Source organism: Pseudopodoces humilis, chromosome 1 (assembly GCF_049639895.1).
Source record: "Pseudopodoces humilis isolate 2021_Gansu_Grassland_sample_001 chromosome 1, ASM4963989v1, whole genome shotgun sequence".
In the NCBI taxonomy this organism is placed as follows: domain Eukaryota; kingdom Metazoa; phylum Chordata; class Aves; order Passeriformes; family Paridae; genus Pseudopodoces; species Pseudopodoces humilis.
Genome location: NC_142200.1, coordinates 26,478,772 through 26,622,950, shown reverse-complemented (window position 1 = coordinate 26,622,950; position 144,179 = coordinate 26,478,772). Strand labels below are relative to the sequence as shown.

Below are 144,179 nucleotides of genomic sequence, written 5' to 3'. Positions count from 1 at the left end.
ATCAAATATAACACATGCCTGAGAGCATTGCCCAAATACTTCTTGTACTCTGTCAGGCTTGGTGCTGTAAGCTCTTCCCTGGGGAGCTTGTTCCAGCTCAGCCACCCTCTGGGTGAAATAACTTTCCTGATATCCAACATGAACTTCCCAGCTCAGCTTCATGCCATTTCCTTGACATGTCTCACTGGTCACAGGTGTGAAGAGATCAGTGCCTGCCCCTCCTCTTTCCCCCATGAGGAAGGTGCAGACTGCAGTGAGGTCTTCCCTCAGTCTCCTCCAGGCTGAATGGACAAGTGACCTCAGCTGCTCCATATGGCTTCCCCTCCAGTCCTTTCATCCTCACAGTCTTCTCTGGACACCTTTTAACAGTTTAGTATCTTTCTTATATTGTGCTGCCCAAAGCTGCACACCGGACTCAAGATGAGGCCACACCAGTGCAGAGCAGAGCAGAGCAGGACAATCCCCTCCCTTGACTGGCTGGTGATGCTTTGCCTGATGCACCTCAGGACTCAGGTGGCCCTCTAATAGGGAGATATTTTCTCTAGAAATTCATTTTGATCCATGGCATTGCTTCAGAGAGATTTTTGTTGCACTTATTTTTAGTCTTGGCTTTGAGCCAGACCCTTAGATATATTGGTTCTTCTATTGCTTTACACTATCCCTACAGATCTCACAGGAAGAAAGAGACAGTGATTGAAGATAAACCTCTACTATAACACTGATATTTTACTTTGTCTTTGAAGGATTTGAGTGGAGTGCCAAATCACACTACAGATACACTTTGAAAAAATGAAAAATGTTTAAATCAATCTGAAATAAAGGGATTGCTTTTCTTTGACTCATGATCTTTTGGGGATAGTCTGAGTCCCAGACACAGAGAAAGGAAGGAATTGTTCTGACCTTGGCAAGGTTAATCAGATGTGTTTGTCCTCCACCACCACCAAATTGCTATCTACACACGTTTGTAGAATCTAAATTTCATTTCTCTATTACCCACCTGAGAAAGGAAAGAATATAGCAGAAGTAGCATTTGATTTGCTGCTATATGGCAACATGCATTCCTGGAAAGGTATATTTGAAGTACAATGCTGACCCTACTACAGATTCTTATCCTATAATAACATTTGGTGATGTACAACATTATACCTATATTTTTTTTAAATCAAATGAAGAATAAAATAAATATGGTAACAATAGGAATACCATTCAACCATTATGCTTGATCTTGCAAAAGCAGTTATTTGATTCATGATTAGTTGCCTAAAATTTAATTTAAACATATGGATACATACAAAAATTACAAAAGTTCCCTGAGTTAGAGAAATGCCTCCATTTCCCTAAAGTCTATTTCTTTTACTGTACATATGACTCCAGGAATTTTACAACAAATAATATCAAATGCCTATTGCTCCTTCTTTTCTAATAAGTATAATCAACATGTTGCTGTTACTGACCTAAATATACTGCAGAGCCTGCTTTTACAAAGGGAATATTTGGGCTATTTATATATTTACCTCTGTAGTCAACATTGTTATCTGAAGGACTGACTGAATTTACTGTTGCAGGCTACAGACATATCCATAATTCAGATCTGCAAGAAAAAAATAAAAAGAAATAAAAAGCTACTGTTATAAAACCAAATAAGGTCTTTTATGAAGTAAAGTTATTTTGTTCCTCAGGAACATTTAAAAGGTAAAATATTTTTCTCAGTCTGAAAGATAAAAATAAAGCCAGTCTTCCAGGTGTATAAAACTGCATAAACCAAACAGAATGATCATAGCCAGAAAACTTATTTTACAATTAATATTAGGTAATGCTCTCCAGTGTAGCTGATTATATCAATGGGCATTTCTTAGAACCCACTATCTTCTATTATATTACAGAAAACCACATTGTCAGTTTCACCCAACAGACTCCAAGGCATTAGCAGTAAGATAGTTTCAAGTGCTATTTATTAGACGTGGATGTGTTTGGTGGAAATACTGTCTCTATACAGTAAATAAGACAATGGAATCCATACATTAAGTCATGTCTACATTGCAGAAGGTTTTAGAAAACATGAGTGTAAGCTGTTCTGCTAGTCCATGCAAAATTACACTACCAATTTTTGTCTTTCTATTGCGGGGGTCACAGACCCTTAGAAGTGTTGGAGAGAGAGACCTCTGAAAGTACATCATCCTGCTCCAAGCAAGTCTATTTCCACAACGACATCAGATGAACTATAGCCATAGTCTATAGACTATAGCTGAGTCTTCAGAGTAATCAGGAATCGGTATTTCTTCATGCTGTATAGCTCTGGTTAGTGATACTGTTCTCACTGTCTCTTTCCAGTTTCTCAACATCCCATTTCAGCAGAAAACACTAGACTGCTATCTGAGTTGAAAATGTGTCTTTTATCCAGCCTGGACTCCATTGAGTTTCCAGTGAGAATGTTGTCATTCTTCACCTCATCCTTGCCTGTCTCGAAGAAGGATGCAGTGTTGGCTTTTTTCCAGTCAGCAGGAATCTCCTCTGATCAACATGAATTTTCTTAGTGTCACCATTATTTCAGCTTCTTCAGATATATACTCCAGATGTATCTCATTCAGTCCCCCAGATCTGAAGACACTTAGCTGCTCTAAATAGTCCCCTGAAGCTCTTGCTCCTCAAAAGTCATCTACTTCTTTTTCCCAACCACATTGATAGAAGCAGTGGTCCCACACAAGGGCTTTGTCTTAAGAACTGAAACATATTTCAGCTTCTGGATTTGCTCAATGCTATGGTGTCCTCTCTCCAGATGTATGGAGGACATGAGGACAAAAAATGGCTATTTAAGACCCATACACCTCCTTCTCTGCCCAGGCAATCCGTTACTGACATTCGCCACACCACATCAAAATATGTCTCATCTCACTTTGGACTCTTCTTTCTTTCTGTAGTTTTTCAATATTCAAATGCCTCCTCAACAGAAATTGCAATTGTTCCTCCTGTTTCTGCCCTCGTGTCTATGCTGAACAGCTTGTTTCATCCATGCCAGTGCTCCTTTCTCATGCCACATCTTCCACTTGTAGCACTGATAATAAAAGCTGAGATATCTGACACAGGATCCTTCCCCAACAGGACATGTTTCTCCTCTGCTGCCAGGGCACTGGAGTGTATTTAAGATTAAATACCTGCAGGTTGAGACAGAGCCCTCCTCCCACTGCCAGAAGTCACAGACTTATACCCTGCTAGATGGGTTCCCTCTGGCTGCTCCACCTTTGCCTTTCCTCCCCCAGGGTGTCTCCTGTCCCAGCAGTCTCTTGGAGGCTCTATCGATGTCTCATCTGTCATTCTTCACAGAAGGGCTGCTCATTTCTTGGCTAGTATTGTTCTGCTTGTTTTCATTAACAGAAGGAAAGCATCAAGTAACAGAGTTCTTTTTATTTTCTCATTTTATTTTTCATTCTGGACTGCAGCCCCCAGGAACACCTATGTGCAATGTGAATAGAACACCTGGCTTGTGCAGATGGGAAGTCAGACTAGCTGACTTACCTGTGTGCCTAAAATCTGTGGTCTACAATAATTTCTCCTTCTCTTTAATTATTTGCGAAACAGAATACTATTCCAGCTGTGAAGGGCACAGAAGAAGATGTGTGGAAAGAAATGCAGTTGAAATTCTGCAGTGTAAGTTTAACCTCGCAGAGAAAGGGAGAGCATCAAATGTGTAGAACCTGCTTTTTGGAGCTGAAATGCCATCCAGCTGTGCCTGCAGAGAGAGGAAAAGATAATGAGCTGATGTCCTACTGTGGGAGTCTGTGCTGGGCATCTCTGAAATCTAGCACAGTAGAAGAGATTTTTTTCTCTAATTTGGGGTGAATCACACCTTAAAGTCCATGATTCCAATTTTTAATGTGTTCCAGTGGAGAAACTAAACTGTGTGTATTTGCCAGGGTGAAATATCTTTTCAGCTCTAGCATAAATACATCTTGTGACAAACTGATACTTTTTCCTCAAAGGCATCAAAACAGACATGTATTTTTAGGAACAGAGGCATGCTTAAGTGATCAATTCAGTGTTCCAAGACAACCTCAGAATCCTTCAGGGTACTTCTCCCTGGAATAAACTCTTCATGGGGACAGTCCACCTGAAGTCTCACCTGCTGGTGGCTGGTTCATGCTCTGAAATGTAATTTCTCTGCTGCAAGTCTCTAATCTTGTGGTGAGTTCCTGCTAAGCTTTGCAATAATATAAGTTATTTGAATTAACAATTATTACACAATAACTTAAATTATTGAAGTGAAGTTACTGCAGTCCATTATTTTATCCTATGTAGACTAAATACCTCAAGCATTTTAATTTTTCTTCTGGGACAAAATAAAGATCAGTAACATATACCCATTCACAGAGGTGTCTTCTTCCTGTCTATTTTAAGGGTTAGAAGTACTTGTGACACTGAAAACATAAGGAATAAATCATGTTAGTTTCCTTCTTGGACAGTATGACAGGTTGATAGACACTCTTTAATTTTATTATATATTTATAAATTTTAATTATTTATATGAATTTTAGCTGTGATTCAAACAGTAGGTCAGTAAAAGTTACTATTGTTCTTTAATACATGTATGTAGACCCAAAAGCAGGGAATGCAGCCAGACCATCCCAACAGATACAGACTGGCCTGGAATCACTGGAATCAAGATGTATTTTGATTTACATCAATTGAAATTACAGATCATAATATTCAGGTTGCATGTAAGCAAAAGGCTTATGGCTTATATTTTTGCATATCCTGATGTGAAATAGTCTGCTTTATCAAGAAACAAAGGTCCTGCTTCATAAAACACTCTTTTCAAGTGATACCAACCCCACATTTAACTAAAAAGAGACACAGTCATACAGGCTTCCTGCATAGTACACTTTAAAGGAAAAAACTCTTTTATAATTCTTCTTCTGGTAAATCCTCCACAATCTTAACCATGGCTGAGAGATTTAAAATAGGATTATATCAGACTTTACCTAGCAAGACTTCCAATTAGTTTTCAAGGCAATACTTATATTTCTACTATACCAGGAGAAGCAGCAAAATTTATGGAACATTAGGCCACTAAAGCTGAGAGGAAAGCAGCTGCAGTTACTTTAGACAAGACATGAATGCACCTATTTTTCTCATATTTTTATGTTCTGGGTTTATACTATATGTCACTGCCTCCATAATTCTGAAAACTACTACTTTTTTATAATTTTATCTTTTTCCAGTGCTAAATCTCTAACACGGCTTGAAGGGAAGGATTGCTACAGGAGAGATAACAAATAAATGACTATTGCACAACCTGTGTTCTCTTATCTTGGGATTTGCTTGAGGACCTCTGAAAGCTACTATTACTGTTTAGGGAAAAATATAATGACACATGCTCTGAAAATGTTTTTATGTATATTAACATAAAGTAATTCCATTTTCTTCAGGATAATATAAAGATAGAAACCTTAACATCAGTTTCCACAGAAAACATTGCACTAGCTTAGTTTATTTGAAGTACATTAGGAACACTGATTAATCAGGTAAAGATTCCTAATTATACATTATTCTACTTAATATATAAATATTAATTATATGTATTCTATGTGAAATTCCCCTGTGCTCCTGTGCCCCAGACCAATGGCCCACAACCCCAAAACACACTTCTCCTGGGCCCAACTCCAAGTTCAACACCATCATCCTTTGGCATCAAGGATGTCAGACTGAATATGTATACAGATGCTTCTACACGTATGCAAGAATTTTGCAGAACTAGGGTCCTCCTTAGTAATCTCTCTTCCAGTTTTCACATCTTGCACTTAAGAAACATTGTAAGACACTTTCTGATAAGGTTCATGAACATTCACAAACCTTTATAAGTAAATCAGAGAAAAACAGCTACTAAAAACAATAAGATTACAAATGCTGATTTAACCTTTCAAATACTGCTTTTTTTTTTTTTTGGTCTTTAGAACATCAAAATCATACAACTTTTTTTTCCAGTCTCGCATTCAAAACAATCCTATTTACGTGTCTTTCTTTCTCTGTGGTATTATTTTGACAGCAAACCTGATCCCTTTAGTGTCAATATTGCTACCTTTATCTTTTATCTCAGCAAGAGTTGTCACCAGATTTGTAAAGGAATTTCACTTCCAACTCATGGATCATGGCATGAGTAATATTAAACACAGCAGACACAAAGCTGACAATTGAAACCTCTGATAATTATTCCAATTACTGAAGAAAGTGAACAAAAAAACCCCATCACTTCACTGTGATCAGCTATAATTTTGTTGAAATTATATGCATTATAATGACAATTTCAATATAGTGTGCGCTTGTGTGATTCAAAAGAATTTCTTCCCTGAGATCTGTCCCATAGTTTACCAGGCTGCATACATTTCTATATGAAAGAGCTAAGAGATTAATTTTAAAACATGCTTTGTATGTGAATACTGTGTTACCATTTTCATGAAGTGCTTTACTAGATATTTAGAAGAAGATCAGATGGCTTCTATCAATGAATGTGACACTACTACAGAAAGTCTATGAGTAATTTAACTCATCTACAAGTAGTTTTACTCAGGTAATCACAATTTCTCTTAAAAGTGCCCTAAAAGGGAGAGAATTAAGCCAGGCTACAACACATACTCTTCAATTTACCTACATTTCCCACCCTGCAGGAAACTGGAAATCCAAGACCCATCTCTCTTGCCAGCACAAGCAGGAAAGAGTTAGTGAAGTCAGATACTACAGACCAAAACACAGCTTTCAAAAATGCATTCTGGTGAAGAGGAGAATGGTTCTTTCTGCTTCCTTATTTCCTTGCAAATCACACCCATTGTCTGAAACCTTCATGCCTCTGCCATCCTTTGAGCTCTCTCTCCCCAGTTTGTCATGAATCAGAGGAAAGTTATTTTTCTCAGTTACCCTCTTTAGCTTCTCAGAGAAAGGTTTAAATAGCCATTTATTTGGAAGCATGATCAGCTGGAGAAATAAGTCAGCCTTCACTATAAATTAATCTGTGCAGACCAACAGTGAAATGAAGACACTTGTTTTTGTTTTTTTTCTACTTTGTTCTCTCACTTGTTACCTTCATTATCTCAGGACACCTTTTGGAACAGTAAAAATCCACTTCCAGATAGATTTGACTCAGTTTCTGCTTATTATACCTTTGCCTTCCAATGAGTTTTGGAAAACAGCATCAATAATCATTAAGTTTCCTATTAAGTGTTAGTTAATTCTCCATTTCACTTTCAAATATTTTTAAATAGCACTGAGGTAATTCAGTCAAATGAACAAAATATACATAAATGTCTAAAACAAGAAAATAGCAGCCCATATAGCAATGGCCTTTGATTTCCTACAGTAAATTTCCTACAGGGTTTTTTCCTTCTTTCCTGAAACTGGACTGAAAACCTTCTCTGAGAATAGCCAAAAAATTCGATTTTATTATGCTACATTTTGACATCTATTTTTCTCATTAGTGGACATACATAAAGTCACTGCTGCTTGTGTAAGGAGTAAGCTTTCCTTCACAAGGTGCTATACTTCAAACTGCTTATTTTTGCCTTCAGATAAAATTAGACCATCTAAGCATTGGTAAATTTGTGAAAATAGTGAGGTAGTTTCTTTTTACTTTCCAGCAGATCCAAAAGAAACCATTTCAAAACTATGGAAAATATGAAACAGCATTTGGAGGAGGACAATATTTCTGCCTAATCACAGTAATTCTTAATGGATATTTTAGTAGTCATTGACAGACTCTGCAGTTTCCATTCCATGCTTTTAGGAAAGTAACGTAGAGGCAGAAAGAAAAAGAGATTTCAGGGGGAAGTGGGTCCCAGTCAGCACACACAAAAGAAAACCACTTTTTGCTCTAAACATACTGTGGGTAATTTCCCACAGAAGGCCTGTTCTTCTCCTTGAGGACACAGACCAAGGCCCTTGATACTCAGATGAGTGCCTGAATTCATGAGCTCTACAATTTGAGGAGATGGGATTAAAACTAAGGTTGTCTTGAGTGCAGAGGACAAACAGCAAATTCAGCAAGGCACCAGCTGGAGGCTCTTAGCCCATTTTTTCCGACAGTCCACAAGAATGGTATTAATTATTAGTATATAAGGTGTGAGGGTTTCACCACAGTGCTCTGAAAAACTGCTGAACCAGAGTCTTGGTAAGTGCAGTGAGCCAGCAAAGACATTTCATCCGAAAAAGAAACCCTAAAACCAAACACCAAAATATTGCCATGAATCTATTTTAAGATTCTGCACATAGAAATTGTCTGTCTTATATCCATACTAAAGAGATAAGGCGTTTCTTTGGTTCTCAAGAGGGAAAGGTGCATGCATATATAATACATTTTTGTTTTATACTTTCAAACTTCTTATGCTTCAGGAAATGATGCAAATTATGGAACATAAAGGACAAGTAAGGAATCACCAGTGATCTGGGAAATTTACTACCTTGGCCTTTACAAAGACAGAAACTAAAAAAAGGAATTTTATTTTAAACATTGGAAACACAGTAACTCCTAAGTAAAACAGAGCACCAATAAGGACTAACTCAAGACTGCAATGTGAGAAAGTCCAAGACTAAAAATCAAAATATAATCAATTAGAGAAATGAGGCCAATGTTCTTATTTACACAAAGAGTATGATTATAAAACTGAAAATCAAAGACAATTAAAAAGAAAGAACAGAGATTTGAGTTTCTTGGATTTTCATCGGTTTATTTTTATTTGATATAAACTCTTTCCAACTTAGAGTAACACTAACTTTCCTCTTGGTTGATATGTAGGTATTTTTTTGCAATTAGCATTTTGAATGTATTTTTTGCCTATAGATATCAGGTAAAAACCTATTCAGTCATATATTTTCCTTCAAGCTGGGAAAGATTATGTAACGACTTCCACTGGCTTTAAAATTGTAATGATAAGTTTGGAGATTAATCTTCCATCTTTCATCTTAAGCTGCAGTTCAAGGAATCATTCCACATCGGTAGATAGAATCAATTTAAGTTTCTTTAAAATATGCAGTTTCCTCCTTTGTTTACAACTGCTGCCACACCCTTCCTCAGATTTCTCCATGAGCTCACTGGGGGCACAGGGCAGCTTTCTTGCTGTTCAAGCAAGTCCTGACACTTTTCAGGTCACTTACCTGCCCTTGGAAAAGAAATCCCATGCGTATTATCAACTGCAGTCTCTGTTTCTCATCATCACAATATTTTTCGTACTGTAAGATGTTGGAAGATGTAAGTAAATAATAATAAAATATAATATACGCTACTGAAGTCCAATAAGGTCCTTGGACTTCACAGGTATTCAATCTGCAGACTGCAGAGAGTAGTCTGCAAATAAATGATTTATTCATGAATTCGAGTATATTGACTGCCAACATGCAGGCATTGTAAAATACAAATGTTGAAATGACACAGAAATGGTGATGAAGGAAAGAATGTATTTAACTGCAGAAAAACCCCAGGACAATACTCTGATAGTTTTAAAGGTATTTGAAGTATTTTATATCACCATAAAAACCTCTGCAGAGTATAAGGTATTTCTTTGGCTACAGTGAACCATGAATAATATTGCAGAAATACTTAATTTAGTTTAATAGCATTGAGTTGTGTATTTCATACAGGAGATAGCCTGGCTGCCTAGAAATTTGATTCACAACAGTGAAACTGGTCAAATAATCTCTTGTGAAAAATACCTATTGTAAATTTGACAATTTCTCATAGAATAATTGCCCATTAATAACTTCTTGCATTATTCAACCAGCTATAGACCACAGTATATTTATTTCCAAGGAAGATACTGAATTATTTGAGAAACTTTTGAGTGGATAGTTATACAGCTTCACTTAAACTTTGTACTCACATGAGGATGTTGTGGTGAGTGAATACTGAATTGTATTGTGTATGTGTATATGGCATACACATAACATAGAGAAAAATCCATAAATTTAATCAGACTATTAAAAGTAACATTTAAGAAATTACATAAGAAGTGAACAGAATCTTTTAGATAAGCTATAAAATGACATCTCACAGCCCTCTCTTTGCAGCATGTGCATGTTATGCAAACAATCCAGACAGTAGATGATGTGCCTTGCCCTTCCATTTAAGCTGCATTTCAAGTTTCATATTAGTCATGTAAAAAAACAGAAATATTGTGGTGGTAGAAAGCATTTTCATTCCACATTCTAACGCAATCAAGAAAAGCTTTTTGCAGAAGACTCTGAGTAGCAGGGACTTCATTTCTGCTTTCCTTGAGAATAAGCAAATATTTATAGCATTCAGAGCAGCAATTACCTGGGCTGACTGAACATTAAGGTTTGACACAGTTGCTAATTTGCTCCTCTGCCCTGGTATGAAAAAGGGACATGAACTTCAGCACTTTATCAAAGCACATAACCTACAGCAAAAAAAAAAATCTGTCCAGACTTCTCCTATAGCCGATAGAGACAAATAGGTGCATCCTGGAGATGACTCACCCAAGATATTTACCAGGACACATTCTTATTTGTAGAGGTAGTATTCTTCCTGCAAATCAGTACTTCATTTTTCACCTGTGATGGCAAATGTGTGTTGTCACAATGCTTGCAAATGTTACAAAGTATTTATTAAGACAAACTTTGTTCCCCCAAGTATGTTCACAAGGCACATGTTTATAGTAACAGAAGAATTGTAGAAAACATCTCTTCCTGCATTTATGGACTTGCACTTCTTTAATTTCTGTGGAATGTTGTCAACACTGCAAAATGAAACAGGGACAGTTAGGAAAGAGAAGATGAGAGGAATGGACAGATAATATCAAATTGCCTGAAATTTTGACTGAATACTGCCTAATTCTATTTGCCAAATTCACTGATACTGTGGAGTTGTTTGCTACTTTGCACAACACCATATCCCACTGTGTGTGCTAAAAAATTCTGTTCTGCACTAGATAAAACTACTTATATGGTCTTTGATATAATTGATAAAAGGAAACTAATGGGGTGTTGCATAACTGAATTAGGAAATGTAGCCCTTGAATTAACAAGCATTCACATACATGCTGCAACTTCTCTGGGAAAATGTCAGAGGGGTTCCTCCTTTGTTCAATAATTTGGTGCAATCTAAACTTTGAATGTACTGAACATTTTCTGTGCTCATTAGAAAAAGCTGAAGGAGATTTGGATCTTCTGAAGGAATATAGTCATGCAATGATTCCCACAAAAAAAATTAATAATGTATTTATTAATTTAGAACTATATGTATACTTAGACTTAATGCAAGTATGTGCTTACCAGAAGTCTTTGTTCCATTGTACTTTACAGATTGTCAGGGTTTTTTTTCCTGACTTTCTCTGAAACTTGTTTTTTTGGTTTTGCAATGGTTTATAATAACTGTGTTCATAAGTTTGTTAAGGTTTGGGTTCTTACATTTCTTTTAAATTCTTTTCCCTATACAACAAGAGAAGAAAAATTTTTTGCTTGGGGTTTGGATTTATGTGTTTCTTTTTTTTTCCCTAATCTTTCTACATAATGTTTTTCTGTACACAACAATAGAAGAAAAAGTTATTTTATGCTTTATTAGGCTGGGCGACATATTCTTCCAAGATCCAGTGGTCAGCAGTATTTTCAGAAAATTGTGTGTCACACTTGACTGCAGTTTACAAGAAATTGTAAAGCAAATAACTATAGAGTACAACAGGTCTAACTATTAATACACTGGCAAACTTTCTTTTCTGTACACATCAGTCATAAACAGGCCTTGATTGTACATATTAGACAATCATGAGTATTTGCCAAATACCTTCTACAAAGGACACACTGTTTTGTTAGTATCTATTTGTTCTGAATATCTGTGAAGGATCATCTGAGCCAGACTATATTACTTTCCAAATCTGGGAAATATTTTAACAGACAAACAAAAGCCAGTCCTCATTCTTGTTCTTTAGCATGTAGTATGTTTTCAAATGGAGAATACACTGTGCACTAAAAAATCCCTCCCTTTGGAAGTTTATTTCTGTATTTCTGTGCCCATTTCACATAGCACTTCTCATGTCATCTTACTTAGTGCAGAATCCTACCAGTAAAATTTTAAATAACAATAAATTAAGTTCAATGAGGTAGTAAATATGACAGACTTTATTAATATCTCTTGTATTTCAAATAGAAACCTTCTGTTTGTCAAAGCTGCCAAGTAGAATGATTTGCTTTCTAAAAACCAAACTAGAACACTATATAGAGCTCTTTATTAAAACAGCTGCCAGTTACAAATTTCTTCAATATGCCTCTTAACTGCAAGGAACACTTCTGTGTTTTAAGGCACGCTGGGCAAAAAGCACTAGCTTTACACATCATTATGCCATCAAATATAATATGCCTAATAGAAATGTTTAAAAAATACCACAAAAAAACTTGTAATATTTTGGAAATATTTTGGTTTGATATTTTGATGAATAACCCATGTCCAGTTTAAAGAAATTACACAACTGGTTCAGGCCAGCTAACTGGCTGATAGTAGGCAATGATGCAGAAAATTTCACTGTAGTTTCACTGTAAAACTGGCCCAAGACTAAAATGTCCCCAGCCTTCACTGAAATAATTCAATCTATCATTTCAAAATGTCAGTGCTTGAGGTTTCCCAAACATTTTTGCCAAGGCTGTTTTCTCTATAAGGATAGCAAAAGCATTATTTTGAAATACACTTTAAAAACAGGTTGTAAAATGTTTTCAAGTTCTGAACATATATGAAGAACTTGTAAGTTGACAGATTCATTTTCCCCTCAAGATGAGTGTGCTGCATCATTGAGATTAAATACAGTTAAATTGTCATGGTTCTTAGTTTATTGCTTCGTTTCTCTAAGTTATCATATCTATGGGTAGTCTTTAAAAATGAGCTAGCACAAATGGTCAGTAAGAAATCTGAGGCCACTAAGATCCTTTTTAAAAGATTAGCTCTTACTATTTTCAATTTTATCACCACATCTTAGTGATCCATAAAATGATAAAGAAATGGGCAACTCCAATCACACAAATGCATGTGAACAGTCTCCACCTAGAAAGGACAAAGCCAGTTCTTCTTTATACCGAATATAAAAGTGATCCACAGATAAAATTCTGGAAAGTCATCAAAATGCCTACTCTATAGCAGGAAAGTCCACATGGAAACTGTCAGGTGGTGAGGCACTTGGATCTGGTATCCCAGAGAATTTGTGGGTGTCCCATACCTGAAAGTGCTTAAGGCCAGGCTAGATGGGGCTCAGAGCAACCTGGACTAGTGAAAGCTGTCACTGCCCATGGCAGCAGGTTTGGAACCAAATGACCTTTTAAGTTTCTTTCCAACCCAAACCATTCTGTGATTCTGTGATTTTATGAGATGAAGATGAAGACATGCCCAGTGGCTAGCAGACAGTGGAGTATTCAGTTGTATTGACACCACAGTGTGCAGATGTATTTTTCTATAGATAAATCTTGCTCTGTATAAGCTTTTATCAGTTGTTGGTTCTGAATAAGGATGAAAGGGGGAGAGACCTTCCCTGCCTGAAGCAGCACATTTCTGGAGACACTAGCTCCAATGCACAGCCACACACTGGGTGAGCTCTGCTCCCCTCAGGGTCTGTGCAGTCTCATCAGTGGTCAACCTCATGCACACTGTGCAACCCAGTGTGAGGAACTCTACAGAGAACTCAGCGTGAAAATTAAAAATATTACTTCCTTTCTTTATAAAGCTTCTCCTAACCACACTAATTCCCATGACATGAGCAGATCTAGGCAGAAAACTGGGCAAACTGTTTTTCACCTTTATACAGCTGCTCTGCAATCATCTCCTTGGTTGAAAAGTGCATCACAGAGTAGAAGATGGGATGCTTTTGGTAAGTTTTAATTCATGGCCATCACGTAGGCACCAAGCATGAAAACTCCTGCTTGGCTGTTCATGTTGCACAGGATGTCATGAGAGGAACTAAAACACAAGACCAAGGAGATATTGTCTGTGAATGAGTGAAAGGAATAACATAAAAATTACTGTATTAAAGTCTTGTTTCAGTATTTTATATCACAGATTCAGCTGGAGCCATGACGATTAAAATCTCATTGAATGGATACCCTAAAATAATTATCTTTGAAAGAATGAACTGGTTTTCTTTGTGGAAATCTTAGTAAAGTTTGATTTTGAGTGCTTAACAAGCCTTTCTTTTCAACAGAGCTTCATTTTAGTAATTAGTGTCAAAAGTATCTATCAGTTGTTTAATTCTTCTATTTAATTTAAACTTTTGAAACTGTTGTTCAAACAGACTTGTGTTATTTCTAACAAAATAAAATAAAATAAAATAAAATAAAATAAAATAAAATAAAATAAAATAAAATAAAATAAAATAAAATAAAATAAAATAAAATAAAATAAAATTATGGAATACAAGCTAGTGAGACAAACATTTTGCCCCAAGATGACCTATTTAAAAGAAACACTGATACTTTCTGTATTATTCTTTCACTCAGCAGTAGCTAAAGCTTTTTGGAGAAGTCTTATTTTGTTGAAAACTAGTAGCATAATGCCTCAGGCCTAGATTCTAGTCTGGTTTATTCACAAAAATAGTCTATGTTTACTTGAGAAACAGTAAAACAGACATGAGGCATATGTGGGGCAAAATCCTGGACACAGACAAGTCAGGGTTGCCTCATTAATTTACTGGCATTTACAAACCTACAAGGTTTTGTTAAAAGTGTGAAAATGTTATTAAATATTGAAAATCTATATTCTGATTTATAATAAAACAGACACTAGTCATTATCACATAGTTTATGCTATGCCTAGCTAAGATCAGATTATCAACGCTTTTAAAAATTCAACAGCAAATTTCAGTAAAAATATGTGGGAAATTAAGAGAATGCAAGATGATTATTTTGCTTTAGAGTCATATTTTCTGTTTACAGTTAATATGGTTAAGAATTTATTCAGTGGTTTGTAGGCTACTAAAGGAAACTGAGAATTAATAAAATTTCTTCTACCACAGTAAATTATGTACTGGATATTTTCACCCTTCATGAAAGGATATTTGTGCAAATGAAGAATCCTTCTGCATCCAAGGCAAGAAAGTAGATGTACCTAAGTTAGAGCTGAATCCCAATGAATGCCTTATCAAAATTTGAAAGCCAAAAGAGCTCTTTTAATTAGGTAATTTTAAAAGTCTTGTCTCCTACTCTTATCATGTATCCTAAAACAGTGCAGCATATTCATTCCGACGCCCACACAGATTGTGAAACCGTAGAGAACCAGCTAATGCACGTGTTCTCCATGTCCTTGGGACTGATCTGTCTCTGGCATGGGACAGCACAAGAACAGGGCCTGATGCTCAGCCAGGGTCTGGCCTTGACTCTGAGTCAGGATTGGGCCACTATGTTCCCTTGCATATGGGCCATCCAAACTACCTTATGGCTATATTTGGAGGTTTGCCATTTACTATAGCCAGAAGAGGCAGGGAGACTTCAGGGTCTTCAGGGTGTAATTGTGACAAAGCTCTGGACATGCTGATGAGCTGCACAGTAATAGGATTCATGGTTGGCACACTGTTTCGTGGCCCATTGCTGCTGGGGTCAGCTTTTTCTGACAGTTCTGACCGCAGATACAAACATCTTATCTAAATCAATAAAAAGGAGTTCATTAGAGATAAAATATGGGAGAGGAAAATTTGCAATTTCTTCCAAACAGTCTGAAAAATCCCGTTATTTTTCTTATGAAGAGTTCTGTTTCCTTTATAAAGCCAAATGTTGACTTTTTTGAGCACTCTTGAAACAAAAAGTCAATTCTTGGCAAAATCAGTCCTTAACCAGCAAAGATAAAATCAAGTTTCAGAAGAAGAAAAGACAAACAGAAGTGCCCCAAAATGGATATGAAGTTTGGGTTTTATTCACCAAGGAGTAAACAAAGTTAAAATTCTGAAGAGGTCAGCTAAGGCTGAGAGTATGCATGGCCAGAGGGCTGAACTTGGCCTGCAAGAATACAGCGCACAGAGCAGGATTAGAAGCAAAAGCTGCATGAAGCTTTTGAAAACTGAAAAATATAACAGTACTAAGCACAGACCCTGTCAGTGATTGGGAGGTTTGCCATTTATTGCAAAAGCTGATTACGCTTCATTATCTTTTCTTTATCAATTGATTGGCATACTTCTCAGCCATGAATGCCTGGCAAGATAGGAGTGAAGCCTGGTAACACAAAAACACCATTCTCCCATGCACCAAATTGACAGGATGTAGAGGATCTTTGAAAGCTGTGAAATAGCATTAGTCAGAGATAATAAATAGAAATTTTCCTCAGTGTTCATTAATAACATGGGAACGAGAATAGTGCTAGCTTTTTCAGAGATGGAAATATAAATGAGAGGAAGCAAACTACCTTAAAATGCAACAGCTTTTGCCAGATTCCAGATCTATGGTATCAGAAGAAAACTCCTAGAAAAAATGTCATGGCATATTTTCATTGCATATTTGTTAGCTCAGTTCATGCCCTTCAGTGAATATTTCATGAATTAATGGAAAATATTCTACACAGCTATTTAGATAATACAAACCAAGAAGTAATTATTTATCGGGTAAATTTTTTGGCAGACATTTTTTGTAGTTTATAGCAGCAAAAGAGAATAATGTATCTTCAATTTAAAAGAGCAAGAGGATGTCATAAAACACAGGATCCTGAATAAAGGTTTCAGGAGACTAGATATGAGTGAAGAACTCTAGTATAAAGAGCTAAAATAAAAAAAAAAAAAATACTAATTTTTAAAAGTAACACTTTAAAAAAACTCAGAACCCCAACTTATTAAGGCTGTTCTTGATATGATTTTCTGGCAACTGTTTCCTCTTTTTTCCTCCACTGAGAAATCTGGAAATAATAAAAACAAAGAAACTAGTATCTCAGAAGCAAATATTAGAAAAGAACATTCATTTTATCCTACCAAAATAAAATAAACTCTCAATGAAAACACCTTTCAGCAGAAAGATACAATTTTGTATTTTCGCAAGAAAGCCATTCTCCCTCTAAAAGATGAAGGCAAAACGGATACCTGAAAGATGGCTCCTACATCCAAAAGTTTAGTTGCCATTTTATCAGCTTGATAAAGGTAATTACTCCTCATTTCAGAGCCTTCTTCAGTTACATGCTCAGAATAGCATGGTAACAAAACCTTGGTCACTAAGAATATACCACACATCTTGCAGACCATTTTTTCAGTGCAAAATTATAATTCACAGCTGTGACATCCAGTTGTAGAAAAAAACTATATTCCTGGTTACATGCCTAAATTTGCTCTTTAGTGTGGAGCATAGAGTAAATTAATTTTTCTATTTTTAAATTGTTTCTACTAGAGAAAATCCAATTATTATTTAGTTTGTTTTGCTTATAGCCACTATTGTGTTACTTCTCTGTTGATGCAAACGATTCCCAGGCTATTTAAGTCCTGGCCTCAGAGCTAAATTCCTGTGGCAGAGTGTGAGTAGTGAGATTGAGAGGAGACTTAAAGCTCATATGACACTGGTATGGGTACAACTTAAGTGAAAACTTAGTGTTTAAAGTCTCAACACTGAGACCAAGCTCTGGCAAATTCTCAAGAGCCAATCCCTAAATGGTCATCACCACGTGCCTCCATCTCCACATCAAACACAAGCAGGCATCTTCGAGGCACATATTAAGCCAAATAGCTGTTCTGTCTTTGAGAGACATTGATTTATCCTGCAGGTCGTTGTCTCTGGCTCCCTGGAGGTCCTTATCTCTTACCACCACTGCAAATAAGGCCTCCCCACACACATCTCACACTGGCCCAGGGGTATGTGCCATGTAAAAGTTATGGGTGAAAGAAACACCACCATAGACAGAGGTGTATGATAGGCACTTGTGGCTGTGGTTTATCTGAGTCATCCACTGCTCAGAAAATGAAAAGACAAAATAATACCAAACAAGACAAACTAATAAACAAACAAAAATTCTCTCAGGAACCGTTAGCAAGAGAAGCTTGACATAAACATAGCAAAAAAAAATCTTACAAAGAAAAGTGATGGAAAATGCTAGGTGCTTATCTCAAATAGGTGACAAAATGTATTAAATTATTTTAATAATTTAGGCAAGATATTTCAGTCATCTCTACTACCATATGAATTCCATAAACAAGAATGCAAATAGCCAGGGACTGCTGCATGGCTGTTACATTATCAACACAGCTGGATGCAACATCAAAGTCCTCATAAATGAGAGGAGTTGTTGTTGTTATGTTATAATATGAGACTTGAATAAGAGTTTAAAGGTAGCACCCATTTTCTTGATTAAAGATTAACAAGGTGAAGTGATTAATTGGTATTTTAACTGGATAGCAAGCAAATAAATTCTTCATTTTGGAGTTTAATGAATTCTGTGGATCATGAGAGCACAGCTCTTTGTCTAATTTAAAATTAAATAGTTAACTCAAATTGCATTTATTTAAGAAATAATAAGAAATATTTAAGAAATAATGGTTTTGACTTGGGAAAATGAGGAAACCTGATAAAATCAAATCAAAATTTTTATTTTTTAATTTGATAAAATCAAAATTTATTTTGATTCCTAATTTTTATTTCTGCATCAGCTGTTTTTCTGCTTCTTAGACTGGTGTAAATCTGGTGTAACTAATCTTTGAAGTTTAACAACCTTATAAGTTTGGCTCAAAAAGTTAATGATATTGATATAACATTATTTCATCCAGGTACTGGTGCTCTTAAGAGCCCCAAATGATCTCTTTATCTGTCAACACATCTTCTCTCAATGCAGCAACATTTTTGTTCCCAGAATTTCAAGTATTTCCTTCTCCTACCCGTGACAGAAATTTATCTCTTTCCCACAGTCTTCTCCCGTTCTACCCGTATACTTTTTTGTAACAAGGTGGTTTTTTTTCCTTCTTTATCTATAATTTCCTTTAAATTTAGGTGTTTCATTTATCCTTGTATAACAAAACCAAAAAACAAACCCTTATAAAACCTTGCCCACATCTGAGCTGGATGCCCCACTTCTCCTGGCTTCACTGCTCAGACTTTGTTAATTTTGTCCTGTTCCATATTTCAGCTCAGTTCAGAAAGTGTCTAACAGGCCTCTGCATTATCCTATGCTGTTTCTGTCAGCAAACTTTGCTCACTACATTGGGATGAGACATAAAAGAATTTCTGGCTACATGACTGAAAATAGAATGCCAAACTGATTACTGAGGAGCAGTTTTTACAACAGCAACATAATAATTTCCTTAATTTCAGCAATAATTCATACTTTGGATGGATTTGTACTTTGTATGAATTACTCCAGATAATTGTCCATATTGTAATTCATGTTATCCAAGTAAGATTAGATGAACACAGCTGTGTTTTTTCTGACTTAACAGTCTGTGAATATTTGAATCTGTGAAACGTGCTAATACTTTGTATTTGTCAAGAGGCTGTTTAAAGGAAGTTCTACTGGTTTTTAATGTCACTGTTTAGAGAAGTTGCTTGACTTTCAAACTTTAGTGCATAGTAAGACTGATTTGAAAGATGAAGGTATACAACACATCACAGTGTCTGGAATGGATAAAATCAAGTGCTGGATTAAAGACCAGTCAAACAAAACTCACAGGCAAAAATAACAACATTCTGCTTTCAGCATCTGCAGTAGCAGATACTGGTCAAACAACGTCTTAATAACGTGATCATGAAATGTCGTTGGATACGGATCAGATTCTCTTTCCCAAATCTGTTTAAGATAGATTCTGCTTGGTGAGCTCAGAGCTCACTGTCAGTAATAAGCGGAGCAGAGGGCTACTTTCCTTGGAAGATGTGAATCCATGTTCTGTTTCCATACTATTTTTTTATGTTCAGAAATACCCAGCCTGTCGAGTTTCAATGGCGAATCCAGAAATATCTCTAGGTCTCAAAGAGACATGAGCAGATGATGGTTGCTAGAAAGGTATTGTATAAAAGCATCAGTCTCAGAGGCAAAGAGTACAGAGACTTAAAGTCTTTGCTAAAAGCTTTTGGCATAAAGTCCTGAGTTCTGAGCAGCAGCTCTCTGGTATAAGGTCCCGATGTTCAGGGCGGCAGATTCGCGGCATGGAGTTCTGTTGTCCTGGGCTGCAAAAGCAGCTGGTGATGATGATGGTGCTGCTGTTCTTCTTCTTCCATCAGCCGTTCTTCTCCAGCCTCCAACACAGGGGACTAAATCCATAAATCATCCAATCAGCTAAAAACACACTACTAAAACAATACTTTCTACACCAATCTGAACTTAATTATAACATGTAAAAGCCATGTCCTTTTTATTTGAACCTTACATATAGGGTATTATCTATTTACGTGAATAATCCCATCTGTTCTTATCCAAGAATGCAAACTACATTTTCATTATGTCTAGAGCTAAGCTGAATCTGTGAAGGGTATTATCACAGAACTTTAAACTGGGTAATAAGGTAATAAGGCTTTTCACTAGCTAGCACAGACTCTTAGGGCACTTAAGCTACATTTTTACCTACTTAAAACTAAAGTCTACACTTTTCCTCTATATATATGGTTTAATATATTTTAATTCTTTTCTCTCTCTGAGGAGCTCAGAGAGGCTTTTATTTTGGATTATATTTATTATATATTTATATTTGGATTCCAACACCAGCCCAACTCAGACCTTTTCCAGGGAAGAAAGGAAAGGAGAATCAAGGTATTTTCCTTGTTGAATATACATATCTCCTTCTGAAAATTGTGTGGAAGTCCTCAGATTTGTAGAAGTAGTACCATCAGCTCCTGTTTGAAATAAAAAAAAAAACTGAGGGCAAATGGAGCAGAACTGTTGGACTTAGTTTTCAATACTGCAGTAGTACCCAAACGAGTAAACCTCAGAGAAATCACCTATAACAGAGTGATGCTGTACAGAGCAGTGGGAATTGTGCTGACATGCATCAGAGCTGAAACCTCTTTGGCCCATCTGGGTTTTGAAACCATGAACCAGAGGGCAGCAGATGTCCTCCTACAAAGGGAAATGTGTTACTCCACATGGTGCATATGAGGCATTTCTGTCACATGCAAAACTGTCATACTTATGCAGATTGCTATGCACAGGGGCCAACAGATATAGACAGATAATTTACCATAATTAAATCTTATTCAGCTTCAATAAAACTTGAAGGCAGCATCTACAACAACCAAGAGTAAAGAACTACTGTCTTCAAGTGAAACAATCCTTCAGCTACAAGAAACTGTAGGTACTACTACAGAAACTTCTTAGGCAATGACTGGGATTAACATTGTGTTATGAAATAATTTTCTTAGGACTTAGTGAGAAACAGCATCTGATGCAAATAATAAACATACAAAAATAGTTTAAAATAAATACCCTTTTTAGAGATTCTAAAATCATCAAAATCTGAATTCAGTTTCAGTAAAATGTGTTAACTATGGAGATTCAGGAAAAAGCTCTCCAACTTGCTCTGACACTAAATAGTAATAAAAAAAATAACCCAGAAGATAACAAGAGCAATGACCTGTACCTGTCTTGCCACACTTGCTTCTCATTGCTCTCTAGTAGCTCAGTTATTTTGCTTCATTAAAATTGTTTGTGGGATCTCCATGTAATGCAATAAAATTTTTCAGTCTGTTTTTCAAGTAGAAAAGGACTGCTGCTGGAAAGAGGAAAAAAATTAAAATAAATATGGGAGGAAGACACCCCAAAAAATAGCCATCCCCTCTATAATTTTTATAAACTTCACCCAGAACCTCCTGACAGTATTTCAATTTTCTATTTTCAATATAAAAAGAAATACCTTGGCTTTTGCATAAACTTAGTTAACTGCTTACACTTGACATCTCAGCTAGACAGAGAAAATTATTTCTTCCTGGATTAGACTGTTATTTCACGGATATTAGACATGAATTCATATCTAGATACAAATGTTAATCCTTTTTGAATTGCAGACTTCAGCACAGTCATAATTGTGATAATGGTCACAATATTAATGGTCCTAATCTCTTCTGTCACTTTGACACATCCAAAATCATCAGTTCATCTCCAAGTCAATTTTAGAATTTTTTTTTTCTACTTTATCCAACAGACAAAAAATTGACAAATATTTTTTTTATAATAATACGCTTTTCAGTGGATATCTTTTTCTGCAAGTGCCAACTCTACAAACCCCACAACCATTTCATGTAAAATAATCTTACAATAGGCCAGCTGCAAAAGCTAGTACAATAAACTGCTTCTCCCCCAGAAACAATAGAGAAAACAGGTATTTATTATTTGGATTTGACTGTTCACAGCTGGTGCTTTCATCAGCCAGCATAAATATTGGCTGTTCAACCCATACTACAAAATTAATTTTCAAATTTTAATGTCCCAAGACAAATTTTATCGGGTTCAGATGCAGATGATTTTTTTAAAAAAAAGAATAAAGGATGATTTGTAAATTTGGTTCTCGGGTGAAACTCCATGCTCACCCAGGCCTGTAAGTAATTAGTTGTATTGACTTAATTTGAGCACTTCTGTAGTCAGTACACTTACAGACTAATGATGCAAGAAAGGGGAAATTCATGGACTTAGAATCATAAAATCATAAAATTGTTTGTTGGAAGTATCTGGAAGCAATTCTTTCTTAAACATAAATCTGGATAAATATCTCAGTAAAATATTTACAGTTAGCTGCTTTGTCTCTGAAAACTGCATCTCTAAGTTTAGCCTTAAGCCTGAAGTTTTGGAATTACAATGCCACACACAGAATCAGCCCCAGGTATTTTAAGAAGAAAAAAATATTTTACTTAGGAGCTTATAAAAATCTGGTACTGTTTTTAAGTCACATTTCATTGAGGTCAATTATCAGTACTTCCATTTTTTTGTGCATGTGAAAGGTCACGGTTGTAAAAAACAATATAGGTCAGAACTCTCTGAATCAGCATTTTGGCAAAGAAAAAGGCCATTCTAAATTGCAGTGTAGCACTGACTGTTTGCCTTATATTATCAATCTCTTCAAATATGGGAATTCAAGCTAAAGCAATAAAATATGAACTTTCCATCTTTTTCTCTTTTTTTTTCAAAAGAATACTGAAAAGGCCACATTAGTCTGAAGAACTGCTGAATAAACTGAATAGTAGGATGAACATCATCTTCTACACTTGTGTCCAGATAGGAATTTTAATTATCCTCTTTCTTTTTTTATTTAAGGTGATGAAAAATTTAAAATTTCAGTATCTGGTCTCATATCAGTTTGAGTAGTCTCCAGAGACATATTCTGCTCCATACGAGCTCTAGTAAACTTAGCTGTGTCTTTCAGCTGGTGAAATCAGGAAGTAGTGTTTATCCAGGACAGAAAATATATACTTGCAGCACAGCACTTTCATCGTGAATGATCCCAAACCACTTTTACAAACTCTTTGTTTACTCATTTTTACCCACATTATTTTCTAGTGAAACACATCCACAGTGTGGCTGGAACATAGCATCAATCTCAGAGCACAGCAACAACAGCAGTAGAGAATGGGAACTGAAATATTCTGGATTTACATCAAATGACAGAAAGATTTAAGTAAATATTTAAGATTAAGCTACATATCAAGAAAGTGGGTACTAGCCAAAAGAACACTTTCAGTCTTGCCAAGCATGCAAACAAAATTGCTCATATTAAAAAGCTGACGTGTTGAGAAGAATACGTTCAATTTTCAGTACCTGATTATATTTCAAATTACAGATATTCCTGGCTGCTGCAGCAGCTCAGCATTGATCTGGATGATGTGAGCCATTATGAAATGTCAAAAATATTATAGCAATGTCTATAAACATCGAAGGCAAGGAGCACCACTGCACAAACCAAGGACCAGTTTTTGTGTCTGACAATCACTATTCTCTTGGAGAGCCAACTCAGATAAGAACAAGCCAAGAGCTTTCCAGGCATGACAGAATGGCATCTATAACACCCTGGAAAATATCTTCAGAAAAGATACAGGATATTTTTGCAATGGAACATAAGACTTGAAAGACCAAAAATGGGGATTTGTCTAAGATACCAACCAGGAGCTTCATCTGAAGGATCTGAGTGATGTTTCCCTATACTATGTTTCACAAGAATTTCATGCTGAGAATTGTTTAAAGAGAGTTGTTTAAAGAGAGGCTACCACAGTCAAAAGAAAAAATTAAAATAACGGCTCCTTTTTTCCCTTCTCATTGTTGCTTTGATCAATCCCGTGATTTTTCAGAGTGTAATATGTATAATAAATATATTCTTTCTATACTAACTGCTTTAAAATGTTTGTTACCTTTAAACTGATATCAATATTATCAATATTATGAAAGAGTTACCTAGAAAAAATAAGTTAGATACATGATGCAAAACTGAATTTGTTTGTTATGAATAATGAAATATAAACATATGTTAGGTTTTTTAATTATTGCCACTGCTTTGTTATCTTTAGTTTTAACATGTGAGGGCTTACTTGAATAGGTTTAAGGACTATTAAGCAAATTTTTGGGATTAGATTGATGTATTGTTATAAATACAATATCTTTGATTTCTTGCCATGTAAAACAGCTAATATAATTGCCTTGCATTTATTCTGAAGTTTGAGGCTGAATTTACCTAATATTTTATTCTTCCTATTATAATTCTAACAAACCAAATGTATCTATTTTTTCTAGATGCCTTTTTTCTAGGTGTCATCCTATGGACCAAAACTTCCTTGACTTACAAACATGAAATATGTGGAGTCCAAGAGGGAGTGTCATCAAAAGTGAAATAAGAATCTAACCAAACTCATGAAAATAAAATCAAATAATCCCCTGCCTATATCATATTCACATTTTCACAGGATTCCACCCCAAACCCTCACTCTTTTTAACAGGTTGCTGAATCCAGTCTTTTGCTTTGCATAATGATACTGTAGATGAAACCAAGAAACGCATTGCAATTACAGTTATTCTTGTAAAAAATATTAGAACCACACAGGTATGAAATAGAGAATTTGAGAGTAGAAAATCTGTAATTGCAAAAGAAGTAGATGAGTCAGTGGCTTCTGAGGGCATTCAAAAACCTGAGGACAGAAGGGTCACTGCTGCTTGAACAACCTGGGCTACTCCTCACCCTGGGGTCAGTGTGTGGTTTGGGAGAGGAAGGAGGGCAGCTTCCAGCACTGTCCTCACCTCCAGCAGGGAGAATGACCTGCATGCTGGGCTGGAAGAACACACCTGCTCAGCAGAGAAGGTACCACATATGAGTGAGGGGAGATGCACAGACCTGCCTCTACCCCAGAGCTCTGTGACTCCAGCTCATCTCCATGCTCTGTAACGTACTGTTAACCCCAAAACCTCCCCTTACCATCCCGTCTTCTTTCATTTGATCCCTCCTGGGACCCACCCTCTGCTTCCTCATCCTGAATGATGCATTTTGTAGTGGTGAAGGACAAGGCCACCAACACCATCACATTGGAGCAGAACTTTCATTTTGTCTCTGTCACTACAGGACAATGGGCTGGCTCTGGGGAGAAAGCCTGCTTTGAAGTTGAAATCCTGCTAAGCACCCTGGTCCATGGTCTTTAATGGCCTGTGTTGGCCAGCTTTTCCTCTTCTTGAAATTTGGATGAATCCTGCTCAAATTGTACTGACACGAGTGATTAATCAAATTTAATGAATCCCTATTTGAAGATGTTTCTGAAGTGGTTTCACAGGGCACGATTAGCTCAATTACTGAAGAGCACAGTGCTAGAAACACCAAGGTGGTGGGTTTGATCCTGTATGGGCCATTCACTTAAGAGCTGAACTTGATCCTTCTGGGTCCCTTCCAACTCAGAATACTTTGTGATCATGTGGCAAATCTGTTTTACTCATGAGTCTTTGTGTTAAGTAAAGAATACCAAATGGTATCCAATGCAAGCCTCAGACTTGGGAATTCACTACCAATAGTGAAAGCAAAGGAGGAAAAGCAATTTTAGCAGTAAAATGATAAAAAAATCAAGGCGTGTGTCCATTATTTACCTTGAATTACTGAAGCTCTGAATTTTAAACGTGGACCACAGCAATGTGGAATTAGACTACAAAATATACCAAAGCTCAAAGTTACCATTTGCATGAAGAAAAAAGAAAGGCATTACCAATTATACAAATACAGTTATTATTTCCTTCTTTGTCACCACTGGCACTGTGCCACACAGTTTATTAATGAACATTTCAGAGGAGCAGGGTGGAGCTGACATACTAACAGTTTTTGTGCTTACTTTAAACTCAGGGTTCTGCACTGAATATGAATTTACCATTCCTCAGGTCCTTTAATGTATGGCCAGGTTTAGAAACTTTTTCCTCTTCCATTTCTTATTTGAAGGAGGCATCCTAGACAGAAGTAAGGTAGGATTACCACAAATCTGCCATCTGTATGGTACAGAAATATGTTTTCTTATTAGGAAACCAGTAATCGGTAGAGAAATCCACAGGACTCCAAATATATTAATTCTACATCCTACAAATTTATCTCTGAAAACACTCAAAGCATTTCTCTCTTGTACCTAGTAATAGAAATTCTTTGTCTCTCTGAGAATTCTGCATTTCTTCAGATACTCCTATCAAGAGTCACCAAGTTCTCTAAAATGTTTATGTATGCACAGTTTTACAACAGGAGAAATTGCTTTTGTTTGTTCTGTCTCCTTATTAAGGTCAGAGATTATATAGGAGATTACATATTTGTCCCCAAAGAAAAAGTGATTTATAGCCTTTGCCAGAGAGGTGTAAAAAGCTGAAATTTATTTTCTTTCTTCCTTCCAAACCAAAGTATTAAAGGAAAGCTTTAAAAAGTGATATTGAATGTGCAGACATGAACAATATTTAAGCACTGACAGAAATATATACTATACTAATAATATATAGTACTATTACTACACTACAGACCTTGTATATGACAGGTTCAGCTTTGCTTTTCATTGTTTTTTTTTTCTTTTTAAGTGATAGTTATAAGAGCCTGGGATTGCACTTTTAAACACAAATGTCTATGTCTGAAGTAGTTATGAATAGGTTGTTACCTCTCACTTCCTTTAAATTCTATCCCTGTTCCAAAGCCTGTGTTACGGTAGCAGCACTGAGCAGGCACAGGAGCTGGCAGGGTCAGTGGGGAGGGAATAACCTGGACTGCTTGTGGATGGGGAAGCAAAAGCCATACAAGGATAACTGAACCCACCTGCACAAACAACCCTTGAAGACCTAAGAGATGGCTGCAAGTACAGCCTGTCAGGGTAGGGACAGAAGCAAAAGCAGGGCCACTCTCTCTGGTCAAACACCCCCATGCAGCAGCACCTCAGCTGTGATGTGATGCTCCGTGCCAGCACCAGAGCTGTGGCAGCCTGGATCTCACCCCTGTAAGAGACGGTCCGAAGATTCCTTCATCTGTCTCACAACTGTCTCAAGGACAGAGGCTGAGACCCTGAATATCACAAGGGACTTGGTTTGGGGGTTTGGGCCTAGCTGAGATGGATGTTTGCTAAGTGATTGTTTGCAGGTAGTTGCATGGTACACTGCTCTTGTTCCTGCTGGTGAGCAGAGGCTTGGTAACCTGTGCAATGGGTTTTTCCATGACACCTTGCCCTCGTTCCTGCTGGTGAGCAAAGACTTGCATGACATGGATCGCTCTGTACCCTACACCTGCCCCCCATGCAATGGAATTCATCACAATGATCATCAATCTCATCTGGTTTTGGCCCTGTGCCCCTCGCTTTGCAAAAGACTATAAAATTATACCCCAAACTTACCTTCCTTTGAGATCTCCCCAACGGACAGAAGACTCTGTGTTGATGGATGCCTGAGTGGACTTTGACGTTGGTAGCTATAATCCCCTTACTCTCTTTTCCTTATGCTTTGCTTTCTCCTCTTTTCTCTCTATCGCATATTAGTGCTGATGAGCGTTCAATAAAGTGTGTTTTGCTGTTTAAGTCCTTGGTTTGCTGATAATCTTTTGTACTCTAAGACCGACTAAAAGAACCACATCACGAATCCCACCTTGCAGATCGTGACAACCCCATGACCTGGCAGCCCAGGATCTCAGCCATGCTGCACAACACAGGCTGTCCCAGGCATTCCAGCTGCTGCATTTGGGTGGGACTGGCCAGCCAGGGAAGGCAGTAGCTCTTGCTAGTTCCTGCCTGCACTGGAAGCCAAGCACATGAAATGAAGATGCTCACAATAGCAAAAAGGTTAAACTGTCTGCAAGATAACCGTGCCCATGGAAGTACAAGAGCCCTGAACACACACTAACTGAAATTGCAAAATTGGCTAAAAGTCCGTATCAGAGCTTCTACAGCGATTAACCACATCCCATGATTAGTTTGGATACAAAGCCCTTTGATGTCAAATAGAAAGTTCCTCAACAACTCCAGTGGTTTTTGATCCTGACTGCAGAGAGGAAAAAGCAGTAGGACTCTCTAGATACTGATTCAGCTTTTGTTTAGTATGTTCTAAGAGTATGGCTTCATATACTGAAATTAATTTAAATCACGGTGTTTACAAAACATCTTCAAGTGGCTTTTTGAAATTGGCTCTGCTACTTTTATTTAGGTTTCACTAAAAAGCAAGGGAAAAAATGTCTGTTTTATTGATAGCACAAAAGAAATCACTCCCATACTTTTGAAGAGGACTGTGGCAGACATGAAAAACTGAAGTATGTAGTAACCTTAGGAAGAACACATTAATTTTCAGTATTAGAAACAGTGTCCCCAAAAAAGCTTTTTCAGACCTAGAAAAAGCTGTCACCAGTTATTTTGAAGCCTTGCCTCTAACTTAATAAAGCTCATAATCTAGACATCTATACATGGAAGAGGAAAGTCTTCCTAATTGGGAACAAAACACATAAAATAACAAAAAGGCTAGGGAGATTTTTTATTATTTTACTTCCCTGTAGGAGAGGTGTCAGGGGGATTAAGATATAACAAATTTTGACAGGGTAGTGAATTCTCTTTCCAAATTGCCTGTTTCTCAGTTGCCATATTCCCACTGGACTTAATAATAAAGTCAGCTCACATCTTTCCATTCACACTACTGGACTTAGGAGGTGGACTGTCATTAACAGGACAGAAGTGCTCTTTCTGTGGAGGATTTAGAAATCTATGAATCATGGTCTTTTTTATTTAAATTCAGGAGAAAAAAAAATAATATTAGAAACATCATTTTCAGAACAACGGATACATATCAAGTAGCCGCATGAAATTACCAAGCAATATTCTAGTTCCCAGTGTCCTACCTCCAACACTGGCCAGTGGAAAATGCTTAATAAAAAGATAGATAGACTTTCTCAATCTCTAGCAATCTGTAGCACTAGCACTTACCAAGGTAGAGATATGACTTCTAATAATCTGCAATGCATTTTTCTTTATTTGTCCAGGTTCTGGTTTTGATTCGTGGTAGAATTCCAGCACTCAAAATATTCAGTGGTAAGAAAGAATTCCAGATTAACTACTTATTTTCTTAAAAATACTTTCAGTTTTGCTTTTGCTGCCAATTTTTAATGTGATATATACTAGTAATTGTCTTGAAAAATCCTCTTTCATCCATGCCATTCACAATTTTACAAACCTCTTTTTGCCTTCACTCAGTTGATTGATCATCAGGCTGATGAATTCTGAATTACTTATTGTATCTATGACTAGTAAAGAATCACTCTTTGTTTATGTTTGCAACCCTTTTATCTTTTCTGCTTTTACTAAGTCCTTCTGAAACAGGATTAAAACTGTACAAACTAGTTTTTACTTGCAAAAGGGCATGGTGCTGTGCTCTGTTGTTCTCTGCTCCTTTTTTGATCATTCCTCTGGCACGGTATTTGCTTTCCTACGTTACTGCTACTGGTATCAGAGATGGTAATTTCAACAGGACTTGCTTTAGCCCCAAGGTCACTTTCTGAAGCCTGCTCGTATCCCATCATTTCCCAACATTTTAAAATAAGGATAATTTTTTTTCCATTTTATTATTCTACTCATATGTAAAGCAAACTACATTCTGGACTACAGTCTGTGGCCAGTGCACCCAGGCAAGTTGCTGTGCTCTAGTTTGGGTCTACTTTGGGACTCCCCAGTATAAGAGTGCCAAGAAAGCAGTGAGGCAGGGGAGAGCTCCAAGGGGCCGAGAGCACCATGAGAAGGCTCTGCAGGAGCTGGGTCAAAAGGAGAGACTGCAAGAATAACCAGCAGTTGCTTGAAGAGTGGTTGCAAAGATGACAAAGCTCACAGGTCCTCAGCACTGGCAAATGATACAAGGGACCAAACACTAGCAAATGGGACTGAGGTCAGACATTAGAAAAAATTTTCACTGGGGATATAGTGCACCTTTCAAAAAAACCCTGTGAAAACTGCATACTTGGAAGCTTTTGAGATTTATGCCTAGACATCAACACAGCTGACTTGGTCTAGTGTTGGTGATGGTCTCACTCTGAACAGCAGATGGGACTTGATGATTGCCTGAAGCTCTTCTGGCCAACAAGCCTGTGAGTCTGTGAATGAATGACTTAATTTTTACTCTGATGTATGATACTTGCTGATCTGTTTCTTGAGTCAACAGTGTAAAAAAGCTGACTACCTTAATGAGTATTCAGCTTAATTAGATGTCTGTGATGCTTTGATACAGGGTTTAAAAAGATAAATCCCTGGTCTATGGACATAGAGCTTACATAGGTGCAGTATTTTTTTTTTTTTAATTTACACTGATTCATCCCTAAGATTTTACATATTTTAAAAATATTCACCTAACATCATTTTTTTATTTTGCATCTTCAAAAAGGAAAGCCCTTAAAAGAAAGTGTGTCTCTAGCACTTAACCACTGGGATTGATGAGGATAGCTCATACAATGTGATTCCTGCAAGCAGCCAGGCAGATAAAGGGATCCTGATCCCCTTCATTGGCTGATTCAGTGTGCTACAAGCACAGGAGATGCTGAAAACCTTCAGAGAGAGATGAAACAGGAGTAAGTAGGTCTCAAATTCTCAAATACTCAAATGTTTTCCCATCAACTCTTTCCCAAGAGTTTATATTGCATTTAATAAGGTCCATGAATTCATGATTTAAAAAGAACTCTTTCCTTTCAGAACTAAAGAAGATAGAGTAATATATCAGATTTATTTCCAGTAATCAGACTTTGCAATTGGGTTTCTTTTGTCTTACAGCATAAAATTTATTTTTCTGTCTTTTCCTTACTGCTTTTATTCTAACTCCCAATGCAGTAAAAAAATTACTAGAAAAGCATTTTTAGCATAAATTCAAGTGTAAATGCAAACAATCTTAGTTCTGGTTTATATTAGAGAAAAACAACTGCTCTAAATATTGGTATGAAAAAATAAAACTTTACAGAAAATAGTGCAAAGTATATGATTGAAAATTATTGCATTTAAGTTTGTGAGACATTTAATATGCAATAAAAAGTGTTTTCTAAGTATGAAACTCTTCATATTATGTTAGGGGAAAAAATATTATTGTACCAGTGCACAATACAACACAGTATATTATATTGCCCAGGACAGGTAAATATTTTCCAAGAAAAATAATCACAACATAGGTCATGTTCCTGTTTGCATTGAATAGCATTTCACTGCTAGGACCATAACTCATTGTCAATAACGCATTAAATAAGTTTTGCTTTCTTGCTGTCTGAATATTTTCTCTTCCTTTCTTGGTTTCTTTTTCCACACTAATTTCCAAAGTTTTAAAAAACCTTGGACTTTAAGTTGCTCTTCAGAAAGAGAAAAAACCAAATCCTATTAAGGCTTTTGACTGACCACAGTATATTTCATTACCTAACTTGATTATGATAACCTTAAAATTAGGTTTGTGGTGTCAACTGAAGAAGTAGAAAATTCAAAATTCATTTGCTAAATGAATTTATTAGACAGTACAACCTTTGTTTAAAATTAGTTGTTTACCACACAGTTCACTTGCCAGATATACATAGAAAATGCAAAACCAGTGCAGATAGAAACAAAACCAAAAATTACTTACACAAAAATGAAAACAGATGATGCAATTCCTCTGTAACCTTGAATTCACTGACTTCTTTTAGACAAAAGTAAATACCTCAACAATACAAAGTAAATGGCAGTGGCAAAAATAAAAACTTTACTGACCTGTTGCGCTTTTATATTTCTGAAAAATGGAGGAAAGCTATTGGAAACTGATTCATCTCAATGACAAATTCTAGCATTTCTCAGGTAATAGGGGCTGAAATGGCCCTGTAGAAGACCAGGTGTAAGCACTTGAGCTTGTTTTTTCTCAGACAGTCTCACTGCTGTGACAGGAAGTGGTGATTGGAAGAGTCCTGAGATGGAGCAGTGGTATTCTGAGTCAACCTCCTTTTCTGCCTTGAGACCCATACCCTGTGGGCCTGCAACACCCCCCCCCCCCCAGCCCAGGTCATCTGCTGTAGGACTCAAAAGGACTGGCTGCATGGGGCAAATGGCATGGAAAATCTGTCTTACATAAGTGGTGTGCACCAGATGAATGGTAAAATGAAATAGATCGGTTCCCCATGCTCTCTTTTTCTCTCTCTCCTTGTCAACCCCAAATCCAGAGTACCCTCAGCAGCAGGTTCAATGCAGGATCTAAGAGTTGGTTCTTTTTCTCTTACCTTTCTCTCTTCCTCCTTTATTTATCTTCTCTCTTGTTTTATCCTGGAAAATGCAGCAATTGTATTCTACCACTTACTCCACACCTGAAGCTTGCTGTGGGAGTTAGGAGTTTATTAAAGTTAGTTGTAAAAGTTGTTATCTTGTTAGACTAAATAGTGGGCTAGCTGTCAGAGTTATGATGATTAAAAAATAAAGTGTAAGAGTTCAGTGACACTAATGTGGACTGATGTCTGCTCTCCACAAAAAGGAAACCTCAAGATGTGGCATTAAACCCAGCCCTAAACAAATTCAAGTGACTGATGTTTTTGGAAATTCACGGTGAATTTGGGAATTCAAGGTGAAGTGATGGCCTCCAGGAGCTCCAAGGAGAAAGTTCCCCTGCAGAAATACTTATCAGGGGAAATACCGATGACTATTTTTGGATTGGATTTACTAAAGGGGAAGGTATGGACTGAGTTGAGGGGAAGGAAATGGGGGTTTGGACTTGCCACTGCTGCAGTCCAACTACTACAAGCAGCACCATTCTCGCCACCCTCTAAGATAACAAGTGTGAAACCTCATATCTTTCCCTCAGAAGCAAAGGAGAGGATTAACCCTGTCATTAGTGACTTGGGGGACCAGGGGATAATTAGCCCTAGTCAGACTCCTCTTTTGCCAGTGTGTGTAAACCTAACAGGATGTGGCAGCTGGCCACTGTCTACAATGCAAACACAGGCCCTTTAGCTGCTGCAGTTCCTAATGTGGATGATTTTGACTATCCAGGAACAAGATCACCCTGTTTCTGGCAACTATCGACATGAAAGAGGTATTTTTTTATAGTCCTCCTACAAGAATCAGTCAAGGAACGGTTTGCATCAACATGCTAGGAAATAAGAAGGAATTTCAACAAGCCATACAACTACTGTTTTGGAGAAAACACATTCCTGACTTTTCCATAATTCATGGAATTATTCCCTATATGATCTGACAAAGAAAAGGGCTGTTTGAGATTGGACACAAGTCTGTGAGGAGGCTTTGAAACTGCCTATATTTGAATCTTTACTGATAGCTCCTCCAAAAGAGAAGGCAAGAAATGGAAATACCGAGCAGTTGCTCTGCATGTTGACTCCAGGGATAGAATCACCACAGGGAGGAAGGAACTACCCAGGTAGGCATATCTATAGCAGTGTGTTGTTCTATAAAGAATGAAGCTGAAAACATTGACACCCCCCCCCAGTATGTCTATATTGATTTATATGCAGCATTTAAGGGATGCACAGAATGCCTCCCTTTCTGGGAGCAAAATGAATGGGAAGTGAATTGACTTCTAACATGGCAAAAATAAATGACAGTAAATCTTGCAGACTGCTTGAAAAGAGACCATATATGTGGAGTGGGATGCTGCATATCAAAATCTGGATGACCCAGTCTACTCCTCAATAATCAAATTGACTCTCTTACTTGTCTTGCAGTGGAAATTACCCCAGACAAGGACAGTAAGGATAGTCTCCCCCTGTCAACAGAGCCAGGAGATAAGTGGGAGACACTACTGGAGTGTTTCCATAGGAAGCAAGGCACTCTGGAACAAAAGATTTGTTCAGGGAAGCCCACAGCAGGGGTTGGCCAACAAGCCGAGAGCTCTGTAACTACAACAATTTCTGAGTGCAGTCAGTGCCACTTGCACCATCCCTTGCATGATTCCCCCTTAACCTGAAGAACAAGAGAGGGTTTGGGGAAATATGGTAAATTCATTATACTAGTTCTTTTAACAAATCTGGAGGCAAAAAATATATTTTTGTAGGAGTGGAGTTGTATCTGGACTAATCCAAAAGGCCTTAGGCGAGCCACAGGCAATCCAACACTTCTGAGACTAAATAGTGGGCTAGATGCCAGATTTAAGACAGTTATGAGGCATATGAGTGTCTTTGTTCAGCTGACAAGAATTTATCAGGAACATCACTGATGCTTCTGGGTTGTGACATGCCCTCAACATAATTTTCAGTAGTTTAAGGTTTACACTATCTGCACTATCTCAGACAGCAGTGAGATGATGTGAAAGCCCATGCCAGCATATGTTGGTGGCCAGTGATACAATTAAGGAGGGGGAATTGCTATTGCTAAACACATTGAAAGAGAAGAGTGACTCCCTTCTTTGTCTCTTGTCAAGTGGGAAGGCCAAAAATGTATAGATTTAACAGACCAGCCATCTCACCCAGTGTCTTGGAGAAGTCCTTTCTCCACTTATTCCACTCCCTTAAAAAAATAATTCCTGTTGGAGTCATCATTACCAGCAATACGAAGTCAAGCCTGGACCCTTTTACAGGATAGCATCATTTCTTCAAGGGTGACAGTGATGGAGATTAGAACAAAGGCTAGGAACCAGCCTTTGCAAATGTTTCTGGAGAAAAGCAGGTGGAGTCTAAAGGCTGAGCCACTGTAAAGGGAGATGCACACCCAGGGCAGATGCCTTAGAACTGAGCTACAATGTATAAGGTCACCACACCAAAGCTTCCTGTTCCACTCTCTTCCCCAAAATACCTTCTCTGCAGACACGGGGAGTGCATGATGCAAAATAAGTGCATTCAGCTTCTTTACCAGAGGCAGTGCCCCATATGGCAGAAGTGTCAGCTCCCTTAGCAGCAGACTTCCATCTGCTTTACAGCAATGAAGCAGGGTGATGCACCTGCAATGGACACTTAAGGGACTGAAAGGACATGAAATTCTGGGAGAAAGGAAAACTCAGATAAAGCTGTTCCTCCAATTCCAACTCAGGCTGCTGACACAGTAAGAGAGGCCATGGGAGGAAAAAAAAGACTCATTCCCATTTCCTAGTTATATTGATTGGTGTGTTTTATCACAGACTTTCAGTTCCTCCTGAGACTCCTATGCTGTCGCACAGTCACCTTGTTTTGGGAACACATGCAGGATGCTTGAAAACTCACATTATTTATCCAGAAGAGCAGATTACTGCAGCTACAGATAGCATGAAGATGTGCAAGAACAGGGGCAGAGTACTAAATACTGCAGCAGTTACTGAGGGTTTTCAGTGCACAAAGAGACTGAAGAGATGTTACATGCAAGTAGAGTAAGAGGAAAAAAGCTGAAAAGTCTCAAAAAAATACATTAAGGAAAATTTTCCAGGGATCAGTTTTGGTGTCAAAAAGACAACAGCAATAGATTAATTTTAAACAATGTCATTTGGATCAATACAGTGTAAAGGGACAAGTGCTTCTTTTTAACATGTGACAATGTTCTAGGAGATGCATTTTAATAAATTTAATAAGAATGTTTAGGAAACTTAAGAAAAACACCCTTCAAGGATCTTCAAAGAGTTAAAATGTAGGCAGGTGTTCTAAAGAGCATTAACATTTATGTGAAATGAAAGCTCAAACAAGACCCTTCAATCTTATATATGATTCAAGCCAATAGAGAAATAAAGCTGCTATATTAATGGAGCCATTGGTTTCACTAGGATTGCAGCAAGCCTCATTATAGTCCTTCTTTAATTTAAAGTTGGATTTGCAAACTCAAATTAGTACTTTTTATTTGAGGAAGATTTTTTAAGCTGTATTGAAATTCAGCAGACAAAGATGAATGCTGCTTTCCTGCCCATCTCCCAGTTTCTCAATTTTCATGTGCTTCAGGTAATCTCACAGACAGCTATTCACTGATCAGCATCACTCTGCAGATACCTGCAGGTTTATTTCTGCCTGTTCCTCTGCCAGATCACTGACCTCTGTTTTGTGTTGCTAGTATACAGTTCATAATACAGTATATAATTCACTATATACAGTATATAATTCACCTTACTCCAGCTTGCGTCTGGAGCATAAAAGCCTTCTGGCTCTGAAGGAATTAACCTTTCATATGTCAGCCTGTTAGAGCACCTCAGCTGGTGTTATAGCACAAACAGGAAAATTACATTTCTTCTAATAAATGCACAGGGTATGGGATCAGCCACAGTGATGGTAGTGATTTACCTGGGGCTGCTGGTTCCTGACCCTTTCTGGTGCCAGGAAAACCCCTCTCAGAGGGCTCCACTACCATCTTGATGCAGATGAATACTGCCTGGCCCTCAAAGTCACTGATAAGGAAGATGCAAGTACCAGTACCCACCCAGATTTCAGCTGAAGTGGCCAGAAAGGTATGGGGAGGCTAGAGGAAGATGGCTGAATGGCCCCATTGACCATGCAGAAATCACAGTGGCAGGCAATTTAAAACTTTTTCAGACATCTTTACGTGATGCCGAGATGCCTTTCCAAAAACTCACTCTCACGTCTGCATTACATAATCAATATTTTTAGAAGAAATACTGTGATATGATCAACGGCTTGATACACTTCAGCGAGGTTCCAGTTAAAGTTGTGAACCTGATACCAGCTGCTACAAGACACATTGAATAATCTGGACTCAAACAATGAAATATGAAATTTTGTATCACCCATCCAAAACAATAAATGAAAGTCATGTCTCCAGGACTTAGAAGTCTCCTGGGAATTACTGCTTTGGAGCAGGTGCTAGAAGCCTTGGCAAAGAAGTGTCTAAATCCTTTGAGTGACACTGTGGCTTAACTTGGAATATAACTTATGTGATCTGAATAAAAAATCCCCTTTTCATCATACAAGAAATCTGCATTACTTCTTTTGTGTCATTGCATTTCAGATACTAAGTCCAGTTTTAATGTTGTCAGAGAATGTTGACAGAGGTCACTTAGAGAAAACGAAGAAAGAATCACATTTAACACACTTTAAAACCCCTTAATTTTAGTGAAGATTTTTCTTTGTGACTAGGGAAAGTTTTGAAATATCTTGGTCAGTCTAATAAAATATATATAGTGAATAGAAATTCAATAACAGAAAATAAAGAAAAAGGCAGAATCAATCCAGAAAGTGAAGGGAGACATATTCAGAGAGGAAATACTTTTAGAAATGCATTTTTAGACATCAGAGCACATACTAAGGCTTGTCTATTAGTGGAACAACTAACTTCATCAAGGAGCAAGTATAAGATAAGCAAGATAATGAAAACACAGAGGAGATACCATTTCTGAAAGAAAATTTGTGAAATTCTTTGCTGAGACAAAGCTGAAGACCATAATTCAATGTCCTGAATGTTTTCACATTTGGGTGACTTTTTGATATTATGCATATACTTCCTGCAGCAATTCTGCTGAACTAGCCCAACCACTGACTGCAACAAGGATAAACTGCAGATGAGAAAAAACTGAAATGATAAAACTCATGTTTTGGCAGATATTGTGTTTTTCTCTCAGCAGCTTCTGAAAGTCAATTCAAAACAATGCCATAATATTTATATTTTTTTGCTTAGAATGAGCTCAAGAACACAAATTGAAATTATTAGACAATTCAGGGAAAAAAAATTGGAGCTGTCAAAGTGTGCTGCAAAACAGAAAGGTCTAAACATCAACAGAATGGCTTCAACAGAAATTTCTGTTGGAAAGTATGCCAAAGTCTGCAACTTACTTGTTGCAAAAAGGCACTAAGGAGAAATGGAGAAATAAGTTATTTTCCTGTTTTCTGAATATATTTTTTTCAGTAGTAGTGGGAATGGTGCCCTGTGTCCTACTCCTGGCCTCTCAGCTTCTTTTCACAAGAAATAAACATGAAGAAAAAAATATGAGCAGTTCCAGTGTCTCCCAGCGATAAAATAATGTTTAGGAGGTTTGAGACGACAGCAGGAATCAGAATCAATACACTTTAGAATAATTCCATGCTGTTCTCTTGAAAAGAAAACTCTGTTATCCCAAAAGGTGTTCTTTCACCCAGCATGCCAAAGGCGATCCGATCAACACAAAGTAGAGGTATTTGATTTATTCGCAGTTCTGTGCAGAAAAGGGTGGTAGGCGGTAAATCCACAAAGCCAGCATACTGACTATCAAAACTTCACAGACACTAATGCTGATTGGCTCCCAACTAGTCTTCGTATTAATTAATATTAAATCTTCTTTTGGTTGAATAATTCTCTTGCTTCATATGCTAATTAGCCCACATTTTCAATCTTCTTGCAAGCTGGTGCCCACTTTTCTTCAGCTGCTGCCTTTTCTTCTTCAGACAGATCCTTTCTTGATCCTTGGGCATGATCTACTACTGGAATTACCTAGTTTAATAAGTTTGCCTTGTTTTGTGCCTCTTTATATTGGTCATTTCACCAAGTGTCGCTGGTTCAGCACTCTTTATGTCTGGTTGCAGTTACATTCTTAACTTCTTTCTTCTAATCTATTCTTCAATAGCTGCTACAAATAGTGAGAAATGCTAAATATAACTTATCTATTGTGGAGCCATACACAAACATTAGAGTATGCCAAGTATACTGAAGTCAAGTATCACAGCCAACTGAGGGCTGCAATTTCTTTCTTCATTTCCTAATAAGAAAAAAACAAGAAAAGAAAATTAGGAGTCAGTGTGAATACAAGCCTGAGAACCCTGATAACTTCTTAATCAAAAGAATCAAGAATCGTCACATACATACAAGTGTTAGTAATATTTAGCCAATACATGTGCTGCCACCATCACGTCTTTCTAGCCCCACTAGCTTCAAACACATCCTTAGGCACCCAAAACAGAATAGACCAGAGAAACTGCAGAGAGCTATCTCAAGGAGCAATGAATCTCTGTCAAGATGCTTTCAACAATAAAAAAGAAGACAGCTCCTGAAGAGCCACTACTGAAAGCTGGAACTAAAGCTAAAAGGAGACATAGAAAATTAACAAAAATTCAAGTCCAGTCACAAGAGCCCACAAGCCCTGATATAACACAAACAAATCCCTCCTCATGCTAAAACACATTATTTTGCTAGATGAGAGAAGGGTGCATTTTTCAGGAATGGCCTCCTTGGCTAAAGTGATGAGGCTTCCTCTTTTTTTTTTTAAGGCAAACTTAGAAGCATTAGGAATTTTATGTAATTTCATGCATAAACATCTGAAAGACAAATGGATTCAAGGATCTTGAAGCTGAAGACTGCATATCCAATCTATCTAAAACAACTCAATACTGAGAATGCCTGCCTGGGACTATGGGTGCCTGTGGAAGCTTTCTGCTGAGTTCTAGCAACTCAGAAATCCTCTCTCAGAGGAAGAGATTAGAGAGTTTGACTCATTAGCATCAAGACTTCATAGACAGAAAGCTCCCCACGTGTCATATTAAAGATGCTTGAGCCATGCCAAGTTATAAAGAAAGTCTAGTGAGCCTACAGAAAAGCTAGAAATTCTTGTAATGTTTCATATTTAATTTCTTTTCAGGAATGGAATGAGTGCTATCCGAGTGCTACCATGTGTGCCTGCCTGCAAAGGGGAGAAAGAGGAAGTGGCAGACTGAGAAAAGCACTCCCCTTTCACAGCCCCCCATGCTGGAAAAGTTCTGGAGAAGGACTAGTGACAGATAGATTAACTGGTTTGAGAGGCCTCTGTAGGTGCCATTTTCTGCTGAAATTGCCAACAATTATGCCAAATTCAACAATGGGTTTGCAATATGAGTAGATGTCTTCTAGCCTGAAATTCAAGTTTTGTAACGCAAGCAACTAAGCAGTAAAGAGTGATAAATAATTGTGAGTACATACATATGCATAATGTACAAACACACACATAATACCACATGACAGAAAGTGCTATAAGACAAAAAAATTACCTCCACTAATTCGGTTTTGTCCGGATTTTCCCGCTGTTGGTAAATGCACATGCTGAGAACGGAATATAGTTTAGCCATGCTCGATATACTGACGTTCTCAGTTGCTGTGACGACAGCATCCAACACTTTCTGAAGAAAAAATAGTGGAAACTACGATTCAGACTAGGACATGGTATGTCCCACTTTTGTATATTGTTAAATAAAAGTGACACTTCAGAGAGCTGATTAAATATCTCACAAGATTTAACTGGAGAAAGCAAGTTAATTTCTCACACTTCTGACAAAAGTGAGGTGTAAAGTTCAGACAATATTTTCTTACTCATCAATCTATGACATCAACAATCATAACTGCCAACCAGCTGCCTCCAGAACAGTGGGGAATGACACAATCCATTTCATTATAGAATAGCTGCCACCAAAAAGCCACGGTTGTATTTCATTAGAAATGAAATACAGAGCCCTGGAAAATATGTCTTTCTAAGCCAGGCTACAGGTCTTCCAGATACAGCTGTGCCAGCTGGAAACAGAAGCTCCTTAGGTGCTCACCTCTACCCATTACCTGGATGTGTACTGTGCCAAACACCAGTTAGCTCCTACCTTTCAGCTCAGGAGTGGATGAACAAGCAGAATGACTGCCTGTAGCAAATTACCAGTCTGTCACACACTCCCTTCTGCTGTGGAGATGTGAATGTGATAATCTGTGGAAATGCAACACTAACGAGCTAGTCGAACCACTGCTGTTCAGTAACTGTGTTGTGTGAGGTTGTGAAGATACAGCTTAAGAAAGTAACTACACTGAATGAAAATATTACTGCCTCACAGCTGCTTGCCATTAATTCAGCCCTGCTCAGTGCAGTTAGCACAAGATTGGAGTATTGCCCTGAACTCCTTCTATCCAGGAGTAATATAAAAAGTATATATATATATATTTATAGTATAAAGTGCAGGTAAGAGGCACAAAGCCCACACAGCGTGCTTTCAGCTGCTGCAAACAAAATACATGGCACATGATAGAGGTTCATGGCAAACATCCCCAGTGAAACTGCTTCTAATTGCTGCCACATAGGTGACTGCATGCTTTTCTATTCTTTTGTCAAGTTCTATGCCTATTACCAAGCAAATAAACAAAGAGAAACTTCCACCAATCAAACCAACTTAACAAACCCAAACAAATAATAAAAAAAGCCTATCCCATATGAAACCAAGCAGATATATTTTGGAGGTTCATCCAGCTAATTGACTTCAGGAAAGTTCCAAAGAAGTTCTCTGGTACAAGCATCAAGTTACAGTGACACTCACGTTAAGGAAACAAGTTTTCTAAAAAGACATGTTTCATGATTGTAGCTTTCTCCTCACAGCTGAAATATATACATAAGCTGAAATATCTATAAGGAGTCTACCATGCAATTTCTCCAGCTGGAAATAACTTTGGAGCACATGCTGTTAGCACTCTGACTAGAAAAACCTATGTGGTTTCTCTCCATATGCAGGCAGACGTGAACAACAAAACCCCCTAAAATTTGCTTCCTTAGGACACCAGCCTTAGAAAGCTAGTTTCACTTCTACAAGTTATGTCACAGCTTAAAATTATGATAGAAATGGTGTGGACAAGCCCTTTCATCAGAGGGGATTCCACTCTGGTCATATTCTCCCCATACAGAGGGAACATGCAAATAATACTCCCTTTCTCAGACAGATAAACAGCAGCCTCTTCTGCTTTGACCAAACTCCAGGACTTCAACTAGCAATTTCCTGAATTTTTGTCCAAGCAATATTCCTTGAAAGTCAGGTCCTTCTTTTATACCCTCTCCTGTTCAAGCAAAGGAACCTCTTTTACCCCCTGCAGCTAGGGGTACCCAGTTTTGGCCTTTTCCCCAGCTACAGCCTAGGATAACAACAACTCTCCTACAGGGGAGTAGGGGACCTCATACCACTGTAACTGTGTGAATGTAAAATTCCAACAGTGAATTTTGAAAGAATTTTGGAAAAGCAGGGATCAGTATTTTATGTAGGATGTGCTTTAGGTCAACCTGCTAATTTCAGGTTTAAAGCCATAACTGCTAAAAAGCAAAGTCCTTTTCTGGTTCCTAATAAATTAAAACATTGAAACAGAAAAACAAAACAATCCTGCACCAATCCATCATAAAAAATGCATTAATAACTAACAGCGCTAGAAGATTGTCATTTTTCTATTTTAAAAATTAGCAAGCCCCTTTACATTAAAAATTAGGAAGAGAACCCCATCTTCTAAAATACAGAAAGATCAGTAGTTTACACCAGCTGCAGAAACAACTCTCATAGTCCCTTACAGGCTGAATTATTTCACAAACTATGTATCCCTCTCATAAATTATTTGAATAGATATTGGTTAACAATTGACTTAATTTACAATCATAAAGAAAATGTTCTACTTTAGTATTAACAAAATTTAAGTTAGACTTACTCTGAGCTCAGAGTAATCCACAAACACTCCTCTTTTTTTAATTTTGATTGCTTTCTTGTCCCATACTTTTGGTTGCCCATCCACCTGAGAACATCTTCCAGGACGGTCTATCTGCGAATCTGGAATGACACAAATTTAAGTCATGATTTCTCTTAATGTGGAACAGAGTATCCATGAAGTATCCTATACCTGAAATAAGGTACCTCTCTGCAATAATAGAAAAATTTTATTCAATTCATGATACTCAAATGCAACTTCATGAAAAATGACTGACCAAGAATTATCACCGAAGCAAATACTGTATTAGTTCTTAACTTACACTAACAAAGTTTTAGATGTAGAATATCCTTACTTGCATTGTTTTTTGATGTAGGAGGTTCAGCAGCTTGATTCATAATCAAGTTCTCATAAAACCCTTTTCTTTCAGCACAGGTAGGCCGAGGGATTTTGAAAACTTCTTCACGATTAGTATTAAACAATGTTTTTATCTAGACCATGAGAAAAAAAGAGACTTCAGGTATAAGGCCACATTTTCTTTTTTTTTTATTTTCTATTCCAAACAAGTGCATTTTCAAATTATGCTGAATATTCATTTAGATAAAACAAGCTATTAGAAGTTAACTTATTGGCCATAAAAGGCTAGATTTTTATAGCACTGCAGACTAAAATACCTTCTCCAATCTACCTTCTAGAGTTTAAGATCCATGAAAAAACATATGATAGGAGAATCAGAAAGGGGCAACATTCACCACCCCAATACTGCTTATTGTACATTTACCCAGCTTAATGTCCTTTAGTTTGATTATTTATGACAACAATAGAGGGAAGAGGCAGGGCTCAGCAGACAAGTGCCAAATTTTTGGTAATGTGGGTTGGTTTTGTTTTTTTTTTTTATTTTAGAAATCACTTGCTAATTTTATAAAAACTTCTGTTACTTAGACAAAATAATCGGAGAAGCACATGAATATTTTAACACCTTCCTTTAATGAACACTCTCAGACTCTAGAAAGCACAGCATGTGGTCTTAATTAATTTTGTTAAGAAATACGACTAAAAATTGATTTCCAAGGTGCTTCAAAAGAAGTTAGTCCTTAGCTTTTTAATTTGTCAAGTTTCCACCTAGATGAAGAAAGAAATTGACTTTTTTTTGTGAAATAATTTAAAATAAAAATTACATTCAATCACTAACAGTGTGACCACAGTACTTTTTCAGTAAAAATCTTTTCAGAAAATCTTTTCCAAGCTATTTTTCAAGCACTGTGTGTCCTTCACTATGTATACACCAAGCTATGTTGAAGCTACTGAACTTGTTGTCTGAAGTGTATCTATATATCTGTCTAGTAAGCCCAAGTGTGTGAGAAGGGAGAAAAAGTTGGGTCAAAGTCAATCTCTTTACTCAGAAAACACTTCAGACAAATGCTTTCAGCATTGTTTTGTTTAAGCAAATTTTAAGAGACAGGGTTCTGGTGCCTGAGTAATATTAGCATAAATTGCTTAAGAGCAGCACAGTACTCTGATGTTTCAAGGAGTTGTAAATTAACAAGAAACTGAGTAACAAAGAAAGAAAAGTATTGACAGAAATACCTCTTCAGGGAGATCTTCATGTGGCACATCAGATGTTGCAAGGAGCAAAACTGGAGCAAAGTATGGAATGTTATTCAGCAGTCCTATAAAAGCAATTTTCAGTGTAGGTCCAAGAGCCTCCCACCACGATGGGATTTGTGGGATATAAATGATACTTGGTGCTGTTCTTTGAGCTTCTCGTATCAACTGGTAAAATGAAAGCTTGGGTAAGAAAACTACATCATGTAGAACAGGTCACTAAGTACATATCAGTCAGACTATCTTGTGAAATAAGAGCACAAAAAGCCAAGACATCAAGATAAGCCAGTAAATGCACCACACCTTAACAATAAGGTAACATTTTCACTTTGACACAGACATAGACATTGCTATGCAAACAGAAACAGAACCGAATCTGATTTCAAAACTACTTAGGGGTAACGTAACTCCTAAAGAGCCTCAAAACTCGGATGATGTGATGATGTGCCTGAAAAACCAAGACTAATCCCTCAGCAAGATGTGTTAGCCTGGAGAGATCGCTACACAACTGTGACTGCACTATTTCCAGTTCAGTGTGAGCCCATACCCATGTTAGACTGGAGCACAATCTGAACAAATACCTATGTGGAAAGATGAGGGCTAAGACAGTAAAAGAAGCCTTGGTCACAAATCATAATTTCAAGCACATTTTACAAGAGGTGACCAGTCCTTAGCTTGCCTGAAGAGCTGAATCGCTCAGAGTGTCTCATCCCTCTCATTATCAAAGTGTCCATCAGAGCAGATGATGTGCTTTGGAAGACCACAAACCACTGCCTACAGATGGCATTTCAATCACAGAAGAGGACACGAATCTACTGCATGAGGGAAGTGGCAACAGTCCTTTCACATGGCAAATTTCTCTATGCACCATTTCAGAGTAAAATATGCAGGGAATTCCTGTCACAAGACAGGAAACCTGTGGTATATTCATGCAGTAGACAGGGTATTTATACAGCCACAGGTGCAACCACGACATAACAAAATGAGAATTGTTCCTCCTGCTTGGCAAATGAGTATCCAGTCACATGATGTGTCTTTTACAGCTCTAAAATGTTGATAATAAAAATCAAAATATTTTAATACAATGATACCAAGTAATGAAATTTATTTCCTGACTAAAGGTAGAAATTCAAAACAGCAGTAATCTGCTTATATTTGCTTTTCTAGTTAAGGAACACACATCAGTTTACACAATTAAGCATTCCATGAATTGCAACACTTCCATTGCATTTCACTGCAGCAGAACAGACTGTATACGTATATTCAAAAAAACTTATTTTCACAAAAACTTTGTCTGCCCTACAAATACATTAAAAAAGAGAATTTAAAAAGTGCATGACACCATCAGGCTGATGCAAAGCCAGCTACTGGGAGCACAGAGATTTAAGAAGCAACAAAAACAACTTTCTGGGTCTCGTCAAGAACAGCAGGATTACTCGCCACGAAGAGGTGGTGCTTATTAGCAGCACTTCCCATCTTCCCAACCTCCTTCTTTCATTTCAAACAGAAATGAAACACAGCTATGTACAAATGTCCTTATTCAGTATCATTCCATCTACAAGAAAAATTAGTTTTCAGACAAAACACATAACAGCAAATTCAAACCAGGCCAACTCCATTTACAATGAGTTTTGCTTATTTCACTATTTTACATACAGTTCAAGAATCCTACGAGATCAACCAAAAAAAAAAAAAAAAAGATACCTGTGAACATGTTTCTTCCTGTGATGTGGTGCTAACAAACAAGGTTGGTAGATCTAGTGTATAAGCTGGAAACTTTTCCAGGGCATGTAATACAGCAGGCGCCAAGTCAAAAGCCTGCCCACATCCTGACTCTTCAACTAATAAGAACCGTGGCCTGAAAGATGTTGGCTGGTAAGAAGGATTTCTACAACAAGAAGAAGAATACCAGTTCAAAAAAGAGTGATGAAGAGACACACAGATGCTAAATATTTTTCCCATACTTTTTTTTTTTTGTAAATATGCTCCATGTTCTACCAAATAATAAGCTGGTTGGAGGTTCTGTGATCAAGAAGACCACTCTGTTTATCAGTTTGTTTTCTCAGAAACTGGTATCACTATTCTGCTAAAAAATCCTGCCAGTCCCCAGCATGTCTGCTATTCCTTTGGTTGGGTTAAGTAACAGCTCTCAGGTCCCACAGGGGGAATGTTGAGGCAAATACACACAAACCAGCTGGTCAGTAAACTGATACAGAACAAAATAACAACTCTCACAGCACAAACCAGTCTGGGTCTCTTCACTCTCCATACACAACCATTTTCAGCTTGTCTTGGCTTTAAGTGAAATCTCTACACCTGTCAAATTCAGCTAAAATTTGGCCACAGTTCCTGGAGACGGTGGGAAGAAAGGGGAAAAACTACATTTCTAGGGAAAAAAAAGCAGTGTGGGTACTGAAACACATTAGTAGTATCTCAAGAAGAACATGACTGGATTGCTTAAATTACAACACTACACTAAATATGTATAAGATTTGTATTTATTTTATTCAGTCATTCTGGGGGTTTCATCTTTGACTTGTGTATTAATTTCCTAGTCAGCTTGCTTGACACAAATGAAATACATTTGTGAAGAGGTTTGTGCATTTTCCCATCACATTACTATTGTACCTTTACTTGCTGAAGTCAAAGATCCTGAAGACCTAACCAAGCTCAGCAAGTCATATTTTCTAGACAGCACAGCCATAGAAAGGGAGAAGAATATTTGACAATAATCTATTTTTAAAACTATTGGACTACATGATTTCCGCAATAAAAATGTCAAAAGATAACAAAAAAAAATAGTAGGGTAAATCTAAAAAATGCAAACATCATTTAAATTTTCCTCACAGGGATTTAACAAGCCAATTCTTGATTTTGTTTCTGATACATAATTTCCTACTTGTTCAACTTTCTTGGAAGGTAGAAGGGTAAAAGACGGCTACATAAATCCATGTAGAAACTCCAGAGGGTTTTTAAGTTAAAAGGACAGAATGAGCATTTTTTTGGGTCTTGGGTCTTTGAAGGAATACAGTGGATTAACATATTTTAATAATCTCTGAACCAGTTTGACGAGCTAGGGCAGTGCAGTCAGAACAGTTAGATCTAGTACCCATTTGTATCTTCACAGTTGATTTTGTGCAGGTATTGATCACCCCCACATGTACCCATCACATATTTACATAACATTTTACAGATGCAGCCATCTCAAAAACATCACCATAAGGAGGACAAACATGTACCTGCTAAAAGTGCGGAATCCTGCCCTTTTGCTGTGAGGCTTCTTTTCAGAGATTGATGGCAAGTCATCATCACTGTCAATACCATCATCCCCTAAAATAGGATTTAAAGACAAGAGAAATTTGTTATCTTTATTGAATAGTCCATATCTCTCTTTTGCTTTAGTATACTTTGAAATCAGTGCTGGAAACCATTTCTCTTGCATTTTGTTATTTGAATGCTATTATCTGAAGAGTACAGCCTACCACAGATCTAAGGAGATTGCACAAGTCTACACAAAGCTGTTCTATGTCCTATGATTTGCATCAGGTATTAACTCTCTGTTGAAAAACACTTGGGAGGCTTTTTCCTTAGAATAAAAATGATCAGGAACAACTTCTGTAGTTCCTAGATACCAGAAAAACCCTTCTCCCCTCATTTAAGAATTTATTTACTATATTAGTAATAATTACAGACTACATCAGTGGACAAAGGAGGGGTTACAGACATCATTTATCTGGATTTGCGTAAAGTTTTTGACATGGTCCCCCACAGTATCCTTCTCTTTAATCTGGAGACAGATGGATCTGATGAATGGACTGTTAGATGGATAAGAAAGCAATTAACTGCTCAGAGTTCCAGTTGACATCAGTGACAGGTGATGTCCCCCAGCGGTCCCTAATGGGACTAGTGTTATTTAGTATCTTCATTAATGACATAGATGAAGGAATTGAGTGTAAGTGTAACCTCAGTAAATTTGCTGATGACACCAAGCTGAGCGGTCCAGTTGACACACGTGAAGGATGGGATGACGTCCAGAGGGTGAGCTGGACAAGCTCAAGAACTGGGACAATGGGAATCTCATGAGGTTCAATAGGTCCAAGTGCAAGGTGCTGCATCTGGGTCAGGGCAACCCCCAGTATCAACTCAAGCTGGGGATGGACAGATGAAGAGCAGCCATGCCAAGAATGACTTATGGTTGCCAGTGGCTGAGAGGCTGGACATGAGCCAGCAATGTATACTCACAGCCCAGGAAGTCAAATGTGACCATGGCTCCACCCAAAGCAGCATGGGCAGCAGGCCCAGGGAGGGGATCCTGCCTCTCTGCTCTGCTCAGACCCCACCTGCAGTGCTGCATCAGCTCTGGGGCCCCAGCACAGAAAGGACATTGACCTGTTGGAGCAAGTCCATAGGAGGGTCACCAAGATGATAAGAGGGGTGGAACACCTCTCCTATAAGGAAAGGCTGGGAAAAATTGGTTTGTTTAGCCTGGAAAAGATGATGCTTTAGGGTGACCTACTTAAGGTTTTCCAGTACTTGAAGAAAACGTACAGGAAATATGGGGAGTGACACCTTACAAAAGCATGCAGTGGGAGGACAAGGGGAAATGGGTTCAAACTGAGAGAGAGAAAGCTTAGACTGGATATTAGGAAAAAAGTCTTTACTGTGAGAGTGGTGAGGCATTGAAACAGGTTGCCCAGAGAAGTCGGAGATGTCCAGTTCTTGGAAGTGCTCAAAGCCAGGCTGGATGGAGCTCTGAGCAATCTGTCTAGTGGAAGATGTTCTTATCCAAGACAGTGGGTTTGGAACTAGATCACCTTTATGGTCCCTTCCAATGCAAATCATTCCATGAATCTAGAGTTTGGAAAGAAATACCTCATATGTGAAACCTTAGATCTATCTCTGAAATGGTTAACGGGATGTGAGCTACTGTCAGTAACAGGGGGCTCCAGTAGAGAACCCATAGTTCTCCACTGCATGTTGTGCCACTTTGCACATGAACAGTATAAAATTTCACTGTCATTATGGCTGAGAAGTTTGTATATGCTGGTTGCACAAATCAGAAGTTTCTGCTTTGGCAGGATTTTAAACAATTAGATGCTATTGTAATACCTTGGTTTGTTTTCAGTGCAAGCTTTGCATGGGGAAATGCTCTCTGCAAGGCTAGTAAAATTCTTTCCAGGGTGTTTTCCAATAGTGGCTTTGAAATAGGTGGTAATGCTCTCCCAGGTGAAACCCCAGATCTCTGTGATGCTGGAACAATCTTCTGCATGGCCGTGGCAAAATCCTTTGCTGTTACTTTAATTGATCTGGCATCTATCTTCAGTCTTTTATCACTCTTATGTATCTGTGGATAGCGGCGGCGCAAAGCACAGAGCCCAGCTTCAACACACAAGGCTTTAATATCAGCTCCACAGAATCCTGACAAACAAAACAAGAACCAAATGTTACCTCAACATATATATGTGTTATATAGCTTAAAAGCTGTCTGGATGGCCAGGCCAAGAGTGTTAGTGAGTGATGCTGCATCCAGTTGGCAGAGGGCTCACTAGTGGGGTTCCCCAAAGCTCAGAACTGAGTCCAGTCCTTTTTAACATCTTTATCAATGACGTGGATGAGGAGATTGAGTACACCCTCAGTAAGATTGTGGACAACACTACGTTGGGTGGGAGTGTTGATCTGCTGAGAGCAGGAAGGCTCTGCAGGGGGATCTGGACAGGCTGGATCAATGGGTATGAGGTTCAACAAAGCTCAACAAAAGTTCCTGCTCCTTCACTTCAGTCACAGCCCCATGTAGCGCTACAGGCTGGGGGCAAAATTGTTGAACACTGCCCAGGGGAAAAGGACCCAAACTGTTTTCAAACTCACCAACACATTTCTCAGCCAGGTCTTCAAGTAAGTTGTCTGATGGCTTCAGGGTCCAGTCTCGTGTGTGAATTTTTAAAATTTCTAATCTTGCCTAGAAACATGGTTGCATTTTAGTTGCCTGAAGTTTTTTCTTAAGAAAACAACCACAACACAGAACTCCCAAACCTTTCGCCCTAGTTCAGATACTTTTCTTGTCTGCTTCTAAGTAGTTTAGTAGTCAGTTATTAATACATTCACTGCTTCTTCAAGCAGGAAATTTAATCATTCTTAAATTCTTGCATCAAACTATTGGGAGGGATGCAGTGAAATAAAAGGCAGGTGTTATCTTCCATAAAAAGTAAGTTTTTTGAGAGCATGACCTAATTATTTTGAAGAACAAATTGTAGTTAATCCTCATCTGCAAATGAACATTTTGCATCAAAGAAAATTCTCTCAAATTTAGTAAAATTTACAGTGACGGTTTCAGTAGTTCATCAAATTTGCTTTTCTGCCAGTTCATTCAAAGAAAACAGTCCTAGTCCATTTAAAAATGCTACGGTTGCTACCAAGAATAAAAACTATGACTCAAACTACTGTCACTCATCCAGAAAATGTCAAACATCACCCATTTTCATCTCTGATCCTAGCAAGAATTTCAGTGAAATATCTCCTGGTACATAGATTAATTATGGCACACTTCTAGAATTCTTCCATATCAGGAAATTGTATATTAGATCTGTTTCATGGCACCTTGTCTCTTGTTTCTGAGAGCAGATAAGTACTGGATACAAGTGTTTGTGATAAATGCACTGTTTCATGCAGTTTTACTAGACTTCAATCCAATAAGCCTTTTATCTTTGCTCCAAAAAGTGCCAAGAAATATCAGTGATAGCCAGAGAAAAAACACAAAAGCAGGGTTACAGTTTTGCACACTATCTCTCTCCCAGCTGTCCCCACCCCAATATTTTTTGGTTGCTATAAAACAAATTTCTTCAATTCTTAGCTGCAATTTCATCAGCTTGCCATTGAAGTGCTGCACCTGTGCAGTGTACTTCATATCTTTGCCCAAGAGAGAAGCAACTACTTGTTGACATCATCTTATTCCTAAATATATTCAGTATCAGGTTTGCTCTTCGCAGTACAATGGAATGTCTCCAGATATCCCTCTTGTGCCCAAGCTGTACACTGCAGATGGAGACTTGCACTGCTCTGTGATGCTGCCTTGTTACAGGGGTTTGTTATAGAGATGGGCTTTGCCACATAAGGTTGATTTGAAGTTCTGACCTCTTTGTTTGGCAAGCTGAAGCGGAATTCTCTTTCAAAGCGTCCAGGTCTCCGTAAAGCAGGATCTATAGAATCCAATCTGTTGGTGGCTCCTATTACCACAACCTCTCCTCTGCTGGCTAAGCCATCCATCAGTGTCAGAAGTGTCCCCACAACAGAGCTAAAAGAAAAATTTAATTTTCATTCACTGGTTTAGCAAATTTTCTTCAGTCCCATATAACCTTCTCCACTGATCCTTCAGAAAGGACAAGTTTTTATTGACAAGATACTGATCAGCAAAATAATTATTTTAAGAAACAGCAAAATGCAGATAAGGTAACAGACCTTGAACTGATATCAAGCTTAGTGAATTGTTTCCAATTATTGTTTGAAAATAATCTGAAATTCACTAGCACTGAATTACCGGTTTTCAGGTTAAATGAAGGTGTCGCATCAAGATAAATAGGTTGTGGTCATCTCTTCACAAAGATCAAACACCTGCTAAGTAGATATGAAACATGTCCTACCTATGAACCTGGTCTTGTTTGTTGGACCGTACAGGAGCAAGGGCATCGATCTCATCAAAGAAAATAATTGAAGGCCGCATTTGGTAGGCCTACAAAGAAAACACAGGAACACTGACATCAGGAAAACAGTACCACTTGAAAGAGAAAATGTATGAAAGACATTATGGTTGGAAAGGCATTTGAACTAGAATTTTCAGACTAGCATCAGCGATCTCTGCTCATTAACCTAATGTGAAACAGCAGCCTGTCAACCCACTGACACTGGGTGACAGGAAACAAATTATACCAGTAGTTTTTACTGCTATTTGGCAACCATGAGAACTGACAGGACTCAAAGTTTCTGGAAGCAACCTTCCATTGCTAATTTGAATGAACATGTTTTTACCCTTTATCTGTTTCCCTCTCACCTAAAGCTACCATCTCCTGCTTCTTGAGACCTTTTTTGTGACTGAGTTGTGTGTGTGGTAGAAGGTCTTCTGAGAGTGGTGATTTTCTTGTTTGCTTCCCTGATCTTTTCAATACATCTCAAGAGACTCCATTGAAAAATGGAACACCAATAATCCCATTTCAGGGCAAGGAGGTTACAAAGCAAGAAAGAGAGTGAGTTCTTCTTGACCACAAAAAGTTAGTTTATTGGTGCAACAGAACACATGGCATGTTCCAACCTTACCTGCTCAAATACTAAACGAAGCTGTCGTTCAGATTCTCCTACCCATTTACTCATGCAGTCAGCTGCACTTCTCATAAAAAAGGTTACCTTCCTGTCACCAATGCTACATTCATTAGCAAGTGCACGAGCAACCAGGGTCTTTCCAGTCCCAGGTGGACCATAGAATAAACAGCCTCTACAATTTAAAAGAAAGAAATTTTAAAAGAATTCACATAAGAAAAAGTGTAATGGAAAAGTATCTATTACAACCTCCATCCCTAAAACACACAACTCTGGTCTCCTAAATTGAACACTTCATGGATAACATAGTGACAACTGAAGTGTGAGAAAAATCAAAAGTGTTCCTACACAATTCTGCAAGGCAGCAAACAAAATGAATAAAGAGAATAATGCAGATGTACAAAATCTTGAGAAAAGATAGTAGCATCCCACATCTGACAAGCCAACAGAGACTGTTACAGTAGAGTAGAGTGGAGCAAAACAAGAGCAAACTTCCAATGCAGAATCTGAGACTGGGCTAACTTAGGAATCATCAGTTCATTTCTCAGTGATAAACTGCATATTCATTCCTGTTTTCACAAAAGTCAATATTTGAGAGTAAAGCATTTAATTATCCCTTAAAAAGCTTTAAGTTACTGGATTTGGTCTCCCTTTGCTGGTGATTAAGGAAGAGGAAGTAGTCTAAAAAGGGGATGGTATTCTGCATTTCTGTATTTCCATCAACTACAAGACCCAATGCACTGCTGCTTCAAAAATAATTTCAATGAATAAAGAAGCAAAACACAGATTTTCTTTTCAATGTTTGTAATACTTTTAAATTCAGTGGAAGCAATTAATTTAAAGTCCTATTTCAATATACCATGACCAAGGATATATAAAGCTAATGAATTTCTAATAATCTCATCATAACACAGAACTCGCTTAGCTGTGTAAGAAGGGACAGATTCTTATTTTAAACACAAAAAACCCTGAAAAGTTCTAGTTGCAAGTCCCATCAATTGTAAAACTAATACCTGAAAATATTTGGGGAAAAAAAAGAGTTGGTATAAGACAGAACTGGACTTATACAGAACAAACCACAGTTAACTTGCAGCAGATATTTCCTTCCTGCTCACAAACTAACCAAGTCCACTTGCATGCAGGACTATAAAGAAAAAAATCTCCAATCCCACCCTTTAAAGGCAAGACACTTTTAAAGAATAGTCTTGCCACACAGTAAATCTCTGAACATACATATATGCTGTATTCTATCATTTTTTTTTAAATTGCTTTTTATTAGTGCTAAAAAGAGCCATGAACACTGCTGAAAATTTTGAAGCATCGAAAATGTTGATACATCAGTTAAATATTCTCCTGAAAGTAACTGAGTTAAGAACTTGTAGTTTTTAATGGTGTCTCTTACCTTGGAGGTTTAAATTTCAGTATCTCAAAGACATCAGGATAAAGCAACGGCAAAATGACCATCTCTTTTAAAGCTGAAATGTGGTCAGACAGACCACCCACACCATGAAATTGTGCCTAAAGATGAAGTCAATAAAACACATATTAAAGAAAGCTGCAACCTCTATAAGGTTCCATCACAAATTAGATGTCAGAACAAAGAAAACGTTAGTGGCAATTTGCAAATTGCTTGAGAGAAAACTGTAAGTCAAGGGAGCTGTAGATGGAAACTTTCATAAATACTGCAAATGTCTCACTGACATGGAGAAGCAAAAATACTTACTGAACCATCTATTTGCATTTGCTCCACACCAGCCAGACATGCTCCAGTTTTCATGGTCTCCTTATGAGCTTCATTTAAGTTGCCTTTCCGAGTTGCTTCAGTTTTCGTGTGATCATTTGGAACTCCCTTTGTATTATCTTTCTGAGAGTTGGCCGTAGGAGACCTAATTTGAATTAAGGAGAAAGAAAAAAGTGCTTTCTAATTTATGATGCAGTTAGATGATTTTTGATTTTCTAATGATAGCAAGTGAATCCTAAAGACCTTACAAATGAGCATAAGTTTCCTAAATAGCTATTCATTCCAACTGTTTTACATTTAATGGCCATGAGTAAGTAAAGAACTTTAAACTGAGTTAATTATTTTTACAACTCTTAGCAATTACAAATATGACTATTGCAATTTATAATTTAGAATTTCATTAGGCATTTTTCTTGTTTAAGGATAGTTTCATAAAGAAACATGAACTCTCTTGAGCGATTGAATAAAAAAAATCCATTGAAAATTCCATACAGGCTCTCCCTGTAAGTTGACTTCAGTTTTAATAAATTGTACCCTTCAAGATTAAATCTTAATTTGTACACCCTTCAAGTCTAATATTTTCAGAGGGACATTATGGCATCCATTCCAGAAAAATGAATTTCAGTTACACAATCTCAGCCACAACCCTCATCATCACCTTATCAGTGACCAAAAATACAGCACTTTTAAATAAAATCTAATGGCTAGTAAAAAGGATGGCCTCCCCTGCAGTGTTTGTTTTCCTTATACACTCAGACTACCACAGTAATAATTTGCAATTATATTAATCTCTAATTACCACCAGTCAAAAAAACCTTGAAAGCATTATTCAGTCATAAGAACAACAGCACTCTTATAAAGGAGAATTATCATAAACCATACACCAACCTTTTAGGTTTTTTGCCTGATTTTCTCTTTTTGACAGGTGAAGTACATTTGGATGTTAGCTTACGTTTCCTTAGATCTGTTGAAAGCAAAGAATTTAGAATTTGGTACAAACAAGTTTGAGAGAAACCAGTCAAGGGCAGAAAACAGGACAGGTATTATCCGTCTCTAAGTTCAAGGAAAGTTTCAAGGAGGGGATGTTGGGTGCTTTAATCAGAGCATAATAGAAGTAAAAATACACACATCTGATTTTTAAGAAAAAATTAAAACCACAAGAGTAAGATTATTAATTCTCTTTAATTGCTATTCTTTTAAGGGTATGTAGATGATTTTTAACTGAAAAGCAACAATAAGGATGCCAAATGGAAAGAAAAAAAATAGAATGTGCACAGGATACATGCATTCAACAAAATTTAATGGCCAAATTAAGTAAAAGATATAAAGAGAAGTTGTTTACATTACATGTATTTTCATTTTAAAAAAAACCTACACCAACAACCCCCCCCACTTCCATGAAAGAAATTAGCTCTCAAGAGAAACTGTATTTAGTATTGTATAACATACTGTATTTGTTCTGGCTGGGATAGAGTTAATTTTCCCCACAGCAGCCCTCAAGGATGTGCTTTTCATTGCTGGCTGGAAAGGTGTTGATAACACACCAGTGCTTTGGCTATCGCTGAGCAGTGCTGGCACAGCATCAGCGCTGTCTCCCCAACATTCCCACTCCCCATCAGTAGGCTGGGAAGATCCTGGGAGGGGACACAGCTGACCCAAATTAACCAAAGGGGTTTTCCATACCGTATGACATCAGCTTAGAAAAGTTAAGAAAAGTGGGAGGAAGGTGGAGCATTTGTTATTTAAAATGTTTGCATTCCGGAGCAACCACTACACATGCTGAAGCCCTGCTTCCTGTGAAGCGGCCAGACATCACTTGCTGATGGGAAGTAGAAAACAAAACCTTTTTTTTTTAATTTTTTTTGTGCATAACCTTTTTCTTTTGCTTTAGTAAACTGCCTTAACCTACAAGTTATCTTCCATCTTATTTTCTCTCCCCAGTTCAGCTGAGAAGCAGGAGTGATAGAGCACTTGGTGAGCACAGGTGTCCAGCCCAGCACACCTACTTTCCAGGGGAGATTGATAGCGCTCAATAGCTTTCCTCTGCCGGAGGGAGCGACGCGGACCATTGACTTCTTTTCTTTCATTTCCTTCTGGTGTAGATGCTGCACATCGACACAATGTTAAGTTGTGCAAGTACTGTTGCAAATGTGATGTATTCAAAACACCCTAGATGTCATATTCCCGCCTGTCCACAACTTTCTGTCTTGTTAGCATTTTGGAAAAACATGGATTTTTTTTTTTCCTCTGAATACCTGTTTTGAGCTCACTGCAGTACAGCCCTAGAGCTTACAGCTTGTAATGGCAATAGCAACACAAATTCTTTAATAGATAAAAAACAACAAGTCATTCAGCCCATGTCAATTGTTAAAGACAAGGCTTTTGGCTAGAGTGTAGTCAAGAAAATTTAAAGCAGAAATAGCCTACAATGCTACCTGGATCATCAGGATTTTTATTGTTATTTCTTCCCATATTGAGGCTTTCCTAATTAAGAGAAACAAGAAAGATGAGTCAGAAATGTGCAAAAACCTGTGGGCATATTTGGTACTTATATAGCAACATCATCAAGGCACTCCATATACATAAAAGATTAAAATAGGCACAGCAGAAGAGAATGGAAGCATCTCTCAAGTACCCAGGATTGATAACAAACATCTCTAAGATAGGGTTTAGTACATGTAATAGTTAAGCACTTCACCAGATGCAAAAAAGAGTGCATCAATTAATCCCAGGTAAATAATGTAAGAGTGTAGCAGAACCCAGGACAAAGCAACTCCTAGCAGACAAAAAAAATCATCCTGGCATTTGGGAGATGATAAACAAAGTACTATGGAAAATTCTGGTTTCATTAAAACAACAAACAAACAAAAAAAGAAAACATAAAGGAATTCAAATCTAAACAAAAAAAAAACTATCAAAGCAGGCTATGAAGATGTTCAAAAATCAAAGCACCTGTCATTTCAAACGGACAGCAGACTAACTTAATAAAGGAAAACTAAGAGGGAATATGGCTTCTGAATATCATTTTAACATGAGTTCCTCAAAACAGAGGACTACTTGAGCTCACAGGTGAGGCTGGCAAAAAAAGAACACAGATAAAGCAAGCATCAGTTTTTAGTAAGATTTGAAGTGAAAACTCAAGGTCTGAAACAACTGTTCATAAGCAGAGTCCATTCAAAAGTCATAAGGAAATTCAGAAAGCATAGTTTACAGCATGTATTGCAGAATTTCACTGCTATTTTTGTTTCTTCTGAAGCAGATATTTCCTCCACCCTTAAAATGTAGATATGACTGTGAGCTATTAAACTATAATTGGAGAGGAAAAATAAACAATTCTCTAGACTAAACTGTGCTTTGGAAGAAGTTTGTTGAGCAAAATTAAAAATACAACTAAATAATTCCTCTATGTGAAATACCCTACTAATCTTCTCCCCATCATCCACTGTTTTGCAGGACTACTTCTGAAGTGCTAAGATACAAAGTTGATACGTACGAGCAAAGATAGACAGGTACAAAAAAAACCTCAGTGAAACCAGCACACATAACCAGTATGCCATTTCAATATAGTGTGCACAAAGAATGTCACTGACCTCTAGAAAAGTTTTCCAACACTACTTAAAAAATGTCCAAAAGTTTACTTTCTTACAGAGAGATTTAGGAACAAGTAGTTAAGCATTCGCAAACATACACCATTTTCAGGTTTATTTTCCCCTCTTGCTAAACACAATAAAAAAATCGAATTTAGCAATAAAAAAAAAATAAATTATGAAGATCATATTAAGATAACAGAAAGAAATTATGGAAGTTTGTCATCACACTTAGGTTGCTCTGCATGATAGCATTAAGCCATTTTTAGTTCACAGCCTTCCTCAGACAACAAACTCAGAGTGTGTTGGAAGGAAGTGACAAGGACCATCAGCTTCAACTCTTAAGATTTCTTCTTGTAACTGGAATTAAGGTTTTACACTGATTTTCTATGACTATATATGGTAGAAAAAACATCTCATTGCTGTTACACTTTGCAAACCTTTCAGAAAACATGTCAGTGTGTACTTCACGAAGAGAATTAAGTTACAGACACACACACCACTTTGTATCCAACTTTCCACCATGGCTTAACTTGACCTGGCATTAGAAAATTAACTTTAAGCATGAAAGAAAAGTTAATTAAACATGAAGGTGCTTCTGATGTCAAGAAAATGGACTTAGAGGCAACTTTTAATCTACCGAATGTCAAAACATAAAGTGGCTGTTTTGGAGCACAAGAACCTGCCCACACATAACAGAGGCTCAGGTGTAATGATCTCTCTGCAACAAGCAATCCAAAAATGAGGACACCAGTAGGCAATTTAAACATTAGTTGTGCCCAAATTCTTTCCACATGAAACACCTGCCAAATACACCCTTCTGGACATACTCTGACCTGGAAGTCTTAAACAACCACAAGAACCTGCTGCCAAAAAAAACCTCACATTCAAGAGCTTGGCTGCAAAGTACAAAGGCCCACATTTTATCTAAGTTAGCACTTTAACATTAATGACAGGACATACCCATGCAGGCAGAGTTAAAGAGAGGGACCCTATGTGCCAACTGTAATGGAATGTTTACAGAAAGGCTGTGAGGTTGCTCAGCAACAGCCCCTCTTCAAAGTTCCAAGCTTGGCCATGCCTAGCTCTGGTGGGACTCTGCTATAGAAAGTCCCACTTGCAGCTTAGAACTTCACAATTACAGAATCATGGAATTGTTTGGTCAGTGGGAACCTTTAAAGATCGCTTCATTTCAGACCCTCTGCCATGAGCAGGGACACTTTTCACTAGATCAAGTGGCCCACCCAAGCTGGCCTACAATGGAGCATCCACAATTTCACTGGGCAGCCTGTTCCAGCGCTTCACCACCCTCACACCAAAGACCCATGGCATACGTAGCGGCACATAGGGAATTCTCAGCCTAAACACATTTATCTCTTACTGCCAGGAAAAATATCTTTTTCTGTTGTCAAAAGAAGGACAAAATCCCTAGCCAATTATTATGCACAAAGCTTGCTAATAGGGCTCATTTAAATAGCTTTGCAACATGATGAAAAATCCTAGTCACTTTTAAATTTGCCAAACAAAAGAGATTGATTTGTAGTGGTGCAACTACTTCATCAAGTCTGCAGCTTTGATGGACCTCAAAATCACCTTTCCTTCAGCTTTTATCCCAACCTACATTACAGAATATATAAAGTGAAACTGGTTTGGTAGGATTATTTTCCATAAATACAAATTAACTCGCATTAATTCTGCTACTCACTTTTAATTCGTTATTAATTCAGTTTCGTGTTATCTGTTCCATTACTTTTTCCAAAGAATTATGTGACACTGACAAGTCTATAATTTCCTGGCTCATTTCTTTTATTCTGTTTAAATATTGGCGTGTTAACTTTCCTTTGCACTCCTGAAATTTCCCCTGTGTAGCAGGAATTACTGAAAATCAACATTAACAGTCCAACCCCACAACAGTGTCTTTAAACTAGTAGGATACATTTTATCCAAAGCTGCTAATTTAAAAATGTTTCATTTCCTATTCCAAAGCAAAAATAGAAACAGCCTCAAAGATCCTGAAGGAGGTTAACAGCTCTTATCCCTCCAAATCAAGCCAGTAAGAACTGGGAATGCCAAGGATCCTCCGTCACTTGGAGTAAGTCACAGAGGAAAATTACAAGAATAAATTTTAACTGTGATACAGAAGGGAAGGTCACAAGTGAATACTCTTCAACCTGTTAGTTGTTAAAACACAGTTGTTTCTGGTTTGGCATATGTGGAAACTGAGATGTAGGGAGCCTTAGCAATACCCACAGTGCATTGTATCAAACATAAGAGCAGAGAAGTCAGGAGGTTTGAACCGCTCATGGCCTAACAGCTACAGGCAGCTCCTCATACATAACCAGAAGTTCCATGTAATTTTCTACGTAACCCAGAAGTTCCAACCTAATTTCACCACATCAGAGAACAAAAAAAACATGTACAGCTGCTCATTATTTGCTGATTATCTTTTTATTGGAATCACAGTTAACCCTAACTATGAAAAAGGAAGTAAAACAAATAATTTCTGGGGTTTTTCTTTCTTTGGTACAATTGCTGGGGTTTGCTCTTCTGTACAAATTCTGGGGATTGCCTCAAAGCAAATTTTTTTTGTAAAGCAGTCAACACACATGGAACTAGCATGATGTATAATTGCAAGTAATTTTTAAAGTAAGGCTGATAAAAATTTTGTGTTTTACATTGTCTTTTTAAGGAGATAAAGAACAAAATTAAAAGGTAATGCAGACATACATACAAACATTGTGTTAGAAACCTAGAAAAACAGATGGGGAGATTACATGTCAAAATGGACTAGTCAGTACTAGTATTGAAAAAAGATTATCCACATTCTATCTTTACTTGTTGTAAGGTTGAAATTCTGAAACATGCAAGTATGTTGCATAAAAGAATTATGAAGCCAAAGATAAAAAAAATAAAAAATTAAATAAATGTCTGATATAGTCCAGTAATAAAACAGTCACACTCCTGTATAACATTTTCTGAGATATATTCAAGTAGGAAAGCAGCTGAAACCAACTGAAACAAGCCATAATGTTAAAATATTGAATTGCTCTTGGCCAGAGTAGCTAACATGAGTTATGAATTTGAATTCTATTCCTTTATGCTCACTGCTTGGAGATGCGGAATGAGCCAGAAACAATAAAAAATCTATAAATTTAATAGTGTATTTGCTTCTTTGTGATATAGGATTCTAAAACACTCAGGCAAAAGAAAGTCTGCATTAAGAGAACATCAGTGACTCATATTCAGGGGATGAGCAATACCATATCTGGGATTGCTTCTATAATGCTAATTTAGCTCCTCTGTGTGAGTCCGTTTTCAATGGGGGTCATTTACTGAGAGCATTCTTTTTCATGAAATCCTGTCTCTCTCAGATCTGGGAATAAGTCAACATTTGTCTTGAAGATGCTAAATATGAGGCAGGCAATCCCTCATTTGCTGTAGAAGAGGAATTTGATATAGTGAATGATGTAGCACTCGCAGAACAGTTGCTGGATTTAGGAAATTGAGTATTGCCCAGAAGAATACATATTGCTCTTTTTCTATAAAATTCCATGGCCATACTGGAATAATTTAAATAATAATTTTTCAAACTTGCAATTAATTCTGTTTACCTCATTTTCTATAACAAATTTTAAATCCTCCCATTTGATTTGTGGAATTTTAAAATCTCACAGTTGTAATTTAACATTTAGTAGACTGCAGGTCTTAAAGGAATTGCAGTTACCCACAGTTAGTCAGAAGTTGAGCTAAAGGATACCAGCTATTCATCCAAACCAAAGTGACTGGGATAATTTGTCCTATTTTCCTTTTTGTAGTATACTTGGAACTTACTTCCAGGGGATTATAGGCAGTCTGAACTTAGTAATTACTATGAAAAATCAGCTCCATGGTACCCCATCTTAGGTATCCAAAGTTAGTGAGCATTTTTGGCCATACATCCGTTGTTTCCATCTAAAAGCTGAGATGAATGGAAATGGAAATCTGTATACAGTGTCTGAATTGCCATACAAGATATATGTTCACCAATTCCCTGGCTCTTTGCCCTGCTCCTATCCTTTCAGATAAAGAAACATACATACTTGGACTTGAATCTCTATCAATGGTTCTCCATACAGGTATTTGATGCAAATTGAATATCACAAAACAGACTTCTTGTGCAACCTGCACATCAGCTTAATTTAGTTTCAGCTAGCAAAGATGATACCACTGACACAGCACAAGAGAGTCAAGAGAAATTAGTGGTTTTTTGTGAAGTGCTTAAGTGCTGTCATGAGGAACACCATAGAAAAGTCTGTAAGCTATCAATAGTGTCTATCAAGCATTTGAGCAGAGAGAGATAAACAAAATACAAGCTCACTCACATATTGAAATGGGGAGAAAATAATAGTGAATTATTTGGCACCATCTATTCATTCCAATAAATGAGGTAAGGGTATATAGAAAGAACAGTTTATGATCTGATAATGCAAGGCTATTGAAAGGTGACTTTGTAGAGGGGCTTAAGCTTGCATGGACATTTTTAATTCTGACCTATTCTAAATTTTATACTCTTGTATGTTTATGTGCCATTTCCTAGATTTTTGTTAAAATATAAACTATCTAGTTCACATTCCAGAAAGATATATACATGCAATTTATTCCATATTACATTTCATTGGGACTTTTGAGTTCCCTGACTGGTTGGAACTGCTAAGCCTCTGTATTTGGAGTTTCTATTACTAACAAATACATGCTCCAATTACCCATACATACCCTGACATATGGTATCAGTAGGTACCCAACTCATTATGAATTAAATAGATAGTTGACACACTGAGAGGAGATTACATGGAAATAACACGCACAATTGAGCAATTTCCCCGATGCTTGCTTTTCCTAATCATCTGGTCTACAACACGGTATTATTGCTACAAAAACTTTTTTTCCTTATAATTTCCACTTTTTTATATGTTAAAATATAGATTTAAATAAATTTCTTGAAAGTTCAATTGAAAATCTGTGGCACTGCCACACTTGCATTTACAAATCACCAATGGATCCTTTGGTCACAGTAAAATCATTTCTTACTTTTACAATTCAGTTCTTAAAATATAACTCCTCTGCAATGTTGATGAGACTCATGATTTTTTTAATTGAAATAGCAAGAGAAATGTTTTTCCAATAACACTATTAAGTGAAATTAAACACTGATTCCTTTCTTGTGTTCAGCAGGATGCAGCCTCCAGCTCAGCTGTATACACTTCAGTCCTCACTTGTATGAACTTTACTTCATACAGCATTTTAAAAGGTATAATTTTTCTTCACATTTTCTTTCTGTGTGCATTATCACCTTGAGAAAAGCCACTTGCTTCATGTATTTGTTTTCCTTTGGGGGCTTATTCCAGTGCAAAGTCAAATCCTCTTAAACCTTCGGTTGATTCCTGGTTTTATTGATGGCCATCCTAGATTTTGGGCAGCTATGAAGAATTCTTTATCTATCATCCCAATCTCTAAAATGTTTATACATCAGTGAATCGAGTATTCTAGCAAGATTTTTTTCATTCTACTGTGTTATAATACAATGCCCTCTAAGACAGTTTCTCCAATACAACATCCATCAAACCAGAGATCACGGTGTAAGAGTGATGTTCAGCTGGGGACATCTACTGGTTGTGTTGTTGATCTTTCACTGCCAGATTTGGAAAATCACTTTATATTTGTAATTCTATTGTAATTATAAAAATAGCAGCATATATTTTTAATCACGTTGATACATGATGTTTTTATGTACTTTATATTTGCTTTTAAGATTACATATTCTGTGAACTTTATATGGCCCAATTATCAGAAGAAAAAAGAATTAATTTATCTTGCTTTCATAAACAAAATAATAATGGATGGGAGGAGGCCTAAAAAAGTTCTTACTTCTCAATAACACTAAAAAGAAAGCAAGGAATAAAGTAATATTAATGCCAAGATGTAAATGATTTAGTAAAGGAATCTACATGTCTTTAGCTTTTATTTTTGTTATGAAAAGGATAAATAATTCTTATTGTTTTACTTGATGCATTGTAAGATTTCACCTTGAATTTGTATGTGTTGTTCTAAAATAGCTAAGATATGCCATGTCCAGTTTTCTTGGGATTTAAAAAGATCTCAGTCAACTTTATGATATTCTTCAAAGGCTTTTATTAGAAATAAATTAATGCCAAAAAAGGTAGCATATGAAAAGAAATATAAAGTCTTTAAAACCAGAAGTTCTAATCAATGAGCTAAACTGCAAACTAAGAATAATCCAGACAATTTAGTTCAAAGCATGAAAATGTATTTTTATAATGATGCCATTAGGTATTTATTTGATTATTGTATAATACTGATAATTACTTTTGCTGTGATTGAGTCTTATTTCTATAATTGCAAGACTTTACACAACTTTTAACTGTGTTTTCAGGATCAAGAGAGAGCATTTTACAGATTTTGCCAGTTTACGAGATATCCTTTGCACCTATTAAATTATTATAAGTATACAATTATGTATTTATACAAACAAAAACAAACATATATACATATTAACTTACTATGCCTATGCCATAGTTTAGTTGATGAGGAGGTGTTAGGTCATAGGCTGGACTTGATTGTCTCAAAGGTCTTTTCCAACCTAGTTCATTCTGTGATTCTGTGATTCCGTGCCTATACATACATATATGTGCATGTTTGCAATATATGTGTATACATCTATATCTGTATATGCATGCATGCACACCTATATATCACACCAATATCTAAATTGTACTGTTACAGTCTCAGTTAAACCAAATCCTCTGCTGGCTCTTATCTGTGCTGAGATTAAATATCTGCCATTATTCACATTTGCCCTCAGCAGATCCATCAGCAGGACAGACCTCTAACAGGAGCTGTAAGTGGCAAGTAATTTTATCAAGAAATGCAAAACGCAATTTAAAATGTATAAAAGGCAGATAAACAATAAGACTTCCAAGCATAAACAGGAAACCATAAACATATTGCAGGTTTGGAGACCAGACTATGGGAGCTAGAACTAGGAAGAAAGACATCGCCACCATCATAAATGGAATTGGTAAAAACACCTGTAAGAGAAAGAAAAAAAGTGGTTTAGGAAATAAATTAATCAGCTGTGATTTTATGCCTCATTCATAAGAGTAACAATGTGTTCTTTGCCACAGTAGAGTACCATTTCTCATGCTGCTATAAATTCACCCAGGACAAGAGTCATCTGACTCAAATTGCCTATAAGAGAGGCAATTAATATTATTTTCAAAAATACTTGTTTAGGCTCCTTCTGTTGTCAAGGGGCAGAGACAGGCAGTACTGGAAATGCATTTGTTCACATATGATATTGTGGGTTCCTATGAGTCACTCAGGGCTGACTGCCTAGAAGCCTTCACAATAAGCATACATTTCTACTCCAGCTTTATGACTGCTGGAGTAAGAGGAAATTCAGCCTATCCTTAAGGCTTGTGATTGTGTCAGGGAAGATGAGAGCAGATCAAAGCTGAATTAACTGTGAATGGCAATGGGTCCTATCTATAGTGTTCTTGTTACTGCTTCACACTGGTATGGCTCCACATTGTTTGCACATATCCCCCATTCTGCAAAGAACCATCCCCTGTTTTCAAGTGTAAGTTCTCTGGGGCAGAGACCAGTTTCTGTTCTTTTTACAGTGAAGCAAAATTTTCAAGACTCTAAGCATTGTGATTATTATTTGTATTTTTGTGACTATCCACTTTTGATTTGCACTTGTTCTGTAACTTTTCCATGCTACCCGTGACTCAAAAAAAAAATCTATAAAAATATTTTGTAACTTAGACCCATTTACTTTGTATGGTCGATGTAGATGAGGTTCCCGGTATCGAAGTACAATCAGGCTTGCACAAGTCAATCCAGTCATAAGCCAGGAAGAAAATCCAAAGTAATTTGTTAACATAATAAGGTCAGAGGGGATGATAAAAATGGATGCAATGATGGTTGAAAAAATCATGGCTGGTGCTGGAGTACAGGAGTGGACATTAAGCATGGATATTAAAAGAGGTAAATGTCCTGACTGACTTCCAGCATAGCTTAATCGACCGAGTGTGAACATGCTGCTGTTGAGGGCACCAAATATTGAGACAGCAACAGAGAGAGGAATGATCCAGGCAACAGAGGGGATCACTCGATCGGCCCAAGTGACTGCCACAGCAACTGCAAGAAAGCAAAGAATTAGTGTAGTTCAAGTACCATGTTCTGAATAGCTGACAGACTCAACAGGAGTAAGACTTAAAATACAAGAAACACCTATTATTTACCAGCAATGCCTACTTTTTCATTGCAGTAGTCAAACACTAATCCAGTCCTAAGGGTTTTTCATTCAGGAGCTAAACACTTCTGGGGAGGATAACAGCAAGAAGGAGTGCTGCCTGCCAGAGCAAGCCAGGGAAACCTGCCGGGGCCAATACTACAGTCATAGACTGCCCAGCAGGAGTGAGCAGCATCTCACATCCCTCATCACAAACACACACACCTGGGAAAGGAAAGAAAATTAACTCCTCAGTCCCTGGCATCACCACGGTGATGACACAATCTGCTGCTACAGGAAACTGCCAACGGGAGCACACTTACTTTCAGAGATGGGACAACAAATGTGCTATTAATGATATTTTGCTTTGGGTGGAAATGGAAAATGTGAAAGTTTGTTTCTAAACAATAGATATTCAATTTTGCTTGGAAATTAGCTATAGCTGTTATTATAGTGAGGACAATATTTAGTGGGTCTATAACCAAATGCCATGAGGAACACAGGTCTTACAGTGTCCTGTGAAGCATAGGAAGTTATTAGAGATGGGGAAAACAGTGCCTCCCGCCTCAAAAAACAAACAAAAAAAAAACACCACAAAAAAAAAAAAACCAACAAACCACACATAGTGAAGGAACAAGAACAAGCAATGTTTGAAAAAGTGCTATAATTTTAAGGTTATCTTCTCAGCTGGCATAGATAAACACAGTTGCCCTAGTATGCATGAAGCTAGTCATGCCAGCTGGCAGCTGCTATTCATGGATACTGCCTTCTTCATTGTAGCATGCAAATGATCCATCTCTCCCAGCAGACAGCATGACACTGGCTGACCGATAATATGAGGTTACTGAGTGACAGGTGCACTGTTCTCATCTATATTAGTGAGCTTTTTTCATAGGAAAAAAATGATTGATTCATCCAAATGAGGTATGCCTTTTGTCAGGCCTGTAGGCAAGGTCTCATTACAGTGGGATTTAAAATGTGCTGCTTGGACAATCGAGAAGAAATACAGTTCCCTTTGGAGCTTTTCATGGCCCGCTTATTGGTACAGGTTCTGAGACAGGCATGACATACACTGGAATTCTGTATAGGCTCTTCTAAGAAATCACAATATTTATCATGAATAATACACACCCAAAATGACTACATTTTTGTGTCCATAGTCTTTTCTATTCTCCTGAACATGATAGATTTGTCCATCTCCTAAAGAATAATAGCTTTAGTCTGAAAGCCATTTAGGGAAAGAAGGAGGAGATAGGATTAAAACTACTGGAAAACAAAGATAATCTCTACACTTGGGGCCTGACTTTCACCTTATTTTCCAGGTTTTAATACACTTCTGATCTCTTTTTTGACAGTGTAGGGAAAAGCCAACAATTTCAACAATCTGCCTGCATTCATCCAAAAAGTAAAATTCAAGAATTTTCTGTTAAAAGAAAATTAACCCAAATTTCTGGACTGTGAAGTTAGGTGAGCAGTAGGTATTGATGTCAGATGGATATGTCAATGGGTCAGTCTTTTTCATTAAAAAATATTAAATACATACCTGAGGAGACAATTTCCTTAGGTGTGAGGACAGTCAGATATGAGATGTTCACTAGTAAATAAAAAACAATTACTGCAGGAACAGCTGTCATCACAGTTAATGGAATATTTCTGCTGGGGTTTTTCATCTCCTCTGAAAAATACAATTTAAAACAACAAATGAAGCAAGCAGTGTAGCTTCTGCAAGTGTTTTTCAGTGGTGAAGGTGTTCAGAATTTGACAAGACTGATACCAAAGTCCTGCCCCAATCCCTAATCATGGCTGCTAAATTCTCTGCTTATGAAGTCTTACAGTGGTTCTCAAACAGGTAAATATCAAAGATTCCTAAACAATTTCTTTTTATTTAGCTATTTTTTAACTATTTTGGAAGGAGGGCTGATTGATTAAAAAAATTACAAAAGGAGTGATAATTTCCTTTTGAATTGATTAATTACATACTTGACTTACATTAGAAAAGTGATTTGGTAGGAAATTTTCAAGTAGCCTTACTTGACAATCACAAGCTTAAACATGAAACTCTGAAATCACATTATTTATTCTTATATCACCTCACAAATCCTGATCTGAAACTTACTGAGCCTATTTGCCTGTTACTACTCAAAACCTTTCTCTTTGCTCTTATATCAAGAAATATAGAAGTAACAGAAAAGACTGAAAGTATAGACATAAGAGAAATAATGCAGTGGCTTTAAAAGGGGGCCATTCCCAGATGGATTCTGATGATTATTATCTTTTCCAGGACAAAGATGGTGGAGAAAAACAGTTTAGTGCTAAGCCTGATAGCTTAGAACTACTCTTACCAAACAAAATACAAAAAAAACCCCAAAATTTTGCAGATGAATAACTCGGGCACTAGCACACATTCCTGGGCATGTCATAGTCCCAGCAAAAGATGGAGCTGGTTTCCGGAAGCTTAAACCAAATCACTCTCATGTCAGTCAAAAAGGCTCTTTTCCATCTTTTTCACTCCTTCCTCTTGTTCCCTCTCAACTTCCCACTTCCCTCAGCATTTACAATTTCCTGACTTTTACCAGAAAATAACTGATAATGGGGAAGAAGTGAAATGTCAAATGTGGAGCTTATTTAAATTCTTTTTAGGAGACAGAAATCTGTTTCCTCCTTCACATTTGAATTCTATCTTCTGCTCAGGACACCAGCCTTGAGCCATGATCTCTGTGCTGGCTGTAGTGCACAGAGACAAGACTGAAGGACCACAAGAGTGGAATTCAGATACTATCAGAGAATTCGGGATTTATTTCAGATGTAAGAAATACACTTAGTAATTCTGAGCTCAGAAAAGGATAATCACCAAAATTGCCAATTTAAATTTATCTTTCCATTCGTTTTGTTGCCTGTTACTGTCTTGCCAGCCAGCTGGCACCTGGTCCATCAGCTGAAGCTCACAGAAATGAAGTTATTGTTGAAGAATAGGAAACCCAGTTCGGTTCAGAATTATTGCATAGGTTACATCTGTCTAAACAGCAGTGCTGCCCAAAAGTGTATGGCCTTTATCAGTACTCCTAACTGACCAGAATAAATCAGTATTTTACCATAAATCTTGTATTTTCTCAGGCTTACAAAACCAAGTGCTTGCCCTTAAGGAATCCCTAAAGTTTCAAAACCATACTTTCCTGATTTATATGATTTTTTTTTTTTGTTTAAATTGCAGCCTATTTTTAAAGCTGGAGGACCTGGATTATAAAGACAACAGACAGGTTTTTAAACATTAACCAAATTTTCACATTATCCTCACCACTGAACTTTGTGGTATGTATTTAACACATTCAGTTTATTTAATATTTTACATGATAGAGGTTAATGGATACAAACGGTTAAAGATATGACAGCAATATCCACTTGCTTACAATGTAATTCCATGAATCTGATGATACTATAAACCTATATTGATTTAACTTGTGATGTGAATAACTATCATTATGAACATCATCTCTGTAACTTTCAAGAAAAAATGCTCATTTATTACTGCCACACGTCAGCAGATACAGAATAGGGAAGTAAATAGATATTAAAAAACCTTTTGAATGATAAAATTGAGTACAAGTTCTATGAAAAAATGTATACCACCTTCCATAGACCTCTCTTTACCTTCAAATAGTCTTTAAAAGTCTATTTTCACAGGAAAATATATCCCATAAAATTTCTACATTCTAACAAAACTCAAAATTACTTTGTCCATGTTCAGACTAGCTGCATAACCTCAGATAAGGCATAGATATTTAAATAGAAATTATCTATGGACACATAGATTGGCATGGATATCTTAATACTTTCCTAAAAATACACAGACACAGAGAAAGACAAAATGCAAATTTTTAAGGTATGAAAAATTCTGTTTATGCATGAGATTTAAAATTAACTATTATGATTTCTATTGTACTTCCCTGGAAATGTCAGCTTCATTCTGCACAAAAATTTAAAAATTTAAAAAATAGGAATTTTCCCTAGAAAGGAACAACACCTCTTCTACCAGCCCCAACAAACACTCATGTAAAACGTGAAGGACCCTGTGGTCTTGAAGCAAAGACAAGTTCTCCTAAAACAAGCTGAGGAACACAAGGAGAACTGCAGAACCAAATCTGAAGAGGAGCAGAATACCTGCCATGTAGTTGAGGGACCACCAGCCGCCGTACGCGTATAGCCCTTGGAAGAAGGCTTCGGCAACCTGTGAGGCGTTGGGGATCTCTGAGCTGAACATGTCCTCAAACCTGGCTAGAGTCTCCTTTTGCCTGGCAACAAGCAGAACTATGCCACCAACAGCAATCACAGACAAGGCCATCATCTTCAGCAGAGTGAAAATTGCCTGCACCCACGCAGCCATTTTGACGCTGAGGCCATTCAAAATCCCCAGGGACCAAAGAACGGCCAAGGCCAAGCACTTCTTCAGCAAGTCTGGTGTAGGACAAACGCCATAGAAAGGCTGTGTGGCATATTCAGCAAACAGCAAGGCTCGAGCAGCATTTGATGCTGGCTTGGTAAATGTTGATGTCCAGATAAACACAAAGGCGGGTATGGATCCAAGGCCTCTTTTAATATGGCTGTATTCTCCTCCAGAGAAGGGCAGAGCAGTTCCCAGCTCCGCATAGCAGAGGGCACCCATCAGAGAAACAAGCCCAGATGCAGTCCAGATCATTAGTGCAACGCCAACATTGAGTAAGGAATGTTTTAACACCCCTGTGGGAGACACAAAGATCCCTGCTCCAACAATTGATCCTATAATAAAACTTACCCCATCAAAATAACCTATACTTCTTTTGAGTTGTATCTTGGCTTTTTCTTTTCTTTGCACATCTTTGGGGTCATTGTTTTCTCCTTTTCCCATTTTTTCCTGGTTTTTTTCACAGCAGATTTCACTTTGTTGCTAGCAGTCTGTCATAGTCCTACTTGCTAGTGAAATGTTATGGGAAGCTTGGCTTAATCATTCAGAAAAGAGAGCATACTTTGGGTTTTGATGCCTCCTATGTGAAGATAATTAACCAAATACTTCAAGAAACACTGGCAAATCATGTACATGTTGGTTTAATATGTACTTCAGAAATTATTAAGGTCTTCGGGTATTTTAAAAGAAAACAACATAAAAAAAATGCACAAGTCCTCATTTCTCAGATGATTTTCATCAACAGATTTCACTTTGTTTTATGGACATTTTCAGAGACAGCCACAGATGTGAGTAAATGTGACTTCTACATCAACCCCAGGGAGAGGAAGAATATGGCAGCAAGAGGAAAGAAATCAATCTTCTGTATATTATTGACAGTGACAACTGACATTAGACGAACAGCCTGGCACTATTTTTCCACCATCCATATTGAAAATGGACAGTGATAACCTGTGATCACCAGTATGTTTTGCCAAAATCTCATCAGTCACTGGTATATTGGAGCTTGTTTATACTTCATTCATTAAACACTGCTCTAAAAAGAAAATTAACACCTTTATTCACAGTTTTTTCCTGAGCACTCATTGTTAGACCAGTACTCACACACATCCTAAAATGGCATTAATCTTCAGACACTGCTGTGAGGGAAAGAAGCTGTATCATAATTTTCAGTTCTGCACGTGGGCTATGGAACAGAAAGAGGAAGGATGAAAGTTCCCACTGCTGATTTTTCTACATATTTATCAATCTGTGGTGTATTTTGTGTTAGGAGCTTCTCTTCAATCAGATGTGGATATATAATAAACCAATGAATTTTGTACAAAAAAAAAAATGCAATTATTCTTTTTAAAAGATGTAGGGAAAATTGGGCAGAAAGAAGAAAACTAACTGAAAAGGAGCACAGCATGGACCCTAAGGGTTATGTTAGTGCCCAAACTCCTAACTGTGAAGTTCTTACTTTTTGTCTGTCAAGTTGCAGAACCAGTTTTGTCCTGCAGGTCAAAGCTCAGCAGTGCAGTGAACAAAACTAATGTCTTTATAGGGGCCAACTTGAAAGAAACAGGCCTGAACAGCAGGATTTTCACACAAATACAAAATAAACACATCCGAAAAGTTAGTTTATATAATATGTCATCATGTAAAAAAAAAAACTTTGGCTAAAACAGGCATATGCACAGATTGTTTTATTAATTATTTCAATAACTTAAAGTGGGTTTTCCTTCACCACACAGAAGCTTTGCAGCATGGTCGGTGACAGAATCTACAGCTTCAGAGTAGCTTACAACCATAAGAAAATTCTTCCATTTTCCCCAAATCCCTGCAGTACTCACTGAATACTTTCACCTTGCAGACTACAAAACTTTTGGTTGTACAAGAAACACATCTCTACTAACTAAAACTTGCATACATTTTAAATTGTATTGATTGATTTCATGAATTGTAGTATGTATTTACCATGCATTCTTTATAATTAATAACAATTAAAATATTAATTCTCTGGTATTCATGATCAGGAAATTCATAATTACATGTTTCAAATGGTTAAAAAACGTAATTTCTTGTTTTATTTCAGTGTTTTTTTCTGAATCTCCTTCGCTGTGAATGCACACATATTTTTTGATATGCAGCAATCTTCCAATTCTCTTTGTATTCTGTCATGTACAGCTGAATTTGGATCACTACCTTAAAAAAAAAAAGTTACACTCAATATCATCTTGAAGTACAGATGCAACTTTTTTTACTGATCATCCTAGCGTACCATTTCTAGTACAACAAAGGCATTTACAAAATCTCCCAAACAGCAGATTAATAAGATTTTTTTTTACTTTTGACAAAGCTGCCTGATCTCAGAAAGCCTCACTGAGATTATGCCTTGGTGGTTGGGCACGGGAACAGGCTCCCCTGGGAAGCGGCCACAGCTCTCTCAGACACATGGTGTGACTCTTGGGGATGGCCATCGATGATCCCTGGGTGCTCCTTCCATCTCAGGATATTCTGTGATTCTGTGAAAGTCTCTAACACCAGGTGAGCTCTAATAAACACCAAAGCACTCCCCCCGCACCCCGCCCCACGTCCCCCCGGGAAGAATTCAAAGCAGTCCGGTCTATAAACCCGGCCCCTTCCTGCGCCCATGGCAGGAGTCGGCAGGAAAGCGGCAAGCAGAAGGCGGCAGGAAGCGAAAGGAAAGCGGCAGGAAGCGAAAGGAAAGCGGCAGGAGGCGGCAGGAAGCGAAAGGAAAGCGGCAGGGAGCCCAGTGGAGGCACGGGGCCCGTCCCCCGCTGCCGCCTCCCCACGGCCGCGCCTGCCCGCGGCGGGAGCGGGGAGTGGCCGGAGTCGCGCGGGAGCGGCGGGGCCGTGAGGCGGGGCCGTGAGGCCGTTGTGTCCCGGCCTAAGGCGGAGAGCGGTGCCGTGGGGACAAGGGAGGTTTGAACCGAGGTGCCGTCAGACCGGAGCCCGGCGGGATGGCGGGGATCCCCGGCGAGCTCAGCCTCATAGATAAGGGCGTTAAGAGGTGAGTGCGGGCCGGGGTGAGGGGAGGCCGCGGCGCGGGGCCGAGCTGCCCCGCTGACGGTGGGCGCCTCTCTCCCCAGCTTGCGGGATGTGTCCCTGAGCTCGGACCTGCACACGCTCAACGCCCACTGTAACCACATCGCCAGGATCCAGGGGCTCGACCACCTTCGGAATCTGCAGCACTTGGATCTGTCATCAAACCAGATCCGGCGCATCGAGGGGCTCAGTTCCCTGGCTAAGCTGCGCACCCTGAGCTTGTCCTGTAACCTGCTGACCAAAGTGGAGGGTCTGCAATGTTTATTTATGTCCATTTAGCAAGTTAAAAAGGTTTTCTAAGTTTAAAGTCTTAAAGTTTACTTCTGGAATGTTTGCATATAAGTAAGGTTGTACCAAGTTAGTATGAGTTAGTATGCTAACCGTTGTATAAAGTAAAATTTAAGATGAGTATATATAGTCTTTGTAGGCCTTAGCGTAGCAAAATACCTTAATTTAGAAGGAAAACCAGATTTTTGTATTATTATTATAGTTTAATGTCATAATTCATAGTTATGGTCTTTAAAGGTTCGCTTTGCAAGCTTTGAATTGGATGAAAGCAGAGAATTCTTTTGAAAATTCTACTGTTTCTGTTTTTTCCCCACACTTTGTTTAGGACTGGAAAAACTCTTTAATTTAACTATCCTGAACTTGTCATATAATCACATACATGATCTCTCTGGTAAGTGATATTGCCATGTGCTGTGCAATACAAAGCATTTGTCTCACTCTAATATTGAAAAACTTGAAATACAGTCAAGTGTATTTTCAGAAGTTTCTAGCGCTTCAAGTACCAATTCACTGAATAATTCTAATAAAGGTAGAAATTGCTGCTCTTCTCAGCTTTAAAGTTTTTAAAACTAAAGATTGTTCTGAACTAGAATTTACTCTTCTGTGTTTGGTGAGGCCAAGCTTGTTCAGAAAGTAGTATAGTAAACATTTTAGACTTACTTACAAAATATTAATATCTTTCATTTTTATAGAACAAAAATGCAACTTTATATAAGATATGGAATTTCTTTTCTGTATCGCTTTGTTGAAATAGTCAGTTGTTGCAATTTCATGGTACAAAATCAAGAGAACCTGTAATGGAAAATGAAAAGAGCATTGGTAACAGTTTTGTTAATGACCTTGTGTTATAAAACGAAACTTCAAGGAAAAAGTTTATTTTTACATGCTTTTTAACAGAGATTAATCTGTTTCTTTAAAGCTAGGTCACATAACTAGTACGCTTAAGTGTTGTAATTGTGGTAGAGTAGCATAGGTAATTGACATGTAGACAAGGATATGGAACAAGTGTTGTTCTCTCATTTCTAGTTATGATCTCTTATTTACTGAATATTTTTTAACACTATGTTCTAAACTCCATAGTCTAGGACTGTAGCAGACAACATTACTTTGTGTTTATTTGGTTTTTTCCCTGAAATTTCCAGGATTTCAATCCCTTCATGGAACCAGACATAAGATTAGCCACATTGACCTTCACAGCAACTGTGTAAACAATATTAATCACTTACTTCAGTGCACAAAGGGGCTGCACAGTTTGACATACCTCACACTGGAAAAAAACGGAAAAGCCAATCCAGTTTGTCACACAGCAGGTATGGATCTGATCTTGCCTAGATAATTTGTGCTCATTAGATCAGTGATTTCCTTTAAGCTGTAAGCTGTTTTCTGAAGCTTGCAAATTCATTCATAAACTGACCAGCCTGTAGAAATCTAAATTCTGTCAAAATTAATTAATTTCCCATTAAAAAATTTCCTTTTTTTCCCCCACGACATACTCTCAAAATTGTAACTTGTATGCTCTGATAAGGCTCAACACTTTCACTAGTGAGTGCAGAAGAGGGCCACCAACATGATTAGAGGGATGGAGCATCTCTTCTGTGAGGAAGGGCTGAGAATTGGGATTGTTCAGCCTGTGTCTTTGCTACCCCTGAGAGGAGTCTACAAAAGGAGGAGAGATACTCTTTCCAAGGGCATGTAGTGACAGGACTGCAGGTCACTACTCCATGACAAGGAGGAATGTCTTCAAACTGGAGTAGGTTTAGATTACATACTAGGAAAAAATCTTCACTGTGAAGGGTGGTGAGGCACTGGAACAGGTTGCTCAGAGTGGTTATGGATGCCCCATCCCTGGAAGTGTTCAAGGACAGGTTGGATGGAGCTCTGACCCACGTGGTGTAGTGGAAGGACGGGAGTATTAATATTATAAGCTGGATAGGTGGAGAACTCCAGTAATGTACTTAAAGATACTGAACTGTGCAGACAGAGAGCAGGCACAGGACGTGGACAGTCTGCTACTGATAAGGACCGTGAAAGAAATATCAGTAACAGTTAGCTTTTCCTTCTTTTCCCTTTGCTTTGGTCAGCAGTGACAGACTTTAAGATCCTCTGCAGTAATTAGCATTTTCATCCAAATAGGTGACAGGCATTTCACTAGGCAGCATGGAGACAAGTTGGAGAGTGCATGTGGATACATCACTTTTAGTTGTGTTAGAGCTTCTGGTTTGAGGGTCCATTATTCAGGCCATTAAAATGTTACACTCTTAAGTTCAAACAAGTTAAATTTTAACATTCTATATTGGTGTAGGTTTTTTTTTTTTATAAGAGGGTAAAATCTCTTACAGGAAGATAGGAGGACTGATGCTTTTGCAAGAGTTCAAAGATAATTTCATTACAAAGAGTAGGACAGTAGGAATTAAAACAATGCAAAATAGTAACCATATCATGAGCATACAGTTGATACGGGTGTAACGTATGTACAGTTCAAAAGAGACATCAGAAGTTATTGAGGAAAGCCAAATAAAGTTTTAAGTAATGTTTTTAAAGGTACTCATCATGTTTTACAAATACATTCAGGCACTACAGAAACAGGACTATTAACATTATCTGATTAACTTAGAAAATGCCAATAGTTTTCTTCTGCAAGTGTTTATGTACTTCTTCATATCTATGTCTTTGGTGGCACCTTCAAAACTGCTGTGTTCAGCAGCCCAAATTCTAATAAATTAAAAATGCTAAATTAATTGGTTTACAGTTTCATAACACCTTATTTCATTCACTGACAAAGGATGAAGTTGTCTAAGCCCTTTCAGAACTTGCTTTTCTATTACATTTGTCTGCCCTTCCACTCGGTACAACAGTTTGTATACAGTAGGCTGCTATTGAGTGGTTGTCTGTGCAATTGCACTGTGCTGATGGTGGCTGGGAAATGTCTGTGTAGATCAGGACTAGGCAGGCAGCTTCCCAGTTGATTTAATTTGTAATGTCTGTTGAAAGCCTTGAGTGGGGAAAGGTGAGAAAATTGTAGATTACTCACTACTTTTTTTCTTACATTAAAAATGCAGTGAATCATTTAAGATTATGAGGTACCTAAAATACACCCCCTTGGAAAGCTGATTTCAATTTAAATGTGGTCTTTTTCTCGAGGTTATAGAGAAACTGTTCTTCAGTCATTGCCCCAGCTAACAGCTCTAGATGGAAGAAATATTTCTGGTGAATCAGTGGACCTGGCAGAAGAAAACTGTTCAGATTTGCAGTGTTCAGAAGACATTTTGGACTCTTTGATTTCACCTGGGTGCCCTTCTTCCCAATATCAGGTTTGTGTGTACTGGTTTTAAAATTGACATATTCTATTTTTATATTGCATGCAACATATTAATGCCACAGGGGTTGTCTTTTGTTCTGATAGAACAATGTTCCCTTGCCGCTGGCAACACCACACATCGACCAGGCGCTGGCTCAGTTTCGGCAGCGTACAAGGATACCAGTGCAAGGTGCTACCAGCTCCTCCACAGAGCTTGTCTCATCTTCTGAACCCGAGAAGACCGAGCTTGATAAAATATATAGTGAGATAAGGATTAAAAAAATAGAAGATCAGATTCTACAGATACTGCAAAAGGTGATTTTTTTTTTGTGATGGCACAGCAAGTTTTGTTTGTAAGAGAAGGTGCACCTTTCTGATAATGAAAAATTTGCTGAAACAAACTACAGCATTTCTACTGGTATGTATGGGCTGACTGTGCTAATGTGTTCTTAATCATTTTGAGAAGCTGGTAATAGAATAAAAACAAGTCTTTTAAACTGAAGGTTGCACTTTGTATCATGAATCATTCCATACAGTATAAAAACCATAGTGAATAAAAATCACAGTCCTGACACCATCAATATGCTAACTGAACCAAAGTAAAACATGAAATGCAACAAAGTGCCTGGGTTATACAGTTGGTGAAAATTAATTTCACCTATAGGTCAACTTGGTCTGATATGTTTGTAATGTAATACAGTTTGTGTTGTTGACATAAGTAACATAAGTTTGCCAGGTTTGTTTGGTAGGTGATGTTTGCAAGGCTTTTTTGGTTTTTAAGTGCTGTGTTTGTTTTACTTTTCTCACCAACTGCCTAAGGATTTTACAAAGCTTCAGGTATTTCAAAAGGAAACAACTAAATGTTCTCAAGCATTCTGGGTTTATTTTAGCTTTAAAACAACAAAATATTTCAACAAGTAGAGAATGGAAAGTAAATGGAAAAGTAAAGAACTGGAAGCAATTGTTTAGTTTTTGTCAAAATTTTTTTGTGTGAACTTTTTTAAAAATAGCACCTGAATAAGTGTTAGAAATTAGCCAATCAGAAATTGTAAAATTTGTATCTAAAACTTTGATTTCTTCTTAGGTATCTGATAATTCAAGAAAGGAAGCTGCTCCAAGTGTTCTCAAAGCTAAGAGAGACACAGATCCAACTTCTGAGAGTGAAAATGAGAGTGGAAAAGAGAACAACAGAAAGGTCATGAAAGGAAGCAAGATCCCCACTTACCGTAAAACTGCCTTATCTGCAAAAGGTCATGCAAGTCATCTAAAGAAGAAAATAACTGACAGGTATCCCAGTGTTTACTATATGAAGCCAAAATTAATTAAACTGAATATTGCCACCATTAAGATAGTTTTAATTTGAAACATGTCACTGAAAGTGGTAGGTTGAGTAAATCAGGTCAGTAAATAGTGCTCTGAAAATGAGTAGCTACTGAGGCTTCATTCGGTTGTTTCCCCATATTTGCTGTTTCTTTCTTCAGATGAGAAGGAAATTGAAGATTCCAAAACAAACACTTCCAAAATCCTAACAGCTTATGTTTATATTTTTATTTTAAATTGTGATGACAAAAGAATTCTCCACAGATGGAACTGAAAAAATAAAAGATTCATGGTGTCAGAACAATGGTCAAGAATATATATTCTTGATGAAGCTGAGGATGCCATAGTGATTTGTTTGATTTATATAGTAAATGTCAGAAGTGATGAGTAGAAGACAATACAAATTGGAATATATTTGTTCAGTCAGCTGCTGCAGCTCTACAACTACTCTACTCTCATAAAATTATTTCATGTGTATATGGTCTTGAGATGGTTTTAGGTAGCATCTACTAGTTGTAAGTACCTTTTTGGAGCTGAATATTTGAATTTAGCTGTTACTATGGTCTGACTGCAAATTATTTTCAAATTGGTTTTGAACTCCCTAGTATTCAGCAGCTGCACAGAAATGTAATTTTTTTTTCATTTAAAAGTTACTGTTTAAACTCTGCTTATAGAGGAGAGAAGAAGAGTTCCTCAAAGTGTCCATGCTTCAGTCAGAAAGACTCTCATTTTAAAGTAGTGGGAAGAAAGGCTGAAATACTAACTGGAAGACAGAGCAATATGGAAAAAGTAGAAGAATGTGAATCTAATCCCATAGAGGAATCAACATACCAAGTAGGTTTTGCATCATTTCAAGTTAAATATGAGTATATCTTCATCTGAAGCCAAACATATTTCTCCTGGTCAAACTAATACTGCAGGTGACAGAAATAATTCCATGTAGATATTATCAAAAGTAGTGGAGTTCTTATAGTTCTTATAGTGTCAACTGGGAGAGGATGTATTTTTTTTCAGTTTAATGGGAGTTTTTGGCCTGGTTGCTTGCACTTTGTTGCGTCATCCATGAATTCCAGGAAGACAAAAAAGTATTGTTCTTTTCAATTTCTTTCCTTGTTCAATTATAAATATTGTTTGTCATTTTTGGCTGTGCTTGAATGTTTCTTAGTAAGTTGATGCTTATCACATTCTTGCTAAGGTACTGATTCAGGAACTGGATCAGGAGAAAGAAAGGAGGTGGAAAGCAGAGCAAGCAGAGAAGAAATTATTAGAGTATATCAGTGAGCTACAGAAGCATACAAAAGAAGAAAAGAATATTCAGAGTATGGCTGTTCACACTAGAGACAGGTAGGGAAACAGTGCTGTAGTCTAAGAGTTTGTTATGGTGGTTTTTTTAGTTTCCAATAATTCCTTTTGTAGGCTTAAGAAACAAGGACAGCTTTAAACAATATACTTCGAAAATAAGGCATCAAGAAACTGCTAGAATTTGTCTCAGTATTACCTAGTGAAATTCCCTTCTGCAGCTTTCTTCCTGTTCTTAGGCATATCAGTATGCCACTTTCCTCCATTTCTAGACATTACTTTCCAAGCAATCTGTATCATAACTGTACCTTCAATTCAAGCTCTAGTAGCTGTCCCATATCATACTTCTGCCTTCTGTGTCCCAGTCTTCCTTTCCACATATACCTAGAGTGTTCTTTGCTTTTACCTGCACAGCACATTAGAACAAAAATGTTTCTGGCAGGCCAGAGTTGGCCCATAGGGCAGGGCAGGACTAGCACATCTTCAGAGAGATAGTTGTCACCACCCTTGTGTGTTCTGAGCAGCGGCCTTTTTTAAAAAAAATCTTATTTTTGGAGATGTCTGCTCCATTTGTCTTTTTCATAACTGCATTGTATTTATCAAAGCCACATCTTCTTTCTTTTAGGAAAAACCAAGCTACATGCTTCCTGAGTTACCATCGATGACTGACTGTGAATATTTCCCCTTTTTCCCTATTTGTTTTAGGTTCACTTCCTACCTTTATTTTATACCCATCTACATTTATACCATCTTCTGTAGGAGGCTTATTATGTTCCTTGTAAAGCAAAGTAATACTGGAATCAAATCCTAAAGGTTGTATCTATGAGGTTGTCTCCATCTCAGGTTTTTTAAAATGAATTTTCATATAGTAATGCTACACATGACTTAAGTAATAGTTTACATGTCTTTAGACAGTTTTATGACAATGCTGTAAATAGTAAAACTCAGTGGTAAACAAGATATGTCACTACAACAGCTACTAATGCCTTTTTCTCAGTGTATTTGGCATCAAACTTCTAAGTAAAATGTTTGTAATGCAACTTTATTGTGTTTATTCTTAGGTTAAAGGAATTGATATTGAAAGAGAGAGATGCCAAAGCAAGACTGCAAGCAGACGTCCAGCAGCTGAAAGGTGAAACTGAAAGGCTTACTAATGAGCTAAATCAGGCAAGAAATAAAGAGGCAGCATACCAGAAGTCCATGCAAGCTTTAGAAGAAACACTATCCAAGATGGAGACACAGAGATTACAGCAGCGAGCAGTAGAGGTAAATATTTTTCATGAGTAAATAATGCAATGGCAACAGGGTGGCTATCATAGTCCTGAATACAAAGAAATACTAGATTTTACCAGCTCTGAGTCTGAGTTGTCCACAATAAAACCTGGGGCCTTTTTTCTGCATAGTAGTATTTAACAACAGGTATCCATTTTAATTGTCAATTAATGTATTTTATAAATGGTGGTCTTAAGATAAAAGAGAAAAGTCCTATGTACTTAACACTGAGAGTTGATATTTTCTGAAAATACAGAGTGAAAAAGACAAGTTTTTAAAGTTGCTAAAATCAATAGACATCTTACTACTGGAGTGGAAATCTAGTGGTTCTGTTTTGCTGATCTAAAGAATTAGATGTTTTTAATTACAACCAGAACAAAACAGTAATTGCTGAGAACGTTATAGTTTGTGTGATGTTTTGTGTTTGTTTGTTTGTTTGTGATTTTTTGGTTTTGTTTTTACAGCTGGAGAAGATAATGATAATTTAGTAGTCAGAGAATCTTTGTTGTGTATACAAATATATAAGATCAAGATGTTGGACCAGATACTGCCACTATTTCTTTCTGAAAAATTAGTTGCTGAATTTTAAGTGTCCTCCAATATTTATTTATTTTGTTTGTTTATATTCCCATGTTAGTCCATTCCTGTGTCACTGAACTTAGAGAAAATTAATCTTAACACATCCATCCTGAAAAGCCTTTGAACTGATAGTGTGGTGCTCTAGGAAGTGTTGTTGTTCAGTTTCCCTGAAAGGAATAAGAATCATGGAGTGTGCTGATAGACAAACTGCAAAGTACCATCCAAAACACCCTCTACTTTAGGCTTCTGTTTGGGCACTTGAGTGGCTCTTCTGTTTCTTCCTTACCCTGGAGCTGTCATGGAATCTAGAAGTGACCTTCAGTTTAGATCAGTTATCTACCTGTCAGTTTGAAAATTACTAGTTTTAGTGATTTGAAGAACAGGAGAGTGGGATTTGCAAATATGTGTGTGGCTTTTTCTATCCTATAAGAATGGAAACACCTTATTGATGTATGACGTTTTTATTTTTCCTTCAATGACTTTGTAGAAATAAGTCACCTCTTTTGGTGGTAGTAGCATTATTAAGGGACGGTCTTTGTTCTTGTCTTTAAGATCCTGTAGCAAATGCTCCTTAATAATTTCAAAGAATAATCATGATGGTCTCAAAACTAAATCCTCTTTTTGAATGTTCAGATTTAATATACCTCTGGCCTGTTTTATCAATTCCAAGATTAAGAAATTCTAGAATATTTTATGGAGCTTTCTCACTGTACATCCTGGCAATTACTTTCAGTGGTAAATTATGGTTACTCCACATAGCCACCACTTTCTAAGGCCTTCAGGCAGCATTACTAGATGACTTTTTGAAGGGATTCAAGATGAGTAAGTTTACTATGCATCTACGTGCGTACCCTATTCCCTTGTTCTTCCTTGACATTTTTGTCAAAAAGTGTTCTTGCTTGACATTTTCAAGTGCTTCAATTTAGGAGAGAATTGCTTCTCTTCTTCCACAAAACTAAGGAATACAGTATGGTGTATCTAAAAGTTACTCATTAGACTATTCATGAAAAGGCTTTAACACGTAGAACATAAGAACTCAGCCTTCTGAAGTGTCCTGATTTTGAATTACCATTTAATGAGTAATCAAAACCTTTTTTAAAACTTTTTCATATCTTTTTTCTTCATGTTGAATCAGAAAAGAGTTTTGTATTTAAAAGGATTAAGTCTATAAAATGGAATTATTCATAAAAGCTTGCATTGAAAAATGCAAGTGGAAAAAGTGGAGTATGCCATCTGGTGTTTATACTGATTCTACATTTTTTGTAAAATCATTAAAAAGCAGCTCTGTTCAGCAACTCTAAACTATACAAATCAGAAAAATGGAGATTTTTTTCAAAAGTGGAGTGTTAAAAAAATGAAGTTAATGTTGAATACATCTAAAAATGTTGTTTGAAACTAATAAAGTATTACAATAAATGAGTTTCTAATTGAGGAAATTGTTCTGCCAGTGCACTTCTTCAACTTCTGCAGGACACCTTGAAGTTCTTTACAAATTAAGTAAATGCCCTTGGTTTTTTATTAAGGTTGCTTTTTGAGTTGTAGGAAGTTACGACTTTATTTTAAACATCTTGTCTTAAATTTATTCAAGTGTTACAATATTAAGAAAGAAACAAAACAAAAAAAAAACCCAAATACAAAACTCTTAGAAAGCACCTGTTCCTTTGTGTTCTAGTATAAAACATGAAGATTAAATTACAGTTTTAAGAAAATCTTGCTCTTGTCTGAATGACACAGATGAAACAGGTTCAAGAAGCAGAGCTTAAAGCATCAGCAAATGAAAGAGAAGTACAGTTACTTCGAATATCTGTCCGACAGCAGAAGGAGAAGGTAAAACAACTACATGAGCTTCTTGTATTAAGAGAGCAAGAGCAAAGGTACGGGGTCGTTATTTTCTTTTCACAAGTTAATAGAGATGCTTGTGTTGCCGGCATGTTTTGTTTAAATGTGTTCTTAAGGTATGAATGTGTTTTTGTATGGGTTTGGTTTGTTTTGGAAGAGTGGAAGAGATGGTCTTTGTTAAAATGTATATGTCTTCCCATGCATTTTCCTGCTCATTTAAGAATATCTTGTAGATTCCTGACTCATAAGTTCATGTAGGCAACTTCCAGCCTTTCATGTGAAAGGTTCTTGTCTTATAATATGGCTGAATTCATTATATTAAATACTTGATCTGTAATCCAGGAATAATCAGATAAAAATAAAATTGTATTTGAATTGCTGTCTGAAGAGCTGCATATGCTACAATAACACAAAGTGTTCCAAAAAATCAGTCAGCCTCTGCAGTATCTTGCTTGTTGGGTGGAGGGTGAGTTACATGCCTGGGTGTTTTCCTCTTTGAAAATTTCCCTTTTTTGGGGAATATTTGAGGCTAAGCACAATTGAATAATTTCTACAAATGTTTGAATTAAAAATTAAGAATATTCCTTTGGGTATTTTTAACAGCAGTCAGCAGAATTTTCCTCATGCCAGGACCATTGTCAGAGAAGACTGAAGGCTGTCTGTGAGATGAAGGAATTTATCCCATTTATTATGTAATTCGTTATCCTTGTTCAGTAAGACCAAGGAAATGAACTCAGCATTGTGAGATCCTGCAGTTCATGTCTCAAGTGTATGCTTGGTAATTTCAGGAAGGAACTTGGAACCCGAGTTGCTTTATATGGACCTGAATTCCAAGATGCTTTGTCAAAGGAAGTGTCTAAACAGCAGCAGAGGCATGAACAGCATGTTAGAGAATTGCAGGAGAAAATTAACATGTCAAACCAGAAGTATAGAGAGTTAGAAGATGAATTTCGTTTAGCTTTAACCATTGAATCAAAAAGGTTTAAAGAGGTAGGAGAACATTTCATCTCACACTAGGTGGGGTTGCAGTTCTCTTAAATGTGTTGGGCTTGGGTGCATATTCTGGGTGTGGTTTTTTGGTGTTTTGTTGGGTTGTTTTTTTATCCCTATGATCTTTGCTCCAAGGATTCATGCAGAAATACTGGTAGAAGGGCTTGAATGTCAGTGATTAGAACAATGACAGCAAATACCAAGTTGGCACTCAAAAACACCAGCATTTTTGTTCATATGTAGAACTTAATCAAAAGAAATTTTAAAACCCCCCCCCTCTGTCTGATGTTATTAATTTCTTTTAAAATATATTGACCTTCAATTAGAATATATTCAATTACAGTAAATTTTTGGTTTATGTATTGATAAGGTTATCGTTAAATATATATATATATATACACAAGTGCATTTAATAATACCATTCCTTATTGTGTAAATTTTCAAAATTGAATTTTGGATATACATTTTGAAACTCAAATTCAAAATTTGCTAGCTAAATTCCTTAGAAAATTTATTTCTGTGGCGAGTGTTTACATTTTTTATATGCTAAATAAAATATTACCTACTTGTACTTAAATTTGGTTTTCTTTGCTTTGAGTAAGTTTTAAATAGATGGGAGGAGAAAGAAAAGACAGGGGTTTTACCCTTTAGATCTTTCCGTTGCAAGAAAAAAAGGCTTGAATTAACTTTGTCTTTTATTTGAGATTCTGGTGTCAATTTTAACAATGAGATTAGATCAAGGCATTGCTTTAAGTTCCCAAGTATATTTTTTCTGCACTGCTTCCCATCCACCCATGATGTTTTTTTGCGCTGTGTGTGAGGTTTGTTGTTTTGTTTTTGGTGGGGTTTTTTTGTTTGTTTGTTTTTTTGGGGGTTTTTTTGTGTTTTTTGGGGTTTTTTGGGGGGGGTGGTTTGTAATTTGTTTTTTTATGTTTTGTTGGGTTTGGGGGTTTATTTACAAATATGTAGCTGGGTAGAACCAGTTTTTCAAGTTGAAGTTTCACAAACAAACCAGGAGAAAACTGGTTTCAGATATTCTCTAATTCCATATACAGTTGATGAATTTCTGTGTTTTCACGTGAAATTCAGATGTCACCTGTGTTTATATATACACTGTTTTTTCCAAAAGTTAGCATTTTTCAAGTCTTGTCTTATAAAATTTTAGGTAAAACAGGATTTTGAAAAAGCTTCTGCTCATCTAGTTGAACACAAACAAGCCCTCTTTGAGTTGGAACGAAGGGAAAAAGATATGGCAAGTCTGATCCAGGACCTGACAAATTTAGTGGAAGAACAGAAAGCAAAAATTGCAGAATTAACAAAATCAAACGAGGAAGTTACAGCAAACCTAAAGGTACTTGTTTCTAAACATTTCAACTACATAGATTATTTTTTGTAATGTTTCATTTATAAAAGTTAATGATTCTACACAAGCTTGGTTAACTAAAAGACACAGGTTTCCTATTGCACTAAAACCTAGTAGTGCACATCAGCCTTTATTCTTGCATCTTGCACTTCTATTTCTCATAAATACTGCTCCCCGTGTAGAAAAACGTGGACTAATTCATGTTTTGCAAAGTGCACTCCTTGCGCTGTGAGCAGTAGTAGTTGGTCAATCAAAAATACATTAGTAGCCCTGACCCCTTGTAAATTCAAAGAAATGGAACATGCTTCTGCACTGGTCACTGTATATGAAGTAAAAATGTAATTGAACTAATAATACAGTGTAGTTATTAGCAGCTCAGTATCTCCTAGTTGTATAGCATTAAAAGTATGATTCATTATCTACTAATAGTCAAATTTTAATCTTAAATACTGTGGGCACAGTTGCTTTGTGGCAACATATTCTAGTACTATTCTATTATCCATAAATAATTTTTATAAATCTTAAAGATATAACTTTTGAATGGTTGTGTGATCCAGTTCAGCTTTGTGCTAATACTTGGGTGAAGCACAACCCCTGCACAGCTGTTTCTAATCTCCCTTCTACATTTTGTTGTTTTTGTTAGGGTGCCCAAACATTTTTTTGTTGTACAGAATAAGATTCTGCCAGTCACTGGTGCTTTTAAGAACAAAATTGAAAAATACCTATATTAAATAGCTGTAATCTGTAAAACGAAAAGTAGCTTGGATAATAGAAGATAAATATGTATCATTGGAAGTGAAAGTACATTCCAGCTTCTGTCGTCTTCTGATTCAGTTTGTAATATCTTTACTTTCTCTTTTGCTTTTCTTGACTTTTGCATTTATAATTCTGAGCAGGTTTTTATGATGACATTGATATTTTAGAGTGGGTATTTAGAAGTCAGCTTTATAGTTTCCTGGGATTGAAGTATGTCAATTTGAAGCAAACATTTGTGTTTCAGAACTGGAATGAGATGCAGATAGAACCCTGAATACAAGTAGCATATTTTTCAGTTACCTTAATTTGGTGTATATAAGGATTACTTTCCTAACCCCTTAATATTGATTTGAAATTTTGAATGTTGTTTTAAATGATCTTTTCTGTCTTTTCCCAATGTTTGTTCACACAGTGTCGAACTGGAGAGCTTGAAACTGTGATTGAGGAGGACAAACAAAAGGCTGTTGAAGTTGAACTTCTAAAAAAGGAAAATGGAAAACTTATTTCCCAGCTTACAGCCCAGGAATCTGTGATTGATGGATTAAAAATGGAAAGAAAAATATGGGGGCAGGAGTTGGCAGAACAGGGTAAAATAGTGAGGTTTTTTCTTTTGCAGAAAAAATTTTGGTGTTCAATATCTGAAGTTTCAAATAAACACTCATTTTTTTCAGTTTTAATCATGCCAGGGTCCTTGGGTGCCTTCCTGATCTTATCCAGTTGTAAAGATGATGTGCAAAAATAAATGTTCTGTGGCACATGGGCTGGTGCAGGATCTGTAACAGCAATTGTGGGAGTCAGCTGTGAATACAGTTATCTGTTTCCTGAAAATGTGAAAATACCATAAAGTTGTACAAAGAACTTTTAAACATGAAACTCAAAAAGCAAGGATCTGTAAATAATGTTATGTAATGCTTCTTGTCTAGCAGGGAAGTCTAATATGGAAATTTCAGTTCATATCTTAAAAGAATGTTAAATGCTGGGAGAAAAAAAAGTTTGGGCGTTTTTCTCTATTCCTGGGACTCAGCACCACCTTGTGGTCTTTTGGGGTCTGTAAGAATTATTGTCAACTATTTTTCAGAGTTTTCAAAAAGGATAAAACACAGACTTTCAGTTCTGCATTTCCTCTTAAGAGTTACCTACCTACAGATTAAACCCCTACAGTGTTTCCAGTGGGGAGATTAGTCAATACTTGGTTTGTAAAGTTCTCACCTTCCCCAGCCCAATCTCCCAAAATTCCACATCTTGAAATCATGTATAAAATGAGTTTCTATTGTAATGTGAATATCCTCTTTTGTCCAGGAGCTCATCTTGCACAAGATCGGGGGAAACTGGAGGCAAAAATTGAAGTTTTAACAAATGAGATTGACACTTTAAAAAAGCAAAAGGAACAGGACAGTGATACCATAAAAATTAAAAACAAAATTGTGGATGATCAGACAGAAACAATTAGGAGATTAAAAGAAGTAAGTGATATATCTGACAATTTGTGTACTTAACTTTCACTGTAAGTCGTAATTTTAGCTATCACAAAGCCTGTGATAAAAGCTGGGTCTGCACTCACAAATCACAATCAGGCTGTCAGTGGCAATTCATTTCACTGAGAGCAGAAGAGAGCTTTTTATTAAATTGATGCACAGTGATGCTACTTTGAATCTCTCATTGAACCATATTTATGTACAGATTCTCTTTGCCTTGCTTCAGTTTAGTCTTGGTAATGATTTTGAGAGAGGTGAAATTATGATAGCATAATTCTTCCTGAGTGTTTAAAAGAAAAGGAAAAACAATTTTTAAGTTTGCTTCACATTTATTTTACAACATAAATATTTTTTCTTTATTTGTTCTTGCAAAACACTATTTTGGCAGCAGAGGTAATATGTTTTGTCCCAGTAATTCCATTTGCCTCATTTAAGGACTTAAAACTAGCTTATTAGTCAAAATTGTATAGCATGTTAAGTCAGATGCATTACTCATTGTTACAGATTGTGAGCTCAGTGACTTACATATAAGTTGTTTATTTAACTTTTATGTAGAATAAGAATTTAAAATAACTTTTTGATTATCTTGCTTTCAACTTCAGATTTATGTTTTGATGACTTTTTTTTTAATTCAGAATTCTTTTAGAGGAAGATTAAGTAATTGAGTATTACTTTACTAAGTGTTCTTCATACATTCAGAAGAGTAAACTTTCATGTTCTCTGCTTTATTCCATCGTAGACTAAACACATTGTTACATTGAGGTAGCAGTAAAGGGAGTTTATGTGTTCTAAAATATTTATCTTCTAAAGGGCTTAGTAGAAAAAGATAAACAAATCAAGAAACACCATGAAGAAAATTGGGAAGCTCAGAAATTGCTTCGAGTACAGTTGGATGAGAAAGCTGCTGAATGTGAAAAACTAATGGAAAAAATAGAAAGGCAAAATGAAAGAAAAGAGGAATTAAAGCAACTGCTAGAAGAAAAAGAAGTAGAACTTGATGACATTAAGAATGCACACAGGTGATACATGCAAATCACAGTAATTCTTTGGTATCATTGTATGCAACACTGCTTTGTTCTGTAGTCAGAGAGTACTCACTTGCTATTAAAACTCACAGAAATGAGGAAAAATAGAAGCATGAAAAGCTCTTCTGCCTTCCTAAGAAGTGGTATTTACATTCATTGTAAATATGTACATTTTATTTTCAGTGCACTGAAAAAGAGGTGGCAAGGTAAAGGAGAGCTATTAAGCCAGCTGGAGGTGCAGGTTAAACAAATGAAGGAGAACTTTGATTTCAAAGAGAAGAAGCTGATTGAAGAGAGAAATAAAAGCCTTCAAACTCAAAGGTGAACACTTTAATAGTTTATTTTGTGAGTACTCAGTTATTATAGAGTAGCATTATTAATAACTCTGCAAAAATGCTTGATTTAAGTGGTAAAAGAACGTGTAATACCTTTTTGACTACTTGGTGAGCCTAATTACAAACTTGGCCCAGAAGGAATTCTTGCTGTTGAGGTGACTTACTTCATAGAACTGGCATTCAGTTACAGCATTTGGCATCTGAACTTCTTAATTTCCATTTTCTTTGAAAATAACCTCATACAATTGGCCTTGTCCCATCAACACAACCAGCCCCCATCCCTTCTGTAGAGCCTTCCTGCCCTCCAGCAGATCAGTACTCCTGCCCAACTTGGTGTCTGTTAATCACTATTTCAGTCTGTGGCTGTTTCTGAATTATGTCATTCTTTTCCCATTCAAATAGCAAGATTTTTAATTTATTTTCTTGTTCCTCTTTTACTGCCAAGTTCTGTGATCAATTAATAGTTAAATATGAGATCATACATAAACAAATACAACCCAGAAAATTATTTCATATGCTTATGGAATGATGAAGGAGTTCACTAGACCAATGCCTGTGATAAGTTTAGATTCTTACTGTTATTTTTACTTTATTCTTTGGCCCCCTTCTCATGTTTCTTCCTTCCTTCCAGCTATTCTTGAGAAAATACCAGCTAGTTAATAAGACTGCATAGAAAGAAAAAAAAACAGAACCACAAAAAATCAACAACAACAACAAAGCCAAACAAAACAAACCACCTCAAATAGTCCAGTAGTATTAGGGTTTGGAATTGTTAGAAAATCAGTAGTGAAACTGATATTTTTGTTCTTAACAATTCTGGTTTGTTGCAGAATTTTGTTGTAAATCGATTGTATAAATTTGCCTTGTTTTTTGTTCCTACATATTTAAGAATTATCTCCTAAAAGCAGAATTTGCTTGGAGTTAAAGAAATGCTTCTTTCCAGTGAAGGAGACACTGTTCTGTTTCTGTGAGAGACAGGCTCACAGGCCATTCACAGGATCACACAGTTCATTCACTTCTTGGGAATCAAAAGTGTAAGATGTGTGAAAACAGGTGGAGTTCTTATCCATGATGACAGTAGCAAGCCCTAATCTTTATATCCTTTGCTAGTGATTAAATGACTCTCCTTAGAGAATGCTAAAGGTCCTGACACAGCGCATAAAGCTAGAACTTGTACTTGAGAAAACAGGACATTTCTGATGCCAATATATAATTACCTTCATGCCTAAGTTATAAAAACCTTATCAAAGGCAGAATTTGACAAAGCAAAGGAGTTATTTGCAGGACTATGATTTTTTTTTCAATCTTTTTTTTTAGGATTGCTGTCGAAAAGCTTCATAAAATGGATAATGCCTTCAGAAAACAACTTGAGTCAGTGTTGGCAGCACATCAGGAAGAGCTCTTGCACCTGAAAAATGAAAAGGAAAAACAAATTGAAGCAGCAAATGAAAAAGTAATTTTAATACTCAATTTATATGTTTATTGTATTTGCATTTTTATTCTCCAGCTGCTGCAAGAGTGGTGCCTGGAAGTCTCCTGTTTGAATCTCAGGCTGACTCTGGATGGAAACAGTCCTGGTTTAGTACTCAATCTTAGCGCAGCAAGAAAATCTCTAGACTTGTGCATTGTAATGTTTTATATTCAAGCAAAGCTCCATACGATGCGGCTGTTATGAATCAATAGCTAAACATTCCCTTATCTATACAGGCAAGAGTAATGATGACTATGCCAGATAACCTATTTAACTCATCCATGCCAGCCTTAACTGTTACTGCTTCAGGCATCTACTGCATTCTTCCTTAACATGACAACTAGTGCTTTTTTCCATAATAAGTTTTCTGGATTGATACAGTACTTGCTACCTCCCAGGAGACTAATACATTTTTTTAAAGAAAAAATTCTGCTACTGCATCCAGTATCAAAAGTAATGCATTGTATATTCAAAGATATAAGCATGTAACTCTTGCATTGCTTATCAGTTTTAAAAATTGCCAAGATTATATGGGTTTAGGTGTATTAAGAAAAGCAAGAATTCTAATTCATCTCTCTGCTTTTTCAGGTCTACTCTGTTGAAGAAGAAATGAGGGAGCTTCTGCAAGAAATGGCAAACAATAAAAAAGCCATGGAAAATAAAATAAGACGACTTACACATGCACTGAATGATATTCAACAAGACTTCGAAGATTATTAATATTTATACTAAAAATGTATATTACACAAGCAGTTTCATCCACTACAATGCACTTTTCCTTGTTTTCTAGAGAATTAAGTTTTTGTTGTATATTTTGATAGTTCAGGGAACAGGAAAATGTTTCTACACTGTTTTCATAATAAATAGTTATTTCTAACCTTTGGCTATTTTTAACTGCTGTCAAAATGGGTCAAAACATGTATAGATGAAAACCATCATATGAATTTAGAAATTGGCATGTTTAATAAGGGAAAAGGAAGTTGGAAATGTCTTAGCCAAGAGTTTGAAGCTTTGCTTCAGTGAGGTAAAGATTCTTGTAATGAGAGAACCAAGAATGTTGAATCACAGAAGGGCTTGGTTTGAAGGGGACCTTAAAGATCATGCTGTTCCAACACACCTGCCATGGGCAGGGACACCTTCAACTCTAGACCAGGTTGCTCAGAGCCCCATCCTACCTGGCCTGAAACACTTTCAGAGATGGGGCATTCACAACCTTTTTTGGACAACCTGTTCCAGTGCCTCACCACCCTCACAGTAAGGAATTTTTTTCCTATTGGCTAATCTAAACTTACTGTCTTTCAGTTTAAAACCATTCCCCCTTGTCCTGTCACAACATGCCCTTGTAAAGACTCCACGTTTCTTGGACCTGAAAACATGTTTAATCTGCCACTGTTGGAGAATGTGTAACTACTGAAACTTAGAGTGGCTTTTTTGGCAGCATAGTTTGGTTTTCTCCACAGCAGTAGGCTTCCTACAGGCTTTTGAAATAGAGAAGATAATAACCTAAGAGCTTCTTAGAGAAGCAAAACATAAGCCTTATGTTAATATATTGTTATTTCATGGTGGAGGCTTTACCATCTCTGTTGTACTCAGGCATTTACTTCATTTGCTCGTTCTCAGAAGCCCCGAAACTGTTCCTGAACTACCCCATCCTCTGAAGCATTTTCATGCTGCTCTAGTGAAGAGAGCCGTGAGCAGTAAAATCACGGGGACCGCTGGGTCACCAGGTGGAGCTATTCCTCCTTGTCCTTATGCCTCGCAGTGGCTGAAGCAGAGCCCTGTTGCTCCGGTGACCACAGCAGCTCTAAGCCGATTCACCATCTGGGTTCAGAACCCAGGCTTCGGCACATTGGCACAGTGTAAGTGACGGGGCATTTTGGTGCCCAGCAGCCCCGAAAAAGTACTTAGTGCTAGTAAAAAGCCCTGGCCTTTGGGCAACTGTGTGAGGCCTGCTAGGTTTGTTATCAATTTGTTAATTAAAGCTTGTGTGAACCAGAGCTTGATACCAGCTGCTTCTTGATATGAGGTGCAGCTTAAGCGTGAGATGAAAAAGGCCTTGAAAATATGGGCACAAGTTGAAGGCAGAGGCCGTGGCAGCACAAACAACATCCTGATCATCAGTGACTAGTCTTTGACAAAGCACAAACTTGAAATCTGGGAACAGACTCTTTGCTTTAAGAATGGAACTAACAGTTGCAAAGCAAAATAAAAAAAAAGGCAGCCCAACAATGGAACTAACATTTGCAAAGCAAAATAAAAAAAAAGGCAGCCCGACAACTGAATGAGGCATCTGCAACAGGCTGGGAAAACAACCCCACTCTGCTTCACTCAGGGGGAGGTGTGTAGGGCTGAAAATTATCTAGGGATTGCACGGTCTTATAAAAAGGTAAAATTCCAAATTTGTGGAGGGGACAAAAAGCAGGCACCTGCTTCATCTCTGACTCCCCGCATCGAGTTCCCATACCTGAGCCATGGAAACACCAGGAGTGAGCCATCAGCACTAATGGGGAGATGCCTGCATTGTGGTACTCTCAGCTAAGGTAGGAGGGAGCTGTTAAGGACTGTTTGCTTGGAGTCTGTGCCTTTGGTCCATATCGTGTAAAAATTAATAAATAGTGGTAATAATTAGCAGGGTGTAAGAACTCCATCAGTTCTCTATAGGCAGAAAAATTATTTCTTAGTCTTGTGCTCTATATACCCCATCCACAGTATGTGAGGGAAATACTCACCTGGAAAGCTGTTCAATAGCGTTTTCACGGATATCATTGGTGCAGAAAACTTGCACTGCTTCAGAGTCCTTTTCTGTCATGTTTATCAACTGTTTCCAGGGGCACTTCTTTTTTCTTTGCTTATTGTTTTGGGTGAAGTAATTGAATACCTGGAATGCACCAGGAAGTTACAAGAACTTATTCTTACCTTGATTCAATTTCTTAATATCTCCTCTGAGTTTTAACTCCAAAATCATTGTTCTGAAACTTATTTTCTGATTTCATCATAGGGAGTTGTTAACATTTTTAACATGAATTCTTTCTAGCCCTTGCTCTTCATTCAGGAATTTCATACTACAGTACTTGGGAACATGCATGTCTTAGTAGGGCTTGGAACATTTTTTTTTTCTTGCAAATGACTCTGTCTTTGGCATTGTTTATGCTCTTTATGATTACATGGCTTCCTTAAAGCTTTTTAATAAATGTTTAAATTATTTTTACCCTCAAAATGGTAAAATAATAAAGACATGGTGCAGGTGAAAGCTATACCGAATTTACCTTTTCACAAAGATAAATTTCAACACAGCATGATCGAAAGATATAACTTGATAAAATAAATAAATTTAATTGAATAAAAATATAAACAAAATGTGAACACAAACCTTGTCAGATGCAAGGCACGCTCTTGTGCATTAATCATAACAATTTAAAATCACTTCCATTATTGGACTTTGTTTTCATTTCCCAACTAAAGAATTATCTGTTTCAATCAACACTGAGTATGGAATCAAGAAATTCTCGTGTTAGTTGAGACCAGGAGGACTGTGATTTCAGGTCCAGAGAGAGAGTGTTAGCACGCACATGTTGCCCTGAAGCACACATGGCATGTGCAGGTAGAGCTCCAGTGTGGCACACCAGGGTACCGTGCTCCAGCGCCGCGTGTACCTGAGAGTCTGCTCTTCTTTAAGTGCATCCCTGGAATTCCTACACAGTAGGGACTCTAAACCTTCTCTGCTTTTATTCCATGGTAACTGAGAGAAAGAGGTGTACCTGAATTATGGCCAAGTATATTTTGACACCAGTGGAAAAGACTGGGTAAGCATACACAATTCCCTGTTCCTGGCCAGATCATCAGCGTGTCCCGTGCCTGGCTTGGGGAGACGTGACAAACATCGTTTACAATTAACCTAAATGTTTTTATATCAAATGCAGACGGTGAAATGAGAAACAAGGAGCTATCGCGGCGGGAATAGGCAGGCTCACGGGACATATCTGGCCGACTCCAGGCCTGCGCTACCCGTTCTGGGGGCCCGGAGCGAGAGCCGGGAGCGGCCCGCGCCTGCCAAGCGAAATTCCCGTGTCTCAGGCCGCGGGGCCCGGCCCGTCCCCCGCCGCGGCCGCCGCCCCCCGGGGCGAGCCGGACCGCGCCGGTGGCCCGGCAACGGCGGGGGCGTCACTTCCTGGGGGCCGCCCCTCCCGCCGCCGCCGCCTGGGCCGGGGCCGCGCTCCCGCTCGGGCCGTTGCGGCGGTCGCGACACGTGGCCCCGCCGGCGGCATGGCCGCGGCGGCCGAGGCGGCGGGCGGCGGCAGCAGCCGCCACGAGAAGAGCCTGGGGCTGCTGACCACCAAGTTCGTGTCGCTGCTGCAGGAGGCCAAGGACGGCGAGCAGGACCTCAAAGCGGTGCGAGGGCGGGGGGGCAGCGCCGGGCCCGGCCGGGCACAGGGCCCGCCGCACTGCAAACTGGGCGGTGCAGCGCGGGGGCCGGGCAGGGCCGCCCGCTCCCTCCTGCCTTCCCTCCTTCCTGCCTTCTTCCCTCCCCACCGCCCGGCGCCGCGGGGCCTCTCCCGGCCGCTGACGGGCTGCGGGTGCCCCGTGATGGGTGACAGCCGCCGCGGTCGGCTAAAATACGCGTTTCGGCTCTTTATAAAGGGGTTAAGTGGTACCGTGCGTTAAGTTTAACTTGCTGAGAGTGATCTTATTTACTATGCCCTGTTCTGGGCTCCTCAGTAGAAGAGCTACTGGAGAGGGTCCAGCGGAGGGCTGCAGACATGGTGTGAGGTCTGGAGCATCTCTTAGGAGAGACTGCGGGAGCTGGCCCTGTTTAGTCTGGGAAACACTGAGAGCAGGTCTATTCGTGCATATATATCTTATAGGTGCCTGCCAAGAGGATGGTGCCAGACACTTTGGTGATGCCCACTGACAGGACGAGGAGCAGTGGCCATAAACTAAAGCACAAGAGGTTTCACCTCAACATGAGGAAGAACTTCTCTACGTTAAGGGTGGCAGAGCCCTGGAACAGGCTGCTCCCTCTCTGGAGACGTTCAGAACCCATACGGACGAGTTCCTGTGCACCTGCTCCAGGAGACCCCCACCTTGGTGGGGGTTGGACTAAATAATTTCCAGAGGTCTCTTCCTGCCCTAATAATTATGTGATTTTTTTTTTTTTTTTTTTTTTTACTGCCCTGTGTTGCTCCCTGCACTGACTCAGTGTATGGACTGCTGTTTAAACCTCTTTCTTGCCCACCCCCCTCCTTTTAGTAAGAGAAAATTATGTTGAAAACCAGACCATTGCCACCTCATACTTTGCATTATGTGTGAATGAAAGAAGCTGAATTGGCATATGAGCGACAAATCACTGTCACCCAGTTCTGCAGCCAGCCCGCTGCCTCCAAGGCATGAGGATGTTGGGCTGCAGGGGCTGGAGGGTCTCCAGAGATGCTCTGGGACCAGCCCACCTTGGCGAGGTCCTGGTGCCAGGAGGTGCCTGTGTTGCAGGAGGGATCCTTGGGGCTGTGTCCTGCCAGTTCCCTGGAGTGTGCTGCCCTCTGGCCCAGGAGCTCGGGCCCTCTGGGCTGTCGGGTGTGCAGTGCATTGAGGCAGAGCTGTGTTAACCTAACTAGGTAAGGCTGTCCGTGAACAGCTGAGGTGTTCAGCAAAATGCAGCAAGAGACTGGCTTGGTGCTCTGCTTAAGGTCCTTTCTGGAAAAGTGACCTATTTTTTGATTACTCTTAATAGGCCCCAGGAGGTGAACGGTGTTCTTGGATATTATTTGTGCATCCCTGTTCAGAGTGGATGCACTTTGGTGATGTTACTGTGGCTAATGAAGCTTCACGGTGAATAGGGAAGGACACTAATAGCTTTTATATTCCTCATTCAGTTGTGCTGTGGTCTGGACAAGTTGATGAACTGCTTAGTATTAGTTGCCTCTTTATCTAGCAAAACAGAATGAAGATATCCAAATCTTTGGGATTGTTGTACAGCTTCCTTTATTGTCTGTCATGTCCTGAGAGATGTTCCAGGTCAATCTGAGAAGCAAAACATACTCAGTTTGTAAGACATCAGGCCCAAAAGCTTGGCTTAAAGTGCCAAAGAAGATTAACTTCAACAATAAAGTTGGGCTGTGTAGTGGGATGGTACAATGCTTCTTGTTCTCTTTAGTGGGTAAGGTGCCTACTCAGAGGGAATGAAAGGGTTGATAGCCACGGAAAAGTTAAGTGGGCATTGAACCAATCACAGACATTTCTGCTCAAGACTTATCTGAGACTGGTTTCTGAATTACGGGTTAGAGTTTGTTGAAAGTAAATACTAACTGCAGTGCATAAATTGTTGGTACTTTCATAAGCAGTGAGTCAGAACATACATTTCTGTAACTGGTTTTCTCCTAAATAAGCCATATATCTAAGGAAAAATGAAGACCATTTTGTGTATTCCTGTTATGTCAGTGTGCTCAGAAAACTGAAGAACAGGACAGTCTTGAAATGGAACAGAGCATTCCAAGAAATAATTCATGCAGTGAACACCTTTAAGTGGCTCCCTGCTGGCTAGTATTGACTGTCTCATGTTGTGCTGCTGATTGGTATTTCTGTAGCAAAACCAGAACTAGAAAGAAAATAAAACTTGAAAGCAGGTGGACTTCCAGCTTTGTGATGTAGCAGTTGAGAAGGAAAATCTGTCCATTGTGTTGTTTTCTGGTGATCTTTAATACCTCTATAATTATAGTTCAGCAGGCTGTAAGAGGAAGCTGTGAAAATGTTATAGTGCTGGACATTTCTCTGGTAATATCTCAAAAATTGTGGAAGTAATTTTCTTTACTTGAAATTTGGATTTTGCATTTACTTTAAAATCAAACAGTTATTGTAAAATAATGACATATTTGTCACAGAATAGCCCTGTCTAAAGAAATCTAATTATGGAATTAAGTTTGAAACACTAAGAGATAATATAGAAGGGAAAGAAAACTAAATTTCTATCTGCAGCAGCCCATGAATTACAGGGAAGAGAGAAAAAGAGCAGGATGAGTGAATAAGGGATAAACCACCTGTATGGATGCTGTTCATAGTGTGCAATACTTCTGCCCTAATTTCTTAAGTGGGCTTTGTTACCAGCAGAATACAGTCCCTGCTCTAATGATGGTTAAGTAGTGTTTCTGACCATCAGTGCAAAACATGAGATATTCTAAAATCTACTTGTTTTAGTAGTGTACTTGTCAAAGGCATATAACTGCCTTACACTTGCTGTACTCCACAGAAAAAGAAAGAGGCTGTCTATTAGATTTTACAGATTTTATGGGCATGTGTGCCTGCCTGCAGCTGAACCTGTGCTGAACAGTGTATTTTCTGCATTCCAGGAGCTGCACAATTGGAAGGTACACAGAACCATAGCTCTGTGCTTAGGTACTTTATTCCAGCTCTGAACCTGTCTGTGAGACACTCATGAGTGGCTTGAATATGTACTTAATCAAAGTAGGAGATACTAGGAATAACGACACAGTTCAGCAGCTTAACATTAGAAAGATTTTATGAAAGAACTCTGAATGTGGAAGCTACGTCCACCCATGTTAGCAGGGCCATCATTGCAGATGTCCCTTCCTAGAAACAGGCTGAGAAGTGATGAGTTTTAACAGTGTTTTTGACAACAGATTTGTCTCAGGAAACTCTTTTAATTATTTAAATTATTAGTGAATCGTTTATGTAGAGGACTGAACTTAATTTCTGTTCCATGTACCTTGCAGAAGGTATCACACTGATAACTGCTAGAATGTCAGGGAGGAACTTCTCAATTGCTTTTTAAAATATGTGAAACTTTAAAAAGTTAATTAGATTACAAGGTCAGAAAGCTAGTGAATGTCTGGATTAAACTTCTCAGCTTGGAAACTGGCCCCAGCTTGTGTTGGAACTCTTGTTTTAAGTAGTTGAACTTCGTAGCAGTGATTGAATTGTATATAGGGCTAGTCAAGCCAAATACATATGTAACTGTGTTGTTCATTTTCCTATGAAATGAGCCCCTGTCCTGGGGATCTGGAGCTGGTAGTTGTGAATCTGCTGCTGCATGGGAGCTGTGCTTTGGTCATACAAAATGCAATAGCATTTAGAGTGGAACAGTTACTTCAACTTTGAAACATTTGAAATTGGATACTCAGAAAAAGTGACGTTTTTATTTTTTTTTTTACATCTTAAGCTTTGGTTTCACAGCTCCAAATTTAGGTACATTGGTATCTTTTGCTACCAGTACAGTTTGAAAATACATTAAGATTAGTAAAGCATTTATATTTTGCAGACAGGCCTTTGGGAAAATCTCAAGAGACAATGAAATCTGTCTCCAGAGCAGTTTCTTCATTGTTCAAGCCATAAGTGGTAGACTAAGTCCTAGGTCTATGTGGAGCAGTGGGGAAAAAAGCAGAAAGTTAAATAGCATCTAAGTGTATGCTGTCCGTTCCTTACACTAAATAATGTAAACAGCTTGTAGAATATCTGAATACTGTGAGATGTATGGGGTGCTGGTTCAGCATGGTGCGAATGACATCAACTCTGTCACTTGTTAGATTTTTAAGGTTCTCTAGAAGTCCTTGGAAGCAGTGTGTATGTATGCAACAAAAATAGCAGATTAAGATAGCAGGTGCATACCTAGTGAAACAAGGGATCAAAGAGCCAGTTTCCTTGGAGAGAACTAAACTGTGCTTTATATGTTTTTGCATGCATCTTGTTTTCTTAGTTAAGAAAATATTTTAAAATACTCATACTGATGACCATACAAAGGATAAATTTTGCTAATGGTGTCAGTGAAAACAGTGTTTAGTGGGTACATCACTGTCAAGGAGAAAGAGCAGTGTTTAGACTTCATGGCTATAAGGGTATTTTTTTTAATCTCTGGTCTTTCTTTTTGTCCTTTCAGCTTTATTTCAGTAGCAAAAGGTAATGGTACTATTAAGCAAAGAAATTTGGTTTTCTTTCCAGGTTATGGTTGTCTCGAGCTGTACCTTTCTTTCATATAGGCTGCTTACAAAAAGCATATATTTAATAGAAGTTGGAACAAACTGAAATAAATCATTATGTTCCTGTAGTAGAAATTTGCCTTTATGCATTAGTTCAAATTCAGAAGTCTTTACCTACCCTTCTCTTTACTTTTCTTCTTTTATTTGTTTAATACATACAATCCCATGTAATCATTATATTTAAGTGTCCCGAATAACTACAGAGTTAAACTCCTCTCTGCTTTTCCTTCTTTTAGTGAATATTCTTTGAACTTGAGTTCCTTTGAAGGAGGCTTTCATGTGGAGGGCGTGACTAGCCCTTTTGCTTATTTTATCTTAACTCTTTGCATCAGTTACACAGAAGTCACCATGGAGAGAAAGAAGTAAGGCACAAAGTGGTTGCCTCTGCCTGACGCTGCTTTGCTCGGAGGGGCGAGATGTGACAGTCCTCAGCCGCACTGCACAGCTGGCTGTGTGTCAGCAGCAACATCCCTGGCAGAGCTGCCAGGGTGCTGGTGCTCAGTGTGACAGATGCAGTGAGCCCATGTGCCCTGCGAGGGGCATTTGTGCAAGGACAATGCTGGCCTGAAATACTGCAGCTCTCCTGCAGACACTCTGTGAAATTACAGCCCTGTTGTTCCGTATCCTGGCACCACTGAATCCAAACAAAGGCTGTAATAGCTTTAGTGTCAGTGGAAGGAATAATAAACTTAATATGGTCTTGCCTTCAGAGGCTTGCCCCACCCAAGGGTGTCATTGCCTGCCTTCCATACCTTTTCCTGCCCTGCAGAAAGAGCATGGCAAGCTCTTCCATGTAACTGAAAATCCTCCAGATACTGACCAGGGTCTTTGCAACCCTGGTGAGCTCCCCTCTTCAGCCAGGGGACTGCTCCCTGTGCTTTGTAGCACTGCCTGCAGGTGCTGAACTTCAGATTCATGATGGTGCCTGGCTCTTGGAGAGTGGAAACTTCCCCCTTCAAAGTTACATTAGATGGCATTTTTCCAAAGAAGTGCCTTAACGTTGTTCCCTCAGCATGTAAGGTGCTGATACTTGTTCTCTCCACAGGCTGCTGATACGCTTGCTGTGAGGCAGAAGAGAAGGATCTATGATATCACCAACGTTCTGGAGGGGATTGATCTCATTGAGAAGAAGTCAAAAAACAGCATTCAATGGAAGTAAGTTATGTCAGTTCTGCAAATTTTCACATGCTGAAGAGCAACAAAAACTGCCTCTTTCTACTTCTGCCTAGATATAACACCGTAAAACTAATGGCAAAATTAATTGTGCTAATCAATGAGCAATATGATGTTGTAGAAGTATAATTAATATAATAAAAATAACAATATAAAGTTGCAAATAAGCTGTATTTGTTTTCCCTTTAACTTGCGTCTGTGATACATAAAATCAAGTTTAAAGCACACAGAAGAGAAACTCAGAAAACTTGTAGTGCTACTTTATATCTAGCCCTTGTAGTTGCAAAATTCACCCGAGAATGAATCTGGGAGGAGTGTCAGGACACATTGTCTCCACCTACCTGCCCTCCCACAGTCCCTGCCTATTTTCTCGTAGGTCTCTGAAGATAAAAGCTCAAAATAAGTATAGGGGAAGGACATAGGCCCTGCCAAACAGAAAAAAAACTGCATTCCAAAAGAAGATCAGTTTTTGTAGAGGGAAATTCTAAATTTGATCTGAAATTAAGCATTTTCATTTTCATGTCAAAACACTACTGGGAGGTTAAATGCTCATTTCTTCATATTGAATATCAGTAGATTTTTCAAACATTGAAAATAGTCTTAAATTGTCATTCTATGTTTGCATTAGATTTTCACTTGTGATTTCATTAATCCTTATACCTTTTTAAGAGGAGTAGGTGCTGGCTGCAATACAAAAGAAGTCATAGACAGGCTGAGGTATCTGGAAGCTGAAATTGAAGATTTAGAGCTGAAAGAAAAAGAATTGGATCAGCAGAAACTGTGGCTTCAGCAAAGTATCAAGAATGTCATGGATGATTCTACAAACCACCAATATCCTTTTAAATTAATTGTGTGCATTTTGGAACTAGAGTTAAATCAACAGTTAAAGTGTAGGTGATAATAAAGCATAATGTAACTCATTTAGCAAGGTAAGGCAAGTATTTTTTCAGGTTTTGCTTCAACAAAAGAAGATATAAATCTTATTTACATGATTTTTTTAACTTCCATGACTGTGATTGGTAACACGAAAATAATTTAGTGTATATATATAGTAACTATTAAGTCAATAGTATAATTCTAGAGTCTTACTTGAAATTAATGATGTTGCTTTCCAGAACTTGAATTTATATTTTGTTACCAGTGCTTTACATGAATCTTTTTCGTTGCTTCATTCTTTTGAAAAGATTAAGCTATCACCCAAAGATAATTGGAATTGAGAAAGTCCTGAAGCTTGTTTGGTTTCAAACTGGAAAAAAAATCCTGTATATAATATACCAGAGAGTTCCAGCTGTATTGCTTGTAACCATGTGTTGTAAAACAGACACCTGAGAATGGGAGCAGAAAAGTGCCCTTCTTATCTATAATACTATTGAAAAGTACTTAAAATTACCGGAGTTTCTGTTCAGAAACTTGTTTCTGTAAAATGATATTTTTAGCAAAGGAGATTGAAGTTAAATGCTAGGACAAACTTGGGAGAGCTAGCACTGGAATTGATCCCTCAGGGAGGTGGTGGAATGTCTGTCACTGGAAGTTTTGCCTAAGAGGAAAGACATCTGTCTGGAATGACTGAACAGTGGATTGATCCTGCCTTGAGGCAAAGGAATGGGATGGCAGATGAATTACAACATTCCCCCTAGAAGTATTTTTGTGTGATTCTGGGAAACGCTGATACGTACTTGAATTCTGTAGTTTCAAATTAGCAAGGTAAATTGTATTCTTCAAAACAAGATTTTACATGTTCTTCTTTTTTAAAAAAATCTTCTCATTCAAGCTACTATTCACAACTATTTTTCTTTTTGTGCTTTCTTTGCTGATACAGGTATTTTCTTTAAAACACAAAACTTATTATTTTCAACGAGCCATTTTGAAAGTCAAAAATAATGTCTTGATTACACCTCTAACAATAATAACATTATAGTTTAGATTCAGTTTGGACAAACTTCTGAAGGGCAGCAAATACCAGTTTTATATTGTATTAAGAAAAATGTTCCTTGACATAAATTACATTTTCTTATGTCACCCATGAAGATATCTGCAATTGCTTCAATGGTAAGTTGTTGGTAGACTGCATTTCTAAAATGAGGGATTTATTGAAAAGTAACTTGCTATCTTACCTGCTTTTTTCCCTGCAAGTATTTTGAATTGAGAAGTACTCAGCAGTGATCAATAGTAAGTAGAGGTCTCATAATGTTCATGGCTACCAAATTCTGGCATTTTCTAGTTGTAGTCACAGATTGTATAGAATGGAAGCTCAGCTGGAGTCCTGGTTTTGGATGTCTTTTTTGGTATTCATACTTTTCAGCAGCTTGCCAGGGGCCAGTAATGGAACCAGAGACAGGACATGTTGGTCCAACCCTCTAAAAAAACAACAGGAAGATCCAAATTTCATACAATTTTCTGGTGGCAACTGTGGCCAGACAGAGCTTGTGATGCAGTATAAATGGAGCCAGCTGAAGGTCAATGATGGGGCATTGCTACTAAATCTAGAGGATTCCTATACAGGTGGTTTGAAGAAATTGCCAGGAAATCCTGGCAGAGGTTACTTCCCTTGACATCATCTCTTGGTCCTGGGGGACCCAAGGGAAGATTGTTGTTCAGCCTCCAGCTAGGCTCAAAACCATCTTTTCTTTGCCACAAGGAAGATTTATTTTTTTTTAAATAAAAACACAAGATTAGAAAACTACTGCAGAATTTAACAAAAATGAGCTGTTATTGAAAAGAGTCATTACAAGACATGGAGGCACCTGGCGTGGTGCTCACATAGTATTTCACCTAAGTGTTTTTTAGGAGGCAGAGAAAGAATAGTGTTATCCCAGATTAGTTATGGACAAAGAAGAAATGATGTGCAGGTAGGCAAGTGATCTGCAGTATTGTGCCAGTGCTGTGCATGTAACTGTGGTCCCCTGATATTAACCAACACATTTTAACACACATAGTAAGCCACAGATGAGTGTGACAGCTGTTACATCCCATTTGTATGTGGTGTGGAAGCCATGAGCTCAGATACTTGGAAGTGCTGGCACTGAAGATGAACATTAATACCTCTTCTTCCTTCTGTTAAATCTCTGTAGTACCATTCATCAAAGTCATAAGGTGAGCTAGACCAGAGAGCTGGTTTAGCTGAAGTCATAAGAGGAGTGGCTGGGGAGCTGGGGTTGTTTAGCCTGGAGGAAAGGAGGTTCAAGGGAGACCTTATCACTGTCTACAAGTACATGAAAGGAGGCTGTAGCAGGTGGTGTAGCTGTACCTCTTCTACCGGACAACCAGTGACAGGACAAGAGGACATGGCCTCAAGCTGCACTGGGTTCAGGTTGGACATCAGGAAAAATTTCTTCAGGAAATGGTGGTTAAGCATAGGATCGGGCTACCCAGGAAGGTGGTGGAGTCAATATCTATGGAGGTATTCAAGAAACAACTAGACGCGACACTTAGTGCTATGGTCTAGTTGACAAGGTGGTGATCAGTCAAAGGTTGGACTCAAGGATCTTTGAGGCCTTTTCCAACTTAAATCATTCTTTGAGTCTGTGAAAAAAAGAATTAGTTAAACATTTCCACCTTATGTTATATATACAACTAGAAGACAAATGGGTAAAGAACATGGTGGATCTTGTACTGTTGTGAGAAAAGGTTTTTGCAACTATGATCTAAGTGTTGGAATTCTGTGATTTATACTATGCAATATACTTGGATCTTAGAGGGACTATACATGTCCTACCACAAGTTTATATATGCTGAATTATGCAGTACTTTAAGTGGCCTTAGACAATTTCCAGAATCTCATTTGAGTGGATACAAGACTTATGAAAAATACTCTTAACACTTTCTTAATAATTTCTGTTTAACCAGGAGATACACTTCTAGCAATTCAAGCACCTTGTGGTACACAGTTAGAAGTACCTAGACCTGAAATGGTATGTACTGCTTTCTTGTTTACCTAAGTGTTCTAGAGCAATAGTGGCAAAGAAGAGCTGTTATAGAGCAGAAGAATTGTCTCTATCCATGTGCAAGAGGAGGGGAGAAAGGATTAGGATTTTTTCAGTTGAGAAGAGCGAGGCTGGACAGAAATAAGTGGGGTTTATACACTTAGATAGAATAATGGTAACCCTGCCTTCTTTTAAAACCAAAATACCCAAGTTGGTTTCTTCTCACTTGCTTTTGCAGCTTTCAAAATAATGCATAGTTGTCATGAATTCTCTTGAGAACTCAGTGACTTTTGTGTGTCAGGTTTCTCTGTTATATTGTTAAAATGGATCTCTTATGAAAAAGCCTCCTAGATTTAGTTTTGATGTAATTTAGATTTAGTCTTACAGTAGTAGACTGGATAGAGAAACAGACTGCAATCTCATTTTAGCCAAAAGGATTAAATTGGCAAGATTAAAGTAGGAGGCCAAATTATTTACTTCTGTCCATCTTTAACTTTTGTTGTTGTTGTTGTTGTTGCAGTGCTTGGTTTTAAATAGTGTTTACATAGTTGGGAGAGAGCGTTGTATGAAGCGTGATAGCCATGTGCTTATAGAAGGCGGAAATTCACCTGAGAAGCTATTTCACAAGCTATTTTTAGTGTGGCTAAGCACAGTCTAATATTGGTAAAAGCATCCAAGGCTAGAGCCATGAAGCTGATCAATGGTACTATCTTTGTCTGTCTGCTGAAATCGGTTCAGGCAATGGTAAGGTTCTCTGCAGGAGCTAAGTTAGCAGCTGTGATGTTGGATTTTGTTTTTATTTTCTTTTTGTCGAGGACTAAAACAGCTGATCTTAGTCTTCATCATCTTGTACAGTTCCAAATTCTCAAGGAACAGTAACTTTCATAATACATCATCTTTACAGGGCCAGAACAGACAGAAGAAATACCAGATCAATCTTAAAAGTAGTTCAGGACCTATCAATGTGCTGCTTATAAATAAAGAATCGAGCTCCTCCAAGCCCATGGTGTTTCCAGTTCCTCCACCCGATGACCTTGCACAGCCCTCGTCTCAGCCTGCAACTCCAGCGACTCCAATTAAACCGGCTGCAGCTCCTCCAAATCCCCCACAACATGACCCCAACCAAGGACAGGAGTTACTGAAAACAGCAGTTGCGGACACACCATCAGGTGGATCCAGGGGTTTTCCTACCTCTGATGGGTGAGGGAGGAAGGCAGCTGGAGGGAAAAAAGAAACTGTTAAGAAAGGTGGCAGACAAAGGAAAGATCAAGAATTTGCACAGGGTAGCAGCTGTCCATTAAAAAACTACTCCAGGGGCTTAGTAACAGTTCTCAGGTTACAGACACCTCTTCCTCTTGTCTGGTGAAACAGATGCCTCCCTCACATTTTACCATCTTACACTGAACAGGTTTTGGATGTAATCCTGTTAATTATTCTGAGGTGCTTCTCCAGAATGCATTACGGAGCAAAATTGCAAACCTCTTGACGGAGGATATGATTTGAACATGTACCTTTAAATGAGACTGCTAATACAGGCGCCAGTACCAACTATTGTACCACAAGGTTGTTTACCTTCTTCCACATAGTCACAGTAAGAGGCTGCCTGAATATCAGGTATTTTTTTCACAGTAATAGTAAATTAATAGGTAATAGGAAAATAATTAAGAAAATGCTGTATTACAACTGCATTCCTGAGGGGTCCTGATTACCTTCATTTATTAACCTTTAATTAATTGACAGTTAATTAAATTGTGACTGTGGAAGGGGAAGACTCCTCTCACCTGATGCCAGACATTGGCCATGTTCTCCTCAAAAGGGGGCAGGTGCTGTGTGTTCTGTCTCACTGTAACAGACTTGTAACGTGCCTTCCTGTCTGTATAGATGGCAGTGCCCAGCAGGACAGCACAGCCCCTTACTCCAGCCTTCCAGAGCCAGAGCTCTACCCCAGCCTGTCTGGAGACAGTGCCCAAGCCTCAGCCAGCTCCAGTGACTACCAGAGCTTGCTGCCTCTGGATGTCAACTGTATTCTCAAGCCAAACTCATTTGACATTGCAAAGATGGAGGAGCCTGCAGGTAGGGTTCCTGTTTAAATATTTCACTTGTTCCCTGAGCCCTTCTCTTTGTGACCAAATAACCAATGAGTTACACAGAGGAAAAAACAAGTCTCTCTATCTTCCAATGAAGCCACTGAGCCAGTTCTGGGGAGCATACCACTTTTGAGCAAATTAGTTTCTTTACCACCACATAAGCTTCATGTTGTATATGGCTCTTGGATTTTAAGAGATAAGTGGGAAAAATGTACAGGGGGAGGGAAACTGAGACATATAAAGATACTTTACACATACATGGCATACTATCTCTGCAGCTCCTACACTGCACAAGCCATAGTGTACTCGGCTTCAGTGTTTTAATGCAAAGAATGTGTTGACTGCTATAAACACATATTAAAAAACCCTGCATACATAAAGCATGTGCTCCCGTCTTTCACAGGAAGTATCAGTGGAGATATTATTGATGAACTCATGTCTTCTGACGGTAAGTATTTAGCATCCTTTCTAATAATCACAAGTAGCAGCATGGTTTTTGTGTATACAGCATTTAGAATGCATCTGCTAAATCTGATGCCAAGAGTCAGTATGAAACTACTTTCCCGTGTTGACTCCTCTGTCACTCCTGTCTTTGCTCCCCTTTCTATTCCCTGCAAGTTTTATTTAACAATCAGAATATGAAAACTTTAATCCAACAAGCACTTACATGCATGAATAACCCACCAGTACTTAATTTAGGGACAAAGAAAGAACAAGCTGATGCCTAGTGTGCTGCATTAAAAAAAAAATCTGGTTTAATTCTGTTCCGCCTAAAGCTTTGTGCAGGTGCTTGGAGTACGTATTTCAGAACATAGTTCTGGATGCAGACTGATACATGTCCAGCTGTGGTACACTGACAGAACAAATGCCACCCATTTCTGTTCTTACACTTTGCCATATGAGCGTAGCACTGAAACACAGCTACTATAGAATTCATGTGCTCGCTACCTCTCTGCCACTCTCTCTGAGGTGCCAGACAAGGAGGTGAACTCAACTTGCTTTGTTCATTTTGCCCTCTGTTCTGTAAGGCCTGTAATATCTGCCCCTCAAGAGGACACCTCAGGGCTCATCCAGAAAGAGATGTGGTTGTAAGATCCAAGGGGCAAGATGAGATTCTGTGAACATGCCAGTATGTGGTTAACATGGAAACAGCCTCCACTTCTGGAATAGGGATGGTATGCCCAGCTCATGTACACTGTGTTAAGAGCTCCTACAGTGCAGAGTGAGGGCTGAGGCTTTTCTACTTGCATTTGTCCCACAAAGACAGTTTTGAGTCCATCCTTGAAATGCAGTGCACAGACAAACTGCTAGCTTCCATTTCCCTTCTGTAAAAATAGAGATAATGCTAAATTCCTTACTTATTTGAAGGCTGATACATGCAATATTGTACCAAGACAAAGGAATACAAAGTATGGCCTTCTGGTTAAAGTTTTCAAAAGCTCCTCAGGAACTCCATTGCTGCAGAAGAAATTAAACCTATATTCCACAGCTATGACTCCTCTTCAGCAGACTTAAAATACCAAGGAAAAAATGATAGATAAATCACTTACTGCCTTGGTTTGAATGCAGTACAGGTTTTCACCATGTTTCCCAGTGAGCTTGTCAGATTACCAAGACTATTTTAATTATTAAGACTAACCCTGATGACAAACATACTGAATTAGGATAGGGCTGATTTTTCCAAAAGTGTTTTAATTTAAACTAAACTATTCCTGCTTTACAGTTTTTCCTCTCTTACGACTCTCTCCTACTCCCGGAGATGACTACAACTTTAACCTGGATGATAATGAAGGAGTCTGTGATCTCTTTGATGTGCAGATACTAAATTATTAGATATTGTGTCAAGCAGACTACTTATCTACCTCTAACTGTAACATTCTAGACTTCTTCATAACCTGAGTATTTGAATAATGAATGTATAACTTCTTAGTTCACTGACTCTGGGAGTATATTTCCTTTTGCTTCCTTTACTTCACAAAACAAATTCAAGAACAAGAAAAAAGGGCTCTTATGAAAAATTCTGGCACTTTTTCACTTGAGTGTTTTCCTGTCTAAGCCAATTGTTTGGAGCTTTCTTCAGTAAGAAAAGCAAAAATACTTTATAGCCTTTATAGCCTTTTGATAATTTTTTAAAAAATGATTAGGCTTCTTGCTCACAGTTAACAGCATTTTCTTTGAAGCTTTACTGCCAAGAAGCTTTCAATATTATTTTTTAACTTTTCAAACAATTTTGAAGCTTTCACTGCCAAGTTGAAAAGTGAAGGGTACCAGTCTGAGTTATGTAAGTTGTTTCAGTGAACCAATTTTGTGAAGTGCCTTCTGTTTTAGCACTTTAAGTTTCTCACACTGACTTCTGACATTCCACTTTCCTAGATGATAGGAAAGGTCTGTTTGTAGTTTGTATTAAAGTGTGCCAATACTTGTATATTAACAAGATTTTTTTAATAAAATTGTGCAAACCAAGACTACAGTATTTATGGTCTTCCATTTCTTGCAACCCCTTCGTTGTCCATTTTGCATTACAACTGAGATAATAGGTTTGTGGCAGCATCCACATTTGCTGGTTCCTCTTCCAGATTTGTGGAAACCTGGAAAAAAAAAGGAGTTTCAGTTTAAAGCAGAAAATAATTTCTTTTTATTCTGCTTGAAAAAAAACAAAATACCCAAACTAATAAATACCCATTGTCCAGAAAATTTATCTTTTATATATTTAATTTAGGCTAATTTTGCAGTCATACTTCAATAATTTGGGGGGATTGCAGGATACACTGAAGTTGAGACATAATCTGAAAATGCTTTGTGCTTTGGGAGTGTCACACCAGTAATGTAACACACACAGCCCAACTGAGACAAGCTCAGCTTTTAGTTCACAACTGCTCTGAACAACACTTTTGCAACTTTGGAGAAAATACTATTCCAGCCTGAGTGATTAAATTCAGCAGTCATGTAGAGCCCTACTGGCACAGGAGCAGTAGTATAGTCTGAATTCTTGGGGAATAAATGACAAGCCAGCAGTGATGGGACCACTGGCTCCAACTGCCTTGAAATCCTGGTTTGGCTTCATCCTGTGCTGGCACCACTGTCACTTGTTTCACTTTTCCCTCAGCCTCTCCTTAAGGTATTTGACACTTGTTTAGTTGGTCCCAGCTGTACAGAAACTTGATCATGTTAGGCACACTGACAACTCATGTCCACCTCTCCAAATTCCATCTTTCTCCAATAGCCAGGATGGATTCATCTGCATCTCATCCTGAAGCACTGCTCTCTCTCCCTGAAACTATGCCTAGAGCATCAGTTAGCAGAAAGAGTTTGTATGGAGGAACTTGTCAGAAATTAAACTTTATGAATTAATTCTTGTGCAAGACTCCAAGTAGGCCTGTATAAAAAAAATAGAAAAAGGCAAGAGAAACACTGTCTTGAATCCTAAATGCTGCAGGCAAAACCTGTACTACAGAAATTGATGTTTCAGGTGTTGGTCCTGATGAAGTAATATGAAGGCTTAGGAACTGGGAACAAAGAGAGGCAGAACTGTTTGTTTCAAAGCACTGTCAGGTGCTTCAGGTAGGGAACAGCCAGGTTCATCCTCTCTGTGTCTATTCACGTGGACATGAGTTTCAAATCAAGACGATGAAGCTGGGACTAACTTAAAAAAACAATTAGAAATCAGCTAGAACGTAATTTTAAAATATGCTTTTGAAGCATGCTTCAGCATGGCTGCCCACCGTCTTCTGTCTCCACTGTAGTAGTTATACAGAATTTGAACATGGTAACCAGGTTTCAGCATTACCACACAAATGAAATTCATAAAACTGGGACTCTAAAGCAATTGCAGGAATTTACAGAATATTCTGAGGTGCAAGGGACCCACAAGGATCATCAACTCTTAAGGAAATGGCCCTTAGGGGGTTGAACTCAGCACCTTGATGTTACCAGCACCACATTCTGACCAACTGACTGCATGCAGTCTTGGAGACACGTTATAATGCTTTAAACATACACATTATTTTAATTCTCCTCAGATTTTTACAAAGGGAAATTACCTGCTGAGTCTTCTGAGGTTCTACTGTGGTACCTTTTGATAGCTGTTGGATTTCTTTCTGAACTTCAGCAAATGCTTTATTTATTGTGCTAACTTTTTCAGCATTTTTAATGTTTATCTGGGAGAGAAAAAAACACACACATTGGTATACTAAACAAAAATTCCACTGATGTGAAATTGCCCCATTTTTTGCAATTGTTATGGATCCATTGTTACATGTTACAATATGTTTTGTCTGTTACTTCATTAGGTTATCTGTGTATTGTGTACTATGTGCTGTGTACTAATAAAATCAAAATTAAAGAGTTAAACTTGCTTTATTGGAGTGGGAGCTCATAGTGATCCAGAAAGAACACAGAAAACAAAAGTCAGGCTTCCCAGGCCCTGCTACACCACCTTCAGCTCTCAGCTGGAGTTAAGTCCCAGGAAGGGTTCCTTCCTTCACCTCTGTGGTGGACTGACCCTGGCTGGATACCAGGTGCCCACCAAAGCTGCTCCACCACTGCCTTCCTCAGCTGGACAAGAAATATAATGAAAGGTTCGTGGGTACAGATAAAGGCAGGGAGAGATCACTCACCAGTTGCCATCATGGGCTGAACAGACTCAACTTGGGGAAAATTAATTTAATTTGTTGTCAAACAAATGCTGCAGAGCAATCTCAGCTCTGACACCTGGAACATTTCCTCCTCCCTCCTTCTACACCAACCTTGGTGTCTGCAGGGCAGTTTCTTTCAAAAATTCTCACTCCTCTGTTCTGACTGCTGCTGGTGCGTTTCTTAACTACATCATCCCAGAGGCACTGCGAGTGCTTGATGGGCTCTGCCTTTGCCAGCAGCATATCCATTCTGAAATCAGCTGGCACTGGCGCTTTCAGACATGAGGGAAGCTTCTAGCAGCTTTTTAGAGAAGCTATGCCTGTAGCCCCTCAAACCAAATACAATTTGTAAATGATTTTACTATTTTGAATTTCTTCCAGAAGCTTACCTTTCATCATCACACTTTGCATCCTAATTGTTCCATATTACAGGCCTGGCCAACAGCATCTACCAGGTTTTGCCACAGTGTTTAAAAAAATTCTGCAACTGTAGCAGAGTAGAATGTGTATCTCTGGGCACCTCAGCCTCTCTTTTAGCCTAAGTCTGCCTCTGTAAGTTCATCAAATATTTTGATTTCAAAGAGGAAGCACTAGAATATGGACATGTGTTGAACTCTGGGGACAGCTGTCTGGTACAGGAGCAGGATGGATGCAAGAGGGCATAAACTCACCACTGCAGCAAAGTAAGGTTCAGTTGATCTCAGCCCTAGCACCTGCTGCTTCCAAAGTCTGGAACGGGAGCATAGCCAGGTAATTACATTGCAAACATTCCAGAAGCACACACATAAGTCTTCAAGCACCCCCAAATTTCAGGATACCTACTGCTATTTCAAAGGCTACTCCTGTAATTCACCTCTTAGCAATTTAAACAGGCAGAAGCAAACTGTGAATGGTTACACATATTCACTTCTATAATTTCAGAGCATGTATACAGTAACAGTAATTCTGAAAGCAGTGGCAATGAGGCTGATAAAACAGGTCTACTCAGATGAACACTTCAACTGGGACAGTGACTGGAGAAATACAGTCCCAGCTTCCAACTCTGATCAGAGTGGATGAACTGTTGGAACATGATGTACTAATGTGTTCAATCAGGGCTTGTCACCATCTTCCAGCTTCACTGGGGTTTTAGAAGGTTATGTTTTAATATGTGATATCCTCAGGTACTCAGGTAGGACTCCTCCACAGAAAGACGCTCTATAGCTACCACGGGTATCTACATCAAAAGTTGTCTGAACAGTTACAAAGGGCTTTTAGCTATTAATGAATTAATGTATTTTAGCAATTTTATTTTTCTGAGCATCTTCCTATACTGCTTAATGGTAAGTAAATTACATTAAGCCCAAAGGCTTAATGCTTTAAAGAATACAGCTTCAAACACAGAGAATAAAATTTTACTCCTAATAAGCTACTGACTTTTCATGAATATGATTTTAAACCTGTTTCTCCCTTTATTACAAAGAACTGTCTAGACTACAAGGACATGTGACGCCAGCAACATGTTTTTTTCTAAAGTTTGTTACATTCCTGTCTGTCCACCAGATTAATTTGTCAAGTGGCTCTGGCTTGCAGAAGAAAATCTGAAATAGCCTTTTTTTAAGAGCCATTTACTTATGTCTGTCCAGCAGACTGCAACTGCATCAAGTGGAAAAAATAAGCCACAATCTGCCTCTATTGTTTTTATGAACAGATGCTTTTCTATAGGGACAGCTGAACTCTTGCAGAACACACAGCTCAGGCTGGAGGCAGGGTTTGAGAAGATACCATATTCCATATACCATACTTGCTGCTCACAACTGGAAATCTCTTGCTTAGATCACCTCCATACCTCTTCCCCTGCACTGCTCCCTGCTCCATGACCCACTCTGCCCCTCCTCTGAGCTGTGCTCCTCTAAAGACACAAAAATACCAACATTATTTCTGCGTCTTTGTTTTTCCATTGCTTTAGTATGTTAAATTGCTCACAGAAGCATCTATAGAGCATCACAGCTCATGTAAGGTGCAAAAAAGGGGCAGAGAGGAATTAAGAGCAAAACATCCAGCAGTGCACACTCCTAGGGTCTGTTCACTGTATCACACTGACAGTTTAACTTGACAGCTGAGGCAAATAAACAGCTACTGAATCAGAAAAGGCTCCATCCTTTCTGGTTCTTCCCCACCAAAATGCTTCTCTTTGCATTCATTCATTCATTCATAATTAAGTTTGTTCAACTCACCAACCCAGCACATAAAAATGCAAAATGTATTTTTAATGGCTTTTGCCGCTGATTTAGCAAGTAGAGTCACCTAGTGGGCAGAGTTCCTGAGCCAGCATCAAGGAGAGCTGTGGGAATATAGCCCAGAGCCTGGCAGAGGGATCCCTTCCTGGGACGAGGAATGTGATGGAAAGGAGCAGGACTTCACCTTGTTAGTCGTGGTAACTACGCCCGGTTTGGACCAAGGCGTTTTGTTAATCTGTACCCTGAATTACACCCTCAGCGACGCTGTGAATGCAGTCCAGTGAACGCGAACTCGCTGAACTGCTGCTGACGCGCCCCTTAGCATCGCGTTCCCGAGGACAATGCGAGATATTACCAGATACTTCCGCGACACCCCTCAAGCACAGCCGGATGCCTTCTGTGGCATATGCCTGCAGATTAGCCAAATTAATTTCTTGTGCTTCTCTTTCTGCAGATGATACATTCACATACAAACCTAATTTCCGGGTGAAAATCGTGCGCTTTGCCGTTTTGTGCCCGGACGCACACTGCCCCTAAAACAGCTCGATTTAATCAGTCCCGAGGCTTGCTCCGCCGCGCAGCGAGGTCGAAGGGGAGGAAACCCCGCCGGGCTGAGGCCTCCCGCGGGCGCCGCAGCAGGGCCGGGGTGCTGCCCGTGGTGGGGCGCTGCCGCAGCCCGGCCAGCGCCTCCGCCCGCCGCGGCACTCACCTGCTTCAGCCCGGAGGTGACGGGCCGCGCCTTGCCCTTGGCCTTGGCCCTGAGGACGCCGCTGCGGGCGATGCGGAACACGCTGCCGCCCTTGCCGGCCGCGCCGCGGCTCTTGCCCATGGCGGCGGCTGCGTGACGTCACACGGGGCTGTGACACGAGGGCCGCCAATGGCCCGCAGCGCTGTCACCTGCGCCGCCAGGGGGCGCGCGCCGCCTCGGCTGAGCGCTGTGGAACCGCGCTGGGGAACGTCCCTGTCCCTGTCCCTGTCCCTGTCCCTGTCCCTGTCCCTGTCCCTGTCCCTGTCCCTGTCCCGGCCTCAACCTCGGCCCTGCTTGCCTCTCCCGGCTTTTGCAGCAAGGGAAGGCTGGGGGCTCCTTGGCGCGTGCCCGCAGCCAAAGTCCGGGTCCGAAGCCCCGCGTTGCCGCGAGCACGTGCCCACGGGCAGCTCCCGGCACACGCCGTGCTTGGGTAAATTCCCAGTGGGTTGTGGGACACCCTCCTGCCTCCCGACCCCGCTTGGGAAAACGTGAAATCTGCCTGCGTCCTATTGCAAAGGGAATTGGGTTTACACCCCTGGGAGAAAAACGGGAGGGGACGCAGAGGTGCGCACATGGCTTAACTTTCGGGAGGGGCGGGGGTGACCCCAGGAATGGACACTGCCCTCTTTCCCTGCCGCACAACTCTGGCGGGACTGGGGCTGGTGAAGCCACCTTCCCTCTGTTGGAGCGGGCCCTTGGGAGATGGCACTGCCTCCCCCGGGCCACCCCGACGGTGCTGGGGGTAGGCTGTGGAGAGCCTGGGCTGACGAAGGGCTTAGGGCGACAACAGGCACGGAGGGGCCGGGCGGCCGGAGCGCTGCAGGTCTCCTTATCAGCGCCCGAGGATCGGGGCGTCGCCGCCCGTCGCCTTCAAATCGGGCGCAGCCGCCTCTCCCGCCCCAGCCCGTCCCATCCCGTCCTGTCCCGTCCCGTGGCGGCAGGAGAGCAGAGCCATGCTGCACTGGGGATACGACGAGCACAACGGTAGGGAACGGCGGCCAGCGGGCTCCCGCGGGCAACGCTGCCCTTCCCGGGCTCGGCAGCTCCCGCGCCCTTGGGAGGGCTGGATGAGCTGAAACGCTTTTGCAGAGTGAGAGCGAGCGGGTTTTTGTCTCGGCATTCTGCAAGGCAGGCGGCTGAGAGGTGTCCGTGGGTGCAGGCATCGCCTGCAGGGTCGCGCCGGGCTCCGGGTCGGGTCTGAGCGTTCCCGGTTGGGATTTCGTTCGCTCCTTTAGCTGAACAGTTGTGTGCGCTGATCGAGTACGTGGTTGACAGCTGCACTGATCGGAACTGCTGTACCAGCAGTGCTTTTCTGATTCCAGCTGTGTTCTGCTTCTGCTACACGGTGGGAATTCCTAGTTACTTGACTTGGCTATTTAAATGTATAACTATGCATCTAAGAGGAGATGCCTTTGGATTTCAGTTGTTCCGTGGTTTCCTTCATCTTGTCAGTCTTTGAAGTCCCAGGATGGGCTCATCAGCAAGCTTAAAGACTTTGCTCTGTTTTGCATCTTCAGTCATGCAAACGCTGCTCCAGTGTGCAGACGGTCTCACAAGTCATGCAAGTAGGAATGAAAGTGTTTTTTGTAAATTGTAGGCTCAACTGTGATAAAATGCATGGAATATCTTACATTGTCTGTACACAGAGAAATGAAACGCTGTGACAGTAAAGGGAGACAGCTATATATTTGCATATATATATTATAAGCATTCTTTAATGCCTATAAGAACATGCTTTGTGTATATTATTACTTAGACTTTGGAATACTGTTTGTGCAAGTACTACCTTTCCTTCCTGGCCCTCTTATTCCATATTTTCTGGATGTATGTACTTTTCCTGAAAAACAGGGTGGTGGTGGATCACAGAGGTGTTGCAATGATTGGGTGTGTTATCTGCTGTTGTGCAGTCTACCCTACCCCTCCCCTGAAGACGTAAATGGGTCTTGTTTTTCTAATTTTTTTCTCCATACATTTCTATGCTTTGAGCTTCACCTGCACTGTCCAGATAAGAAGCCCACTTTCCTTCCCTTATCCTATCTCTTCTTGTTTGCTATTCTCAACTTCTAGAGAGGGGAGGCCACCAGAATTTCTACTGGGGTGGCCCTGGACCTTGCTTGAGGCCCCATCTCTCTTATAAAACTCTTAATTATTGCCTGCCTGGTAACATATCTGAGATAGAGCTTGCCTTTCACTCCTTTCTTGGAGCCCCACAGCAGCTATGGGGTGGATAGTTCCTCATCAGTCAGTCGCCTTCACCACACCTTTAACAGGAGATTTGAGGAGGGAGGCATGGAAGTCAAACACTTCAGTGCTCCTTTTTAGCATCAGTTTTATTTCTCAGCTTTTTCTCTTTTACTGCATTTATTGTACTGATTTTGCTTCTTTTTTTTGTTTGATTGTGTAGTGGGTGAAGGGAATTGCTCTGATTCTTGAAAAATTTTGTTGGCCTTCATGGGCCTGAAAACAGTTTCTCTGAAACTAAGATTACCTTTTACAATTGAGACAGAAATAAAGTGAAATTAATTAAATCTGATGCAGTTATATTGTATGGTTGACTGCCTGAAGAGTTGAAAAGGCATTTGTGTTCACTATGAGTTCTGCATTTGTTACTTGCAACAGACACATCATCATGTGCTTAAAGTAAACTAGCAAATATTAAAGCATACATGTCTGCATTTATGGAATATCCATGTTTAAGGACAGGGGCTCATTGTTAGGTAGAAAATTTAAAGTTTTGGGGATTGACCCTGACTGGACACCAGGTGCCCACCAAAGCCACTGTATCACTCCCCTCCTCAGCTGGACAGGGGAGAGAAAATAGACTGAAAAGCTTAGGGGTTAAGATAAGGACAGGGAGAGAGATCACTCACGAGTTACTTTCACAAGCAAAACCGACTTGGGGAAGTTAGTTTTATTTGTTGCTTATCAAATCAGAGTAAGGTAACAATAAAATAAAATAAAATCTTTAAAACACCTTCCCTCCAACTGTCCCTTTATCCCAGGCCAAATTTTGCTCCTGATTTTCTCTGTTTCCTCTCCTGCAGCATCTGCGGTCCGTTCATCACGTGTTATCTCTGTCTCTCCCTTCTCTTCAGTGGGAGGATTTCTCACACTTTGCCCTTGCTCCAGCATGGGATCCCTCCCATGAAGACAGCCCTCCATGAATTTCTCCAGTGTGAGTGCTCCCACAGGCTGCAGTTTTTCACAGACTGCTCCAGCATGGATTCCCCAAGGGTCCCAAGTCCTGCCAGCAAACCTGCTCTAGCTTGGGCTTTCCTTGGGGTCCTGCCAGCAGCCTGTTCCAGTGTAGGCTGTCCATGAGGTCACAGCTTCCTTCAAGACACATCCACCTTCTCCAGTTGTGACCCTCCATGGGCTGCAGGTCGATCTCTGCTTCACTGTGAACCTCCATGCAGGGCACACCTGCCTCACCATGGTCTTCACTATGGTGCAGGGAATCTCTGCTCTGGCTCCTGGAGCATGTCCTCCCCTTCCTTTTGGTGTCTGCAGAGCTGTTTCCCTCACATATTCTCACTCCTCTCTTTTGGCTGCTGTTGCACAGGAACTTTTTCCCTGTCTTAAATCTGTTATCCCAGAGGTGCTAGCACTGTCCCTGGTGGTCGCAGCCTTGTCCAGCAGTGGGTCCATCCTGGAGCCAGCTGGCATTGGCTCTATTGGACATGGGGAAAGTTTCAGCAGCTTCTCACAGGAGCCACACCTGCAGCCTCCCTGCTACCAGTCTCTTGTCACACAAACCTAGTGCAGAAGCTCTCAGTTACTCTGATGCACATATTTCTGAAATGCATGAAGGAATTATTTTATTTCTGTGAAAACCCTGGCCTTTGCTTTCTTGCCACTTTTCTTATGTCACAGTTTTGATGTTGCTTATCTGTAGAGGCATAATACTGAAATCTTGAAAACTGGCTTCAGTGTGGCATCATGCATGCTTTTCACTGCTGCTTAAGGTTCCTGTCAGGACAGGAATGTTCTCACCCCTTGAGTCTTTTTTCATTTAAAAGGGAATTGCTTTAGTTAAAAGGCAAATCACAGAATTAGTAAGGTTGGAAGGGACCTCAGTGGGAAATCAATTGCCTTCAGTTTACTATTTGTTTAATGAAATATGTGGTAATTATTTACATGTATTGTCTTTTACTGCAAAAATTTCTCTTGATCTAGTTACTACTGTAATGCTGAGGCATTTTATAGATAAAAGGAATATTAATTCATAGAATCATTTACATTGAAAAGGATCTTTAAGATACTTCAGTTGAGCCATAACTCCTTATACATTTTTTCTTTCTGAGAATAACTACATCATCTCAATATCTGCTTTAAAAAAGGTGCTTAATTTTATCCATCATGAATTTTTAATTTATTTTGTTTGAGCTCATCTTACTGTAACCTAATACGCAATCAAATTACTTGCAAATCCATGTTTATAAATTTAAGCACTGTGTGTTTGATGAACTAGGCAATAGACTATCTTAAGAAATAAATGAGAATGTGATCCTGTCAAGGTTGGACCATATTAAAATAGTGAACTTTCTGTATATAATAACAAATTGTGGAAAAAAACCCAAAAACAACTCAAATCCTTTTTCACCTGTACATGCTCCATTTATGAATGCATAGAGGCTCACTGGAACCCAACTGTATCTTGTAGTGTCTTGTTTGTCTCAGGTTAACCTGTTTATGAAATCTGTGATCTTTAGCTTCATCTGGATCAAGATGCAACAGTGTGAGGTGCTATAGTGAGTTCTGTTTCCTGCTAAATTCCTAACTGCCTTCATTGTGAGATTTGTTTCATGAACTGGCTGTATGCAATGCTGGTGAGTGGTATGTGCAGCAATAGTCTGACCTAAAAGTGTCAGGCAACTCATTGCCTGTGATAATGCTGTGTGCAAAATAAAGGCATGAAATCTCCAGAGCAGATGGTTCATTTTTTTTGTCATAAATCTCAGTCACAATAGCTTTGATTGTTAAGAGCTACTAGAAAATTGCCTCTAGCAAGAGAACATTTTCCCAACAGCAGGAGAGGATTTCATAAGTTCAAAAATAGGTATATTAATCACTTTCATTCAGTAAAGAAAAAAATGAAGGTAGGTGAATTAATGAGTTATACTCCCTGGATATGTCTTAAAGTACATATTTAGAAAACTGAAGTGTACATTATTTTAATATGGAAGCATCAAATTTAGATCTGAATTCAGAAGAAATTTTCACCCTGTAAATCCCACTGACTTAAATCTGATCATATGACATGCATTTGAGCATTTCTTTCAACAATGACTTTTTTTTACAAGTTATATACAGGTTTGCACTGGGCTAGAGTCTGTAGAAATTAATTGAGTCACAGTTTTCCTGGAGTGGCAAAAGCATGATAATTGTACTAGATTGCTGGTAGATTACCTAGTAAGGTATACTTCTTGATATAACCTATTGGTACAAAATGAGCTGAAGTTTCTTGGTATTTTGTTGTATATTTTGAAAGGTCAGATGTCTGGTAGTTTGTTTACTAGTATGTGTTTAGTCACCATAGCAAAACAGTATTTTGGTCATCTGAGCCAAGAACAAATGCCAAACCAGTAATAATGTCTTTTTAGGACTGAATATTACTGTTAAACAATTAGACAGTGACAGAATCACAGCTTTGGGTCCTCTTTTTGGCAACTTTGTATTATTTCTGAATACAAGTCATCCATATTATATAATTCAAATAACTATGGTTATTTCTGAGTCAGAGCAATAGGAGACCAAGTAGTTAAGTGCTTAAATGTATTTTTGCCTTTTATCAGTTAAGGAGTATTAGAAATATTAAAATTAAGCAATAACTAATTATTAAAATAAAAAATAAGCTTATTCTAAGCATTCCAAATCATGGTAGTGAGGTATAAACTATGGAGTGATGCTCCTTACAAATAAAATTTTGTGTTGCATCCCTAAGTACAGGGTAGTAGGATCTAAACACAATTAAAATTATATTCTAAACTGTATGTAATTAGAATATTGAATGGCTTTGTGACTGTTCATGAACTGAGAGGAATTAAGTTTAAACAGTTTTATGTTTCAAACCAGTAGGATTTTTATCTTCTGCCTTAGAATCCATTTCTTTATTGAGTTTAGTTAATGGAGCAATTAATTTTTAACAAATCAAGACTGAAGGCTTTTGTCTTTGTTCTGAGGCTTAAGTCTTAGGTCATTCTGTACAAGTTTTTCCCACTTCTGTTTTTCAGTGCGGATCAAAGGAGAATCATTCTCTGCCCAGGTGCTGTGCAAGCTGCGGCCCCCTGGCGCTGTGGGCGCTTCCTCCCTGATTTACTGCAGGGCTGCATGGGTGCTTTTAGCACCTGTGAGTTTCTGAGCTCTGCTCTCTTCTATTGAAGTCAAGGAAAGAAAAATATCTCTAACAGCTTTTGATGTTAGGCTGTTAACCACTGCATCATATGTTTTCATCCTTTTTTGTTGTCATTTTTATATAAGTGCTAAGCCATCCAGAAAGACCCAGACCCAATTTTTACACTGAGGTCAGTTATCTTCAGTATAGGGAGTTAGTTATGAAGATTTCCGGTGATGCAGATTTTATTGGACCAGGTTCTGATGCTCATATTAAGTTTTTCTTATATCCAGTCTCTCAATCAATTTATTATGCTTCTTACCCATTATAAGCCTGGAGGAAAAACAAGTGCTGTGATCTTCTTAATACTGAAAGATCCTTTGCCCTGCAGATTTTCACCTTTTACCCTTGTCTTTTTCCTTTCTTCTTTCCCCTTACTTTCCCCTCCTTTCCATCCTAAACCTTGTTTTCTGTCTTTATAGAATATATTCCTCAAGGAACTTATTGTTCATATTTTTCTTTACCCTCTTATCCAAATATGATTAAACAATGGCACGTATATTCTTATTGTGAATTATAGGGAACTCTCTGATGTTTAGTAGATAACAACAGATAACTCACACATCTTAACAATGAAGCTTTTTTTACTATTTTAGGATGTCATTTGCCATTTTCTCATATCCATATTATTGATTTATTAGCTTTTCAGGTGACATTTGGCTTAGCCTGTTTGGAGAGAGGAAGCTTGAGATGACTAGTATTGATTAACAGCTTCTTTAGTCCTATAATTTCCACCTAAGTCTGGTGAATGGTGCTGCATCTGTGTCTGGAAGATCTACTCTCATCAGCTGAAGGCAGTAGAAATCCAAACCTCATGTATGAGTGTTCCTGTTCTTTGATTTTTTCAGTGCTGCACTAGTGTGTGTGTAGGTGTGCCTGTGTGTATGGACACTTCATGCTTAGAGGGTGACAGTCTCTCCTTCTTGTGACAGCTGGTGCGCACAGCTGGTGGGCTGGGAGGAGGTGATCAGAGGTGCAGCAGTGTTTAGATTCCAGGCACTGCCATCAGGCTCCAGGAGCCACTCAGCATTTTCTGACATCATCAATTGCCTTTTTTTGACTTCTCCCCATCTCATTCAGAGTGATCAGTGGAAGATATGTTCTCAGGTCTTTTGCAGCACCTGACTAAGGCACAAAAAAAATTTTAATGCGGGGATTTGCATAGAAAAGAGGTAATCCTTAAAAGATACAATGAGCCATGACATTAGGCAAAAATGGTATGCCAAAAATTTATTGGGACATAGTGCCTGTTGGATACAGGATGCCTGATTTAAATGAGCATTTGTTGTAGGTGTCTTGTGCATAGCTGTGTTTTACCTGAGAATAATTAAGCACATACTGCATGTGGCCTTGTTTAAAAGTGCATGCAAGGTACATGAAGGGGTCCTGAGAAATGCTATTGCAATGTGATGCAGCAAAAGTAGCTGGATATTTTGATCTGTGTTTTTCCTAATGCATCCTTTTTGAATTTAAAAGTGCAGATGAGGACAATTCAAGCAGAGTTTTCTTTCATAAGAATGAGGATGCTGTCAGAAATTTAGACTTCTCCAATCCATTGTAGGGCCTGCCCACTGGAAGGAGGTTTTTCCTGTTGCTAATGGAGACCGTCAGTCACCTATCGACATCAAAACTGAGGAAACCAAGTATGATCCTTCCCTCCGTCCTCTAAATCCCAGTTATGATCCAGCTTCTGCTAAAATCATCCTTAACAACGGGCACTCCACCAGTGTGGAGTTTGATGACACCGTCAACAAATCAGGTTTGTTCCTTTACTCTTGCGCTGTAACTTCCTCCACCAATTCCTAAGTAGAATGCCTGCAGCCTGGGCACGTCTCACTGCTGGGTATGAACTCCTTATAAACAGTAAGGCTTTGCTGTTCTGGATGAGAGATTCCTTTTTCCCTGTCTTTCAGCATGATACAGTGTGGGAACATATTTGGACACAAATTCAAGGTTGTGTTTCTCAGAAAGTGCTGGGATTCCCTACTCACAGGAGTGGTTCGATCCACCCCCAATAGCTGGAGAGTGCCAGCCCCTTGTCTGAACAGTGTTGTGTACAGTTTTTCAAATGCTGCTGTCTCTCTCTCACTGCAGATGAATCCTTTATGTCTCATTACAGGTTCATTCCAACCGATCGCTCAAATCTCTAACCTGAATTTAGCTGCAGGTTTGGTTATATGTTTTTCCCCTTTTTGCAACCTACTCAGACTTCTTATGACAAGTAAGAGCCAATATGGAACAACTGAAATAGATCCCAAGTAATCCCTTTTCTTCTCTGAAAACTATTATTGCCCCAGTTTTTTCCACGGGTATGTAGCTTCCCTTTTTGCAAACAATAATTCTTATTTAGAAGTTTTCTGGTTTATCATAGTCTTTGAATTGTTAGTGCCTTCATCTTTGAAACCTTCTCTTGGATTTTGGGCAAGCCAGCATGCCTCCCTTTGAAGCTGTAGGAGTGCAGAATCTTCAAGCAATAAAATCATTTTGTGGCTGTGTGAGGCTTAGATGAGGATCCAAGACCATATGATGCTTTCACAAGAATCAAAGCCTGAGCGACACTAATTTTTGATGACCCATTAGTCCTGAGGATTTACCAGTGGCAATAGGGAGAGACATAGATGGAGACACCGTCATGTTTTTGTTTCCTGAACAGTCTTAGTTTTAAACTTTCTGTCAATATTTGATGTTGCATGAAAGCCACCAGCTGACCATCAATGATCGGTCTGACCTTGTGTCAGATGCCATGGAACTTCCCAGAATTAATTCCTGCTTCGAGCCTAGTAGATGCTGGTGAACTAAAGCACATCTCTTAGAAAAATATACACTCTTGATTTCAAATTTTCCAGCGATGGTGAACCTACCACAACCTTTGGTAAGTTGTTCTAACTGTTAATTACCCTCACAGCTTGAAAAAAAAAACAGGTAATGAATGTGAATACACCGAGAACCTCTTCCACTCTCTTAAATCCATCCATGAAGTGACATGAACACTGAACACAGTGTTTCTCTAGGCTTCCCCTGGTACCAAAGCAACAGTGGCGTGATCCTCCTCACACTGCTTTCCTCAGGCCGTATCTCCAAGGATATAGTTCATATCATGGCAAAGCACTGACAGATGTTGATCAGATAATTAATAGATGGAATCCCCAGTGTCCTTCGGTAGACTCCATGTCTTCTATGCATGGACCAGATTCTTCAATCCACAACCATAAACTGAGTAATTCACTATTTTCCCTGATATTTGTCACTGACAAACTTTATCAGTGTTGTTTTTGTTTTCTTTCAGGTCATTGTTCAAAAAATACTGAATTTTCTAGGGCCCAAATTTGGCTTCTGGGGCACCTCTGTGAAGTAAGAACTCCTGCCATGTGTTGGTTTCATGAAAAAAAAATCAAATTAATTGGTACTAAATACATTAGCATCTTCTAATGCACTATTAACTGACTCCCATATGAACTATTTCCTCACTTTGGTCAGCATTGGAACTGGTCTGTCAAGTCTGTAACTGTTTGTGTAAGTTTGTTTATGCTTTTTGGTACCACATTAGCTCCATTCTTTGAAATTGTTCTATTGATCTTCTTCCAGAATTTTTCAAAATTCGAGATAACTGATATTTGCCTTAAAAACTTTTGACTACCCTCTTCCTTAATTACTGTTGTAATGAAAGGATTTTACCATCACTGTGTGATGTGGCACAAATACATCAACAGGCCATTTCCCACATTTTTCAGTATAAGAATTTCATGCTGGTGCATTTCTACATAATACTTTTTTTCTCAGCCAGTTTGAACACCGATCCTTACACTTTTCTAGGATCATTTACATCCAAGTTTACAGTCCTTAGAAGAAGGAATTTAAAAATGCCAATGCCCCATCTCCTCTGTTTGCTAAGTTTATAGGCTGTGTAAATGCATGTTCTTGAGTTGAAGCTTTAAGGAAGTTAAATATTTTTTTCCTAGAATAAACAGTCCCAGTTTCTTTTCATTATCCAAGCTACTTGTGTTAGGAAATAGGCAACTTAAAAATTCTTCTTTCATCTTTATTTGGTGTATTTTGTTCCTAAGAAAGTTTGGGTTTTGGACTAAACCTAGAAGAGAGAAAAAAATGCTGTTGTCATCCCTACTGCTCTTAATTTAAAAAAACATCTGGCTAAATGTCCCCTTATTTCCCCTTAAAATTTCTATAATGAGACAGTAAACTATTCCAGACTGATTCCCAAATACTCAGAGGACATATGGAGCTGGGCGAGTGGAGTGATTTGTTTTGCTGTGAATTAGGAATCTTTCTGAGTGTAATTCACATTCAAAGCTCTGTGAAGAGATATTTTGATTCTAAGTCTGACAAGAAAATTACCAGCACTTGCTAAGGCAAAATAATGAAAAGCCCACCCATATGCAAGCTATTTTGAACAGAATTAGAACAGAAGAGAATATAAATAAAAAGAATAGAATAGAGTAGACTCTTTCAGGTGGAAGGGACCTGCAGCAATCATCTTGTCCAACTGCCTGAGCAGTTCAGGGCTAGTTAAAAGTTAAGGGAATTGTCCAAATGCTTCTTAAACTCTGATAAGCCTGAGGCTTTGACAACCTCTCTAGGAAGCTTGTTCCAATGTTTGACCACCATCATGGTAAAGAAATGCTTCCTAGAATCCGATTTACATCTTCCCTGGGACAGCTTTGAGCCTTATCCCTGAGTCCTGTCACTGGATACTTGAGAGAAGAGACCAGAAGCTCCCTCTCTGCTTCCCCTCCTCTGAAATAGAGAGCAGTGAGGACACCCCTCAGCCTCCTTTTCTCCAAACTAGACAAACCCAAAGTATGTAGCTGCTCCTCATAGGACATGCTTTCCAGCCCTGGCTAATTGTCAGTAATAATGCAGTTGTACAACGCATATGTAGCATTGGCTTAATTTTATTCATGTTAATATAAGCTCCTTTTCCTCAGACTTCAATCTGATATAGTTTCAAACCTAGTTTCAAATAAAGGAAAGAGCCCTGAGAATTTAAGCTCTGACTATTTTCGCCCAAATTTCAAAGAGGAAAATAAATTCTCCTGACACCACATTTTTATGATCCTGTTCCTTATTTATAAAACCTCTATTTTGAGCTTAATTTCTTAGTGATTCTTTTGAATATAATCAAGAGAGAAAACTCTAGAGTGTTGTAAAATAGAAGTATTTTCCCATTCTCTGAGAAATATCCAACATTGACAATAACAGCATATCATTTAGTGGGCCATAACCCACTAACCTGCCCCTAAATGCAATTTTCATAGTCATATCCTCAACAGGTGAGGGTTTCTGTAGTACTTCCAAGAAATGGGAAACCGTCTGAGACAACTTATGAGCAGGAGCAGAGGAGTGTCCAAAGACTGAAGTCTGGTGTGAGGTTAGAGGATGTGGGTAGAGTCTCCTGTTCTCTCAGTGAAGTCTTTTCCTCTGCTTGGGTTTCCAGTGCTGACTGGGGGGCCGCTCAGCGGGACCTACAGGCTGCGCCAGATTCACTTCCACTGGGGATCCAATGATGAGGCCGGCTCTGAGCACACGGTGGACGGGATGAAGTATGCGGCAGAGGTAAGGCTCTACATGGAGTCATCTGTACCTATAAGTTTGTGGCTAGTTTTCCATTGCAAGAATGATGTTGCCCTTCCTCTTCCTGCTTTTCATCTGCCCCTCATTTTATCGAAAGACAAGCGGTCTTCCAGAAGTGTTGCATGTTTGGTCCTTTCTCAAAGGAGAACCTCTTTGAAAGCTTTGGAGAGGATTAAAAAAGGACTACAGAAGACAAGAGCTTGATAAGAGCAAGACTTAATGTTCAAGAGTTATTTTAAACTTTTTCTTTCATTGTTTCTTCCCTGGAGAACATTTTCAAAGTCATCTTCAATGACAAACCACAGAATTAGTGGATTTGGGGCCTATATAGTGTAAAGTTTTTGTAAAGACATAGGAGTGTTACATTTTGTGGTGCACTTAACAAAGTGGTGGCTATGACTTTGAGAACCATGCTTTAATATCTGTGGGATGCCTGCTGTCTGTGGGGTGGCTGCTGTCTGTGGGGTACTGCGCTTCAGTGGAGGTGGTGTGTCACAGGGAGAAGTGCACCATCTACTCTGGCATGGAGCATTCACTCCTGCTCTGTCTCCTTTGGATTCGAGTAATCTGCAGGAGAAAGTTCTCAGTATGAGATTCCTCTTTGCAAATGGAGTAACATGGAATATTTTCAGCAGATTGAGATCTTTAAAAACATATGATTCAGACAGTGTCAGAGTTCTCTGGGGTTAAAAAAGTAAAAAGTGTAAAAATAAACGGACAAATAAAGGGCATAATACTACAGAAGAAAAATATGTAATGTATGCACTGTGGTGTGATCAGATTTTACTGGAAATGCTATAAGAGATACTGGTCAGGAAAAAAAAATCGGTTTTCTAACACTAATGGGGAAAAGTGACATTTGCAGTGTTTAAAGGCTTATGTTTTCCACAGGAACCAGGTGAGATGGAATATAAAGAATTAATAGAGGTGCTTTAAAACCATTAAGTACCAACCCCAAATTTCTAGCTGAGAAAATATATGTTTCCCATCTAAGAAACCAAATGGAAGGAGAAAATATCTCTGAATTTCTAGCCAGTCTAAAAGCCTTTCTGTTACCTGTTGGTTGGGTAACCCTCCACAAGAAGCTCTCTAGATGTCACTTTGGCTTTGGGATAAGAAACTCAGAATTTAAATCAAGGCTTCTGAATATTGTTCACACAAAAGAAGCTACCTCAGAAGGAGACATGAAGATGGTTTCAGTGCTCACGTTTGAAAGGAAGATGTGCAAGGTTTCAAGAAAAAGCATCAACTGAATTGCAGAAAGAATTAATGTACAGGTAAAGAAGACGGCAAGGTTTGGCCCTTAAGCCTACCAGGAAGCAGAAGGGATCCATGGCTCCATTCTCTGTGACAACATACTGTCTGATCAAGGTCTCTTCACAAGCTGCAGTGACACAGTGGTGGTAAGACAGGGTATATTCCTTAGAGAGAAGTCACAAGCCATTGAGAACGGGTCTGTACCCAAAAGTGTTTCACACTCTGTTTGGGGGTTTTGGTTTTGGGAGGGTTACCTTGTTGGGGGTTTTTTGGTAAAGCTATGAGGGAGTGGGAATGAGCTTTTAGTAGCTGTGGGAATTTTCCTTTTTGTTCTTTGTTGGGTTGTGTTTGGTGTTTTGTTTTGTTTTTTTTTAAATCCACAATAAAATTAATTTCTGACTGAGGGTATCTGTTTCCTTTTTCTGTATGTAAAAATGTTATAGTTTAAAAGTTGTTCATTCATAATAAGGAGCAGTGCAGACACTATGAGCCCCAGGATACTAATGCACTTGAGAAAGGTTTAGTGGACTATATTCTCCTCCTGGTTTAACGTATAATACTCTTAGCAACTTTCCTTCAAGAATTTCTAAAGCTGTGAGCCAGCATGCGTGTCATCATGGTTGTACATGAATTATTATAGACAACAGTGGGATTCCTTGCTGCAAATAATGTGTCAGCACTTTAGAGCCCAAATGCTTAACAAACATTGATATCAAGTAAGACCAAGTAAGAGTTCTATTTTATAGATATAGAAAATTGAAACTCACAGAGGTTAAGCAAGGAATGATATTTAGAATAAAAATCTTCATACTTCTAGAGCCCTATTTCAACCATGCAGCTATGTTGCTTCACACAGAAATCCTTTAAAGCAGGTTTCAGCTTTCCGAAATTATTCTTACTTGTCTTGTAGGTGCTGTATTCCAAAAGGAAGCCTTATTTTTCACGGGTTCATCCCGGTTTAAGTCATTCAATGAGCTGCTTTTCAGCATTCTTGAAGTTCAACATCTGAAAAGATGGTCACCAATTTTAGAAAAGCCAATCTCGCACCCTACTTCTGAGCATCTTTAACTAAAAAGTGTGTAATAAGATTTACTAATCCATTGAGGATTTCTGAAAGTAATTAATGTTTGTGAAGTACTTACTGTGTGAGGATGCTCTCTCCAGTTTGGTAGTCAGACCATTGCTCAAGGCTGGAACAACCTGGCACTTCCTGGGAACCAGGACCTCCTATCATGAAGTGTGGTCAGAAATTAGGAAACCTGATTTAATAGGAGGTACTTAAGTGGCATGGAAATAGACATCACAGGCTTTTCCTCTTCCCTCCTGGCTGAGTAGTGTCTTTAAACTTCTTAAGCAAATGACAGGACACTTCCAGAATAATGCATGTTGGAAATGCAAGTGCTCAAAACTGAGATAATCAAGCTGCTTGTAAGGGCATCACTACTGGTAGTCATAGAAGATAATATTTGAAAAGTGTCAAAAATGAAATGCTGATGCTCCCCTAAGCTGAACAAGGGAAAAGGGGTCAGTGCAAGTTTAGTGTGTATTTGCCTGTTTTCTAGCTATTTATGTGGATGATTAATGTTGCTGAAAGCTTGATTAAAGAAAAAGAGGAGTAAAATACGAATGACATCCTCATGAATTTCAATCACTTTTTAAAATCAGCTGTACTAAAAATGGATTTAAAACCTCTAGTTATATAACCAATGGATTTTTTTTTTGTCTTCTCAAATCTGGGGACCCAACAGCAATTTGACAGGCACTGTGGTGTACTGATTTCTGGTAAATTTTTAATAATCACAGACACTGGGAATGCTTTTGTCATTTGTGTGAAGTAATATTTACTCATTTCATGAAATATCTGCATTTAGAACACTGAACGATTCTTCATACAAAAGAATGAAATAGATTTTCAAACCCAGTAAAGTTGTAATATTCATTTGCCACTACTTGAGTTCAGCAAGAGTTGATGCTGTCTGTGTCTCTTGCTTTTCAGCTTCATGTGGTCCATTGGAATGCAGAAAAGTATTCCAGTTTTGTTGAGGCAGCTTCTCAGTCAGATGGGCTAGCAGTCATGGCTGTATTTCTGAAGGTAAGATGAGAATGCTTCAGCCCTCATAATAAATCTGCATTATAAGACTAAAGAGATAATGGTGATGGTTGGTGTAAATATTGCTAAAGAGATTCTTATTTTAAACTTATTTCCTTCCTAGTATTTAGTTGCGGATTTTTCAAGACAGTCAAACTCTTCAGTTTGCCTAGTCTACAAGCCCATACAACATTAGATGTGGAACTTAATTCAGCTGCCTCTGTTTGAATCCCAGTAGCTTGTACTTGACTAGCATGTTCCTTTAGGGGGACAGCTTGATTTAAAGGTTTCTGTAATGGCTTCTTTCTCAGCTGGCAGTTTCTTCTGGAAAATAACAATTATTTTAAAATACAAAACCAGAAACTGGAGAATTTCTTAATAATTATTTTAGACCTTTTTGCCTTCTGCACCTAAGATTAAATTAATGCAACAGCTTCACTGACTTCTGTATGAAGAAGAAGATGGGGAATTCATACAGTTTATGGCAAAAGATAGGTCTTTGGTCAATTCTGTGGTTTCTGGTGGATGACAAAGCTTCCTGAGAACAGCTAGTAGTGGTGCTGGTGCAGTCAGAGAGCCATTCCATGCAGTAAAGAACTGCTTCAGCAATTCAGTAATTCTGTCTTTCCAGTTTGCATTATAATGACTCAAGAGAAATGGGATTTCAAGGAAAACTGTATTTCTTAGCACGCAAATTCTGTTTGGAATGTTCTTACATAAGAACGATGTTTTCAATGTTATAAGCAGTTTAAATTTCGGATGTAATTCTGTAAGTTTTATTATCCCACCTATTAAAACATGAAAGATAAATGGTTTCTATTCCCCCGTAATGAAAAGTTTGTAATTCTTTTGTAGCTGAAATAATTACAATTAGTATCCAGAATACTATGAGCAAGGGAGTGAATCTTCTTTATGACCAGTATTATTTCTAAGGACCTGCTAGTCACAGGCTTGTACTCAAAAAGTGCATCAGATCTTACAGTCACTTCAGTTATATAAAACAGTTTCATTATGCATTTGCTTATCATTAATTTTTGTTGCTTTTCTCTGGAGCTCCAGTGTTTCTTTTTTGTTTGGTGTTAATAGATTGGTGAATGCAACCCTCAGCTGAACAAGATTACTGACCGCTTGGACACCATCAGAATTAAGGTGAACAAGTGCTTCTGAAAGAATACTAGCCAATATTGGTGCTGGCTTTTGTTGGGGTTTTTTATTTTTTGAAATCTGGCTGCTACTCCCTGCACCTACACATTTCCTTATCCCTAGCAATTGATACCTGATTTGAGAGAGTTTATGTGCATTCTGTTTAATTTGAAAACTAGACAAAAAATAATTTTTACACAGTAAAAGATCAGAGGAGAAGGCTTGTTCCTCACAGAACCCAGTCTCTGATAAATCTGTTGCTATGAGGCTAGTAGCAGGGGAAAAACATACTTTATGGAGCTGTGTAAAAAAGATGAGGGAAAGACTTCCTTCCCTGTTTTGTTGAGGTACAGGGTGAGAAATAACCCTCTGTTTGTGTGAGAGAAATCAGCCAGACTCAACATGATGTTTCAGAAACATATCTGTGGCCTGTCAGCCAGTACAGGGAGAACAAGAAGTAACTCCTGGGAGGAGTGAGTGGGGAGGGAAGCAATTGGCAGTAACCTGTGGGGTAACTCTGCCAGCCCCATGGAGACCGTGCTGCAAGTCTAACATCTTCTGTCTTCTCCCCACAACTTCCATGTCATGGTCATCTGTAACTTTGGGGAGCCTGTGCTAACATGACACCTTTCATGGTGTCCTGCTGGCATTGAGGAAAGTCACAGCAAAGCTTTCACCGAGGTAAGACCTCATCAGGAGGGCAGTGATGAGGACCTCCTGTTATCACCCAGGTGCTGCCAGCCCACCTGCTAGGAGAACAAGCTCTACCTCCTTTGGCATGATTTACCTTGGCCTCTTGCTTTTAAATAATATTGCCCTGGTATTTTATTTTCTTTTATTTATTTCTAGGGAAAAAAAGCACTATTCACAAACTTTGATCCCAGCTGTCTGCTTCCCAAGTCCCTGGACTATTGGACTTACTTTGGCTCTCTCACTGTTCCACCTCTTCTTGAGAGCGTCATCTGGATTGTTCTGAGAGAGCCCATAAGTGTTTGTTCTGAACAGGTATATTTGAATTTTTCACTGCTATAGAAATGTTGCTTTTGTAAGAATTGGAATTGTAAATGCCACCCAAAATTATGGTTTTTTGCAGACCTTCACACTGCAGACCTTACAAGATTTTCAAAAGCCAAAATTTGTATATCAAATTTATTCTGATTAGTTGCCTTTCTTGCTGTAACAGCTATTTATTATTCATTTTTTTAAAAGAATCTGCATACTCTAAAAATTAATAAACAAAAATAATCCATAGGGAACTTAAAGAAAAAAATAGTTCTGGTGATGCTTAGAAATTCTGGAATTCCAGTTGATTTAATTAGCTGCATATCCTGCTCAAACCTCATCTTTGGCATTTTTATCTGGCAGACAAGTAGTAGATTTCTTCTTGCATTCTAAATACATAAAACTTGATGAATTTACTAGAATTGTGAAAAAGGAATTGTAGTAAGTTGGGGTTATGCTAGGCTGTTTTAAGAAAGCTGTGATTCGACATAAAAGAGTCTATTTACATTTCTTGTTGAAGCTTCATCCTGTATCTTAACTTGGCAACAGTGACACCCAGCGGGCTGATCCTCTTGCGTGTAAAGTATTTCTGAGTAGAGACCACATAATCAGCAGAAATGGTGACTTCAGCCTTTGCTAAAAATGTTAAGACAGTTCCCTGAGTGTCTTTGTAAGGAAATCTCAAATTTGTTTGTAACTGATATGAAGTCATTTAAGTTGCTAAGTGTATTTTTCTCGTCTGTATCTCCTCCTCAATCTGGCTTTGTAAGACTCGCTGCAATGTGTATGGATCTAGGATGGAAAACTTGTGTTAAGGTATCAACTTTCCAAAATCAAGCCATTTTTCAGGTTAAAAGCTTCTTATTTGGGCAAATCTATAATTAATACGTTGTAAAACGTGAAGTGCTGTATATAAACAGCTACGTGTAACAAGCTCAGAGAACATGGTGTGGGGAAGTGTCAAGTATGTAGTGATCCTTAATTAGTCATTTTTCATAAACTTTAGCTACATCTTATGTATTAAAGTAGAAATTGCTATATTCTTATCAATAGAAACATTCACGAAGCAAAAGTGTTTCCAGTAATGTCCACATTGTGATTGATCAGTCAGCACTGTGACAGATACTGTTCTACCACTTAGTTTTATTCCTTGAGTTTGTATTTCTTTAGGGCTTTAGAGTTTACTACTGAGTTTTTGTTGCAGTTTTCAGGACCAAAGAAGTTAAAAATAACTTTCAAGTGTTTAGAAATTTACAGGACCCTGAATTACAAACGTTAGCTTTGGAATGGGGTGAAGCAAGATAGCATTGACCTTTTCTTCTCTTAATGTCATTACCGTGCAGTTTCCATACAGCTAAATGCTCTGTTATAATGGAGTGGTTTTTGTGCTGTCCTACCTTTGGTAACCTAGGAGGGAATTAAGGAGCTATATAGAAGTAGTAACTATTGGAAATATTAGAAATTAAACAAAATTCTAAACTTAGGTCAGAAATCAGCCTGAGATTTCCCAAGGCTTAGACATGGGATGGGATTTCTGCTGAGATCAGCATATGCTGAATTATTAATAAGTGCTTGTCCTGTGTCTTCACAAGGAAAGAATTTGTAATATCCCGTGGCTGGAGTAAGTGCTAGTTGCAGAAGCGTTCTGTAGCATCACACCTGCAATTCCAGGTTAATTGTGAATAAACTCTTTTAAGAAGGAAACATATACAGAATGTTTGTATGATAAGAAACAAAATCTTATATTTTGGTGAAAAGCATTTCACAATCTCCAAAATATGAAATCAAACTAAAAAAATATAACACACCCCCACCCACCCCCAGTTTAGATCATGTTATGGAAGACAAAATGTGAACAAAGGAAACAAGTAATCCTTACACACAGCTTCACGTTGACATGTATTTTGGGGTATTTTCTCAGTAGTCATCCTTTTTCATTTACAAGGATAGAAATGGTGAAATTGCCATTCCCCTCATAACTTAATAAAATAGAGGTCTGTTCTTTCAGGTGGAAAAAAAGTGAAAAGCGTCTTTAATATTTACATGCTTTTTCATTAGTATTGATATCAGGGTTTATCTGCTGAACTTTATGTCTCTTTTGGTTACAGCTGGCCAAATTCCGCAGCCTCCTGAGCACTGCTGAGGATGAGGTTGCCTGCTGCTTGCTGAGAAACTTCCGGCCTCCCCAGCCTCTAAGGGGACGAGAAGTCAGAAGGAATTAAAGGAGTAAATCCAAAGTAGCCTCCCTCTGAAACCAAAGGCTGAATTCATTTTAATACTTAATATGCTTTGTGATTTTAATTTTTTTCCTTTTCTTTTCTTTTTTTGATTTTTTTGTGAGTTGTTTTAACAAATAGCTGTTGTTTTTTTAGTAGTTTAACATGCAGTCATTTCTCACAGGCAGGTAAATCCGGAGATGTCACAGGGTCATTGATGTTAACAGGTCTGACTGGGTTTGAGTGCATTGGCTTGGAAGCAGTGAGCCATCAGCATTGCCTACACAGAGGTCACTGCTAATCATAAGGGTCAAACGTGGTGAAGGAGTTGTCCAGATTTTGTCACCAAATTACTGAACAGGATCCCTGGTATTATTGACAGTATAGGATATTCTGGGATTATTCTTCTGGTCTCTAACATAATATTTAGCTTCTTTATAAACCTCACACTGCAGTTCTCAAGGAAAAAATATTTCAAGGATGATGTAATTTCATTGTTGACTTTTGCAATACCATGCTTACTTTCCTACAAAAAGCAGTAATGACTAGCAACATTTAAGTAAAACAGATATTTACATGATCCTGTTATTCTGGCTGCTTCATAGCAGTAATCATCTACTGATTGATATTTTTTTTTTTTTTTAAAGCAAATAGTAAGGATTTTGTATATTGCAAGATCATGTCAGGTAGAATAGGTATTCCTGAATTTCACAATGTGACAAGATGAAATTGTCCTGAAACCTGAAAACTGCAAGGTGAAAGGGCATAGAGGAAGCTGTTTCTTCCTAAATCCAGTTTGTTGCGTTGGCTGAAAAATAAGGGATTATTACACTATATCCATGTAGTGTCAGACTTTGTGACTTAAAATCAAGAGGCAGGGGTAGCTGTTGCTCCAGACTGTTGGACACTGCAGTGTGAACCATGTGCTGCTTGCCTCTCATCTCGCTGTGGAGCACAGTACTACCCAGGTATAGAATGTCTCAAGGTGCTGGCTGATGTTCTGCTCTCATAGCTGAACTTCAGTGATTACATTTATATTCCAAGACCAAAGAGAATAGTCAGAGAGCCAAAGATATTGGAATCAAGTCAACATCTAATAAAAAGCTGAGCCCTCAATAGCAATATATTGAAACATCTGACTTTATGAGTTGACTGGAGCCTGTGTTTCTCTCAGGAGCTTTTTTTAATCTGAATATAATTGGGGTTTTTACACCAAATATTTTTATTACTGAACATTCCATAGGATGTAGCTTAGGATAGAATTAGATTTACTCTCAGCTAAGCTCTGAGAACTACATATTAAAACCCACTGATACCTGAAAGAGGCAGCTAGAGGTTTTACTGGCAGCAACTAACAACTATCACTGTAGTACTTCTGACAAATTCATCTTCCATGACTGCTCTCCTTGAATTCATTTTTAAGTAGGTTTTATATGCTCTGCCTTTTACCTCAATAGGTCATTTGAACTTAGATGAACAAACCTGAGGGAAAACACAATCAGGATTGACTTTATATGCTGTTTTAGAACAATAAATTAGACACAGAGATATATTTTATCTTAGTTTAAGATATGTGGACTTTCTTGTTTTCTCCTCCCCAGAATACAGCTATTATATCCTGCAAGGCCTACCAATGCCTTTTGAGTATTTTTTGAAGAAAAGATCACAAACAGACCACTGGAGAAATAAAAGGCATTTAGCAGCACTAAAAAAAAAAATGGGAGTATGTTGTATGTTTTCACTCCTTTTTTAGACTTAGGATTTGATCTCATATGTTTCCCTATTATGTGAGTAGCTACAGAATGTGGAAAAAAAATGTTTACAAGTTGCAAGAAGGATAGAAAGGATATGTTTGTCTCAGAAGAGAAAGGAATAAGGCTACTGCTTCATATCGTAAACAGAAGTGTTACATATTTCTTACATATTGTAAACAGTGGAGTTGATTCAATGCTTTTATATTTATAAGGATTTTATCAAAATAAAATATGGATTTTATGAATGTGTCTTGTATTTTCTATTGAAGAGCCTATAGAGAAGGCTATACTTTTATAATTAACACCTGCAGCTTTCGGTTTGGAAAAATTGTCACCCATCATTTAAAGTCTGTCTTTGGGCAGTGTAGTATTAGGTATGCCTTTATGTTCCAAATAAAATATTTTTTGGCAGTGGTAAGACATGCAATCAATTCTGCAGTTTCTGATGGTGAATTTTTTATCTATTGACTATTTTCATAGTTATGCTAATAAGTGTTAGAAGTCATCGTTCAAATAATTCCCTTTTTGTGGAGGCACCATGTTCATGTTAGATTGGCCTAGCTAAAGTGGTGACCTCTGAAAAAGACTAGAAAAGCACAGTTGCCTGAAATCCTTTGGAAGCAGCTTCTCAGGTTATCCATCCCCTACAACTATAAAGTGAGAATTTAGACACAGTCTCAGCTCTGAGCACTTGGTTGCTCCCTCAGTCACTAATTTCCTCTGTGCCTAAGCTACACTGACTCTCAGACTGTGTGCTCCCAGAGAGTTTTATCTCAAGTGTGAGCTCCATGTTGTCCTCTACAGCATCTGAGGCTGAAATATGTCACCACCCCCCAGCCCCCTGCAGCTGCATGTCCCTTTGATCAACTCTTAACTCTGACATACTTGGAGCCTTTATATTAAGAGGAATGAAATGCTCAGTGACCAAAAAACCGTAGAGTCTATTTGCTGGAAATAGTAGCTGTCAAGAATTGTGGACTGTTGGAAGGTTGATCACGCATAAACTTATTCTCAGAATTAAATAAACCAGAGCAGAGCCCTGGGGTCAGCTCTGCTGATTTTAGCACAGGAGGTTAGCAGTCTGCTCTACTATGCATATAGCATTTGCCATCATTCTCATGATGTTTTTAATGTTGCACATCTTTAACATCAGCTGGGAATATTCTTTATGTCAAATAAAAAACCTGAGAAGTAGCAGTCTTCCCTTCCGTAGTACAGTGGGTTGAAGATACATCAGACATCTGTTTGATACCATACACCCATTGGCTATATACCTATGTTTTTTTTGCTGGTTTAGAGATTTGTCTTTCAATTGCTTCCAGACATGAACTGGGACCTAAAGAAATTCTAAGAATTAATTTGAAGAAAAAAAAATCCCAGGTAGTCAATTAATAAATCTCAACTTCACAGAAAAAAAGTAGTGGAATATGGTATATGAATAAAATAATATAGATCCCCATGTTATACAGTTTCTATAAACTTAATGGAAAAAAATTCTGGATTTAGATTCTTATAGCTTTAAATAGGCAAGGTTACAAGATAAATCTTCAGATGTTAAAACCTGCAAATAATTGAGAAACTTGGAGCACCTTCAGGTTGTAAGCACAGCATGAAGGTATGAATACCAGAGGAATCTTGCTCAAGAGATGCAGCTTATTTCTTTTACTGTCTATTAATTAGTCTAAAAAAGCATGGTGACAATCTCCCTTATCACTCTGCTGCTAGATGGACTGCAACTAACTTTTGATCTAGCTGTTAAATTTTTTTGTTCCCCCACCCAATCTGATCTTGCTTTCTAGTTATAGATGTGATATACAAAGATTTGGTCTGTGATTTAATCTCTTAGATACTGTTATTTCTGTATCTCTTATTTGTGAAGAGATGGACTCAGTGACAGAGGACCTTCTCTGTGTATCTGCAGTTTTTGTTAGACAGGAGAAAGTACTGAAATGCTGAAACAAAAAATTTTCTAAATTAATATTTTATTTCCTATTTCTGTCAACCTGTCCATCATTTATGCCAAGTTTCACTGTGGTGAAACATTTGCCTGTGTGATCTGTCTCTCTCCTCCTGTGCAGCAGAATTTGAGGACAGGGAATGTCTCTGACAGAATATTGGATTGTCATATGAAAACAAAGATTCTCTGCCTGTGATTAACAAAACTGTTGTGCTGCACTGTCAGTTCCGGTGTCTGTTTCTATTTTATCAAATTTCACCCACATACTTGGGTAAATAAATTTGAATAATTTGTAGATACTACTGACAGTTTCATTTTTCAGATGAAAATCATTTAAGTTACATGCAACAGGTATAATAAATATGTATTTTTCTGAAGATCTGATTTAATTATTTTTTCTGTCTCTGGTTTGTAAATATTTTAATGAAATATCAGCTGTTTAAATGCCAATACTTTGCTTCTAGTTCTTTTCCATTCTGCAGTCGTATGAATAACAGACAGAGATGTGGCCTCAATATTTCTTCTTTTTTAGCAGCACTTTGGTCATTTTGAGGAAATAAGTGAACCCAGTCATTCTTGGTGTTTTTCAGAGGGGTTTTTCTTGATTTCTGGTTTTTTGGCCTGTTGAAACTTCAATTTATTTTATAGTTTATGTTTTTATTAATAAACTGGCAAATGGTGTTGATGATTGATATAAAATCTTCCCCTGACAGAAATAGATGAATGATTGACTGAGAACAGGGATATTGGGTTAGAAAATATGATAAAAGACTAAGCTATATTAAGTAATCTAAAATTCTGAACTGACTGGGAATAACTGAGAGGTCAGATGTGGCAAAGCTAAAGAAAAAGGCTAAAGATAGAAGAGGCACTCTAGTAGAAAAAGAGGCCTTTGCATATTGCTTTTGCCAATAGATGTCACTGTGAATAAGGCAATGGTCACCTGCCCACTGGCATGACATCCTGAATAAGACCCACAGCGTTCTGAAGGCTCAGCCTGTGAAGAAGAGTATGCAATATAACTCATGTATTAAGGATGTGCTGTTGATAGTGATTTACTCCCTTTCTTGAAAGTGGAACAAGATTCTGAAAAAAAAAATAAATTACTTTCTGACTTTTATCTAACAAAAGATACTCAGCCTTAAAAGGTCATATTTAGGTGAATATGTGCATTTAAACGCTCCCCTGTTTTCCAATGAGCAACTGCTGTTATATAGTTTCACACATGCCTAAAGCCACATGCCAGGAACAACCACTGTAGGAGCAAGGTGAATTTTTCTGTGTTTTCTTCTATCTGGAAGTTTCCTCAAGCATAAGAAAAACATATCAAAGTCATTTGTGTGCTGGGAGCTGGGACAGTGCATGGCCAAGTCAGCACTACCAACCAGGCTCTGTAGGTCTGGCACATTCTGGTTTAGCTGACATCCCTGAGCCCACAGAAAGCCACTGGGCAAATCATGGGCAGCAGGGCAGATTATGCCAGTACCTTAAATTCTGGCTGCAAGCTCTGGGCAAGGACAAATTCACACATACAGTGAATACAGCTGAGCATAGGTAATGATCATTAACCAGTTGTAGGTTTTTTTTAAAGTGAAGAGTTCTTAAAAAATCTCACCAGATATTTAAACCAGTTTCTGCTTCAGTTTCCTGAATCGGATGAATGGTGGTGCTCATTTCAGCCATGGTGTCACTGTCGCCTCACTCTCTGTGTGAGGTTCCAGAAAGGGCTTCTCTACCTGTCTCTCTCAGTTACAAGATATTTAAATATCACTGTAAGGACTCAAGGCAGGCTCCTTGGTTCACACAAACACACTGTAAATGTGAATGTGAATGTGTGTTAAAAGAGCTTTGTGGTATTTCAAAAGTCACATCAGTCAGGTGAAGTCCCTGGTGTCTGGAAAAAAGATTGCAAAAATACCCATTTTTAAAAAGGATAGAAAGGAACACCCCAGGAACTGTGGTTCACCTCTGTTGCGGGAAGATCATGGAAGAGATCTTCTTAGAAGCTATGCTAAGGAACAGGGAGGACAGGGAGGCAATTTGAGATGCCCAGCATGGTTTCAGTGAGGGCAAGTCCTGCCTCACTCAACTAGTGGTCTTCTAGGTTGAAGTGACTACATCAGTGGACTAGGGAGGAGCCATGAATGTCATCTACCTGGGCTTCTGTAAGAACTTGGACACAGTCCCCCACAACACCCTTCACTCTAAATTGGACAGGGATTGATGGGATAGGTGGACTGTTCAGTGGATGAAAAATAGTCCACGTATCATACAGGGGTTATTGGTAAATGGCTCAACATCCTGATGGGCATCGGTGACAAGTGGTGTCCCTCATTTGTCTAAACTGGGACCAGTACTGTTTAGTGTCTTCATCAATGACACAGACAGTGGCATCAAGTGCACCCTCAGTAAGTTTGAAAATGACACCAAGCTGAGTGGTGCAGCTGACACAGCTGTAGGATAGGATGCTATCCAGAGGGACCTGAAGAAGCTGGAGAAATGGGCCCAAAGGAATTTCACAAGGCTCAATAAGATCAAGTGCAAGGTGCTGCGCCTGTGTCAGGGCAGCCCTTGGCATCAACACAAGCTGGAGATGAACAGACCAAGAGCGGCCTGGCCGAGAATTATTTAGGGGTCCTGGTGGATGAGAGGCTGAACATGAGTTGGCAATATGCATCCACAGCCCAGAAAGCCAATTGTGTCCTGAGCTGCATCTCTTTGTGTAATTTATTTGCATATCTGTCATTTTTGCTGCTCTGGATTTCCTCCTTCGTGTCAGCATACATAGGGTGTACACAGCCTACATGGCCCCCACCTCTGGGTTATGGCAATCAGGATGTAATCTAGTAATCTATGCCTGCAGTACAGCCATAGACGAGTGGGAACTCCCAGGATATCAGAGCTGAACAGCACTTGGGTAAACATGCTGCTTAGGTGTGATATTGCATAAATAATACAGAAGTCTCATGATTGTGCATCACTTTTCCCTAGTGACTGGTGCATTGCATCCCAATGTGTTCAGAGGTGCTTGTAGCGACATTCACATAAGTTCCTGCTAAACTGGGTTGAAATAAAAAAAAAAATTCAACTAAGGATCTTCTCTTGCATCTTGCATCCAGTAATTCATGCAGGAAGAAAACATGACCAACTGAACTGCTTTTTAATGAAATAATTATTTGCAGCCCAACAGAGAAAGCTCATTTAGTCTTCTGGAACTTCTTAGTATTCCTGTTTAGTTGTGCTTTACATGCTGTTATTTATATGTCTGTAGTGGACTTATTTTCTGTTATGGCTTAAGGCTCTTTAAAATCAGTAGCCATCCCAGCCTGGGCAGTGGGGCAGCTCTTCAGCCTGCACATCTTCGAGTGCTAAGATGTGCTTCACTTCTAGTACCCAGCACTCTCACTGTGGTAGGCATTGAATATACATGAGCTAATGCTTCTTACTGGCACTAAGTGTTACTTTTCTCATTTGACAGCAGAAAAGCTCTCTAACCAAAGAATAAAACACTAACCAAAAGAGAGGCTAGATGGCTAAAAAGAACTGTATTTAGTTGCTTATTCTTGTTTGCTGACACTGTTTTCTGAGTTCACAGCAAGGCATGAAATCACACTCATCATGTAAGTGCTATCAAGTTACATCAGTGAAGAATTCCTGTTAAAAAACAGTGTAGCTGGTTCAAAGGCTGCCCATCAAGGCACTTGCAGAGGCAACAGTGATGCCTCAGGCTGAGAAGGGAAGAGCCACCTACTTCTTGAATTAATGCGCTAGCTACCAACACCCCCTGCTTTTCCAGAGGGGAATCAAGCATGTCTGCTGTGCCTTGCACTCAACTTATTATCTGTGCCTCTTGGGTAAATAAAACAAGCCAGGACTCACTTTCTAGTCCAGGAATAAGGGCCATAACATGTCCTGAGTTTGTACAGCTGAACTTCCTGCATATTTTATTTTATGCAGTCTATTGGAAACCAACATCTCACTTGGTTTAGTGAATTTAGGCTCTCTTGCAGAGAATTCTAGCTGACATTTGCCAAAACCACACTGGGGAGCTTCCACTTGACCATGGCCAAAACCTTCCTTCACCTGCTGTTAATATGGGCACAACTAACATTTCTGGCATGTGCTTAGGGTGCCACATACAAGAGTGGGACATGGGCTTCACCACCACCTCTCTTCTTCCTGAATCTCCCTGGAGTGGCTGTGGGACACCTTGTCCTCACTCTGTCTGGACACTTAGGTCTCCACTACACATGGCATTTCTGCACAACAGCAGTACTTAGATGTCTCATAAATGAGAGAAGCAACCTGGTATCTGTTTTCTGGAGTTCTTTACTGAATTTAGTCACAGGCATTCATCCTAAGTTTCATTGCAGGTGCCAAAATGCTTCTTCTGGAGCCTGTTGTACGTTTTCTTATGCCTTTCCTTATTTGCAAAATGGTGCAATTAATGCCTGTTCCATTCACTGTTATCTTGCAATGTGGTGATTCATGTTGTCTTGCAGCAGAAATTTTTGTGACTTTTGTGTCACAGAAGTCAGCACTTACATGAATGCTGTTTAACTACTGTCTTTGTAAGCTATGCAGTGAAACTAGAACCAACTGGTCCTGTGCTCTAAGCCAAGAGCATGAGGGTGAGACCAAGGATTAGAAATGGAGTCCCCTCTTCTTTCTCTTTGGGCAAGGGTTTGCAGCCTGAAAAACTGGATATGTAGAGGGAATTGACTACATGCCAGGACAGATCACATATCTGATTTAGAGAGAGCACTGAAAGGTGTTTTTGGAATGCTGTGTTTTAATGGTAGCCTAGACTGAGCCAGGTCTAAGTTGGGAGCCTTGTGCAGAAATTCATTTCTGTTCCTGACTTTGCACCACTTTTCTTTGTGGCTTTGCAGGAGTCACATTATGTCAGTATTTTCAAACAGATACTTTACTCCCTTGTTTAGCCATTTAAAAAGAGGCTTTTAATTTCCTTGAAGTACTGAATACCTAAAAGATCTCCTTGTTAACCGAAGTTCCAGCCTCATGGATCACTTCTGTTATGGTGTTTAGAGATTTCAAAGCATAACTTTTAGGAACAAGAGCTCAGGAGTAGCTGCTGAGTCTTACTATTAGTCTAACCATCTCACTGGAATAACTATATCCCTGTATGTTTGCAGATATACAAAAGAACATTAGTAAGATCACAATATATGTCACAGCCTTTTTAATATAATTAAGTTTTAATATATAGTCCTCTATAATTATTATATTGTTCTGTTGAATAATTTATTTGAATTCCAGCTATGTTCCTTTCACAACTGACACAACTTGCTGTAGTTTCACAGAAATGAGACTTCAGAACTATATCTAGAGCTTGATCTCCTGTACATAAGGGTCTGGTCTTGCCACTGCTTGAGCCAAATATCTGTTCTCCACCTCCTTCTCATCAATCAGATATTCTCGAATGAGTTAAAATGTCAGTTGAGGAAAGAAATATGTTTACAGCAAATGCTTGGAAGCAGAACTAAAGGATCACAGGACAGGACAGCAACGTTCATGCCAGGGGAACCTAGGAGGCGAAGCAGGGTACCGTGAGTGAAATAGGAAACAATTCTGTAGGTCTTGGCAGAGCTCTCCTTTACAATAGTTATCTAAAGCTGTCTGGAGGCTTTCCCTGGAGCCTTTCTCTCTCTTGACCCAATAACAAAAGAATTCATGTTACAAACTTTGTTTTGGGATATGTAAAAAAAAATGCAAACCACTAGATTGTTGGCTGACAGCCTTGGGAAATCCTGCCTTAACCTTAATCCTACAGGACTTGTTCAAGGGCTAAGAGCACTCAGAATAGCTGGACTGTGGCTGGTTCAGGCATTTCTCTTAAATATGTGCATTTTTACAGACAGAAGACACAATGGATACATGGGACCATAGCTCCAAAATATGTAGCAGAAACAACTTGTATGATTCCATGAAGATAATTAAGAATGAAAGGTCTTGAGAGGCTATTAGACCACACTTCACAATGGTGCTGATCAATGCAAGAACACACAGTCTGGTGAGGGACAGAGGGGATGTGCAGCTCTG

General features: G+C 38.5%; 6 protein-coding genes across 6 annotated transcripts; 3 read left to right on the top strand and 3 right to left on the bottom strand.

Moving 5' to 3' along the window:
* Positions 1–38,884: 38,884 nt before the first annotated feature.
* Positions 38,885–56,746, bottom strand: LOC102102056 (ATPase family AAA domain-containing protein 2-like). The gene is made up of 17 exons (XM_014253262.2): positions 56,710–56,746; positions 56,281–56,379; positions 55,163–55,238; positions 54,257–54,419; positions 53,936–54,051; positions 52,534–52,708; positions 51,864–51,952; positions 51,358–51,517; positions 50,095–50,185; positions 49,339–49,647; positions 47,469–47,559; positions 45,934–46,117; positions 44,212–44,397; positions 42,980–43,115; positions 42,628–42,746; positions 40,185–40,313; positions 38,885–38,923 (listed from the first exon to the last, which is right to left on the bottom strand). Exons 1-17 carry the CDS (start codon positions 56,744–56,746, stop codon positions 38,885–38,887), a joined length of 2,199 nt encoding a protein of 732 aa, XP_014108737.1.
* A 7,390-nt stretch (positions 56,747–64,136) lies between these two features.
* On the bottom strand, positions 64,137–71,110 carry SLC7A13 (solute carrier family 7 member 13). The gene is made up of 4 exons (XM_005517056.2): positions 70,313–71,110; positions 67,698–67,829; positions 65,696–66,060; positions 64,137–64,946 (listed from the first exon to the last, which is right to left on the bottom strand). The coding sequence occupies exons 1-4, from the start codon at positions 71,034–71,036 to the stop codon at positions 64,701–64,703; spliced, it is 1,467 nt and encodes a 488-aa protein (XP_005517113.1). The 5' UTR covers positions 71,037–71,110; the 3' UTR covers positions 64,137–64,700.
* A 2,248-nt stretch (positions 71,111–73,358) lies between these two features.
* On the top strand, positions 73,359–91,758 carry LRRCC1 (leucine rich repeat and coiled-coil centrosomal protein 1). The gene is made up of 19 exons (XM_014254122.2): positions 73,359–73,605; positions 73,685–73,890; positions 74,254–74,319; positions 75,071–75,238; positions 77,070–77,239; positions 77,332–77,541; positions 78,311–78,513; positions 79,221–79,380; positions 79,742–79,890; positions 80,907–81,111; positions 83,431–83,570; positions 84,324–84,525; positions 85,691–85,876; positions 87,057–87,231; positions 87,944–88,107; positions 88,930–89,138; positions 89,328–89,465; positions 90,797–90,932; positions 91,539–91,758. Exons 1-19 carry the CDS (start codon positions 73,556–73,558, stop codon positions 91,668–91,670), a joined length of 3,069 nt encoding a protein of 1,022 aa, XP_014109597.2. The 5' UTR covers positions 73,359–73,555; the 3' UTR covers positions 91,671–91,758.
* A 10,021-nt stretch (positions 91,759–101,779) lies between these two features.
* E2F5 (E2F transcription factor 5) lies at positions 101,780–109,579 on the top strand. Its single transcript, XM_088054008.1, has 7 exons — positions 101,780–101,937; positions 103,112–103,153; positions 104,951–105,015; positions 105,932–106,196; positions 106,909–107,100; positions 107,518–107,562; positions 108,838–109,579. Exons 1-7 carry the CDS (start codon positions 101,913–101,915, stop codon positions 108,945–108,947), a joined length of 744 nt encoding a protein of 247 aa, XP_087910134.1. The 5' UTR covers positions 101,780–101,912; the 3' UTR covers positions 108,948–109,579.
* Positions 109,535–114,809, bottom strand: RBIS (ribosomal biogenesis factor). Its single transcript, XM_005517055.3, has 3 exons — positions 114,677–114,809; positions 111,155–111,271; positions 109,535–109,702 (listed from the first exon to the last, which is right to left on the bottom strand). The coding sequence occupies exons 1-3, from the start codon at positions 114,794–114,796 to the stop codon at positions 109,634–109,636; spliced, it is 306 nt and encodes a 101-aa protein (XP_005517112.1). The 5' UTR covers positions 114,797–114,809; the 3' UTR covers positions 109,535–109,633.
* An 830-nt stretch (positions 114,810–115,639) lies between these two features.
* On the top strand, positions 115,640–136,336 carry LOC102103109 (carbonic anhydrase 13). Its single transcript, XM_005517054.3, has 7 exons — positions 115,640–115,699; positions 122,671–122,868; positions 126,562–126,680; positions 129,952–130,047; positions 131,131–131,193; positions 132,037–132,192; positions 134,298–136,336. The coding sequence occupies exons 1-7, from the start codon at positions 115,669–115,671 to the stop codon at positions 134,409–134,411; spliced, it is 777 nt and encodes a 258-aa protein (XP_005517111.1). The 5' UTR covers positions 115,640–115,668; the 3' UTR covers positions 134,412–136,336.
* The last annotated feature ends 7,843 nt before the right edge of the window (positions 136,337–144,179 follow it).

Coding starts and splice junctions, on each gene's coding strand:
- LOC102102056 (XM_014253262.2), bottom strand. CDS start 56,746: ATGGGAAGAAATAACAATAAAAATCCTGATGATCCAG. Junction 54,052..54,256: donor AAATGCAAATAGATGGTTCA/GTAAGTATTTTT, acceptor CTTCATCTTTAG/GCACAATTTCATGGTGTGGG. Junction 51,953..52,533: donor TTCGTTTAGTATTTGAGCAG/GTAAGGTTGGAA, acceptor TTTTCTTTGTAG/GCCTACCAAATGCGGCCTTC.
- SLC7A13 (XM_005517056.2), bottom strand. CDS start 71,036: ATGGGAAAAGGAGAAAACAATGACCCCAAAGATGTGCAAAGAAAAGAA. Junction 67,830..70,312: donor GTCCCTCAACTACATGGCAG/GTATTCTGCTCC, acceptor TGTATTTTTCAG/AGGAGATGAAAAACCCCAGC. Junction 64,947..65,695: donor ATCTACATCGACCATACAAA/GTAAATGGGTCT, acceptor TTTCTCTTACAG/GTGTTTTTACCAATTCCATT.
- LRRCC1 (XM_014254122.2), top strand. CDS start 73,556: ATGGCGGGGATCCCCGGCGAGCTCAGCCTCATAGATAAGGGCGTTAAG. Junction 78,514..79,220: donor AAGAAGAAAATAACTGACAG/GTATCCCAGTGT, acceptor CTCTGCTTATAG/AGGAGAGAAGAAGAGTTCCT. Junction 87,232..87,943: donor GCAGGAGTTGGCAGAACAGG/GTAAAATAGTGA, acceptor TCTTTTGTCCAG/GAGCTCATCTTGCACAAGAT.
- E2F5 (XM_088054008.1), top strand. CDS start 101,913: ATGGATGATTCTACAAACCACCAAT. Junction 103,154..104,950: donor TATCTGCAATTGCTTCAATG/GTAAGTTGTTGG, acceptor CTGTTTAACCAG/GAGATACACTTCTAGCAATT. Junction 107,563..108,837: donor TGAACTCATGTCTTCTGACG/GTAAGTATTTAG, acceptor CCTGCTTTACAG/TTTTTCCTCTCTTACGACTC.
- RBIS (XM_005517055.3), bottom strand. CDS start 114,796: ATGGGCAAGAGCCGCGGCGCGGCCGGCAAGGGCGGCAGCGTGTTCCGC. Junction 111,272..114,676: donor TCACCTCCGGGCTGAAGCAG/GTGAGTGCCGCG, acceptor TTTCTCTCCCAG/ATAAACATTAAAAATGCTGA. Junction 109,703..111,154: donor AACCTCAGAAGACTCAGCAG/GTAATTTCCCTT, acceptor TTTTTTTTCCAG/GTTTCCACAAATCTGGAAGA.
- LOC102103109 (XM_005517054.3), top strand. CDS start 115,669: ATGCTGCACTGGGGATACGACGAGCACAACG. Junction 126,681..129,951: donor GGATGAAGTATGCGGCAGAG/GTAAGGCTCTAC, acceptor CTTGCTTTTCAG/CTTCATGTGGTCCATTGGAA. Junction 131,194..132,036: donor TGGACACCATCAGAATTAAG/GTGAACAAGTGC, acceptor ATTTATTTCTAG/GGAAAAAAAGCACTATTCAC.